The 140075-nt window shown below is 41.5% G+C and overlaps 3 protein-coding genes, 1 long non-coding RNA gene, 1 other non-coding gene and 2 pseudogenes across 11 annotated transcripts; 2 read left to right on the forward strand and 5 right to left on the reverse strand.

Moving 5' to 3' along the window:
- Positions 1-601: 601 nt before the first annotated feature.
- LGALS12 (galectin 12) lies at positions 602-40475 on the reverse strand. Of its 4 annotated transcripts, XM_064364792.1 has the most exons (10): positions 40317-40475; positions 37681-37769; positions 37347-37560; positions 36227-36346; positions 35636-35674; positions 35039-35065; positions 34345-34433; positions 31134-31284; positions 30294-30424; positions 18364-18404 (listed from the first exon to the last, which is right to left on the reverse strand). In XM_064364792.1, exons 1-10 carry the CDS (start codon positions 40383-40385, stop codon positions 18377-18379), a joined length of 957 nt encoding a protein of 318 aa, XP_064220862.1. In that variant the 5' UTR covers positions 40386-40475; the 3' UTR covers positions 18364-18376. The 4 variants fall into 4 exon arrangements, with proteins under 4 accessions (XP_012318583.2, XP_064220862.1, XP_012318584.2 ...); XM_012463161.2 differs by lacking the exons at positions 18364-18404; positions 30294-30424 and adding an exon at positions 29495-30293 and having other exon boundaries at positions 40317-40400; XM_012463160.2 differs by lacking the exons at positions 18364-18404; positions 30294-30424; positions 31134-31284; positions 34345-34433 and adding exons at positions 602-1432; positions 4159-4267 and having other exon boundaries at positions 37353-37560.
- A 1528-nt stretch (positions 40476-42003) lies between these two features.
- LOC105724376 (uncharacterized) lies at positions 42004-42826 on the reverse strand. The gene is made up of 3 exons (XR_001109016.2): positions 42672-42826; positions 42450-42560; positions 42004-42368 (listed from the first exon to the last, which is right to left on the reverse strand). It is a non-coding gene; the product is annotated as an uncharacterized LOC105724376 (long non-coding RNA).
- A 2445-nt stretch (positions 42827-45271) lies between these two features.
- PLAAT5 (phospholipase A and acyltransferase 5) lies at positions 45272-70355 on the forward strand. 3 transcript variants are annotated; one of them, XM_012463162.2, is made up of 6 exons: positions 45272-45517; positions 46366-46507; positions 47776-47881; positions 61479-61587; positions 65409-65671; positions 68171-70355. In XM_012463162.2, exons 1-6 carry the CDS (start codon positions 45370-45372, stop codon positions 68261-68263), a joined length of 861 nt encoding a protein of 286 aa, XP_012318585.2. In that variant the 5' UTR covers positions 45272-45369; the 3' UTR covers positions 68264-70355. The 3 variants fall into 3 exon arrangements, with proteins under 3 accessions (XP_012318585.2, XP_012318587.2, XP_012318586.2); XM_012463164.2 differs by having other exon boundaries at positions 65409-65621; XM_012463163.2 differs by having other exon boundaries at positions 46417-46507.
- On the reverse strand, positions 48827-48877 carry LOC135270294 (U7 small nuclear RNA; annotated as a pseudogene).
- A 25322-nt stretch (positions 70356-95677) lies between the features above and the next one.
- Positions 95678-96990, reverse strand: LOC105724357 (solute carrier family 22 member 25-like; annotated as a pseudogene).
- A 9712-nt stretch (positions 96991-106702) lies between these two features.
- Positions 106703-106809, forward strand: LOC135270272 (U6 spliceosomal RNA). Its single transcript, XR_010338437.1, has one exon. It is a non-coding gene; the product is annotated as a U6 spliceosomal RNA (small nuclear RNA).
- A 7104-nt stretch (positions 106810-113913) lies between these two features.
- On the reverse strand, positions 113914-133708 carry LOC105724502 (solute carrier family 22 member 10). 2 transcript variants are annotated; one of them, XM_012463165.2, is made up of 10 exons: positions 133071-133708; positions 131904-132007; positions 127361-127515; positions 127090-127258; positions 125758-125881; positions 125173-125288; positions 122590-122804; positions 120912-121020; positions 120243-120446; positions 113914-114289 (listed from the first exon to the last, which is right to left on the reverse strand). In XM_012463165.2, exons 1-10 carry the CDS (start codon positions 133470-133472, stop codon positions 114229-114231), a joined length of 1659 nt encoding a protein of 552 aa, XP_012318588.2. In that variant the 5' UTR covers positions 133473-133708; the 3' UTR covers positions 113914-114228. The 2 variants fall into 2 exon arrangements, with proteins under 2 accessions (XP_012318588.2, XP_064220864.1); XM_064364794.1 differs by lacking the exons at positions 113914-114289; positions 122590-122804 and having other exon boundaries at positions 120358-120446.
- Positions 133709-140075: the final 6367 nt, after the last annotated feature.

Genomic DNA, 140075 nt, shown 5'->3' on the forward strand with positions numbered 1-140075 from the left:
CCTGGCATCTCCTCTCTTCTCCCCTCCCTGCTGGCTGGCTCAGAATCCTCTCCCAGAGAAGCTGTTGGCTGTGTCCCCAGGGCCTCCATTTCTGGGCTGTGACCACTTCTTGGTGTTGGGTTTGTCCGGGTTTGTCCAGGCTTGTCCTGAGAATGGGCCGATGAAATCCTTTTGAGACGGCTTCCAGGTGAGGACATCTGCTCTGATTTGGGGCAAGGAAGACGGGTTGTGCCTCGCTTCACAGGGTCAGAGTGCCAGGGGTCAGCCTGCGGATTGGTTTGCAGCCTGGGTCCTACCTGAGCTACACCTTTGCACAGGGAGGGCTGTGACAGAAGCTGAGGGGAGACTTAGGGAGGCCATGGCCATGTGCGTGCCTTGGGGTCACTGTGTACTGTTCCCAACTGCAGCCTGGAAATGTCCAGTCCTACTTCAGCCTAAACTCCAACTCCATGCCTTATCTCCACCTGGGCCTCTAATGGGGCACCTCAGACATCACATACCACACCAAACTCTTGATTTCTCTCCCCAAAGCCTCTCCTTCTGCCATCATGCCCCTCTCAGCAAGGGCCCCCATCCATTCAGTCATGCAGGCTAAGGGCCCTGAGCTGCTGCGGGGCCGGCATCACAGGCAGAGACTCTAGAAAGGGACAGCTGGGGTTTGAATCCTGGTTCTGCCACTTATTAGTTGTGTGTTTCGGGGCAACAATTGTGAAAGACTATGAAGGAGGAAGGGATAGAGGCTGTGCCCAGATCTTAAGCACAAATGTTCTTGAGCTCTTACATAGGTCCACGGACCCTGAGTGTCCCTTGCCTGAGTATTCTTTGGGGGGTTATGGGATCTGTAATGGTCCTGGGTTGGCCCAGATTCTCCTGATGACCCACAGAACTTCAGGAGCCATTTTCAGCGTAGGCTTTAGAGGGGAAGGATCCTTAGAGGTTCTCCGTCCACCCCCTCCTCTGCACATGGAGAGGCCTGGAGGGGAAGGGACCTGTCCACAGACCCTCTGTGGATTAGAAGCAGATCTGGCATTGGAGCTCAGAGGTCCTGACTCTCAGCCAGCGGGTCTCTAAGAGGCTACATTTGCATCATTCATGGTGATGCAGTGAGCCCAGCTCCAGGCAGACATCCCCAGGGGAGATGGATCATCCAGAGAGGTCCTTACCTGTTTACAGCGGGACTTGCCATATCTCAGCTTGGTAACAAAGTGCTCACAGTTCCTGCTCACAATACTGTACTTCATCTTCTGACCAACCATCCCCTTCGCAGAATTGATGATCACCTGAATGGGCCGTGGTCTGTACTCATGGTCCAAGCTGTTGTTGACCTGATAGTGACAGCCTCCCACCACATCCTCCAGGCGCTCCTGCTTCACCATTGCACTGCTGCCTAGGACTGAGAGGGTGCTGGAGGAGCCAGCCCCGGGGTACTCACCTGTAATCAGAGGCACACTCACTGGCAGGGGAAGGTGAAGAGAGAAGGGCTTGAAATCTCCACTAGGGAGCTACTGGGGTTTATCCTTTCACATATGTGATTAGAGGATTCACAGATTTTGCTTTTTTTTTTGAGGTGAAGTTTCGCTCTTGCTGCCCAGGCTGGAGTGCAATAGTGCAATCTTGGCTCACTGCAACCTCCACCTCCCAGGTGTAAGTGATTCTCCTGACTCAGCCTCCTGAGTAGCTGGGATTACAAGCATGCGCCACCATGCCCAGCTAATTTTGTACTTTTAGAGACAGGGTTTCACCATGTTAGCCAGGATGGTCTTGATCTCCTGACCTTGTGATCCGCCCACCTTGGACTCCTAAAGTGCTAGAATTACAGGCGTGAGCCACCGTGCCCGGCCCTCTTTTTTTTTTTTTTTTTTTTTTAAATCAAATAAGGTGTGAATGTTTGTTCAAGTCTGTGAATGCCATGATTGTCTGTGGCTGCTACCATATTCCATTCTATGCATGTACATCACTTATGTGACGATCCTCTATTAGCAGTCATTTAGGTATTGGAAAAGTTTTCATCATTATAAACAATGATGGTAAAACATACTTATTACCTGTTCAGCGTTGTACACTTACGTTTCAGAAAAAGATCCAATTCGTTTTTGTACCTACTGTTTCAGTTACCATGCTGTGCTGTTACATATATTTCCTAATTTAATCTCCTTTTTAGTGTTCAAGGAAAATTATCATCTCTATTTAAAAACAAATGTTGGTCTGAGAGAGACATCTGAGACTTTTCTGTGCTATGAAAAGTCCCAGAATCAGGATGTGAAATTGCTTCTCTTAAGCCCCAAAGGGCAGGATCCTTCCACTGCTCTGAGCTGACCCTGAGGGAATCCTTTGTAAAGGGTCTGGCTGTCCTATGATCTGGCACAGTTCAAGGCACATAGAGAGGTACAGGAAGAGCTGTCGACCAATGGAGTCTCAATTCCATGCTATAGTGACTCCAAGTGTTATCTTATTTTTATTAAAATGGATAGTACTTAATGTGCACAATAATTAGGTGTGTTTCCTCTCTTGCCCCTGTTTCTAATGTCAAGGCTGATGTTTGCACCTAGAACCCACTTAAGAAAACCCTGTTGGCTGGGTGCAGGGGCTCATACCTGTAATCCCAGCACTTTGGGAAGTCTAAACAGGTGGACTACTTGAGCCCAGAAGTTCGAGAGCAGCCTGGACAACATGGGGAGACCTGTCTCTACAAAAGATACAAAAATTAGCTGTGTGTGGTAGCCCACGCTTGTAGTCTCAGCTCTTCAGAAGGCTATGGTGGGAGGATCACCTGACTTGAGCTTGGGGAAGTCAAGGCTGCAGTGAGCCATAATCACGTCACTGCACACCAGTCTGGGTGACAGAGTGAGACCCTGTCTCAGAGAAAGAAAAAAAAAAAAGGAAAAAAACAGAAAGGAAAATTGTCTTAAAAATGCCTCTTTACACCCTGCAAGTCAGGCACAAAAGGGACCATGTGTCCTCATTGCCATGCTTTGTCTTACAAGGTCCCTGAGGGTCATCTGGATTAAGTGCGCTTGATTTGCTAATTTCCATCAATTCAGACATTTTGACAACCCTGTCCTGGGAGATGATGGCTTGGAGAAAACTAGTAAGATGCAAACATCTTGCTCTGATAGTGATGGGAATGGTTTTGTCCAGTGATGATGTACATGGTAAAAGAGAACATCAAAAGTTATACAGTGGCATTGCCCTAGAGGACATGAACTTGCCTGTACCTACCTAATTTGGCAGTCTCATTGCTGCACTGTTGTTGTCATTGATTGAGATGATGTCTCGCTCTGTCGCCCACGCTGGAGTGCAGTGGTACCATTTTGTGATCTTGGCTCACTGCAACCTCCACCTCCTAGGTTCAAGCGATTCTCCTGCCTCAGCCTCCCGAGTAGCTGGGATTACAGGTGCCCAACACCATGCCCAGCTAATTTTTTGTATTTTTAGTAGAGACAGGGGTTTCACCATGTTGGCCAGGCTGGTCTTGAACTCCTGACCTCAAGTGATCTGCCCGCCTTGGCCTCCCAAAGTGCTGGGATTACAGGTGTGAGCCACTGTGCCTGGCCTCTGCATTTGTTTTTTTAACCTTTCATTGACTGTCCATACATCCATTTCCTTCATTCTGCTTTTAACTGGGTATGTCATCTTGCTGCTTCTGTTGTTAATGAGGTAAATAAATCATTGACCTTGCTTACTGTGCATTTGTATGAGAATTTTTTTTTAATGTATAAACCTGTGAGAATTGCCTCCGTTAAGGACTCTTAAATACATAATATCAAGACACCTTGTTCTGTGAAAACATATGAGGCAAAGGATAGAATATGGAGGACCATTGTTCTTTTTCGGAAACTTTCTTCTTTGAGACCTCAGAAACCTGGCTGGTTTAAGTTGTATGAGACTCTGCATGCCAAGGTAACTGACTTTGAGCTAGAGAGATGCCAAGGCTGAAGCAGTCCAGCTTCACTGCGGGAGGCAACGGCCTCTTTTCCTATTCTGCCAGGACTGATGGAATCCAGTGTTTACTCCATGGGACATATGTGTACAGTCTCATCAAGCATCCTCTAAGAAGAATGTGTCTCCTAACTCATTTCCCTTGCTTAACTCTCTTTCAGTGGCTCTCGTGATCTTATTAATAAATATTTTGAAAATTATATATTCATCAGTCCTTACTTGGAGGAGCCAGATGGATCACGTAGCCGTTACCCACATAGAGGGCCCAGTGCTCATAGCCAATGGGGAAAATCTCAATCAGGTCTCCAGGTTTCGGCTCTTGGTGTGGCTGCAACAAAAAAGTCAGAGATGGTGTATACGACCTTCTAGGCGAGAGCAGAGACCCTGGCTAGGGGAGCTGCAGCTCGTCCTGGAGACGCCTTGCTGATGTTCATCAGCTCCTAGCTCCCATGAGATCTCCAGCCCTGCTGTCACTTTTAGAGGCTCTCCTCACTGGGGGCACCGGGGGCTGGAAGCCTTGAAAATGATACTGTGGGATGGGAGAGACAAGGACCATATGGGCGCATGCGTGGCACACTGCGTGCCGTGCCTGCCGTGCCGTGCGTGCCTGCCGTGCCGTGCCGTGCGTGCCGTGCGTGCCTGCCGTGCCGTGCCGTGCCGTGCCGTGCGTGCCGTGCGTGCATGCTGAAGATGCGGATGTGTGTGTGTCCTCAGGAACCTGCATGGATCAGCACTTGCCCCGAGGCCGGGAGCAAGGCTGGGAAGGTGAGTCTTGAGCTCTACGCCCTCTGCAGACTGACCCTTGGTTTCTCATCACTCTTTGTGCCCTGTGCCTATCCATGTCCCTGAGAGCCACCTCCTTCTCAGACCCTGCCCCATCCAGCTTCGGGACACCCATCTCTTGGAGATAATGCTCTGGGAGACAGGAGCTCACAGCAAGAGCTGGGGGCTCTGCACTCACAGAACAGGCCTCTATGGGAACTTGTCCTAAGATAACTGCACCCTCTCCACAGCCCCAGGGGAAGGCATCATCCCATTGCACAGGTGGGGAAACTGAGGATCAGAGAGGTGGAGGGGTTTGCCTGAGGACACCCAGCTGGGAGGAGGCCAAGCTGGGTCTTCCCTGAGCACCCCTCACCCTGGTTCCTGTCTCGCCCACCTTCTTCCCCTTCCTCAACTCCTCCCCACTTTTCCATGTCTCTCTGCAGGGCGTAACAGCCTCATGGTCAGAGGATTTTTCCATTTCACCCTCTCTGTGCCTGTCCTCAGTGAGGGTGACAGCCGCTTCCTCCCTCATCCCAGGATGTCCCATCATAGACCCGGGGTCTGCTCACCTTTGCCCTCTTCCTCATGCCAATAATCAGTCACTAAAACCAATCATGTAGACTTCAGAAGCTTCTCCTGGTTGGTGTCCTTGTTAATATCCCACCCAATGACTTGGTTCAGGCAGCCCCATGCCTGCCTCTGTGACCCCCACAGCCGCCTGACCAGCCCCCGCCTCCTGTCCCTGCCACTCCATATCCAACCCCTCAGGACCCAAGGCAGCCTTCCCAAGGGCACATCTGGCCATGACCTTCCTCTGGCCTCAGGACTCAGGACACAGCCTGTGGGCAGCTCCAGGCCCTTCCTGACCAGCCCTTCCTCACGCTCCTCTCCCTCCCTGGGCTCTGCACCTGCAGGCCCACTGAGCAACATCCCAGCCCCTCACCACAGCCCTGGCTCTGGCCTCTGCTGCTCTGCACATCTGGGTCTCTCTGCCTCCCTCACTTCCCTGCACCCACTCTTCCTCTTCCCCTCCCTCAGACCCCCTCACCTGAGAGGCTGCTCTGATGGCCCCAGCCTGGGTCAGTTGACCCGCCACCCCACTCTCAGGCCCTGGGTGCCCCGGGGCCTTCGCTCCTCTCTGCAGGAGTCAGGTTGAGCTGAAATTCCCTGTGCCTGTTTGTGCACCTCTGGGCTGTTGAGCTCCAGGCAGGCAGGATCCTGCGAGCTCCTCCCTCCCTTCCCCTCCCTCCCTCCATCCTTTCATCCCTCCGTCCATCCCTGCACCTCCAGGATCCAGTGAGGGACGTGGCATGGAATGGGGCAAAGAAAATAGACATGAAAGAGGGAGGGGAAAGGAGCAGGGCCAGGACTCATGCCCAGCTCCTCCTCTGTGCATCAGGGCCCCGCAGGACCCAGAGATGGTCTCCATGTAGGGAGAGAGAGGGGCTTTTAACCATAATGCTGACTGTGTAAAACCACAGTCAAGGCACTGGCAGCAGCAGCTGGTGGCCAATGAAATATGAGCTTTGGCCTAAGTAAAGAAATGGCTCCCTGTTAACAGCCCTGATTTGTTTTGGCAGCGATAAAGCCCTTCCCCAGAATCAGAAGGTGCTGTTGGAGTGGGCTGCCCTTCAGAATTTGCAGGACTCTTTGCTGGAATAGTTTCATTTCTAGTAATGGCCTGAGTTCAGCTGTTCCGTTTCAGTTACACACCGCTGAGCTCAGCCTGCTCTCTCTGGAACTTCTGCCCATCGGTAGATGGGGGCTGATAGGAGGAGAGATTTCACAAGTCCTTGACTTTTACAAGTAGTATCACTGTGGGTAGTGTCTCCCCTCTCCTCATGTCAGTTATCTCCTCTTGAAGAGGCAGGGTGTCCTCTTTCAGGTCTGAGAGCCTGTGAATCTGTGGATCTGGAACTACAGAAGTATTGGGGACCCTGATCATACCTGGCCCAGCTGGAGTCACATCCATCACAAGACTCAGGCTCTGAGGCCCAACTTCAGGTTAAAAGTTGCCAGATGGATTTTGCAGCCCAGTCTGTGCCTCTTCCCTCCCCAGCTCCTCTGGTGCCTCACCATTCAGAATGTCACTCTTGCCATGCCCTTCCTGCCTTCTTTCCTCCTCAGAGCTTTGCTGTCAGGTTTGATCTGCATTTGAGCTGTTCCTGACATTGATACATCCTGAAAAATATTCAGCGAGGTCTGGGATTTATTCTACATCTTTGCCCCTCAGCCGTTTCTAGGGTCCTTTCTATGCTGGCCAGTGACAGATCAGAGTGTCACCTCTGGTATCAGCTAGGAGAGCAGAGAAGATAAGATGTCTCAGGGAAGAGGGGGTGCTGGCCCTTGCATTGCTCCCTAGGTGAGCAAATGTGAGGGGTCTGTTGTGGGACTCAACTCTGAGATGACACGATACACTGGTGCAAAGCCCAGCACACAGATGGACCTCACCTTGTATCTTTATTCAATAGGTATCTTCTGAGCACCTACCATGATGGGTCAAGCTCTGTGTAGGCGCTCAGGATCTATGTGTGAACACAACAGATAAACACGGATACCGTTGTGGATCTGATGTTGGAGAGACAGACATTTAGTGAAATGGATATTATGTTAGATGGCCAAATGTTGAGAAAAATGAAGGGAACGGGGATAGGGTGTGATGAGGAGGTGCAGTTTTCAGTAGAGTGGTTGCGAACAGCTTTACTGAGCTGACTTCTGAGTAAGGAACCTAAGCGGGTAAGAGGGTGAGCCCTTCACATGTACATGGGAAGAGTGTCCTAGACAGGCAAACAGTGGTTGCTGAGGCCTTGAGGCTGCATGTGTCTGGCAGGGTATTTAAAGCCAGGGAGCAACTCATAGGGGATGATGGCAGAGAGGTGACAAAATTTTGATCTATATGGGGGGTCATTCAGGCTGTTGCAAGGGTGCTGATTTTTACTTTGAATCACATGGGAGCCCCCTTGACTCCACAGGAGAATTGACTCCACAGGCAATAGCATTGGCAGTATTCCCACAACCGTGGCAACAGGGTGGCAAGAAATGATTGGATTATTGATATATTTTGATGGCAGAGTGTATTAGTCTGCTTGGGCTACTATAACAAATACCACACATTGAGTGGTATGAAAATACATTTCTGGGCTGGGCACGCTGGCTCACACCTGTAATCCCAGTGCTTTCAGAGGCCTAGACAGGTGTATCACTTGAGCCTAGGAGTTCAAGACCAGCCTGGCCAACATGGCAAGACCCTGTCTCTACTAAAAATACAGAAAACAATTAGTCAGGCATGGTGGTGCGCACCTATACTCTCAGCTACTTGGGAGGCTGAGATGGGAGGATCACCTGAGCCCAGGAAGTCAGGCTGCAGTGAGCTGAGATTGCGCCACTGCAGTCTAGCCTGGGCAACTGGAGTGAGACCCTGTTTCAAAGCAAAGCAAAACAAAACAAAATGAAAATCCACTTCTGTTGTTTAGGTTATCATGCCTCTGGATTTCCCTCAAAACACTGTTGAGTGGTGTCGCTGTTCTTGGGCAAAGCTTCCAGGGGCCACTGTGGATGTCACGAGGAGGCCTCAGAGCTTTCTTGGGCAGAGCTTCTGCAGGTGTCTTGCCATGGTCAGTGTCTTTGCTGTTTTTATGGCTCTGCAGGAGTGGCCATGGTCATGATCTCAGCCACCTTTTGATTTCACCTTCTTGTCAGGTCTTGGGGGTGTGTGGCCACAGCAGATGTTATCTCATTATCTCAGTCCATTATACCTATGTTTATCATTTTGAGAGGTCAGCAGTTTCACAGTGGGCTGAGTCACTTGTCATAAGTGACTCCATTTTGAAATATTTAGGATCACAAAACTCTTTAAGAGAGCCCCACAAAGAGTCTGGATTCAGCAATCCCAGAGTCTGGGTTTTTGCCTTGTGACATAATAAAAATTTTATTTTTAAATAAATTTATGCCTTGTAGCAGAATAAAAATTTATTTATGCTTTACGGCATAATAAAAAATACATATTTTTGGTTTTTACCCCCAGTTCCAGACACAGAGCTCCTCAGACCCTGGTAATTTCCTGAGCGATAGGATGTCTTGTTATTCAGGAGTCTCTGTCAAACAAACCTGAGTTTATGCTCATGAGGTGACTCTTGGTTGAGGAGTGGGAGCTGGATAACTAATGGTGATTAAATAATCACCATTATTTAATCAATAATGTCTACATCATGAGGCCTCCATAGAAACCCCTACATGACGGGGTTGGGAGAGCTTTGGGGTGGGTGAACACACTGGCCTTGCGGGAGAAGGCATGGTGGCAAAGACTCTCTGCTTGACCACATTTTAGTCAGGCTCTCAAACCTCTTCCTAGGCCCATCTGGACTTCTTTGTAAAATCTAATTTTAGCGAAGGACCCTGCCGAGTTGGTATAGCAAGACAATACCTGACCAGGTTTATCCTCCTCCACTGTCATCCAAGTGAAGTCTCATCACCCCAGCCTGTCTTCAGCAAGAATCCTGTTAGTGTGGTTTAACCAGAATCCCTCTTGGCCCTGAGGTTTCCTCTTCATAATTTTCCATCCATCCACCGACCTCTAGCTTCTCCTTGCCTATTAATTCCCACTTGCCCATGCTGTATTCAAGTTTGAGCCTCATCTCTCTCTCTGCTGCTGCAAAATCCCAGTGCAGTGGGTATCAAGCTTGTATCATTAGAAAATTTTTTCCTTAACAATGGAAGCCCTGCACAATCACTGTCCCCATATCTTGCCTTATTAGTTTCTTCCATTTGGGCTATTCCTGAGTTGTATCCTTTATAATAAACTGACAATCGTAAGTAAAGCACTTTTCTAAATTTTGGAAGTTGTTCTAGGGAATTATCAAATTTAAAGGGGCTTTAGAGAACCCCAGCATTTGTAGTCAGCCAGTTAGAACTGTGAGTAGCCTGGGAGCTCCATCTGCTGCTGAGCCTGGTGCCCCGTGTGGAGGCTGAGCCTGACTCTGGGTAGTTAGTGTCAGAATTGAGTCGGATTGTTGAACACACAGTCAGTGCTGGAGAACTGCAGCGGGATTGATTGATGTGGACAAATGACATGTATTTGGTTGTTATCAGAGGAAACCACACACGCCTGCTTCTGTTACTTGAAAAAAACCGGGGTTCATTCACTTGGTAACAAACGACTATTCATGGGAACACAGGTGTTGATCAATAGGAGTTTTATTACTTGGCATAAGTAAGGAGGACACTGGGAGGAGTCTCCAAAGCAGTGTTTTCCCTAGGAAAAGGGACAGGAGGGTTTTATGGGTGATGGAGAGGGGAGAGGGTGCATCATCACATGCAGAGGAGGAGTCCCAGTCGCATAGCTGCAGTGAGTCATCATGCTAACACATAGGTTGCACGTTATGGCAATGAAGCTATAGCCCCTCCGGGGTGGAGACTTTAGCATGGTAATGAGGGAAGTTCACTCAGGTTCATCTAAGTTGCTGGGATCTGTCAGGAGCTGGTTTTAACCAACCACATGACTGCATTCCATGCAAGGTTTAGGAAGAAACAGGCTGCAGGATGGTAGGTTGTAAAAGGCTGATTACTCAGATGATGAAATTACTGTAATCCCTGGAAACCCTTCCTGTCTGCTTACCCTTCCAGTTCATCAAAGCTTGTGCTGAGGTTGAAATAGCTTATAGTAGATAGTGTCAGGTTTTAGCTTAGAGTTAGTGCCAGGAAGTTGGGGTCTTTCAGGATTCCAAAACAGCCAGTGTCCTTTCTTCAGCGGCACCAAAGCTTAGATGCTGCAGGAGTGACGGCTCTGTTCCAAGGGACAAGCCCGGCTTTCTTAAGCCTGTTCTGCTTTGTCAGACTTGGAGTCCAAACTGACCCACATCAGGTTGGATAATCTGCTCCTGAGGATCAGACATCTAATCCCACAAGAGTGCATTAGCAACCTAAAACCGTCTTTGAAAAATTCCGGAAGCATATCTCCATCTGGAGACTGCCTCTCTTTCTCTATTGCACTCCTTTTTCCCTCAGAGGCTCCAATAGGTAACAATAATAGCAGAAATAATCAGATACAGAGACTTATTTGTTTTTAATACTCAAAGAATTTAAATTCCAACCAGCCCACTGACAGCAAAAATCTAGGAAGTTGTGCCTCACCACCAACACTTTCTTCTACAGCTTTCCCTGATTGGGATGATCCCTCTAGCATTTATGAAATTATAAGCATATGATATTTTACATTAATTTATACTGTATATCTAGATGCAATAGCTGCTGTAAACCAAAAAGCATATGAGACAGGTCTCATTCAATTTAGAGATTTATTTAGCCAAGGTCAAGGACACATCCAGGAAAAAAGGAACAGAAAACCATAGGAAACATCTGTGGTTTGTGCTTTTCCCAAAGTGCATCTGGGGACGTCAGTATTTAAAGGGAAATGTGTGGGCATTAGTGGAAAGAGAAAAAGGAAAAAAAAGGGAGGGCAGATAAAAGAGGCAAGTCTTTGACCAGCATTACTGAATTCGCATGTTTTTTTTTTTTTGAGACAGTTTCGCTCATTGCCCAAGCTGGAGTGCAGTGGCGAGATATTGGCTCACTGTAACCTCTGCCTCCAGGGTTCAAGTGATTCTCTTGCCTCACCCTCCCAAGTAGCTGGGATTACAGGCATGCGCCACCAAGCCTGGCTAATTTCTTATTTTTAGTAGAGACAGGATTTCTCCATGCTGGTCGGGCTGGTCTCTGACTCCCGACCTCAGGTGCTCTGCCTGCCTCGGCCTCCCAAAGTGCTGGGATTATAGGCGTGAGCCACTGCGCCTGGCCTCAATTGGCATTTTACATGTGAAAGGAGGGGATAGAGGAATAGATAATTATGCATTCATTTAGTACTCAGTGAATCTGCATTTTATATAAGCAGTCAAATTTGCATTTGTCTCAGGTGAATGGAGGGATGACTTATCGTTCTGTCCTTTGTCCCATACCAGTGATGGTAAGCTGTCGATTTACATCATCAGGGTGTCATTCAGCAGAACTGTTTTAGGGTGAAGATCTTGAGACCCACAAAGAATTCCCTTGTGAGCAAAGTGTGAAGGAGTTATGTTGCTTTTTATTTTTGTAGGTATCTATTTAGGAACAAAATGGGAGTCAGGTTTGTGTGACCCAGTTCCTAGCTTGAATATTCCTTTTGGCTTAGTGAGTTTGGGTTCCGAGATTTTGTTTATCTTTCCCACAGCAAAGTAAAAACCCATTTAAGAAGTATATTTTTTCATGACAAATTTATTTGAAACCACGGCAGCATTCAGTGTTTAGACATTGGGAAAGACTCTGGCTGGAATTTGGGACAAGGAAACGTTCCCCCTCCACTAACCTACAATAGTAGCAAGGTAGGAGGCTGGTAGGACTTGTTTTCTGTTTGTGACCTGGTTGAGCTGAGCAGGATGTGGTCAAAATGGTTTGCAGTGAAGAAACCAGCCAAAACTAGCAGATGGTGATGTAAGTGACCTATGTTTGCCCTCACTGCTCATTAGCATAAGACACTTTCACAGGCGCCATGACACTTTACAAATACCATTGCAACAGGCCATAATTATTGTCTTATAGGCCACATGAGATTTATGCTTTAAGGAGGTTCTATTTTGGTGTATTTTGAAGTTTTGTTTCAAGATTTAGAACTCCTTTTATCATTTCTTGTAGCGCTGGTTTGGTCATGGTAAATTCTGTCAGCATTTGTTTGTCTGAAAAATACTTTATTTTCTCCTTCACTTATGAAGCTTAGTTTTGCTGGATAAAAAATTCTTGGCTGATCATTATTTTATTTGAGGAGGCTAAATATAGGACCCTGATCCCTTCTGTTTTGCATGGTTTCTGCTGAAAAATCTGCTGTTAACTGACAGGGTTTCCTTTATAGGTTACTTGATGCTTTTGCCTCACAGCTCATAAGATCCTTTCCTTTGTCTTGATTTTAAATAACGTGATGACTAAGTACCGAGGTGATGCTCTTTTTGTGATGGATTTCCCAGGTGTTCTTTGAGTTTGAGTTTCTTGTATTTGGATGTCTAGATCCTAGACATAGTAAGGCCAGGGTAGTTTTCCTTGATTATTTCCTCAAATGTGTTTTCCAAACTTTTAGATTCCTCTTCTTCCTCAGGAACACCAATTATTCCTAGGTTTGGTAATTTTTTTTTTTTTGAGACGGAGTTTCGCTCTTGTTACCCAGGCTGGAGTGTAATGGCGCGATCTTGGCTCACCGCAACCTCCGCCTCCTGGGTTCAGGCAATTCTCCTGCCTCAGCCTCCTGAGTAGCTGGGATTACAGGCACACGCCACCATGCCCAGCTAATTTTTTGTATTTTTAGTAGAGACAGGGTTTCACCATGTTGACCAGGATGGTGTCGATCTGTTGACCTTGTGATCCACCTGCCTCGGCCTCCCAAAGTGCTGGGATTACAGGCGTGAGCCACTGTGCCCGGCCCCTAGGTTTGGTAATTTAACATAATCTCAAATTTCTTGGAGGTGTTGTTCATTTTTTTAGTTTTTTTTTTTTTGTCTTTGTTAGATTGTGTTAATTTGAAATCCTTGTCTTTGCGCTCTGAAGTTCTTTCTTCTACTTGTTTGATTCTATTGTTGAGATTTTCTAGTGTATTTTGCACTTCTCTAAGTGTGTTTTTATTTCCACAATTTGTGATTTTTTAAAAAGTTATGATATCTATTTCTCTGGAGATTTTTTCATCCATATCCTGTATTTTTTTTTTTTTAATTTCTTTAAGTTGATTTTCACCTTTCTCTGGTGCCTCCTTGAGTAGCTTAATAATCAACCTTCTGAATTCTTTTTCTGGCAATCAGAGATTTCTTTTTGGTTTGAATCCATTGCTAGTGTGATCTTTTGGGAGTGCTAAATAACCTTGTTTTATCATATTACCAGAATTGTTTTTCTAGTTTCTTCTCATTTTAATAGACTCTGTCAGAGGAAAGATCTGGGGTTCAAGGGCTGCTGTTCAGATTCTTTTGTCCCACAGGGTGATTCCTTGATGTGGTCCTCTCCCCCTTTCCATAGAGATGGAGCTTCCTGCAAGCTAGACTGCAGTGATTGTTATTACTCTTCTGGGTCTAGCCACCCAGTGGAGCTACTGAGCTCTGGGCTGATACTGGGGAGTGTCTACAGAGAGTCCTGTGATGTGATCTGTCTCAGGTCTCTCTGCTGTGGCTACCAACACCTGCTCCCATGGGGGTAGCAGAAGAGTGGAATCTGTGAGAGTCCTTGGTTGTAGTTTTGTGTTGGTTTTCTCCAATGCTGGTTGTACTAGCAATGAAGTTGTCAGGACCTCTGGTTAGCCAGGATGTTGCAGGCAGTGAAATTAGCTATTGTTTTCTCTTTCCTTGGGGCAAGGTTATTCTGTCATGAGTTGCTGTAATGTCCTGAATTGGCTGGCCACCAGCCAGGAGGTTGTACTTTCAAGAGAGCATCAGCTACCGCAGTATAAGGGGGATACAAGCTTGCTCTAAGATCACCTGGATATGTATTCAGGTTTTTAGGTGATAGGCGGGGCCATAGAGCTCCCAAGAGATTACCTGTTTTGTCTTTGGCTACCAGGGCAGGTAGAGTAAGACCATCAGGTCGGGGCAGGATTAGGTGTGTCTGAGCTCACACTCTCCTTGGGCGAGGCTTGCTGAGGCTGTTCTGGGGGATGGGGGTGTGGCTCTCAGGCCAATGGAGTTATGTTACCAGGAGGATATGGCTGCCTCTCCTGCCTCATACAGTTCACCAGGGAAGTGGGGTAAAGCTGGCAGTGACAGGCCTCACCCAGCTCCCATGTAGCCAGCAAGGCCAGTCTCACTCCCACTGTGCACTACAAATACCATTGAGTTTATATCCAGGCAACTGGTGAGCAGAGCTGAGATCTTGCCCCAGGCTGCAAGTCTCCCCACTGAGAAAGCAAGCAGGGCTTTCAGGCTTCAGTCCTCTCTTCCTGCTGTGTCTTCTATGCTCATATCTACATTTCCCATTTATTTGCTTCCACCTCACCCCTGTGCCCCCCATTCTGCCAAGGAAAATTCACACTAGGTCGAAATTGTCACAGAGTTCAGCTGGAAGTTTCCTTCTCCCTGTGGACCTTCCCCAATTCCACTGGTAGCCCTCCCCAGTGACCTCCACGAAATAAATTCAGAAATGGCTTCCCTGGGGACTGGGAGTGTGCACAGGGCTCTTCCCTCTGTCCTTCTATTTTTATATTTTGTTTGGCTCTCTAAATTCATTTCAGCTCTGGGTAAGGTTGAATCCTCCTATGATCCGGATTTTCAGGTTCCCAATGAGGATGTGTGTTTTGAGGCAGACTTTCCCCCTCTCACACTTTGGGTGCTCACAGTTTTTTGGCTGTTTCATGGATTAGCAGTGGCAAGCTGCTTCTTTCAAAAGGTCTGAGAATTCTTTGGTTTTCCTGGTATGTTCCTGCAGTAGTTCTTAAAGCAGAAGTTTATAATGTCAGTCTCCACATGCTGTTCTGTCCATCCAAGCGGGAGCTGCAAATTAGTCCTGCCTCCTACCTGTCATTTTTTCCCCATCCAAACGATACAATTTTAAAAACTGGGAAAAGGTCCAGGCATGGTGGCTCATGCCTGTGGTCCTAATGCTTTGAGAGGCCAGGATGGGAGGATCACTTGAAGCCAGGAGCTCAAGACCAGCCTGGGAAACATAGCAAAAGCCCCCATCTCTTAAAAAAAAAAAAAAAGTTGAAGAAATGAGGAAAAGATTTGAACAGTTACTTCACCAGAGAGAATACAGGGATTGTTAGCACATGAAAAGATGCTCAGACATCTTTAGCTATGATGGAAATATGAGTTAAAATACAGTGACATACTCCTACACACTTCTAGGATGGCTAAAATGAAAAAATATACCGACAATACCAAGTGCTGCAGAGATGGACAACTGGAAATCTCATACATTGCTGGTTAAAACACAAAGGTATAGCCACTCTGGAGAATAGTTTTGCAAGTTTCTTATAAAGTTAAAAATAGGTTTACCATGTGAACTGGCAATCCCACTGCTAGGTATTTATCCTAGAGAACCAAAAAGTTATGTTTGTACAAAGACTTGTACACAAATGTTTTTAGCAGCTCTATTCATAATTCTCAAAAATTGAAAACAACGCATTCTTCAAGTTGATGGATGAACAAATTGGCACAGTCAATAGAACACTATTCAATAAAAAGGAATGAGCCACTGATACACACAGCAACCTAGATTAATCTCAAAAGCATTCTGGGTGAAAGATTTCTGACTCAAAAGGTCCCTACTGTACGATTTCATTTATATGATATTCTCAAAAGGACAAAAATATAGTTATCAATAGCAGATGAATGGGTTGCTGGGGGTAGAGTAGGTGTAAGACAAGTTTTTTTTTTTTTTTTTGGAGCGGGTAACAGAGTTGCTTTGTGGTTATAGATCATACTAGTGGTTACAGAAATCTACATACATGTTAAAACTCATTGGATTTTGCCCACGTGCCAGTTTGACTCTATGTGAATATAAAAAATGAAATAAAAAGTAGGAACAGGCATAGAAGTGTGAAATAGAATTTATAACTGTCAAACCAGTATAAGAATAAAAAAGGGGATAACAAGACTTGATCGATATAATAGCCATCAAGAAAGCTGAAAATCCAAGGAAAGAAAAAGCATGGGACTATAGAAAACACAAACTAAGATAATTTAAATAAATCCAAGTTTACCAAGAGTCACAAAATGTTAACGGACTAAATGTTATTTAGTCCATTAGTCAAAAGACATTTGAGACAATAGTTCTCAAACTGAATTTCATTCACTTATGTGCTATTGAAAGAAATATACCAACCAATGAATTGTTGAATTATTTTTCAAGAGTGGTTGAAATTCAAGGGAAACTAAAAGCTATTTCAGACTGATAGTAACCAAAATAGCTGTTGCAGCAACATTCATATTAGACAAGATGGAATTCAATACAAAAGCATTGCTAAGTATAAGGACTATTTTGCAGTGATAAAAGGAAAAATTCACCAAGGAGATAAAATAATCTCAAACCTGGATGCACCTAAAAACAGAATGAAACTATACAAAGTAAAGTTTGACAGAATTATACGTAAAGTTGGACAAATCTACAATCATAGTAACATTTTAAATGCACTCATCTTAAAAACCGAAAGATGAGATAGAAACAATAAGAATATGGAAGATTGATAATCACATTAGAAACCTTGAATTGCTAGACACATAGAGCCATAAATTGGCCAAGAGGAAAATACATTCTTTTCAGGTTCACATGGCCCACATACTAGGCCATACAGCAAGAAACAACAAATACTAAAAAAGTAATACCACACAAGCCTTCTTTTCTAAACATAGTGTGATTAACTAGAAAATGTGGTCCCCAAGCCCATACCTTTGTAATTATAAGGACACACTTCTAATTAATAAAGACTTTAGGCTCAAGAACGTAATAATAGTAATAGAAATGATCAAATATTTAGAAGTAACACAACATATGACTTTCAAAAACTTGGTTGTAGCTTGAGTAATTATGTAGTAATTTAATTCCTATAGGTCTATATTAGAAAGATTGGCAGTTATTGATCTAAGTGATTTATTCAGGAAATTGGAGACACAATGGGCAAATGCTTTTTTCTTTTTTCGTTTTGAAACCAACGAAAACAACAGCAAAAGTAATTTTTTTTTTTTTTTTGAGACAGAGTCTTGCTCTGTTTCCCAGGCTGGAGGGCAGTGGAGCAATCTTGGCTCACTGCAACCTCCCCTTCTCCGTTCAAGCGATTCCCCTACCTCAGCCACCCGAGTAGCTGGGATTTCAGGTGCATGCCACCACATCCAGCTAATCTTTTGTATTTTAGTAGAGACGGGGTTTCACTATGTTGTTGGCCAGGATGGTCTCGATCTTTTGACCTTGTGTTCCGTCTGCCTTGGCCTCCCAAAGTGCTGGGATTACTGGCATGAGCCACTGCGCCTGGCCGCAAAAGTATTTAAAAGGCATTAAACTCTAAGGACAAAGGGGATGGGAGAGAAGACAGCTGACAAAACATGCCAAAAACAAAAAACAAACAAACAAACAAACAAAACCCAAAATGGTAGGATTTGGAACACTGGCGGATATGTGGTGATTGATTCAAAAGGCCAGAGAAAGATGAAACTTAATACTTCAGGGGAGCTTCTTTGATCCAAGATGGCTGAATAGGAACAGCTCTGGAGTACAGTTCCCAGAGAGAACAGTGCAGAGGGTGAGTGCTCACCATATTTCCAAATACGTTTTCACTGCCCACAGACCAGGAGATTCCCGGGCCGAAAAGTGCCATGAGTTTTCAGCGCAGTGGTTTCAGCTGGTACCAGGTTGGTGCACAGAAACTCAGACAGATCTGGGCAGCCATTTTGACTGGTGCCTGGAATGTCTGGGAGACAGAGCTGCCCGTTCAACTGAAAGGGAGGGGGCTGAGACAGGGAGCCAGGCGATCTGGCTTGGCGGATACCACTCCCACAAAACAAGCGATCTGAAATGCTCTGGATTGAGAGTTTCGCAGCAAGCGCAGCTGGACCCAGGATGGTCCAGCTGAGTGGGGGAAGGGCGTCACCCACTACTGAGGCAGTCCACCACTATCGAGGCAGTTCACATGGCAGCTGGGCAGAGCCTGCGGCAGCTCAGCAACACCTCTGCTGGCAGACTGTGACTAGACTACTCCGTGCGAGGCAGGGTATCTGTGAAAAAAGGCAGCAGCATGACAGGAACTTAAAAATAAAGCCAACCTTCCTAGGGCAGAGCACCTAGGAAAAGAGGCATTTATGAGTTCAGCTGCAGCAGACTTCAGGGTACCTGCCCAGCAGCTCTGCACAGAAAAACAGAGCTCCCAGCACAGCACCTGAGCTCCTGTAAGGGACAGACTGTCTCCTCAAGCAACTCCCTGACCCCCGTATACCTGAAGAGACACCTCATAAAGGAGAGCTCAGACCGACATCTGGTGGGTACCCTTCTGGGACGAGGATAACAGAGGAAGAAACCGGCGGCAACCCTTGCTGTTCTGCAGCCCCTGTGGGTGATCACCAGGTGAGCGGGGTCTGGAGTGGACCTCCAGCAGTCCTGCAGCAGAAGGGCCTGACTGTTAGAAGGAAAACTAAGAAACAGAAAGAAATAGCTTCAACATCAACAAAAAGGATGTCCACCCAGAGACCCCTTCTGAAAGTCACCACCAACAAAGACCATAGGTAGATAAAGCCACTAAGATGGGAAGAAACCAGCACAAAAAGGATGAAAACAACAAAAACCAGAACGCCTCTCCTCCTCCAGGGGATCACAACTCACCAGCTAGGGATCAAAGATGGATGGAGAATGAATCTGATGAATTGACAGAAACAGGCTTCAGAAGGTGGGTAATAACAAACTTCTCAGAGCTGAAAGAACATGTGCTAAACCAATGTAAAGAAACTAAGAACCTAGAAAAAAGGTTAGATGAGATGCTAACTAGAATAAACAGCTTAGAGAAGAATATATATGAATTGATGGAGCTGAAAAACACAGCACAAGAACGTTGCAAAGCATACACAAGTTTCAATAGCTGAATCGACCAAGCAGAAAAAAGGATATCAGAGATTGAAGATCAACTCAATGAAATAAAATGAGAAGGTAAGAATAGAGAAAAAAGAGTGAAAAGAAATGAACAAAGCCTCCAAGAAATATGGGATTATGTGAAAAGACCTAATCTACATTTGATAGGTGTACCTGAATATGATGGAGAGAATGAATCCAAGCTGGAAAACACTCCTCAGGATATTATCCATGAGAACTTCCCCAACCTAGCAAGGCATGCCAATATTCAAGTCCAGGAAATACAGAGAACACCACAACGATACTCCTCTAGAAGAGCAACCCCAAGGCACATATTCATCAGATTCACCAGGGTTGAAATGAAGGAAAAAATGCTAAGGGCAGCCAGAGAGAAAGGTCGGGTTGCCCACAAAGGGGGCTTCATCAGACTCACAGCGGATTCTCGGTAGAAACCCTACAAGCTATAAGAGAGTGGGGGCCGATATTAAACATCCTTAAAGAAAAGTACTTTCAACCCAGAATTTCATATCCAGCCAAACTAAGCTTCATAAGTGAAGGTGAAATAAAATCCTTTATGGACAAGCAATTGATGAGAGATTTTGTCACCACCAGGCCTGCCTTACAAGAGCTCCTGAAAGAAGAGTGCTTGTTCTTTAAACAAGGAAAGGAACAACCAGTACCAGTCACTCCAAAAACATACCAAATGGTAAAGACCATCGACACAATGAAGAAAATGTGTCAACTAACAGGCAAAACATCCAGCTAGCATCAAAATGGCAGGATCAAATTCACACATAACAATACTAACCTTAAATGTAAATGGACCAAATGCCCCAATAAAAAGACACAGACTGGCAAATTGGATAAAAAGTCAAAACCCATTGGTGTGCTGTATTCAGGAAACCCATCTCACATGCAAGGACACACATAGGCTAAAAATAAAGGGTTGGAGGGAGATTTATCAAGCAAATGGAGAGCAAAATAAGCAGGAGTTGCAGTCCTAGTCTCTGATAAAACAAACTTTAAACCAACAAAGATCTAAAGAGACAAAGAAGGGCATTACATAATGGTAAAAGTATCAATGCATGAAGAAGAACTAACAATTCTAAATATATATGCACCCAATGCAGGAGCACCCAGGTACATAAAGCAAGTTCTTAAAGACCTACAAAGAGATTTAGATTCCTACACAATAGTAGTGGGAGACTTTAACACTCTACTGTTGATATTAGATAGATCAACAAGACAGAAAATTAACAGTGATATCTAGGACTTGAATTCAGATCTAGACCAAGAGGACCTAATAGACAGCTACAGAAATCTCCACCCCAAACCCACAGAATATACATTCTTCTCAGCACCGCATGGCACCCACTCTAAAACTGACCAGATAATTGGAGGCAAATCACTCCTCAGCAAATGCAAAAGAATGGAAATCATAACAAACAGTCTCTCAGACCACAGTACAATCAAATTAGAACTCAGAATTCAGAAACTAACTCAGAACCGCACAACTTCATGGAAACTGAACAACTGGCTCCTGAATGTCGACTAGAAAAACAATGAAATGAAGGCAGAAATAAAGATGTTCTTTGAAACCAATGAGAATGAAGACACAACGTACCAGGATCTCTGGGACACATTTAAAGCAGTGTCTAGAGGGAAATTTATAGCAATAAATGCCCACCAGACAAGCGAGGAAAGATCTAAAATTGACACCCTATCATCGAAATTGAAAGAGCTAGAGGATCAAGATCAAAAAAACTCAAAAGCTAGCAGAAGACAAGAAATAACTAAGATCAGAGCAGAACTGAAGGAGATAGAGACATAAAAAATCCTTCAAAAAATAAAAAAATCCAGGAGCTGGTTTTTTGAGAAGATCAACAAAATAGACCACTAGCCAGATTAATAAAAAAGAAAAGGGAGAAGAATCAAATAGATGCAATAAAAAATGATAAAGGGAATTTCACCACTACTCCATAGAAATACAAACTACAATCAGTGATTACTACAAACAACTCTATGCACATAAGCTAGTAAACCCGGAAGAAATGGATACATTCCTGTACATTTGCACCCTCCCAAGCCTAAACCAGGAAGAAGCTGAAACCTTGAACAGACCAATAACAAGGGCTGAAGTTGAGGCAGCAATTAATAGCCTACCAACCAAAAAAAGTCCAGGTCCAGACGGGTTCACAGGTGAATTCTACCAGATGTATAAAGAGGAGCTGGTACCATTCCTTCTGAAACTCTTCCAAACAATACAAAAAGAGGGAATCCTCAAATCATTTTATGAGACCAACATCATCCTGATACCAAAACCTGGCAGAGACTCAACAAAAAGAGAAAACTTCAGGCCAATATCCATGATGAACATAGATGCAAAAATCTTCAATAAAATACTGGCAAACCGATTGCAACAGCACATCAAAAAGCTTATCCATCACAATCAAGTAGGCTTCATTCTGAGGATGCAAGGCTGGTTCAACATATGCAAGTCTATAAACATAATCCACCACATAAACAGAACCAAAACAAAAACCACATGATTATCGTAATAGTTGCAGAGAAGGCCTTTGAAAAATTCAACAGCCCTTTATCCTAAAAACTCAATAAACTTGGTATCGAAAGAACATATCTCAAAATAATAAAAGCTATTCATGACAAACCTACAGTCAATATCACACTGAATGGGCAAAAACTGGAAGCATTCCCTTTGAAATCCGGCACTAGACAAGGATGCCCTCTGTCACCACTCCTATTCAATATAGTATTGGAAGTTCTAGCCAGAGCAATTAGGCAAGAAAAAAAAAAAAGTATTCAGTTAGGAAAAGAGGAAGTCAAATTGTCTCTATTTGCAGACGACATGATTGTATATTTAGAAGACCCTGTCATCTCAGCTCAAAATCTTCTTAAACTGATAAGCAACTTCAGCAAAGTCTCAGGATACAAAATAAATGTGCAGAAATCACAAGCATTTCTATACACTAATAACAGACTAACAGAGAGCCAACTCATGAGCAAACTCCCATTCACGATTGCTACAAAGAGAATAAAATACCTAGGAATACAACTAACAAAGGATGTAAAAGAGCTCTTCAAGGAGAACTACAAACCACTGCTCAAGGAAATAAGAAAGGACACAAACAAATGCAGAAACACTCCATGCTCATGGTTAGGAAGAATCAATATTGTGAAAATGGCCATACCGCCCAAAGTAATTTATAGAATCAGTGCTATCCCCATCAAGCTACCAATGACCTTCTTCACAGAACTGGAAAAAAACACCTTAAACTTCATATGGAACCAAAAGAGAGCCCAGATGGCCAAGACAATCCTAAGCAAAAAGAATAAAGCCGGAGGCATCATGCTACCTGATTTCAAACTATACTACAAAGCTACAGTAATCAAAACAGCATGGTACTGGTACCAAAACAGAGATATAGACCAATGGAACAGAACAGAGGTTTTGGAGGCAACACAACACATCTACAACCGTCTGGTCTTTGACAAACCTGACAAAAACAAGCAATGGGGAAAGGATTCCCTGTTTAATAAATGGTGTTGGGAAAACTGGCTAGCCATGTGCAGAAAGCAGAAACTGGACCCCTTCCTGACACCTTACACTAAAATTAACTCCAGATGGATTAAAGACTTAAACATAAGACCTAACACCATAAAAGCCCTAGAAGAAAACCTAGGCAAAACCTTTCAGGACATAGGCATAGGCAAGGACTTCATGACTAAAACACCAAAAGCATTGGCAACAAAAGCCAAAATAGACAAATCGTACCTAATTAAACTCCAGAGCTTCTGTACAGCAAAAGAAACAATCATTAGAGCAAATTGGGAACCAACAGAATGGGAAAAAATGTTTGCAATCTACCCATCTGACAAAGGGCTAATATCCAGAATCTACAAAGAACTAAAACAGATTTACAAGAAAAAAACAAACAAATCCATCCAAAAGTGGGTAAAGGATATGAACAGACACTTTGCAAAAGAAGACACATATGAGGCCAACAAACATATGAAAAAATGCTCATCATCACTGATTATTAGAGAAATGCAAATCAAAACCACATTGAGATACCACCTCACGCCAGTTAGAATGGCGATCATTAAAAAATCTGGAGACAACGGATGCTGGAGAGGATGTAGAGAAATAGGAACACTTTTACACTGTTGGTAGGAGTGTAAACTAGTTCAACCACTGTGGAAGACAGTGTGGCGATTCCTCAAGGACCTAGAAATAGAAATTCCATTTGACCCAGCAATCTCATTACTGAGTATAAACCCAAAGGATTATAAAGCATTCTATTATAAAGACACATGCACACGTATGTCCATTGCGGCACTGTTTACAATAGCAACGACCTGAAACCAACCCAAATGTCCATCAACAATAGACTGGATAAAGAAAATGTGGCACATATACACCATGGAATACTATGCAGCCATAAAAAACGATGAGTTTGTGTCCTTCATAGGGACATGGATGAATCTGGAAACCATCATTCTCAGCAAACTGACACAAGAACAGAAAAATCAAACACCACATGTTCTCACTCACAGGCGGGTGTTGAACAATGAGGACACATAGACACAGGGAGGGGAGCAGCACACACTGGGATCTGTTGTGGGGGGCCAAGGGAGGGACAGCAGGGGGGCGGGGAGGTCGGGGAGGGATAACATGGGGAGAAAGGCCAGATGTAGGTGATGGGGGGATGGAGGTAGCAAATCACATTGCCACGTGTGTACCTATGCAACAATCCTGCATTGTCTGCCCAGGTACCCATAGAATGTAAAGTACAGTTAAAAAAAGGCTTCGGGGAGAAAGAGCCTTGAAGAAGAAAATGGAACCCCAGAAATGATCAGAAATTGGATTTATATGGTACCATATACAAACCTAAGGGCTGGTTTGAGGACGGACAAATTGAAGTTTGTTTTCAAGATAGATTCCATCATTTTTACAGAGACTACAGTGGGGAAATGAACAAGTATGTGAATGTTAGTTCTTACATCATAAGCATACTTTCATAGAACACCAGCAGCTTATCTTAAAGAAGGAGAAAGAATTTCTTCTTCCACCTGAGCATGAAAACAGGTGACATAACCCTGTCAAGAAAACACAGTGTGGAGAAAGGGAAGCAGAAACGACAGATTTCCTCCATGTGATCCCAGGCTCATTGCCTTTTCTGTGTCTGTAATGTGGTTGACTGTGCCCACAGGTGGGTATCCCAGTCTTTGTGTTGGAGCCATTAGGACGAGGCAAATGCCAGACCCACTCAGTAAGCAGAACAACCAATCCTTGGGGCTTGAGGGAGAATGGGGAGACAGCTGAGTCTCTGGGTTAAATTCTGGGTTAAAACCGAGCTTCTATATTGAACAAAGTAATGTGTAGGCTTCAAAAATTGTGATAGAAGAAAGCATCGCTTAATGTAGGGGGACATCTGCGCAAAACAGTGCCTGAGAGCACCTCCTGGTGATTGCTGTCAGCAAGGAAGAAAATGCCTTGGTTAGCCTGTCGTTTCTGCTTCCCTTTCTCACCATCTTCTTCCCTCCTCAACATTTATAAGAATAGCTGCACACTAACATTTTGGGGAGAAAAGACACAGAACACTTTTTAAACATTTGATAACTAAAATAAGTTATGGGCTCTTCATTGTCAACTACTTGAGGGATATATTTAATTCTGAAATTCCCTTAAAAGAAACTTAATTTTATGGTTATTTTCGGTTGCAAACATTTAAAAGCTGCATAGTAGCAAGTTCTCAGTTTTGCCATTTCCTTTACTGTCGTGCAATCAACTAACTTCGTATGTAGATTTTGATGTAAAGTATGGATATTACTTTTATGTATATTTAATCATGAAGTTTAATTTTACACACTTATTTTAAATGGCAAATTTTGTTGGGGAAAAAAAGCCATTTATTTTCCCAGTCACCCTGTTGAGGGAGAAGAAAAGGAAAAACATCAGTTGGCAGACAGCTAAGGCTGGTCCTTGGAGAAGCAGACTGCTTGAAAAATCACAGCTACAGGCAAAAATGGAGCAGCCTGGGGAACTCAGTCTGCAGCTGCACAGATAAGCAGGCACCTAGCACAGAAGTCTTTCGTTCTTTGTGTGATTAGTGGGCTCCCAGGAAAAAGTTTCCTCCCGTTTTCAGACATGTACACGAGGGCTCCATAGGATCTTTCATGGGAAGGGGAGGGGGGCTCACCTAAAACAGACCCACAGTTACACAAACGAGAAGCTGTGCTTCGGGCTTGCCTAAGGGACATACCTACAGCTGCATAGACAAGGGGAGTTACACAGATAGCTTTACAGATAAGAGAAGTTACTCAAATAGAAATGAGAGGAATTTCTTAGAAGAGCTTTTGTTATAAGCTCAGGCTCCGCTCTCCATTATGGAGAGCTTTCTTCTTTTGCTTATTAAACTTTCACTCCAACCTCACCCTTTGCATCCATGTTCCTTAACTTTCTCGGTCATGAGACAATAAACTCGGATGACACTTTAGACAACAAGACCATTGACCATTGACCTGTTTCATTGTGAGGAGACACATAAGTCAATAAGCCCAACCCATGCACATAAAGCTTCCAGTTAGGATTTTAGTGCCTCACTCTTGAATATAAGCCAGCCACTTGGCTGGGTGCAGTGGCTCTGTACCTGTAATCCTAGCACTTTGGGAGGCTGAAGCAGGTGGATCACCTGAGGTCAGGAGTTCAAGACCAACTTGGTCAACATGGTGAAACGCCTTCTCTACCAAAAATACAAAAATTAGCCTGGCTTGATGGCATATGCCTGTATTCCCAGCTACTCAGGAGGCTGAAGCAAGAGATTTGCCTAAGCCTAGGAGGCAGAGGTTGGAGTGAGATGAGATCATGCCACTGCACTCCAGCCCGGGTGACAGTGCGAGACTCCATCTCTAAAACAAACAAAGAAATAAACAACAACAATAACAACAAAAAACCCCACAAACAACTAAGGATTGCCAGACATTTGATGAAATCCTCTAATCTGAAAGAGAGCAAAATACACAAATAATTAACAAATAAGCTTCAAGAAAACAAAGAAAATATGGCAAGCAGAAGAAAATTTACAAAAGCATCATTTATATCATGGAAGAGATAAGACAAAATATATTCATGAAACGAGAACAGGAGGCTATAAAAAAGAAATATTTAGCATGACTCATGACTGTAATCCTAGCACTTTGGGAGGCTGAGGCAGGTGGATCACTTGAGGCCAAGAGTTTCAGATCAGCCCGGCTAACATAGTGATACTTCATCTACGAAAAAATCCAAAAATTAGCCAGGTGTGGTGGAGCACACCTGTAATTCCAGCTACCCAGGAGGCTGGGGCATGAGAATCACTTGAACCTGGGAGGTGGAGGCTGCAGTAAGCAGAGATTGTGCCACTGTGCCCTAGCCTGGGTGACAGAGTGAGACTCTCTCAAGACAATATATATATAAATAAAATAAAATTTAAAAAGAAACATTTAGAGAATAAGATAATGGTTTTGGTTTTCTTGCTGAAAAATTGAAACATCTGATCAAAACTGTAGACAAAAAGAAGTACAGGAGGCAGTGGAATATTTTAAACAATGCCCTAGGGACTAATCAGCAGAATTCAGATTCTGGGAAGCTCTATAAGAAAAAATTATCAGTTTTATCCCCAATAATAAAATGTAAGAAAAGAAGAGAGGGCGATAGAATCTATGGATTAAATGAAGACCTAGAGGACATATAAAACAACCGATGACCTTGCACAGAAAAGAATCCAGAACTAAGGCTACTATTGATCGATGGATAAGTAAAATTATAAGCCAATTTATGAACATAATGCAAAAATAGTAATATCAGTAAATGAAATGCCGTGGTATATATTCATTAAAAATTCATTTACTCTAGGAATTTAAAGATACTTATAGTATGACATTAGAGAGCCTATTAATGTAATTTACCTCATTAACAGATTAGAAAAAATATGATCATATTAATAAATGCAGAAGACAGACTTGACACTGATTCGTAAAAAAAAAACAACAAAAAAATCTCTTAGCAAACTAAGAAAAAACAAAAATCTCCTTACCCTAAACGTAGTATCTAATCTCAACCTACGACAATCACCATATTTAATAGTGAAATCTGAATCTGAGTTGCATTTCCCTAATGTCAGAAACAGGTCAAGGATGCCCGCTAACAGCACTGCTACTCACAGTGTGCAGGAAGTCTTGACCAACGTAATATAATAAAGGAAGCATCAGGGAGAGAGGAAGGAAGGGAGGGAATGTGGTTGGGAGTTGGGGGAAGAGTGGGAGAAAGAGAGGGAGAGGGAGATCGGAAAGGAAGAAATCAGAAATCATTATTTTTTGCAAGTGGTAAGATTGCCTGCCTGCCTGTCTATTTATTTATTGAGACAGAGTCTCGATCTGTTGCCCAGCTTGGAGTGCATTGGCGCCATCTCGGCTCACTGCAATCTCTGCCTCCTGGGTTCAACTGATTCTTGTGCCTCAGCCTCCTGAGTAGCTGGGGTTACAGGTGTGTGACACCATGCCCAGCTAATTTTTTGTAGTTTTAGTAGAGACGGAGTTTTGCCATGTTGGCCAGGCTGATCTCAAACTCCTGACTCAAGTGGTCCACCTGCCTTGGCATCCCCAAGTGCTGGGGTTACAGGTGTGAGCCACTGTGACAGGACAAGATTTTCTATTTGAACTAATGAAAGAATTTAGCAACTTTGCTAGGAACAAGATTAATACACAAACCAGGTGCATTTTTGTACCAGTATCAACTAAGTAGAATTTTTAAAAAGATAGCATTTATGAATAGCACAGAAAACTATAAAGTGCTTAAGTATAAATCTAACAAAAGTCGTCCAAGGCCTTGGTAAAAACAAACACACACACATCTTATGCAACCAGGGCGGCCCTGGAGACATAGCTGAGAAAGTTCATTATTTTCTTAAACAGTAGGTAACTAAGAAAGCTCATTGTACTTTCTTAAACAGCAGTTTTATCTATAGGTCTGTTTGCTTAAAAGAACTTCAGATGGCCTGGGAGGCCACAGGAGCCTCAGTACTCTTTAGCAATTACCAGAGGAAGATAAGGTCAGAGCAAGACCCCAGCAAACCAGAGCTGTGACCCCTTGTTACCTTTACATCATTAACATACCATTGTAATGCTAAAGTCCTGTATTAGTCCATTTTCACACTGCTTATAAAGGCATACCTGACACTAGGCAATTTACAAAATAAAGAGATTAATTGGACCTACAGTTTCACGTGGCTGGAGAAGCCGCACAAGCCTGGTGGAAGGCAAGGAGGAACAAGTCAGGTCTTGCATGGATGGAAGCAGGCAAAGATATAAGTCGAAACTGAGGAAGACGGAAGCACAAGAGAGAAATCCGCTGCCTTCCAAAGAAACGATTGAACAGGAGAAGCAAGGAGGTGAATCGTAATGAGGCATGTGCTGCCGATACGCACTGTGCATTCCACAAGCATTGCCTCCCTATTTCACTTCTTTTAGCTGTTTAACTTTGTAAGATGCAAAGAGGTTGAAGTATAAATGACTCTGCTGCCCCTTTCACATCAAAGAACTACTGACAATGAAGGACACGCCTGCCTCCCCCATCTGTCTGTCTGGCTGCCAGAGAAGGCAAGAACCTGAATGCTGGTGAAGGAAAAAGTGGGATGGAAGAAGTAGGGTGGGACAACAGTGAAATCTGGAGTAAGACCAAGCTGGCCCGAAGTGTCCTGCAGGCTGTAATGCAGTTTAATCAGAGTGCCATATTTTTTTTGTTCAAATCCATTCTCCCTGTTTTTTTTTTTTATAGTAATAGAATGAAACTATTCTGTTTTTTGTGTGACTATTCTTTTTATTTTGAGACAGAGTCTCGCTCTGTCGGCCAGGCTGGAGTGCAGTGGCATGATCTCAGCTCACAGCAACCTCCGTCTCCCAGGTTCAAGCAATTCTCCTGCCTCAGCCTTTCGAGTGGGTAGCTGGGGCTACAGGTGCTCACCACCATGCCTGGCTACTTTTTTGTGTTTTTAGTAGAGACAGGGTTTCACCATGTTAGTCAGGATGGTCTCAGTCTCCTGACCTCGTGATCTGCCCACCTTGGCCTCCCAAAGTGCTGGGATTACAAGCGTGAGCCACCGAGCTTGGCCAACTATTCTATTCTATGTGGCCAGTCATATGGGTGTCCCACTGGAGGCTATTTCCAGCCTTCGTTGCAGGTAGTGTGACTGAGACCAAGTGCCTGCAGATGAAACGTGACTGTAGCTGATGTGTGTCAGACCCCGGCCTGGGTCTTATGAGATCAGGTGGGTCTTATCCTCAGCCTCTATTAGCCTTCTCAGTGGCGGAGACCAAGACAGTGGCAGCTGAGCTTCAGCCACGCAGACCGTGATGATGCCCTGGGGTGGCAGAACAATGGCTAGCCCAGACCCTGAATATCTCCGGAGCAGAGCTGCCCCACTAACCTGAACCATTTTGTCTAGAATTGCTAGATGAGAATGGAATAAATAAATGACCCCATTTATTTATTTGACCACAAATAAGTAAAGAATAAATGACCACATTCTTTAAGCCACTGTATTTTGGAGTATCTTTGTTAGTCTACAAAATCCACGTCCGTGAGTGCAGTCCAGGCCCTGAAGGCAGATGGAGCCAAATCCCAGGCTCCCGGTGGAGGAAGGTGCAGAGTCGAAGGAACCTTTGCACCCTTGTGCCTTCCCTCGGGCCCAAAGCTCCTGCAGACTCAGGCTCGCGACCCTGGAAGTGAACCAGGGCTAATGTGGTGGTGTCAGGTGGACATTTTAATGAGGGGAGGAGAGTGGGGCCCTGGGTGTGGGCTGACTTTCCTATTTTCTGGCAGGGTTTCCCTGGAACTGTCCTCAGGAGTGGACACAGTAGAGCTGGACACTTCCACTGATCCGGAGCTCCCGCAGCTGCTCCAGGGCCTGCTGGTTCACGCTGGTGGCCCCCAGCCCCTGCCCATTGAGCGCCAGCTTCAGCCCTCCCTCCTGGCACAGGAGCAGCACCTGGGAAAGGAGGACATGACGGGTGGCAGCTTCCAGCCGGACTCTCCCTGTCTGCCTGATGCTCTCCCCAGCGAGACCCTCCTCCTCTCAGAGGACACAAAGACTGGACCCAGGGGGCACCCAGTGCAGTGCTAGAAAAGAACAGACAAGGGGCCCCGCTTGTCACCAGCCCACTGCAGCCTTTGACAAGGATCTTCCCAGCCCTGGGCCTCAGTTTCGCCATCTGTAACTAGGATTGCTTCCTGTAGAGGAGTGGTTCTGCATGCTGGAATCATTAGGGGGGCTTTGTTTTTTTTTGACAGAGTCTCACACTGTTGCTGGGCTGGAGTGCAGTGGCGCAGTGGCGCGATCTGGGCTCACTGCAACCTCCGCCTCCCAGGTTCAAGCAATTTTCCTGCCTCAGCCTCCCAAGCAGCTAGGATTACAGGCGCCCACCACCATGCCTGGCTAATTTTTTATATTTTTAGTAGAGACAGGGTTTCACTATTTTGGCCAGGCTGCTTTCGGACTCCTGACCTAGTGATCCGCCTGCCTCTGCCACCCAAAGTGCTGGGATTACAGGCATGAGTCACCACGCCTGGCCCTAGGGGAGCTTTTTAATAAAGCTGATGCTTGGGCCTCCACCTGCATCAATTAATTTGAGTTTCTGGCCATGGGATCCCTGGCATCAGAGTGGAGGGTGGAGGACCTCTGTATAGATGTTTGCTGTGCTCTGCTGGCTCTGGCCTCCTACCCCATAACATCTGCCCTGCACACCCACCCCAGAGTCTCCCAGGTCATTATGGGAGGTCAGCTCTGTGCTCCAGCCTGAAGGGATGTGGCCTCTTGGCTCTGACTCACCTCAAAGAATCTCTGGGGGTAAAAGAGGAAGGGGGCTGAGATCAGCTTCTTTCGTCCCCAGGGGGAGATCCAGGCCAGAGTTCTGTCTGTGAAGGAAGCCCTGAGTGTCACAGGAGCATGGGCAGCCTGGTCCCTCAGGCTCAGTGTGAAACTGCAGGAAGCAGGAGGAAGGAGAAGGGATCAGTGCCTGTCGGCTGCAGGCCACTGCTCAGCCTCCAGGGGAAGGATGGAGGTGGGGGAGAGGATGGAAGACTGAGCGGCTTCAGCCTCCAGAAGCAAGCACTGCTGGGTGCTCAGAACAGTGGAAAGAACATGAGCTCTAGATGAACTTGAGATTGACTTCCAAGGTTGCCATCTACTGACTACAGGAGGATGGGGGTGCGAGGGAAGTGTGTGAAAATTGCCTACCCTGAGCCCCAGTTTCTCCTCCTGAGAATGGGGATGATTATGATGGAGTTAGCCGTAGCTAACATTTGTTGAATGCCAACTCAGCACCAGATATTGTCTTAAATGTTGGTTAGAGTCAGGCAGCCCAGGTTGAACCCTGGCTCTGCTACTATCTAGTCCTGTGACCTTGGGCCAGACCGTTCATCTCTCTGTGCCTCAGTTTCCTCATCCATAATGCAGAGTTAACATAACTGCACTGTACCTGCCTGTGGTACTGTTGTAAGAATTAAATGAATACATAAGAAATGCTTATTTAGAACAGCACCTGATTATGTAATAAGCATTCAGATGATACCTATTACTTAAAAATATTACTATATAATACAATCTCTACCTCACAGAGCCACAAAAAAGAAAATAACGTATGTGAAAACTAGCGATTCCTAGCACACAGTAGGTATTTTACAGAAGTTAGGTGTTTTACAGACACTAGCTTGCGTCCCCTTCTTCGAAGCGCTATGCTGGAGAAGGCTGCATCTCGACAGTATGCAGAGGGCGGGTGAGGTGGGGGAGAAGGCCGCCCTGGGCAGGCCTTTCAGGGACTATTGGTAGGTCCTCACAGGAGGTGGCCCCATAAGTTTTGGGAAGGAGATGGCAAGGGCTCAATGTTGGGAAGAAGCTTGGAGGGCAGGAACCCTGAGAGTGGATGGTGTGGAGCCTCCAGCCCCACTACGGCTTCCCCCTACTCCATCCTGCCAGACAAGGCTTTGTCTTCCCACTGGCCTGAGAACTCTTGGTGAGGAGGCCTCAGTGTCTCCCTACCTCACGTTCATCCAGCTCAGCCCACTAGCTCACTGAATAATCACAAATCACTAGATGCCCAGTGAAGCTCTGTTGAAGCTCTTTGAGGCTGCAGTCATACACTCCTACTCAGTGAGGAGGAGGGAAGGGATGAGGTGAAGGAAGAGGGATAGATTTTCGCTGCCAGTGAATCCCGTGCCCTCCAACTCTTCCTCTCTCTGTCCCATTCAAGCCATCAGTTGCTTTCACAAAAGAGCAGCAGCAGCAGCATCCGTGGCAGCCTCACTAAGTACCGGATGCTGTGCTAAGTCTTCATGTTGGTGGGTCTCAGCTGAACTGGTGTATAGCAATGCTTTGTCTGGTCCATCGTATTCTTCAACTTTAATACAATATTCAAAAATTGAGAGAGTTTGTATAAAAGATGGCTTCTATTTTCTCTTTAAATATAATCAGAAGTGTTTGTTCGTATCTTTCGCCCACTTTTTGATGGGGTTGTTTTTTCTCTTGTAAATTTGTTAAGGTTCTTTATAGATTCTGGATATCAGCCCTTTGTCAGATGGGTAGATTGCAAAAATGTTTTCCCATTCTGTTGGTTGCCGGTTCACTCTAATGATAGTTGCTTTTGCCGTGCAGAAGCTCTGGAGTTTAATTAGGTCCCATCTGTCTATTTTGGCTTTTGTTCCCATTTCTTTTGCTGTTTTACTCATGAAGTCCTTGCCCATGCCTATGTCCTGAATGGTATTGCCTAGGTTTTCATCTAGGGTTTTTAGGGTTTTAGGTCTTATGTTTAAATCTTTAATCCATCTTGAGCTCACTATTTGCTTGAGACCTGTCTGGCTTCTGAGGACACATGCATTCGCGGCCCTTGGGAAAGAGCAGTTACCTGCTCACCACGTCACTAGTAACCTTGTGACTCTGAGCTACGATGTGAACCTGGTCTCACGCCTCCAAGTTTTGTGGGAAGAAGTGTTCTATCACTGAGCACCTTTTCATTTTCCCTATCAGGTTGGAATTTTCATTCTTTTTTAGAGAGGTTTAGTGACTGGCCCAAGACCGCCTTATTTATAAGAGACAAAACCAGGAATCCAATTCAGTTGTGTCTGTCTTTGGAGGCCCAGTGCTGGGCTTCATGCCTGCCCCAGAATTCACAGGCATGATTGGGAGTGTGGAGGGCAAGGGTTTAGTGAGGTCAGTAACTCAAAAAGTAAAAACAAAATTAAGCAAGGAGAACACAGGGTGCTTCCCTTACTCTGCCTTCCCCTGCCCCCGCTGAGATGATTGCAACAGCATCCACATTTGTGGAGCACTTACCACGTGCCAGGTACTATTCTAAGCACCACCCGTAAAGTCAGCATTATTATCCTCCCCTTCTTACAGAGAGGGAAACAGAGGCACAGAGAGGAAAAGTGTCTGCCCTAAGGTTGCACAGGTAGTGGGTGTCCTCGGCATGTGCCAACCCAGCCAATCTGGCCCAGAGAAGTCATAAACTCTAATGTGTTTCCTCAAGGCAGGCAGGCCAGTGGCCCTTGTCTAACTGGACTGGAGCCACAGGTCTGGGTTTGAACGCACCATGTGGGAGAAGTTTGGTAGCGTCCACTTAGTCGCTGTGTCCCTCCAAGTCCTGGCTTCCAAATAGCAGGCCTCCTCTCTGGGGCAGTCTGGCTGTGTCTTTTGAACCACACCTTGCATTACCATGGGAGGCTACGTCTTTGCTCTGGGCCTCAGCCTGTACCTGGACCTTTCCTGGGGCCCCTTTCCTAGGACCTGGGACAAGAGGCTAGGCCTGACTAGAGGTACCAGCAGGAACGACGCTCCCAGCAGCGGGGCTGTTGATCCCAGTCCCAGCCTGACCTTCACAAGCTCTGCCACCTTGGACCACGTCTTTCTGCTTCTCCGTTTCCTCAACTGTAAAATGGGGATTAAATGGCGGTGCTGGGGGATTGAAAGAGCTGACGCTTTATAGAGCATGTCCCTGGCACCGAGGGGCTGCTCCCTCGCCTCCTCTTTGATGCCGGATACTTACTGCTTCGGCTCCTGCAAGACCAGCCCCCGCACTATGATGACCTGCTCAGGCCAGAGACCCTGCGGAAGAGCGTGTGAGCAGGGCACCTCCTGAAGAACAAGGGAGGCATTGAGAAACGGACTCACGGGGGGACTGGGGAGGACCACCCGCCCCCGGGGCCAGGGGAGCACTGGGGAGGCATGTTCTGCCCGGGCCTGCAGCCAGGAGATGCTGCTTATTTGTTAAGCATCTGACCTCCTGTACTCCCCTCCTGCGCAACACTTTCCCTGGCCCCTCCAGGCTGCGCTTGGCCTCTCTGTGTCCCGACCACCATGTCCTTCTCCCTTCACTGCATCCTGAACTGTAATGGCCATCTAGTGGTCTGTCCCCCACCAGCCTGTGAGCAACTGGACAGCGGGGACCAGCTTGTTCCTCTATCCTAGAGCCTGGCACTGGTCCTGGCACTGGTCCTGGCACTGGGCCTGGCACAGAGACGTATCAAATGACAATGTTCAGAATAAGTGGAGAAAAGGTAAAATGAAGCTGGAGCTTCAGCCTGAAGCTGCCCCACCCACCCACTGCCTGCAGCTTGCTATAAAGGAAGGGGACATCCTGAGGCTGGGGGCATATCCCATGTCCCACCAGGTGGAGCTCATTAGCCACACACCCAGGCTGTGCTCCCAGCCCTGATGGAGCAGGAGGGAGGTTTACTCACCAGCCTAGGGCTCATCAGCAGGAAAGGCTGTCGTGGAAAGAAAGAGGGGACATAAGGCCATGTGGTGTTTGCTTAGGAAAAAGAACCTCTTGTTATTCTGACAAATTGGGAATATTTGGGGCTTGTCTTTCTCACGGCCGCAGGTGAGTCATTGGAGCCCCAGTGGGATCCTCCGGACTTCAGAGGTTCACTAGCTCTGGAACAATAGGGAAGAACCGGGTGGAGGATCTGTCATCCACTGTGGCCTTGGGCAGGTACATGGGCCTCATCTCCCCTTCTGTCCTGCAAGGCCAACCCCAGCCACCTCGCAGGGGTGGTTTGAGAAATGAGCGTTTCAACTAAGGCCTCTCCTGCTGGGAATATGTGGTCTTGCCCCCTCTGCATGCAGCCCACCCCCATTCGTCTTCCCAAGCTGGCCCTGGAGAGGGGCTGGGAGAGGCAGATACAGGCCCTCCAGAGACTGGAGTAGAGCCAGCCAAATTTACGGCAACCACAGCAGTGAGGGAAGGGGCAGCTGGGCGTTGCATAATGGGAGCGGCAGTAGAGAAGGGCGGGTCAGCTAGTGGGGCTGCTCAGACCGTGCTCTAAGAGACTCACGTGTCCAGCTGGGTACTCTCTGCTGCCCTCCACAAATGGCTGTTCAGAAACAGAGAAACGAGTTAGCAGCATTCAGGACCTCTACAACCCCTGCCTGTGCCTGGGAGGTGGGCAGGCCCCGGCTTTGGGCTTTAGAGCCCCTTGTGTTTCCCATTCGGCTGCTTAGTGGTTGCCTTTTGCTGGCATTTTGAACATCCCGGTCCGTGGGCCCCGCCTTGGACTGACCGACTCAGAATCTCTGGTGGCAAGCCCCAGAAATCTGGGCTTTTCTAAGCTCATCAGGTGGGAATGATAAAGCCAGCTGCCGCCCGTTTCGACCCCAGTGTGCCGAATCATTCCTGGCCATTGCTTCTCAGTGCTAACCAGACCCACCCTGGGTGCAGGCTCCTGCCTTTCTGCAGCGCCTTCTCCTCCCCCTCAGCCCACTCACACCTGAAACCTCAGTGGACTCCCTCCCCCTTGGCTATTACAGGTGCACCGGGCCTCCTCTGTCTCTTGGTCTAGGGAGCAGGAAGGGGTCCCAGGCCTGTCCGGGAGTCAGGGGAAACTAAAGGCTGCCACTGCCCAGGCCTTGGCCCTGTGGGAACTTACATTGATGTTCAGGAATCCAACAGCCTCTACCAAGATGTCACCAAAGATGCCCAGCGTGTCCACATGAGACAGTGGGAGCCGGTAGCGGTAGCGGAGAAAGTGCTGTCCGTTCACACTCACCTAGAGAGACAGACAGAGGCTGGCTCCTCAGCAGCGGATGCTCATTCAGTTCATAACAACCTCTCGGGCATCGCCAAGCACCTTTTCCTCACTTAACTTCACACCAACTCTACGGGGTGGGCACATTTTACAGAGCCTTGGGGGGCTTCAGTAACCTTCCCAAGGTTGCAGAGCTGGCCTTGAGCCAAGGCACCTTCAACGCTCCCTCTACCCCAGCAGAGGCCCTTGTTTTGCCTTCTCAGTAGCTCAAAGAATCATCTTCGCTCCATTTTACATGAGGAAACTGAGACTCAAGAGGCTCCCCTCCCACCCGCTGCCCTGCCTCCTGGAGAAGTCTGAAGATCCCATCATCCTTCTGGCAGGAGTTCTCATTAGGGGTCAAAACCTTGAGGTCAGGTTCTCTCTCCCTCTCCCCTGCCTCCATGGCTGTGAGGTGGGCTAACGGAGGTCCCCTGCCTCCATGGCTGTGAGGTGGGATAATGGAGGTCCCCTGCCTCCATGGCTGTGAGGTGGGATAACGGAGGTCCCCTGCCTCCATGGCTGTGAGGTGGGCTAACGGAGGTCCCCTGCCTCCATGGCTGTGAGGTGGGCTAACGGAGGTCCCCTGCCTCCACGACTGTGAGGTGGGATTACGGAGGTCCCCTGCCTCCATGGCTGTGAGGTGGGATAATGGAGGTACCTACCTAATGGGGTGGTTGTGAGCATTCAATGAGCAGATACATTTAAAGGGCTTAGAACAGTTCCTGGTATACAGCAGGTGCTCTCTAAGTGCTTGCCAAGACAATGGCAGTGATGCCCTCTTTGGAGCCAGGCACTATAAAGCTTTCTTGCTGCCATGTGGGCCCAGGGCAGCCTGGAACCGGGCATGGCAGCTCCTTGGTCCTCTTGGCACCTGACCCCACCAATGCTACTCGGCACTGTGTTGTGGAGAGTCCGGCTGAGGGAAGAAGAGGCACGAGGACACAAGTTCTGGACCACCCAATGCCCCTCCCTTCTTCACCTTCACCTCCTCACTCCCAAAGAGAAAGAGGATGAGGAAGCCGGAGCCTCTCTGCAGGGCCAGGTGAGGCCACCGGGCCTCCCTTTGCCAGCGTCCACCGTGCAGGGTGTTGCAGATGACGTGGGGCCTGGTGGTGTGGAAGCGAGGGTTGAAGTGGAAGGCGATGTCGGGCCGGGGACACAGGCTGCAGCCACACTGGAAGTCCACCTGAAACCTACTGGGAGGTGAGGCTCTCGGAGTGCAGTTTTGACCAGAGACCCACAGAGATCCCGAAGGCAGGGAGGAGCCCTCCAGCTTGACGCCCCTGGGCTACCCCCTCCCACCCCTGCCTTACCTGTGAGCATCTGGAGGGACCACTCCCTGCAGCATGACCATCTTGCCTGCATGCAGGCCGCCAAAAATTGTCATGACATAAGGAACCACCTGAACAAGAAGAGAAACCCAACCACGCAGGGTTGGAGAAAGGGCGTAGGGACCCCATGCCAGGGGAGGGGAGGAAAGGAGCAGAAACCTCAACGTTTGCTCCCCAAACAGAAAATTCCTTACAGGTAAAAATCAGTGTTCTCTGACGTGTTTTCTTCTACCTAATCCCCTTCCCTAGACTGTCATACAGCAAAGTCACATTACACCAGAGAAGTCAAATTCAGCTCCCTTGCCAAATTCAGCACCAGCCAGCCTCCTTTCCCCGGCTCCTAGGGCACAGCAGGCTGCAGTGACCCCAGGGAGGCTTGCCAGCCACTAGATGCCATCCTGCTCCCCGGAAGCCTGGTACTGGGGCTTCCTGAGGGCTGTCTAGTGGCTGGAGAGTGGGAACTGGGAGGCAAGAAGAATCGACAAGTTGGGAACTGACAGCTGACTTTGAAATGAACCCCTGGGAGACACTTAACAACGGCCTTCCCAGGCTCACCTTTCCCCTCGTAGAAGTTACCTGGGCCGGGCGCTGTGGCTCATGCTTGTAATCCCAGCACTCTGGGAGGCTGAGGCGGGCAGATCAACTTGAGGTCAGGAGTTTGAGACCAGCCTGGCCAACGTGGTGAAACCCCACCTCTACTAAAAACACAAAAATTAGCTGGGTGTGGTGGCAGGCACCTGTAATCCCGACTACTCAGGAGGCTGAGGCAGGAGAATTGCTTGAGTCTGGGAGGCGGAGGTTATAGTGAGCTGAGATCACGTGACACCACTGGGCGAAAAAGTGAGACTCGGTCTCAAAAAAAAAAAAAAACCAGTTACCTGGCCTTCCTAAAATACATCACATACTTTTGCAACTCCCTGGCTTTCTGGGCTGTTCCTCCTGTCTCTTTCCACCCTGACTCTTTTTCCAAGCATCATCCACATGGGTGCCTGGATGCTTCCTTCCCTCCCCTGAGCTCCCGGAGCATTTTGTTCATGAGGCCCATGGCTTAGAGGGACTGGTTGGCTGTTCTCTCTAGGAGTTTATAAGCCCCTTAAAACCGAAGCCATGTCTTTCCCTCCTGTAGGTTCAGTGCCTGACCTGGCACCATGAGGGCTCCGCATGGGCCTGTTCGGAATGAATGTGAGCAGGATTGGAGGTTCATATGGTGGCATCGCAAGATCAGCCTTCCTGAGTTGCTCTCTGACTCCCAGCCACCTTTAGGAGCCCAAACCACCTAGAAAGAACTGAGAACCCACCAGCACAGCCCTCCAGGTGGGAGCTCGCAGCCTGCAAAGCAAGGAGCTGCTGTAACCTGGGCAGCTGCTTCTGCCCATTCCCAGGCACCTGGGAAGCATGGGAGGGAGGCTTGGGATGCCCGCCTGGCAAGCTCAGCGGGTTTAGCAGTTGAGTCACTTCCAGTTCCAGGCTCCCTCCAGGCCTGTAATTAACTGAGTGGATGCAGCTCTCATGGGAGGGGAGGGCCAAGTGAGGGAAAGTGATAATTAATGCTCATTAGTTGGGGGTGTCAGCTGGGAATTCAGCCTTCTGTAAATCATTGCCAGCTTCAGAAAACCTCTTAGGCACTGACTGAGCAGGAGAAGAAAGAGAGAAATCCCCCTCCCAGCCGACATCCCTGAGTGGAAATTCCCACCTGACCCTTTCTTCCACGCCGGGGATGAGACTGTCCTTACTAGGCAATCAGCATCCCCCTCAACAATCCTATCCACACTCCCATCCTCCTAGCACCCATTACAGTAGAGGCTCAGCATTGCAGCTCCAGGCTTCACCACTTTCAAAATACAACGACCCTCTGGGTTTATACCTAAAGGATTATAAATCATTCTATTATTAAAAAGACACATGCACACGTATGTTCACTGTGGCACTGTTTACAATAGTAAAGACTTAGAACCAACCCAAATGCCCATCGATGATAGACTGGAGAAAGAAAATGTGGCACATATACACCATGGAATACTATGCAGCCATAAAAAAGGATGCATTCAGGTCCTTTGCAGGAACATGGATGAAGCTGGAAACCATCATTCTCAGCAAACTGACACAAGAACAGAAAACCAAATACCACATGTTCTCACTCATAAGTGGGTGTAGAACAATGAGAACCCATGGACATGGGGAGGGGAAAGTCACACACCGGTGCCTGTTGGGGGTTGGGGAGCTAGGGGAGGGATGGCAGGGGGAAGGGGGATTGGGGAGGGCTAACAGGAGAAATACCTAATGTAGATGACAGGTGGATGGATGCAGCAAACCACCATGGCATGTGTATACATATGTAACAAACCTGCACGTTCTGCACGTGTACCCCAGAACTTAAAGTATTATAGTTAAAAAAATACAACCACCCTGGAAACCTCGCAGTCATTTATACCCAAGTGGGAATTAGCAGTCAGCCACTTTGCTAAGCTCAGGAGGGCCTTCCGGAGCCCAGGGCAGGTGCTGGCAGAAGCAGAGCCCAGGACTGAGGTCCTCTCCACCCCGCCACCCAGGAGTCTGGGCCCAGTTGGAAGAGAAGAGCCCAGAGACCTAGGAGGTTCCAGATTCGAGTGACAGCTCACCGGGTGGAACACTGGCGGTTGCAGAATGAAGCTGTCGGGAATTGGGTCCAGTTCTTCTCCAGGTGACATGAGAGTGGGTGACAACTCCAACTGTAGAGTCTCGTTCCAGGAGCCCTGCCCCCAGTGGGCTGACCCACCTGCCCCAGCCAGGGTCCTGAATGCCTGGAGCAGTTCTCCTAGCTATTAATCTCACTTGTGCTCTGCAGGGTCTTAATGCTGTCTGGAGCAGCCCTGGGAAGGCAGCAGGCGACCTCCAGGCTCCACACCAGCCCCACTCCCAGGGATGTACAGCAGAGCTCTGGCTGGACTGGGGCTGTCAGCAGAACTCCATGTCCAGGGGAGGAAGGCTGGCATTAAGCAACTAACTACCCACTCCGGATCTGCAGCACGTGGCCACCGCAGAGGGAGGCCAGAGGCTGGCTCCTTTGGGGCCAGCGAGGGTTTGTGGTTTCCAGCTTGAGCCCTTACTGGGTCAGAGGAAGGGGAGGTGATGTGGTATAGGTTCTAGAAACTGCCCCACCCCCAGCCCCCTGGACAGCTTTGGGTGACTTCCCATTCATTCCTTCCTTCACCACAGAGGGTTTTATTTCTTCCCTGCCTTTTCTTGCCCTTTCCTCCACTCTTCTTCCTTTTCCAAGTTTTACAGCCCCCTGAGGCTCTATTGCAGCATCAGCTGGAAATGCTGGGGCCCAGCTGTGGTCACAAGAAAGTGGAATGAGGGAAGGGGAGAAAGCAGGGCCGCTTACGCTTCGAAAAGGCAGTACAAGAAGCACATAACCGCACAGGGAGACTCGAATTCTCCCTCAGCCTCTCGTCTAATGTGTTGTGTGCCCTTGGAAAAGTCACTTGCCATCCCTGGGCCATCCTTTGTTCATCTGTACAAGGAGAAAGTGGCCATAGCAGCATGTCCTACAGGGAGGCCTGTATCTGGGGGTGGGCCAAATGTCTGCAGTTCACTAGAGTCCTTCCAGTTCCGGTTCAAATCCCAATAAGCCTTTCCCTTGAAAAAGCAGCACAACCTCTCAACTTTATCTTGAGTTGGAAGGTTCCAGGATCTGACCCATAGCGTCAGACTTGGCAGCATGGAATTCCCGGCAGGACCAGGTTGGGCAAAGGCTCAGGCGCATGGGGTTCTGAGGGCAGAGTAAGCAGCTCCCTGGATGGAGGAAGAGTGCACGAAGGGTCGTGGGATAAGATATCTTAGCCAGTCCTACCCAAGCTGTGGTCCACAAACCGCCAGCATCAGCTTCACCTGAAAACTTGTTAAAAATGCAAGTTTGGGGCCCTCCCCAGGCCGACTGAGGAGCACTCTCTGGAAGCCGGGCCTAGGAATCTGCATTTTCACAGGCCTTCCAGCTGATTCTGATGCACTTTAAAGTTGGAGAAGCATTGACTTGGGATGGAACTGGAAGGGCTTTGGGTGCGGAGCTAAGTTTGTTCAGAGCTTGCGCAGTAGGTGGAGCTGGGTTACTGAAGGTGCTTATGTGGGGAAATTCAATCAGATGTGCTCAGGAACAGGGCTCTGTATACACAGTGAGAGGAAGCCAAGGGTGGAGGGGCCAGCGTGTTGAAGAAAAGAGTCAAATTCTGAAACATTTGAAGAGATTCATTCTGAGCCCAATATGAGTGGCCAGTGGCCTGTGACACCACCCCAGGAGATCCCGAGAACGTGTGCTCAAGGTTATTAGGCTACATTTTGGTTTTATACATTTTAGGGAGACATGAAACATCAATCGATACATATAAGATGTACATTGGTTTGGTCCAGAAAGGTGGGACAATTCGAAGAGGTGGGCTTCCAGGTCATAGGTGGATTCAAAGACTTTCTGACTGGTAACTGGTTGAAAGAGGAAGGTGTTCCAAGGTCCTTGCATTGTTTCAGAGGATTGTTTAGATATTAATTTTAGACTTAAACACATGTGTTAAAATTTCAAGGGCAATAAGTAAAAAAATACAGTGTAATCTTCCAAATGAGTAGAGGGAAAAATGCAATATGCTAAGATGAGATATTTATGAAGAATATTAGAAGAATTCATGGAAAGATTTTAAGACCTAACAAATAGAGAGAGAGAAAACATCATTAAGTGAAAGAATCAATTTTGTAAAGATGCCAAGATTGCCAAGTTGACTTACCGATTCACTGTAATTCCAAGCAAAACGCCAATAGGGTATTTTGAGCAACTTGCCAAACTAGTTTTGAAATTTATAATGAAAGGCAAAAGCTGAAGCACAGCTGAGAAGTTCCTGAGGAAGAATAAGGAAGGAGCGGTCTTGAGATATCTGTACATCAAGATTTATCATAAAGATGTAGCAATGAAAATTACATGATAGTAGCACAAAGACAGATACACTTACCAGAGAAACTGAATAGAGTCAGCAGTATTCCTGGCAAAGCGGTATGCAGAACAGAGGGGCCTTGTTCATCCACGAGAAAGTGGAAACCATCCGCAGGCGGTGCTGAGATAAATGATTGTTCACACGAGGAAAAACGAAGTTGGATCCCTGCCTCCCACATATAAAAAACCAGTTCTAAATGGATTAGTGGAAAGGGAAAATTTGAAAACATTTTCAAGAAAATTCTGGAAGTAGGAGAATATTTTCTGATTTCAGGGCAAGAAAGACTTCATGAGAAGATAGAGAGCTGACAATAAAAGACATAAATTCTACTTGTCAAAAGACATGCAGCAAGTGAAAAGACAAGTCGTTAACTGCAAGAAAATGTGTGTAAACAAGTGTAACTGATTAAACACGAGTGTCAAGAATAGACAAAGAGCTCCTACAAATAAGAAAGAACACACCTCCAAAGAAAAATGGGCAAAGGACATGAGCAGGCACTTTTTAAAAGAGGGAATATGATAAATAACATGCAAAGGTCTCAACTTCCTTAGTAATCAGGGAAATGCAAATTAAAATTCTGGTGAAATACTATTTTACATTCAGTCTCCTGGAAAAACAAGAAGTGTGACAGCAGTAAGTGTCGGTGAAGACGTAAATTAATAATTCTTACCTATTGCTGGTAGAAGTGAAACTGGGACCACCAACTGGGAAAAAGTTCTAGTGTTTTATTGTAAAGTTGGATATTTGCATATGCTTCTAGATATTGCATCTTGTGGGATATCCGCATTTGCAGACCAGGATACAATTTGGGTTCTTTTCAGTTGTTTCCAGCTCCAAATTAGATTAAAAAAACAAAACAACAAACCACCTGGTGGATTTATTACTAGATCAATAAATTGTGTTATAGTCACAGAGTGGAAGATTTTACTGCAGTAAAAATGAATTACAGGACCATAGAGCACTAAGTATGTATTATAGAAACAACTTTAAAAGAAGAAAACTGCAGAAGAGAACTTACAGCATGATACCATTTGTCTTAGTCCATTTGAGTTGCTGTAACAAAATACCATAGGCTGGGTGGCTTATAAACAACAGCGATTTATTTCTCACAATTCTGGAGGCTGAGAAGTCCAAGATCAAGGTGCCAGCAGACTCCTGTCTGGTGAGGACTGGTCTCAGTTATTGGATGGATGGCAGCGGCTGTGTTCTCACATGGTGGAAGTGACGAGGTAGCTCTGCAGGACCTCCTTTATGAGGGCACTTATGAATCCCATTCATGACCAAAGGGCCCGTCACCTGATACTGTCACTTTAGGGGTTAGGATTTTAGCACATGAGTTTCATGGAGTTACAAACACCCAGGCCATAGCACCATTTTTATAAAGTTTCAGAGAAGCAAAATGAAGTAATGTATTAGGGACACAAAGAAGCAATTTAAAAAACTATTGAAAAAACTGAGGGTATGACAGACCCAAAGCTCAGGACAGAAGCTGGGTATGCCAAGGGAGACGGGATAAGGAAGGAACTCAAAGGTGGGAGCATCTGTACTAGGAATGTTCCATTTCTTAACTAGGATGGTTTTGTCACGGGTAGTAATTTTATTATGTTTCATAACTATGTGTGAGGGAGAAGGAAAGTGAAGCTCAGTTGGGGAAGACTCACTGCAGAAGCGGCCTGCCTGAAAAGTCACAGCAACAGGCAAAAATAAAACCACCTGGGAAAAAACTCAGGCTGCACCTGCACGCAGATAAGCAGACAGGGTCCAGCACAGAAGCCCCTTGTTCTTTGTATAATTAGCGAGTTCCCAGGAAAGTTTCCTCCCCTTTTCAGGCATATACATGGTGGGAACTTGTGCAGGGAGGAGGGGGGCTTACTTAAAACGAACTCCCAGTTATACAAACAAAGAAGGCGGTGCTTTGTGCTTGTTTAGAGACATACCCACAGCTGCAGAAGACAAGACAGCTTTACTGATAAGAGAAGTTACTCAAACTGCTACAGAGAGAAGAGGTTTTCTTTAAAAAGCTCTTGGATTCAGCTGTAACAGGGCAAACCACTGGCATACCCAGCTCGCTGTGGAGAGTCTTCTTTTGCTTGTTAAACTTCTGCTCCCACCTCACCTTGTGTCCTCTTCCTTAATTTTCTTGGAGTAGGACAAAGAACCCCGGGTACTAGTCCAGACAAAGAGAAATTGCTACATTAAGGTACATTGGGGGAGACTGCAACATGTGTATTCCATGTACTTTTTGGTATGTTACCTGTTATGTATGTGTAGATTACATTTTCTATATATTTTTTAAAATAAAAAACTCCGAATTGTTCAAGATTTTAACTCCCGATTGTGCCTCCTAAGGCTTCCTAATCCGTCTCCACTTACCCCTCCAAGTCACGCATCTGTTCCAAACCGTTTAGCTTCTCCTGACAGTTTAGACACCACCTCTAAGCCTTTACTGTTTCCACGACCTTCCCCCCAACAAAAACCTCCTACGCCTCCTTCCCCTAAAAGACCTACAGATCCCCCATTTTCGCCCCACTCTTTTCTCTGACGCGCTCACTGCGCCCGCGCCGCTGTCGCCGCCCCGCGCGCCCTGACCGTTTGCCACGCGCCGCGCTTTCCCCTCCGCGGCTCCTCCCCGAGCCGCCCCCGGTGCCCACGATCCCCCGGACCAGGCGCGCCGTTCCTTGCAGGGCCTGGGGGCCGGCGAGGGTGCAGAGGAGGGATGGGCCTGAGCCCGGGCGCCGCGGGGGAGTACGCGCTCCGCCTCCCTAGGATTCCCCCACCCCGCCCCAAACCTGCCTCGCGACCCGCCAGTACCGGGCCCAAGGACCAGCAGCCTGCGCCCAGGCGTTCAACTGCGACCCACTCAGGTCCGCCCCAAGAACGGGCGCCCTCCCCACGGGGCCGCCGTGCCCGGGCCGGGAAGCCCCCCTGGGTTGTCCTGCAGGCCCCAGCGGGCCGTTGTCCTCCAAACTTCTTTTCCTTTTTCTTTCCTTTTTCCTTTCTCCTTTTCTTTTCTTGACAGAGCCTCACACTGTTGCGTGATCTGGGCTCACTGCAACCTCCGCCTCCCTAGTTCAAGCGATTCTCCTGCCTCAGCCTCCCAAGTAGCTGGGATTATAGGCGCCCGCCACCACGCCCAGCTAATTTTTGTATTTTTAGTAGAGATGGGGTATCACCATCAGGCTCGTCTCGAACTCCTGACGTCAAGTGATCCTCCCACCTCGGCCTCCCAAAGTGTTGGGATTACAGGCGTGAGCCACCACGCCCGGCCACCCTCAAAGCTCCTTAGACACTTGGTGATTGTGTTGTCTGTTTGCCATCCTGAGTGAATATTTCAGCACGACCTCTTGTTATAAGCTAATCAAAACGAGCCTGGCAGCCGCTCCCTCCTTCCTGCTGTATCTCCTGTGGAAGTGAGGCAGTGGCAGCGGCTCCCGAGGGCTGAGTTAAGACCGGCTCTAGCTCTGCAAAGGTTCCTCCCATCGGGCTTAGTTCAGGGACGAGGCTCCCTTCTCCCCGATTCCGTCCCCAGGAATTCCAAAGTCTCTCTTTGGCGGAGGAACTGAACCCGCTGCAGCACCTAGTTCCACAACCCTCTCCATTCATCCCAGCATTTCCTGAGGCCTAACCAGGAGCCAGGCACGATGCTAGGCTAGAGCTCTGAGCCCACTCTCCCGTAGCGGTCAAGATGCTTGCTAGAATTCTCCTTTCACAGGTCTAAATAGCATTTCCCCCCTCCCCCCGCCCCCCCCCACCCTTGAATTAGAAGAATCCATGGGATCCGCAGCGTTGCCCCAGCTCCCAGCCAAGCAGCCTCCATCCGGCACGTTAAAACAGGGCAGAAGCATCCAGCAAGGGTAAGAAGATTGAGTGGAAGTCTTTTGAAGAATTGACTTGGAATGCAGTTCTGTAAAACAAACCCAGGCGTGGTTTTTGTGTGAACCAGCTTGCACCAGTAAGGGGAAGGCTGATGTGACCCTGGGTGATAACAGATTGTACTGGGCTTGGGACCTGCTGGCCACAGGCATGCGTTGCAGCCGTTTCTAGCCACAAGGCCATTCTCTAGACCCCAGAGACACGAATGGCTTTTAGCAGGAGGCTTACAATCTTGTTCTTGGTCTCGCTAATCAATGAACGATGAGTTGGCCTTTGGCACATTTCCTGAATTCACTTTCCTTAACAACATGATGGTTGCTGCTTTAAAAAATGTTGAGGGGCTGAAATTTTGGAGAGGAGCTATACTGAAAATGAGGGGTATCCCACCTGCCCCATACACTAATTTTTTCTGGAGAAGAGTTTAAAGCATGGGAAAAGGTAAAGAAAAAGCCGTTTCTGAGTTGCTGGTGTACCGGATGTTTACAGTGCTGTCTCTTTTCACCCTCTTGACACCTCCGTGAGACACGTATTTTCATCTCTGCTTTAAAGATAATCAAGCTGAGGGTCAGACATTAACTAGCGCGAGGTGGGACGGCAATCATAGGATTCAAACCTAGATCGTTTGGGCTCTAAGATATTTTATGCTGCTATACTACCTTAATTTAATATGCTTGAAAGCATATTCTTGTCTTGCATTTCTGTCCTCTCCTGTAACATTTTGTTTTCAGAGAGAAATAGACTGATTTCATTCATGTTGCAGTTACAGTGTTGTGCCTTATCAAGCTTGCTTAGAGATCTGGAGCTAATTATTGGAGGGGACAGCTCTAGATTTCAAGGAGTTTGCCTCTGCGCAGTAGGGCTGGGATGAGGAGGGAAAGGAGGAGGGCTCCTTGTATTTCATTATAAATTCCTACGTCCTGGTTCCTTAAAAAAAACAAAACCGACAACAATTATGTGCAAGTATCACTTTGATAAACGTTAAAAAGAGATTATTAGCAAATTACAAAATAGAAACCCCCAAAACTTCTTGCTATCATTAATTAGCATTTAAACAATTGTCAGAAAACCAGCAAACAGCAGTTCTTTCGTATAAAAGCTAATGGGTTCACAGAAACAAGCTTAGGTGGGAAACGTTCCCTACGGTCTCGAAACCAAAAGTCATCTTAAAAATCACAAATCTGTAGTACAGATTTTCCAATAATTATGAAATAGTAATATTTGTTAACTATATGATTGCAAAATCATTTAGAGAGAAGCCTGTACTTAGCTTGGAGACCACACCCAGACAGAGAGCAGAGTGGAGCTCAATTCCCAAGCCTGAGAATGAAGGCAAGTTGATAAAGCAAGCAGCTGAGGTAGGTACAAGAATTCTAAACGTGACTCTCTTTAACCTCCTGGCAACTTCTCTACATATTGTATTTTACACACATTGGAAGAAGAAATGTCTTGGGCCACACCTAAAATACACTAACACTGACGATAGCTGATGAGCTTAAAAAGAAAACCACAAAAAAAACTCATAATGTTTTAATAAAGCTTATGAATTTGTGCTGGGCCACATTCTAAGCTGTCCTGGGCTGCATGTGGCCTGTGGGCTGCGGGTTGGACAAGCTTGGTTTAGACGGTCTAATAAATATCCTGATTTGGGATGTTGGTTGTGCTTTAAGGCAGCTTTGCAGAGGTATAATTGACATAGACTCCACATATCTAAAATATGTAACGATACATTTGGCATAAGTATACACCTGTGAAGCATACAATTTGATACATTTTGATATCTACGTATATCCTGTGAAATCTTCACCACAGTCAAGTTAATGAACAATCTCTATAACTCACAAAAGTTTCTTTGTGCCTCTTTGCAATCCCTCTTTCTTCCCACACCACTCCCATCCCCAGGCAACAACTGATATGCTTTTTGTCACCATAGATTTGTTTGCATTTTTAAGAGATTTGTATGAAATCATATCGTATGTGCACGTCTTTGTCTCCCTCATGTAACTATTTTGAGTGACATCCATGTTGTTGCTTTTTATCAATAGTTCATTCCTTCTTGTTACTGAGTACTATTTCATTACATGGATATACCACGCTTGTTCATCTGTTCACCTGTTGACTGAGCAGTTGAGTTGTTTCTAATTTTTGATCATCACAAATCTGCTTTATATACAATTATATACGCGTCTTGGTGCAGACTGTATATTTTTTCCTCTTGGGTCAATATGCAGGAATGAAATGGCTAGGTCACGTGGTAGATGTATATTTAACTTACTGTTTTCCTTTAAATTTTTTTTCTTTATTGGGGCTTTCCAAGCCTTCTAGACAAATTCTAAAAGAGCTCTTAACTACTGTTTTCCACAGTGGTTGTATAATTTTACATTCCTACTAGCAGTGTGTAAGACTTCCAGTTCATCCGTATTTGGCATGGTCAGTCTTCCAGATCTTAGTGATTTTAATAGATGTGTAGATATCTCATTGTCGTTTTCATTTGCATTTTCCTAATGACTAATAATGTTGCACATCTTTTCATGTGTGTATTTGCCATCCTTATTTATAATCTTTGGTGAAGTGTTCAAATCTTTGGCCCATTTTTTCCTATTGGTTTGTATGTTTTGCGAGTTCTTCGGAGGTTCTGTATGCAAGTATGTCATCGGATACATATTCTGTGATATTTTCTCTTCATCCGTGGCTTGTCTTTTCAGAACAGGTTCTTAAATTTTGATGAAGTCCAATGTATCAGCTTTTCCTTTTATGAAAAGGAAATGTAATGAAATACTGTTTTTGCAGTTGTGAATTGTGCTGGTTTATAATTTAAAATGAACTGGGCTATCCTCTTACTGTCGTTTTTCCAGGAAACAACAGCAAGGATTTGATTGATTGCTTGTTGTGAATGACCTAGCCGTGTTGAGTGGGAAGTAACTCGCTATTTGGTTGGTGGGGAAGTGTGTCCAAGGTGGATGGATGGTGAAGAACAGACTACGTGTTCCTAGGAAGAGCAAACGTGACTGTCCAGCTGGCTTGGCAGACTCCGGGAGCCCTGCCCTCCACTAGATCTGTGGATGGTGGGTGAAAGTCACTGGTTAGGACTCTCAGGTATTGGGGTCTGTGCCCAGGTAGAATGAGATGGAGTCAGGTAGAGTTGCCCTTGAACCAATTGGCTTTCCCTCTGGACTGACTCAGCAAAACCTGTCCCATAATCTGACTGTTACTGCCATTCCTTTTACTCTGATCAGTGCCAGAAGCAATAGCCTGAGTTGGACTGAGTTGAGCTCTGTCACCTGTTCTACACTTCTTGTTCATCTTTTGTTCTTCCTGACTAGTGTCAGGACTTAGATAGTAATGGTCCTTAGGTTACTGTAACAGTGAGGATGGGCCTATGGGCTTTCCTGTGTCACGTGTGTATGATAGCAGAAGTGGCCTCAGCTTAGCACATATGTTCATATAAAGAAATTAGGCTAAAAAACTTCTCTTCCTCTCTCATTTACCTATGTCTGAAAGGAAAAAAGAATTAGAAAATCTATGAATCAAAAATCGATATACCTAAATTAAAATTAAAGGTAATTTAACTGTTTACCTGCATCTGCACAGGCAAATGTTGAATCTAAGTTGATTTTTTAAAATGAGCTTCAAAATATTTAAACTTCAGACTTTCTACAAACGTTTTAAAACGTTGTTCTCTGATCCCTTTGTCATTTATCAAGACAGAGGTATCTGCTTAAAGCAATATATTCCTGTTGATGTCTGAATCACAAAGAGAAGACTATTTGCTATTGCTACTTTTTAATCTTCTTCAAAGGATGAGAAAGATCTCTCCTCCACTCTTTCCTTTCTTCACTTACTCTCTTGGCTGCTCCTAGCCCTCCTCCTCCTGCTCCTCTGTATCCATCTACATCACTCACATGCTGTCCTCCCAACTCTTAGCTCTCAACCTCTTCTGTATACTACCAGCTTCCGGGTTGTAGGGAGGGGTATATCCATATTGCTTTCCCTGGGCTTATGGCAAAAGAAAATGAAGTCCAATTTTAAGTCTCCTGTGATATTGTGCTTTCTGGGTGAGAAGCCTGGTTTGGGGAGCCCTCTAGTGGATATGTGGCTGCCATTACATTGTCCCTTTAAGGCAGAAGAAGAGAGTTGGTTTGTTGGCAGGAGCAAGGGAGTGGTTCTGGTCCTAGCTCTCCCATGGACTTGCTGTGGGAATTTAGACAAAACACTTCCTCTTCCTTGGCCTCAGTTCCTTCCATGAAATAATATGGTAGTATATACTGTCTGCTTCGTGCCCACAAAAACTCATCTCTGCAAGTGGACAGGACTTGTGGAATGGCTGAGTGCAGATCTCAGCAAATCCTCTTTCCCCAACACAATTATAAAGCTAGACAAAATTGCCAAAGACAGTCATTTAAAGACAGGAAATTTGACCAAAGGCATACAACAAACTGAGAAGGGTTAATTTAAGAAAGTCTACTGGTTCTCAGAATTTCAGAAAGAACAGCGGGAGTCTGTAGCGTTTTAGCATTGCCCCTTCACCTCCAGCTCTGTGATTGTGGTGAGGAAGTTCTATCCAGGTCGTGGGGCTTGTGGGAGGATTGGCAGTATCAGCAGAGAGAGACTGACTTTATTTCCATGCCCGGGGATATTGAAAACAATAGTTATCTCAGTGACAAACAATCATGGAAGACCACAATTGCAGCTAGCTTGAGGTTGCAGTACCAGTTAGGTCAAGCAGTAGGCTAACAGGCCAGCCAAAAATTTAACGTGGAAATCCAGGTAATGATACAACTAAAGAGGGTCTTGAAAAGTTGCCACATGTATCTGGTGGTCTGGAAGTTATGCAAAAGGCTGTATACACATTCAAGAGAGACTGGAGACTCATAAAAATCTGGAATTTTGAATGAATTCTCCAAGTCACGCAGAGATCCACTGACAAAAGGTGAAGCCTTCCTGGCATAAGATGTGGCTCAACCTCTGGCCGGTCACTGGCTGACCATTAAGCTATGCTGATCTAGGAAGTCAGGCTTAAAAATAAAAACAAGAAAAAAAAAAAAACTCTAAGCAGACATCTCAGTGGTTACATGCTGTGAGAGAAACAGACATCACAGAATCAGTCCAGGTGGGTCAATAAACAAACAGCAAACAAACAAGCGAACAGTAACAACCGTCAGCCTTGGTTGGGTGGGGAAGGAGATCAGAGCCCAGAGTTGCTGCAAGTGGACAGGACTTGTAGAATGGCTGAGTGGAACGTCCAGTTTCAACAAATTATGAGACATGCAAAGAAACGGGAAAGAGTGACCCATACACACAAAAACAGTAACTATAGACTCTTTCCTAGTGGACCCGCATGTTGAATGTAGCAAAAACTGCTAAACAGCTATTTTGAGTATATTTAAATAAATAAATAAAATCAAGTTTAAAGACTTAAAGGAAAGTGGAATGACAATGACTTATCAAATATAGAATATTAATAAGGAGGTAGAAATGATAAGCACCAAATGAAAATCCTGGGGTTGAAAAATACAATGGCCGAAATAAAAAAAATTTACTAGAGTGATTCAACAGCAAATTTGAGTGACCAAAAAGAGAAAAGAATCAGCAAACTCGAAGATGGATCAACAGCGACTATCTAATATGAAGAGCAGGAGGAAAAAGAATAAAGAAAAATGAACAGAGCCTCAGAGGCCAAAGATACACCACTGAGCAAACCAACAAATGTGTGATTGGAGTCCCAGAAAGAGAGAAGATAAAAAGGCAGAAAACATACCTGTATAAAAGATAGCTGAATATTTTCCAAATTTGATGTAAAACATTTATCTATGCACCCAAGAAGCTCTGTGAATACCTAGACATATCATTCAAACAGATGAAAGCCAAACACAAAGAGAGAATCTTGAAAACAGCAAGAGAAAAAAGATTTGTTGTATACAAGAGAAGCACAATAAAAAACAATAGTCAACTTTTCATCAGAAACAATGGAGGCCAGAAGGCAGTGGGATGACGTATTAAAAGTGCTGAAAGAAAAAAACCTATCAACCAAGAATTTTATATCCAGTAATGTATCTTGTAAAAATGAAGATGAAATAAAGATAGTCCCAGATGAATGAAGACTGATAGACTTTGTGGCTAGCAGACTTGCCTTAAAAGAAATAACAAAGAAAATTCTTCAGGTGGAAAGAAAGTCACACCAGATAGTATTTTAAGCCAAATGAAATACAAAGTACCAGTAAAGATAATTACATAGGTGATTATATAGGAGAATATAAATATATATTTTATCATTTATGCTAACCAATTTGAAAGGAAATTCAATAAAACTAGTTATAAATCCTATTCTTGGTCTTATAACATGTAAATATATAGTAAATATAATAGTAATATCACAAAGGAGAGGGACTGAAATGAAGCTATATTAGATGCATAATATGACACCAGACAGTAAGTACCTTAATCAACAGGAAGAAATGGAGAGTACTAGAAATGGTAAAAGTGTGGTTAATATAAATGACTATAAGTATATTTTTTCATTTTTCTCTCAACTAATTTAAAAAAGTTTGTATACAGCAATATTTGCAACTCTGTCTTGGATGTAGTTAGATAGACTACATCCATGTATGTTATAAACTGCATCCATATATTATCTAACAATAGCATAAAGGAGGGGAGAAGGAATGGAGCGAATTTTAAGCAAAGTTTCCATCTTTTATAGGAATTAAGTTAGTATTAATCTGAAGTAGATAGCAATATGTCAAGATGCATATTATAATTCCTAGAGCAACCACAAAGAAGGCAATTAAAAATGTTACTAAAAAGTTAACAGAGGAATTAAAATGATCGTTAGAAAATATGTCTTTGATACAAAAAAGATGGCAACAGAGGAACAAAAAAGACGTAAGGTACAGAATACTTACAGCAAAATTATAGACATAAATCCAACTTTATTAATAGTAACATTAAATGTGAATGAACTAAACACACCAAAAAGGCAGAGATCATATGACTTGATGGTACAAGATCCAGTTATATGCCATCCACAAGAGACACACTTTAGGTTCAAAGTCACAAGTAGGTTAATGTAAACAGTAGTCATAGCAAGAGTGGTTGTACTAATATCAGAAAAAAAATAGACTTTAAGAGGAGAAACATTATTAGCAATAAAAAGGTCATTTTATGATGACAAAAAGGTTAATTCATCAGGAAGTTACAACAATTATAAACATATACATACCCAACAAAATAATCCCAAAAAGTATGAAGCAGAAACTGATAGAATTAGAGGGATAAACTGGGAATTCATAAATAATAGTTGGGAGACTTCAATACCCCACTCTCAATAATGCATACAACAACTAGACAGAAAATCAGTGAGCAGATGGAAGATATGAGCAACAGTATTAGCTAACTTGATCTAACTGACATAAAACATTTCACTCAACAACAGAATACATATTCCTCTCTAGCACACATGAATGTTTTCCAGGACAGACCATCTTCTAGGCCATAAAGCAAGTCTCAGTAAATTTGAAGGGATTGAAATCCTGCAAAATATTTTATTTCATCACCTGAAATTAAATTAGAAATTAATAACAGGGATATTTTGGGAAATTCACAAGTATTTGGAAATTAAACAACGTACATCTAAATAACCCATGGTCAAAAAAGGAACAAGGAAGTTAGAAAATATTTTGAGCTAAGTAAAAATGAAAACAGAACATATCAAATTTTATGAGATGCTCTGAAGGGCTTAGAGGAAAATTTATAGCTGCAAATGCCTATATTAGAAAGAAAAAAGTATCTCAAATCAATAGCCTAAGCTCCTACCTGGAGAAACTAGGGAAACAAAGCACACTAAAACCAAAACAAGGAGAAGGAAGAAAATGGTAACTACTGGAGCAGAAATCAGTGAAACGAAAACAGAAGTCCATATAGAAAACGAAGGAAGCAGAAAGATAGTATTTCGGAAAGATAAAATTGAGAAACTTTTAGCTATACTAGCCAAGTAAAAAAGAGAGAGTATTCAAGTTGCCAAAATTGGGAATGTAAGAGGGGACTCACTGTCAATCTTCTAGACATAAGAGGGAATACTGTGAAGAACTTTATGCAAACAAATTAGACAAGATGAATTGAGTAAGTTCCTAGAAAGACACAAATTACAAAACTGGCTCAAGAAAAACTAGAAAATCTAAATTGAATTAGTAAATATAAATCTTTTCACAAAGAAAAGCTCATGCCCAGATGGCTTTGCTTGAGAATTCTACCATGCCTTTAAAGAAGAAAAATTACCAATCTTTCACAAACTCTTTCTGAAAATAGAGGAAGAAATGCTTCCCAAGTCATTCTGTGAGGCCAGTATTACCTTGATACCAAAGCCAAGATAGCTCAAAAAAAAAAAAAAAAAAAAAAAAGAAAGAAAGAAAAAACCACAAAAAGAAAACAAGACTATTATCTCGTATAAACATACATGTAAAAATCCTCAGAAAAATGTCAGCAAACTGAATCCAGCAAGTATATAAAAAGGATTATACACAATGACTTAGATTTATCCCAGAAATGCAAGTTTGATGTACCACCCCAAAATCAATTAGTGTAATACACCAAGACTGAGTCTGATGGTGTGTGCCTATCATCCCTTTGGGAGGTAGAGGCAGGCGGATCACTTGAGGTCAGGAGTTTCAGACCAGCCTGGACAAAAAGGTGAAACAAACCAAAAAAATTAGCTGGGAGTGGTAGTGCATGGCTGTAATCCCAGCTACTCGGGCGGCTGAGGCATGAGAATGGCTTGAACCCAGGAGGTGGAGGTTTCAGTGAGCCGAGATCGCACCACTGTACTCCAGCAAAGGCGACAGAGTGAGATTTCCTCTCAAAAAAAAAAAAGTAATACAGAAATATATCATGTTAATAAAGGACAAAAATCGTACGATCTTCTCAATACCTCTGGAAAAAGCATTTGACAAAATCCGCTATTCATGATAAAAAATATTATCTGAAACTCAATCAAAGGGAGTTTCCTCAACCTGAAAAAGGGCATCTATAAAAAATCTGTAACTAACATATTTCATGATAAGAGACCAGATCTAGCAACGCAACGATGGCCACTCTCGTTGTATTTATTCAATGTATGTAGAAAATCCTAAGTTTGGTTCTAAACCATCACAATAAAATGAATATTGCAAGAAAGTGAGTCACACACATTTTTTGGTTTCCCAGTGCATGTAAAAGTTATGTTTATATTATGCTGCAGCCTATTAAGTTTGCAGTAGCATTACATGTAGAAAAGTACATGCTTTAATTAAAGATACTTTATTGCTAAAAAATACTGACAAAGTGAACACATGCTGTTGGAAAAATAGCACCAACTGATTTATCAGATGTGCAGTTGTCACAAACCTTCAATCTGTAAAAAATAAAATATCCGTGAAGCACAATAAAATGAGAAATGCCTGTACTTACAAAACTATTAGAATTTTTTCTTTGAGACAGAGTCTTGCTCTATCACCCATGCTGGAGTGCAGTGGTGCAGTGGCACAAATCTCAGCTCACTTCCACCTCTGCCTCCCAGCTTCAAGTGATTCTTGTGCCTCAGTATCCCAAGTAACTGGGACTGCAGGCATGTGCTACCACTCCTGGCTATTTTTTTTTTTTTTTGCTATTTTTAGTAGAGATGGAGTTTCACCATGTTGCTCAGGCTGGTCTTGAATTCCTTGTCTCAAGTGATCAGCCTGCCTCGGCCTCCCAAAGTTCGGGGGTTACAGGAATGAGCCACCATGCCTGGGCCACAAAACCGTTAGAATTAATAAATATGTTTAGCAAATTTGCAGGATACAAGGTTCATGTGCAAGAATCAATGGAATTTCTATGTATTACAGGTGAACTATCTGAAAATGAAATTAAGAAAGTAATTCCATTCATCATAGCATAAAAATACTTAGGAATGACTTTAACAAAAATGTTAGACTACGAAACATTGGTAAGGAAGATTGAAGAAGATTTAAGTACATGAAAAAAGTTCCATGTTTGTGGGTTGCAAAATATCTGCAATCTTAAGGTGGCATCTTCACCAAATCGATCTACAGATGAAACACAATCCCTCTCAAAATATATTTTTTGATATCCAGTGATGAAGTGATCCTAAAATTTATATGGAATAGCCAAAGTAATATTGAAAAAGAACAATGTTGGTTAAGCAAAGAAATGTGGAATACTATGCAGCCATAAAAAGGAATGATATCATGTCCTTTGCAGGGACAGGGATGGAGCTGGAAGCCATTATCCTCAGCAAACTAACACAGGGGCAGAAAACCAAGCACTACGTGTTCTTACTTACAAGTGGTGCCTCTGTATAATGGAGTAACTGACATGCTGCAGCAAGCGTGAATCTCAACAGCATCGTGCTGCTCGTGTAAATTCAACTTGCTCTCTCTAATGTCTCCGTTTGTGTAGATGTAGGAATATTTACTTAACTGGTCCTTATTGCTGGTTGTTTGGGGTTTTTTTTCTTTCTTTTTTTATTCAACTTTTATTTTAAGTTCTAGGGTGCATGTGCAGGATGTGCAGATTTGTTGCAGAGGTAAATGTGTGCTGTGGTGGTTTGTGCACAGATCAACCCATCACCTTGGTATTAAGCCCAGCATCCATTCGCTATTGCTCCCGATGCTTTCCCTCCCCCAACCCTCCATCCCTGACAGGCCTGTGTTGTTCCCCCTCGAATGTGTCCATCTGTTCTCATCATTCAGCTCTCACTTGTAAGTGAGGACACGTGGCATTTGGTTTTCTGTTCCTGTGTTAGTTTGCTGAGGATAATGGCTTCCGGCTCCATCCATGTCCCTGCAAAGGACATGATTTCCTTTTTATGGCTGCATAGTATTCCATATTTTCTTAATCAGCCTATTAATAGTTTTAAAAACAATTTTGTTTAAAAAATTAAGTTCACCTGTAATCTTAAGAGAGAATTTCAAAATATACTGCATTTTATTACATAAAAGTACAATTGGTAAAATGATTTACTACTAAAATTAAAAATGTTTTTCTCTCACTATCATGTAGAAGAATATTACTCTGAACACCTACCTCTTGCTTCACTCAAATAAAGTTATAGGTCAACCACAAAGAGCCTCTCCACTTAGATTTTCATTGTGTACCTTTTTTTTTACTTGAGACGGAGACTCACACTACCACCCAGGCTGGAGTGCAGTGGTGCAATCTCGGCTCACTGCAACCTCTGCCTGCTTAGCTCAAGCAATTCTCCTGCCTGAGCCTCCTGAGTAGCTGGGACTACAGGCATGCGCCACCATGTCTGGCTAATTTTTTTGTATTTTTAGTAGAGATAGGGTTTCACCATTACATTTCAATGCCCTTACTTTTCCATGGAAAAGGTCATGAATAATGCCCACCTAATGAAAAAGAATCTCTCATAGATCCGATGCAACAGTAATGGATCACATGCTTTCACATAAACAATAGGAATGAAGGAACAGCATGAAGTAATTTGAGAGTTAAATTGCATTTGCTTTCAAAAAATATAATTTTTTCAAGGGAAAACAAATACTTTGTAATAATTCTTCAAAAAAGTCTTGCGTTTCTTTTAAAGTTATATACAAATAAATTATCTGACAGTTTTAGCTTTGAATTATTTTCTGTACTCAACACTCTGATTTAGTGTAATATATGAAGTGTCAGTACCTTAGTTCTTACTGTGAATCCTCTCATGTTTATATAGACAATGTTTGATTGAATATTTTTTCACATTTGCTGCATCTGCAAATGTGAGTTCTTTTAGTATGAACTCTCTGGTGTTGTCCAAGCTGGAGTTTTTTTTTTTTTTTTTTTTTTTAGATGGAGTCTCACTCAGTCACCCAGGCTGGAGTGCAGTGGCATGATCTCGGCTCACTGCAACCTCCACCTCCTGGGTTCAAGCGATTCTCCTGCCTCAGCCTCCCAATAGCTGGGATTACAGGTGCCTGCCACCACACCTGGCTAATTTTTTTCAATTTTTAGTAGAGATGGGGTTTCACCATGTTGGCCAGGCTGCTCTGGAACACCTGATCTCAAATGATTTGCCCGCCTTGGCTTTCCAAACTGCTGGGATTACAGGCATGAGCCACTGTGCCTGGCCCAAGCTGGAGTTTTTAAACAAATGTGTTTCCACATTCATTACATTTGTAGGGTTTCTTTCCAACATAAATTCTCTGATGTTCAACAAGGTTTGAGCAGCTGCTTTGGTGTTTTCCTCTGTGCAATAAGGTTTGTAATACAAGTAATGGTACTACAATCCCCTTTATAGTTGCAATGTTTTTCTTCAGAATAAATACTCTTTTTCACTTTAAAGGCTTATATTTTCTGAAAGTTTTTTTTTTTTTTACAGTAATTAGATTTATAATGCTTTAAGTATGAACTCTCTGATTTTGAGTAAGATTTGAGCAGATAGCAATGGCTTTTCCACATTCTTTATGTTTGTACAATTTTTCTAAAGTATAAATGCTTTCCTGTGCAATGAAGTGTGAACATTAATTAAAAGTTTTGCCACATTATTTGTAAGTGCAGGGGTTTTCTCTAGTATGAATGATCTTACATACAGTAAGGTGTGACAACCATTTAAAGGCTTTGCCACATTCTTCACATATCTAGGGTTTCTCACCAGTATAATTTCTTTTATCTTTAGAAAAGTATGAGGCGTGGTTAAAAGCTTTTCCACATTTTTCAATTTTGTAGAGTTTCTTCAGTATGAATTATCTTATGTTTGAGGACCTTTTAAATGCTTTGGCATATTCAATCATAGGGTTTCTCTCCAGTATGAATCTCTTATAAGGGTTGAAGACTGGTTAAAAGCTTTACCGCATTCTTTGCATTTTGTAGGATTTTTCTCCAGTATGAATTATCTTATGTTTAGTGAGGCTTGAGATACCCTTAAAAACCTTTGTCACATCCTACGCGTTTGCAGGGTTTCTCTCTAGTATGAAGTCTTATGTTCATTAAGGTTTGAGGATCAGTTAAAGGCCTTGCCACATTCTTTGCATTTGTAGGGTTTCTCTCCAGTATGAATTCTCTCATGTTTAATAAGAGTTGAGTAGTGGTTAAAGGCTTTGCCACATTCTTCACACTTGTAGGATTTCCCTCCAGTATGAACTAACTTATGTGTAAGAAGGGTTAACAACTGGTTGAAGGTTTTGCCACATTCTTCACATTGGTAGGGATTCTCTCCAGTGTGAATTATGTTAATAAGGGCTGATGACTGGTTAAAGGCTTTGCCACATTTTTCACATCCGTAGGAATTCTGTCTCGTATGACTTCTCTGACGTTGAGTTAGGTGTGAAAGCATGTGAAATAATTTGCCACATTCTTTTTGTTTGTTTGAGATGGAGTCTTGCTGTGTTGCCCAGGCTGGAGTGCAATGGCGCAATCTCGGCTCACTGCAACCTCTGCCTTCTGGGTTCAAGCGATTCTCCTGCCTCAGCCTCCCAAGTAGCTGGAACTACAGGCGTGCGCCACTGAGCCTGGCTAATTTTTTTGTATTTTTAGTAGAGACAGGGTTTCACCACGTTGGTCATGCTGCTCTCAAACTCCTGATCTCAGGCGATCCACCCATCTTGGCCTCCCAAAGTGCTAGGGTTACAGGCGTGAGCCACCACACCTGGCTCATTGGCCACATTCTTTACATTTGATAGGTTTCTCTCCAGTATGTCACGTCTTATGTGTATTTGAATTTGAAAATTTACTAAAGACTTTCACACATGTATTACATTAAAATACTTTGCTCTGAGTAGTTGACAAGTTAATGACATTAAGTCCATTCTGACCTCCTTTGCGCACTTTATACTCACCCCTCACACTTTTACAGTCTTTCCTTAATTGTAAATTCTCATGTTCATGTTTTCTGTATCTTTTTAATATCACTTTTGGGAATGAATCTTTTATGCCCTGTTCTGGCCAAAGGTCCTGGGTGAAATGAGAGCACATAACTGGGTGTTTCACTACCGTCTTGTGCCTCTTCATATTCCAGGGCTTTTCCTTTGCTCCAGATAGATGCTCAGGTCTGGCTTAGAGACAGCAATACCATTTCTAGGCTTCCAGGGGGTCCTGACAGCTTAGCTATGGATTTCCAGAAACCTGCAGGTCACAGGGCCACAGAAGCTGGGCGTCTAGGAGAAGAGAACACAGCAGTGAAGGTGAGACCTGGAGCTCTGGCCAAATAGTTTTTAAAAAGATGGATGATCATGATATTTACAACTCTACGCCTACCTTTTCATGTATATTCTCATTCTCTCTCTACCTGTCACACACACACAAACACACACACGTGCACACACGTGCACACACACACACGTGGACACACACACTATAACAAAGAAGTTTGCAATTGCTGGGCAAGCAGGACTGAAGTGGCTATTAGCAACTGGTGGTGTGGGTGTGCCGAGCATGGGGGTACCCTCTGGGCTTCAGGTGGGCTATATGGGGGCCTTGCAGAGGGAATCAGGGTGCCAGCAGGGACAGGGGGTCTTGAGGATCCTGGGTCTGAGGCAAAACTCTACTAGATGTCCACACACCAACACTGCTGACCACCATCCTTCCCTCCCTCGCCAGAAACTGCAGGAGAGCCCCTTTCTCTTGCAATGTCCTTCTAGCACCCTCTACTGAGAAGGTTTAACATCTTACTTGCTTTAGGGAAGAAATGCTTAAAGAAGTTTAGTCATTTATCACAGGGTATATATTGGAGGGGACATTCAGAGTTGACAGGCGGTACACTAATAACCGCCACATGTATCCTTGATGGCTTCAGTAATGTGACTGGTGGTAGGAGAGGGGGAGTTCTTCGGTCCTCGGTGTGAAGAGAAAATTCTTTAGCTTGGGTTTCTGCAAAGTGATGAACCACACTGAGGGGATCTTTAGGCTGAGCTGTACCTGATCCTAAAACAAGGTGTCTGGAGTTCCTTGGGCATGTGCCATCTATCTTTTACTTTTCCATTGTAGGGAAAACCAAGACCCAGACCTGGAGACCTGATTGAGATTTTTCGAATTGGCTATGAGCACTGGACCATCTACGTAGAAGATGACTGCGTGGTTCATCTGGCTCCCCCGAGTAAGAGTGAATACTCTATTGAAATACTGATGTTGAAGTTAGCCAAGTAAATAGAAGCACAGTTAATTACTGGGCTCTTCAGTCATTGCCATTCTTTAGCAATGGGACCCCTTGAAGCGTGACTGGACCTTTGTTTACTGTGTGATAGAGTCTGGTCTCTGTTCACCAAAACCCACCGAGTGTCCAGCCCTAAGAGTGATACAAGTGTAAAGAGTGTGGCCCAAGTTCCCTGACCTCCTAGAGGGGCCTTTGTTTAAAAACACACGTTTTAGAACTTGAGCCCCATTTTGTATTGACAGCAACTGAGTATCCGTCCTCAGCTTTCTGAGGATTCCCGAAGGAGAACACAGATGCTTACCTGTTCTGATTGCCATTTGTTTTCTCTAGTCCTTGAACCCTGCCTGTGGCTTCTTGATCACCTTTGGCACCTTCGTCCTCACTTTGTCTCCCTGCTGTTCCACACGCTCCGTGCTGTCTCACCCTAAATGTAGATACAGCGCTCCTCTCATTTCTCACAGCTGTCTTAACGTATGGCTGAGATCAAATTTGTGTTAATGAAATCTTAGTGGAGATTGGATGGGGTGGAGGTGATGATAGTAGAGGAAGATTACAGCAGAACAAGGAACAACTTAAAATTGGGTATCTAGAACCATTGGTCACAATGGCTGTCGCGGGAGATGGGGCCTGGTGAGGCTTGGGGGGTTGGGAGAGGAAGGGGTAGGGGGACCCTGTTGAATACCCATGATGCCCTTTGAATGTTATCTCCCGTGCAGGTATCGCCGGTTCAAAGTTGAATTACAGAAGGGCACTGTCCCAAAGGCCTTTGGCCCCAACTTGTTCTCAGCTGTCACCCCTGTGTTCTGTCCCCTTCCTTTGGCCCAGTTTCTCACCATGCTGGAGGTCCCCAGGGAGCAGAGTCCCTTTCTCATTGCCTCTCTTTTCTGCCCCCTCTACTCCTACCCTTCCCCCTTCTTGTCTCAGAACCTACTCAGAGAACATAGAAATCCATTGCTTCTTTCCAGACTAAGTCCAGGAGTTTCCCTCTTTTTTTTTTTAATTGCATTTTAGGTTTTGGGGTACATGTGAAGAACATGCAAGATTGTTGCATAGGTGCATATATGGCAGTGTGATTTGCTGCCTTCCTCCCCTTCACCTATATGTGGCATTTATCCCCATGCTATCTCTCCCCAACTCCCTACCCCCTGCTGTCCCTCCCCTATTTCCCCCCAACAGACCCCAGTACGTAGTGCTCCCCTCCCTGTGTCCATGTGTTCTCATTGTTCAACACCCCCCTATGAGTGAGAACATGTGGTGTTTGATTTTGTGTTCTTGTGTCAGTTTGCTGAGAATGATGGTTTCCAGGTTCATCCATGTCCCTACAAAGGACGCAAACTCATTGTTTTTTATGGCTGCATAATATTCCATGGTGTATATGTGCCACATTTTTCCTGTCCAGTCTATCATCGATGGGTATTTGGGTTGGTTCCAGGTCTTTGCTATTGTAAACAGTGCTGCAATGAACATTTGTGTGCATGTGTCCTTATAGTAGAATGATTTATAATCCTTTGGATATATACCCAGTAATGGGATTGCTGGGTCAAATGGAATTTCTCTTTCTAGGTCCTTGAGGAATCGCCACACTGTCTTCCACAATGGTTGAACTAATTTACACTCCCACCAACAGTGTAAAAGTGTTCCTCTTTCTCCACATCCTCTCCAGCATCTGTTGTTTCCAGATTTTTTAATGATTGCCATTCTAACTGGCGTGAGATGGTATCTCAATGTAGTTTTGATTTGCATTTCTCTAATGACCAGTGATGATGAGCATTTTTTCATATGTTTGTTGGCCTTATGTATATCTTCTTTCGTAAAGTATCTGTTCATATCCTTTGCCCACTTTTGAATGGGCTTGTCTGTTTTTTTCTTGTAAATCTGTTTTAGTTCTTTGTAAATTCTGGATATCAGCCCTTTGTCAGATGGGTAAGCTGCAAAAAATTTTTCCCATTGTGTTGGTTGCCGATTCACTCTAATGACTGTTTCTTTTGCCATGCAGAAGCTGTGGAGTTTGATTAGGTCCCAATTGTCTATTTTGGCTTTTGTTGCCAATGCTTTTGGTGTTTTGGTCATGAAGTCCTTGCCTATGCCTATGTCCTGAATGGTTTTGCCTAGATTTTCTTCTAGGGTTTTTATGGTGTTAGGTCTTATGTTTAAGTCTTTAATCCATCTGGAGTTAATTTTAGTGTAAGGTGTCAGGAAGGGGTCCAGTTTCTGCTTTCTGCATATGGCTAGCCAGTTTTCCCAACACCACTTATTAAACAGGGAATCCTTTCCCCATTGATTGTTTTTGTCAGGTTTGTCAAAGATCGGATGGTTGTAGATATGTTGTGTTGCCTCTGAGGCCTCTGTTCTGTTCCATTGGTCTATATCTCTGTTTTGGTACCAGTACCATGATGTTTTGATTACTTTAGCCTTGTAGTATAGTTTGATGTCCGGTAGTGTGATGCCTCCCGCTTCGTTCTTTTTGCTTAGTATTATTGACTTGGCTATGTGGGCTCTCTTTTGGTTCTATATGAAGTTTAAGGTGGTTTTTTCCAGTTCTGTGAAGAAGGTCATTGGTAGCTTGATGGGGATAGTGTTGAATCTGTAAATTACTTTGGGCAGTATGGCCATTTTCACGATATTGATTCTTCCTAACCATGAACATGGAATGTTTCTCCATCTGTTTGTGTCCTCTCTTATTTCGTTGAGCAGTGGTTTGTAGTTCTCCTTGAAGAGGTCCTTTATGTTTCTTGTTAGTTGTATTCCTAGGCATTTTATTCTCTTTGTAGCAATTGCGAATGGCAGTTCGTTCTTGATTTGGCTCTCTTTAAGTCTGGGGAGTTTCCCTCTTGTACAACCACAGAGATACTTATCAGTTACGTCTTCCCCCACCCCTAACTTGTTCTCTCTGAAGAGGAATTCTGCCATTTCTGCTCCTGAATGCTGAATTATCTACTGCCAGCTTTTATAAAATCAGCAGGTTTTCTTCAAATTTGTAAGAAAAGATCATGAAACATTTCTTGTCCTTGGACAACTTATAAAGGGGAGGGTGTACACATCTGCATATCCACGTGGTTGTAGCAGAAAAACAGTGCTGGCTTTAAATGACCACCCACCTGGCCTTGGGCAGGTTCCTGATCCTCTTTGAGTCTCTGTCTCCTCTAAGGGCTGAATATGATAATGAAGCAGCTTTCGAACATTTCTCAAAGCTGTAGAATCCTGTTTTTAAACATACCCTTGATGAGAATCCCTGTATTTGAGTAGAGGCAGCAGTCAAGTGGCTGTAGGTGGAAGCTGGCGGGAGCAGGTGCCATTTGGAACCCTACTTGGCTCGGTTCCCCTGTGCTCCTGTGGCAGCCCCAGAGGGAGGCGTGTCGTGGAACCACCGTAATCGTGTACGTGATCACCCTTTGCCCAGGAGCTGACACTTACACAGAGGGTGCTCTTTACATGTTTGTGAAGATTACTGAACTCTGCTTAGGAAACAAGACGCAAATCCTAGGACCTAGGCAGGTGCGTGCAACACAGTTTGGGGCCACACGGTAAGGTGCTCTAAGAGTTTAATGAGAGAGGAAGGAAGAGAGCAGGAAGCGCAGCGCAGGGCAAAGGGCTTCTCAGGAAAGTTGATTCTCTGTGGTTCTTTGGCTCCAACTCCCTGTCTTCTGCCACCCTTTTATTGATTATGCCAATGAGACCCCAGGGGAAGCAGCTTCCTCAGAGCCTTAGACTGTGCTCTGCTCTGCTACTCCTAGAACTTCCCAATTTTTGTCTTTGGTCTCCAGGTGAGGAGTTCGAGGTGGGTAGCATTACTTCCATCTTTAGCAATTGGGCCATGGTGAAATACAGTCGTCTGGAGGATGTGCTGCATGGTTGCTCCTGGAAGGTCAATAACAAGCTCGATGGGATGTACCTGCCCCTGCCGGTGGATGAGATCATCCAGCGTACAAAAAAGATGGTCAACAAGATTGTGCAGTACAGCCTGATCGAAGGGAACTGCGAGCACTTTGTCAATGGCCTCAGATATGGCGTACCCCGGAGCCAGCAGGTGTGCTCCCGTTTGCTCTGATGATGGCTTCTTCTGGAGCTTTCTGGGGGTTTGTCATTTCATTAGTGATCAGAATGGTGATCAGTGCCTTCATCATGTTATTCGTTATACTAGTAAGGCTTTCTATTTCTGCAGGACTTTATGGTTCAGGAGGTATTTTCACCTTTATTAACCCAGGGAGGAGCAGAAATGGCACTGGGCTAATAGTAAGACCACTGGTTGGAGCCCCAGCTCAACTATTAACAAGAGAAGTCTCCTTGGTCAATTCACTATATTTCTGAAAGCTTTTCTTTCTTTCTGTTTTCTTCTCTTTCTTTGAAGACAGGGTCTCACTCTGTCACCTAGGCTGAAGTGTAGTGACATAATCAGCCGCCACAACCTCCTGGACTCAAGCAGTCCTCCTGCCTCAGCCTCCTGAATAGCTGGGACTTCAGGCATGCATCACCACACCCAACTAATCTTAAAATATTTTTGTAGAGAGATGGTTTTGCTATGTTGCCCAGGCTGATCTTGAACTCCTGGGCTCAAGTGATCCTCCCATTTCAGCCTCCTGAAGTGCTGGGATTACAGATGTGAGCCACCTTGCCTGGCCAAAGACCATTTCTTCCTTAACAAAGCAGGGATAAGCAGAAGCAGGTACTCTGTTGCCAAAGATGCAAACTAGTACGCTGTGGGCCACACCCTGGATACACACCCACACACACAGTTTTTGTTTTAATTACTTGCCAGTATTTAAAAATATAGAAATTTTATGTAAAAAGATGTAACTTCTCAGCTTTTCTTTATCTCTTTCTTTTTTGTTTTGAGACAGAGTCTTCCTCTGTCACCCAGGCTGGAGTGCAGTGGTGTGATCTTGGCTCACTGCAAACTCCCCCTCCTGGGTTCAAGTGATTCTCCTGCCTCAGTCTCCCAAGTAGCTGGGATTACAGGTGTGCACCATCACACCCGGCTAATTTTTGTATTTTCAGTAGAGATGGGGTTTCGCCATGTTGGCCAGGCTGGTCTTGAATGCCTGACCTCAGGTGATCCATCTGCCTCGGCCTCCCAAAGTGCTAGATTACAGGTGTGAGCCACCACCCCCAGCCCTCAGCTTCTCTTTGACTGACAGTTGATGAGGCCACTGGGCCGTCGTTCCTACCCGCTGACACTCTGTAGGGACTTGCCGTGGCTTTGCAGGGCATACGGGGCAAGCAGGCGCGTCACCCACCTACCTCACTCCCATCACCTTCCTGGTCTGTACTGCATTTGGCTCTGTCACTTTCCGCCACATAGAGCAGTAATGAATTACATGTGGCACAGGGCATGTAGAAGAACTTTGAATCCTAAATACACATACCAGTTTGGGCTGTTCACGTTAATAGGTGATCCTTACTAAAACCCCATGAGATGAGCAGAGAAAGTATTTATTACTCCCTTTAAAGAGATGAAAAACACTAAGGATTCAAAGAGGAACATAATCGTTCTATGTTTTTCCCTGTTTCTTCTGTTGTCTAAGCAGAGTGGGCTCACTTTCCAGCGTTGGCCTCTGCTGTTGCCAGCCCAGCCTCCGTGGGCATGAGCAGCCTCCCTGTGCATCCTTCACTTTCTGCACCTTCCTCCTCTGTGCTCTGCATCCTCTCCAGCCTGCAGTCCATTCTGTTTTTTTTTTTTTTTTTTTGAGATGGAGTCTCACTTTGTCACCCAGGCTGGAGTGCAGTGGCGCCATCTCAGCTCACTGCTGCAACCTCCGCCTCCTGTGTTCAGGCGATTTTTCTGCCTTAGCCTCCCGAGTAGCTGGGACTACATGTGTGTGTCACCATGCTCGGCTAATTTTTTTTGTATCTTTAGTAGAGATGGGTTTCACCGTGTTGGCCACGCTGGTCTCAAACTCCTGACCTCGTGATCTGCCTGCCTCGGTCTCCCAAGGTGCTGGGATTACAGGCGCGAGCCACCACGCCTGGCCTGCACTCTATTCTTGTGAGGCTTTGCTCTAGTGTCAGGGGCTCAGTGGGCCCTGATGTGAGAAATCTCCCGCCCCCATGAGCATTTGTACATGAAAACCCCAAGGACTGAGGGCATTACAAGACGCCCTCTGAAGAAGCCTGGGCCCAGGAGTCATGAGGCCCAAGAACCCAAGAGCTCAGTTTGGACAGGAATTCACTGTATGGCTCTGTCCAAGTGAGTTCTGCTCCCTGGCTCTGGGATCCCCTGTTTGTGGAATGAGGGCCTCAGTGGCTATGGAACTGTTCGATCCTTTGCCTCTGAGCCCCACACTGGAGGCAGACGCTGGGCCAAATGGCACACAGGGAGGAAGGGGTTGTCTGTCTCCAACAATCCTGGCTTTTCTTGGTCTCTTGTCACTCTAGGAGTTTTGAAAATGTAGGATAGCACGGACTGTTCTTCTCTTAGGAATAGACTCCAGGCAGTCTGGTTGCTGAAGGGGAATGGTGGGTTGGAGGTAGGGGAGGGTGCCAGCCTAGGATTGGTGCTGATCGTCCTGTGAACTGATGTGCTTTGCAGGTAGAGCACGTCCTGATGGAAGGAGCAAAGGCTGCAGGAGCGATTATCTCAGCTGTGGTGGGTAACATAAAGTCCAAACCAATAACTGCCTGAAGGTGATGAAAACTCCGACTAGAGCAAGAGCTACCGACACAAGCAAAAAGAACATGCCTCCTTCCCTTGCCTCCTCTCAATGGCTCCAATTATGAAAATTGTGAACTTCTGGAAGAATCCAGAATGTATCCAATTACCCTTCCAGAAATACATCCAATATATAGGATCAGAGACCTGCAGACTCTCGGGATGGGAAGGACCTGGTATCTGTGTATCTCTTATGCGCCAGGTACTGCACTAGGCATTTCGCATATGGATCTAATTTTACTCTTTTTATAGGAAGGGGCCTTGGTTGTTTCTTAGGCTGACCCTGGTCTCTGATGCTTGAATGTCATCAGAAACATCCCAGAAACCTCTGCTTGAATATTTCCAGTAACGAAGAAGTCTTTTTCCAGAAGTTCTTTTTATTAAATTAAAATGCCTCTAGTTTCTTTCTATTTATCATAATCCTGCCCTTTTCGACCCACAGGGTAGCTCAGGGGAGGAGGACCTTAAGAAAAACTGTGACTCGCTATTCAGGGCCCACTGTACCTTAATCTAGGAACACATATCCCAGGAAATACTTTCTTTTTAAAATTATACATCAACTTTGTTCCTTATTGTTTAAAAATCTTCTATCAAAAGTGTCATTGATAAGACAATTTAGCTTGCTTTTCTACCTCATCATTACCCTAAAATGTGAAGTTTCTAGTCTCACTGATTTTAGGTGAATATTTAAAATAATTTGATAAGTTTAACCAATTGAACTCTAAGGTGTGAGTTAGGGAGAGAAAGGAATTATTTTTGTGTTTTGAAGAATGTTGACAGGATGGAAGATCTGAAATTATGGCTGGGGGATTATAGTGACAACTGGGAGCTGAAGCCACCCAAAAAAGCTAGAGAAGGGTTTTGTTATGCCTCCAGAAATACCTAGAAAATACAAAGAATGTGGAAGAGAGCAAGATGGAACCCCCAGAGTGTTTCAGATAAGGTCCACTGGGATTTCCCATGAGCTTTTCTCCTACTTGGAGAAAACAGACTCTCACTGAAACTCTTCAATTTTTTTACCCTCCATCCTTTTCTCAGCAATCTAAACGTGACAGCCTCCTGTCTCCTAACACTGCAGTCTGGGCGTCTGATTCGTCTTCCCTCTGCACTCATTTCTGTGAATCATGACCAGAATGAAGCTGATATCCCTAGTTCCTCTTCCCCATTTCCTCTCACACTCCTTTGCCCGAAAATCAGTTGAGTTCCCAATATCTCTTCCTTCAGTCTCTATTCATTATACGGTCTAGGTTGAGCCTTCCTTTGAAGCAGAACCTTAGCACCAGGAATTCCTATTTTATAAAGTGTATTTATTCCTTGTAGCTGCAAACCAACCCATCCATGTTTTAGTGAATGATTTAATCTGACGATGACGTTGAATTCATGGACCATATTAATCTTTCATCAAACAAACTGGATGTTGTTTGATTAACAAAAAACTCCTCCATGCCTAGGAGTGTTTAGTAACTTCTGCACAAAGGACTCATCCATCTCTTGCTTATGTTTCGGACAGAAAGACACTTCTCTGGCTTTTTACTGGTTTGAACCCAATGGGATAGAGACTGTCTAGAAAGTTTCGGGGCTCATATTCACTTGTTTGTCTAACAGATATTTTTGAGTGTCTCCCAGGTGCCAAACCCTGGCTACTCCCGCCTTTGCCTGAGCCAGTGAGCAGTAGTCCAGGGGCTGGCTGTGAGGAGTTCTGAGTTGGTTGGGAAGACACAAGGCACAATGGACATGGGGCAAGGGCCACTTGCTGGACAATAGTTCCTTCTGCTTCCGAGCTGTCCATCAGGCTGAGAGCTCTGGAATGCATACCCCACATTTTGAAGAGGAGGAGGGCAGAGTTTCTTAAAGTGTGTGTGTTTCTCTTTTAACCTGTAGTAGTTTCTGCATTTTAAGGTAGAAACTGCAATCTCTTCTTCGAGTGGGACCACTCAGGTGAGCCTTGTTAGTCTTGTTGATAAAGCACACGCCCACTCTTGATGGGGCGGGGAGGAGAAAATTCTAAGGGAACGTAATCTGAATGCAAATGTTTCTGAGATCACTTAAACACTAGTCACCTGTTTGTGTGCTTATCTTTCACTTTTTGGGAATGGGTGGGTGAGTGGGGCAGTGGTGGTGCTGGTTCACTTGGGCATGTCACATGGGAGAGTTGGAGAACTTGAAAGTGCTGTGGTCCTTAATGGTAGGGAGGCCCGGTACCAGTGACACATGAGCCAGCAGGGGCTGCACACAATTCAGTTATTTTGCTTAATGATAGAAAGGATGACTTCAGGAAATAAACACCTCTGCAGAGATTTTTACAGCCATAGAGGAATCTGGTTTTGCTAGCTAGGGGTGGAGAACATGTCAGCCAGAGATGCCAACTGAAAAAAGGGGAAAGGACCCCACCATGGGGGCAGCAGAGCAGAAGTAGGAGGGGAAAAGCCAGAAGGGAGGGTTGGGTGACACCAGGAATAGAAAGAAGCTGCTCTCTAGTTTCCAGTTTTAAGCGATGGCTTATACTCCCCTTTTGTTATCGTAAAGCTTTGTTACTCGCTGTTCTTGTATGGTTTGTGGTACCCGAAAGTTTGCAGCTATGGAGAGAAGAGGCTCAGGACTAAGGTGATCCACAGGAGACAAGTGGACCAGACAGCACCACGCTGGCTGAAAGTTAAGCTGCCTTTGGTGCCCTCTGGAATACTTTGGGTAAGAACTGGATTTCCTGCGGTCATGGCCGAGAGCTCTGGAATGCACGGGGCTTTGCCAAAGAAGGAAGATTTTAAAGGGAAGGATGATTCCTGACTCTGTAGGACTTGAGTCTTTATAACACATATAGACAAGCACAGCACAAGGGGCGTAGGGGCTGGATACATAGCATGCTGGTGATCATAGGCCATTTTGATCTCCACACTGTTCCTACGGAAACTTCTTATCCCTTTAGGAGAATAATTAATGGTAATCCAAACTCTAAGAAGGCTATCGGAGACAAAGTTCTGTTCTCTCAAAGTTTCTGGGCCCATTATTTTTAAAGCCAACTTTCAACTGGCTAGAATCTTTACTAGAATCCAACTATTTATGAACCCCATGCTGCTGCTTCTTGGCAGAGAGCAAATGTGTTTTTTTTAATTCCCCAGGAGTATGGTGGTATTTACTTTGTTTTAAAAATATTCTTGGTGGAGTGATCTGGCAAGATGGCCGAATAGGAACAGCTCCAGTCTGCAGCTCCCAGCGAGACCAATGCAGAAGGCAGGTGATTTCTGCATTTCCAACTGAGATATGCTGTTCATCTCATTGGGACTGGTTAGGCAGTGGGTTCAGCCCACGCAGGGTGAGCAGAAGCAAGGTGTGGCATTGTCTCACCCAGGAAGTGCAAGGAGCAGGGAGCCTCCCTTTCTCAGCCAAGGGAAGCCATGAGGGACTGTGCTATTCAGCGCAGATACTATGCTTTTCCCACAGTTTTTGCAATCCGCAGACCAGGATATGTGCCTACACCACCAAGGGGCCTGGGTTTCAAGCACAAAACTGGGTGGCTGCTCGAGCAGACATGGAGCTACCTGCAGGAATTTTTTTTTTATACCCTGGTGGCACCTGGAACCCCAGCAAGACAGAACCATTCACTCCCCTGGAAAGGGGGCTGAAGCCAGGGAGCCAAGTGATCTCGCTCAGCAGGTCCCACTCCCAATGGAGCCCAGCAAGCTAAGAACCATTGGCTTGAAATTCTTGCTGCCAGCACAGCTGTCTGAAATTGACCTGGGATGATCGTACTAGCAGAAGACAAGAAATAAAATAATAATGACAACAATGGTGACATTCAAGTGTTCCCACTGTGCCAGGCTCTGTTTTGCACATTTTAGAAACAACTTGATGAGGACATTCACTCACTTTATGACTATGTGTTAATCTCCATAATTTCTACTATTGCAGACTTTGTGGCCCTCTTCAACAGACTCCCCATCTACCAGCTTTGCCTGGTGCTTTAACTGAGTGAATATTTATAGAATAAGGAAATTGAAATAAAGAGCTGGTTTACAATGGACCAAGAGATAAATAGAGGAAGAGTGTAGTTGAGGACCAAGGATGCATCATGATAGAGACAATTTGGGCCATGGCAAAGGGCTGTGCCATCCACAGGGCTCTCAAGCGGGGCAGAGGCAATTGAGTATCAGGTGAGTAGTAGCATATATTAGTGAGTAGGATACTTTCAAAACTGATTTTTGGCATCCTTGGGCTGGCAGTTCTCTGCAGGGTATAGACACCGAGTTTTGACTACCCACATTCAATATCTGCTTGTAAGAGTGGAAGCAAGAAGGCATGTCTTCTTTATGAGGGTTGGGGTGAGAATTCAGTCCAGGGAGAAACTAGAAAGCCATGGAATCTCAGAAACTCCTTAGTGATAATCAAGCTTTTGGTACTGATGTAGCACAGTGACTGCCAACCATGTGGCTGTGGTAGAACTTCCCTGGATAGTGAAACCTATCAGGACGGAAGCTTTAATGTCTCCAGGAGCCCAGTCTGATGCAACTGCAGTGGGAGCAAACTTTACCACCATCTCAGCTGAGGGGAATATAGCAAGAAGCTTCTGTGTCATGCTCAAACACAGATGCTGAGGATTCTGTTCTTCCGTACCTCTGTACCCTGTGGGGAGGGGTCCACTGCAGCCCTCATCACCTTCCCCAAAGCCCTGTCACTTCACAGGGCAACAGGAGAACAGTGCTCTAATAAATGCCTATGGATCATTGATTAAACAGCCTTTTGGGGGGCTCACACTTAGGACTACTGCTCTACAAGGCTGAGCTCAGGAAGGGGTATGGGGAAGGCTCATCAAGGCTGTCCCTCAAGAACATACACCCAGACTCTTAACACAAGGAGCCTGGCAGATGTATGATATTAAGAAAAGTGTAGAAAGAAAAGGGTGGCTTTAGTGATCTGTCAATTTCCAAATATCAGAAATGAACCTGTTAGAGGCTTCATTAGTCTCATCTCTCTATGTATTCCCAGGGCTACAAGCAGACCCGTGTTAGGATTCTCTTAGTTGCAAGGGACAGCAAGCAAAACATCTTAAGCAAAGTGAGGAATTTCCTGGTTTAAGTGACTATCAAATCCTGGAGTAGAAAACAGTACAGCTGGATTTAGGACTTCGTGACATAAGCTTCAAAATAATGTGATGGGTCATTCTCCAGAGCCATGTGATCACTGTGGGGAAGGAAGTGAAGGCATCAGGTGGATGGAAAAGCACAGGACCACAATACACCTCACAATCTTAGTTCCTTGCTCTTTTTCTTCCAATAGGACCCAGAATATGCTCTAATGCACAACAGCTGGTCCTTCTGTCTAGATTCATGGCTGGAATTCCTTAAAGTAGTTTCATAGTGAGACACACGGATAGAACCTATTAACAGATCTTCCCCTTCTCTATAGGAAATACATATTTTGGGGTTTTCAGTTTTTATAATTTCACTTCACTCCAGCATTACAGGGAATCTACTGGCCATGCTAACTGTGAAACAAACTCTGAGTCTGAGGTTTGTGGGCATGAAATTTACTGAGGAAGGTGGAGGAACAGGATTGGGCAGAGGGAGAAGTGGAACTTTGATGCAGTCACAGCAAAGGCCAAGCTATGGGGAGCTCTGGAGCTGAGATGGCTGTTACAAAGTCAGGATGCCTGTCGGGTTTTGTTCCTTCAAACATATCCACTTCCCCTTTTTCCTTCTCTGTCATTTAGGACACAGCATGAAAGCCCTTGCCAGGAGCCATGGTAAGACCCTTGAACTTTCTAACCCACATAACTGGGTGCTAAATAAACCTCTTTTTTCTTTTTTTAATAAATTACTTAGCCTCACATATTCCATTATAGCAACACTGAACAGACTAAGACAATCAGTCAACTATTTTCAGGGCCAGACTCAAATGGAATTAAGTCTGGCCCTGCAAACAATTAGATGGAGACATACTGGAGAGTATGGCCTCTGTGTACTTTAAGCTTTTATTTATTTATTTGGGGATCTTGGCAAGTGTTTCAGAGGTCTTCCTTCTAGGGATACAACTTCTTCAACCAGTGGTTTTGGGTTCTGAGAGCCAGCTCTAGTGGGAAATTAAATAAGGAATCATGATTTTTTTTCAGGGAATCTGCACTCTGACCTCAAATTCTTGATTATCCAACCTGGCTTCTTTGGATTGTATATTAGTAGTACTTTCGTTGGTGGCCCATCTATTTTGCCCAAAGCGTTGCTGTGTTTTCTTAGCCATTGCCATAGGTTTCTTTGGGTTGGTTCCCTGGGAAAGAGAGTCTGAGGCAGAAATGTACATGCAGGAAGGTTTTTTTGGGGGGGGGTGCTCTTAGAACCAACATTTGTAAGCATATAAGGAGCACAGGTTTGGACAAAGGTAGAAGTTGAACAGTGATGCAGTTTGTGGTATTGAAAATAAATATATGCACTTATAGTTTAATAATCCTGTCTTTAAAAATTACGGCTTAATTCTTTTATTTTATTTGAGAAATAAAAATTTATTTTTCCCAGAAATTGAATCTTTCTTAAAATCAAATTCCAAGTGACAGAGGTGTTTTACAATAGAAACGTCAATGTAAAAGGGTAATCCAAAGTAGATAGTGGGGGGGCGGGGACAATATGGGCCTACAACAAAGATAATTCTGCCAAACTACCAGGGTATTAATACCCTAAATTATTGTGGCAGCTTCCACTAGTGCCCCCCAAAACTAAAATCTCTGATAAATTCATTGGCTTCAGATTGGAAACATGCTCATTGTTTTTAAAATCAGTTTAAGATTTTTCATAATTTTGTAAATACACCCTTACTCTAAGATCAATACTCTGCATATAAATGGGTTAAAACTTAAGAAGCACAGCATTTCTCAAACTGTTTCATGGAGTTATAAACTATGCATGTAAGTTATTAATATGAATTAATAATATGGGTTATTAAAAGTTACTACTAGAAAGATGTCAGGGAATTATTTGATTGAAAGTGCTGGAAATGTTACACTTGATAAATGTATTTCTTTACAATGGAATTTTTAAAGCTTTTTTAAAATATAAAATCTACTTATTTGTATTGCTGATTTCCTTTTTTTTTATTGTACTTTAGGTTCTGGGGTACATGTGCAGATCATGCAGGATTGTTGCATAGGTACATACATGGCAACGTGGTTTGCTTCCTCCACCTCCCCATCACCTATATCTGGCATTTCTCCCCATGTTATCCCTCCCCAACCTCCCCCCGATGGCTATCCTTCCCCTTCCCCCGCAACAGACCCCAGTGTGTGATGCTCCCCTCCCTGTGTCCATGTGTTCTCATTGTTCAACACCCTCCTATGAGTGAGAACATGTGGTGTTTGATTTTCTGTTCTTGTGTCAGTTTGCTGAGAATGATGGTTTCCAGATTCACCCATGTCCTTACAAAGGACATGAACTCATTGAATTTTTATGGCTGCATAGTATTCCATGGTGTATATGTGCCACATTTTCCTTGTCCAGTCTATCATCGATGGGCGTTTGGGTTGGTTCCAAGTCTTTGCTATTGTAAACAGTGCTGCAATGAACTTACGTATGCATGTGTCTTTATAATAGAACTATTTATAATCCTTTGGGTATATACCCAGTAATGGGATTGTTGGGTCAAATGGAATTTCTATTTCTAGGTCCTTGAGGAAGCACCACACTGTCTTCCACAATGGCTGAACTAATTTACACTCCTACCAACCGTGTAAAAGTGTTCCTATTTTTCCACATCCTCTCCAGCATCTGTTGTCTCTAGATTTTTTAATGATCGCCGTTCTAACTGGCGTGAGATGGTATCTCAATGTGGTTTTGATTTGCGTTTCTCTAATGACGAGTGATGCTGAGCATTTTTTCATATGTTTGTTGGCCTCATATATGTCTTCTTTTGAAAAGTGCCTGTTAATATCCTTTGTCCACTTTTGAATGGATTTGTTTGTTTTTTTCTTGTAAATCTGTTTTAGTTCTTTGTAGATTCTGGAATTAGCCCTTTGTCAGATGGGTAGATTGCAAAAATTTTTTCCCATTTTGTTGGTTGCCAGTTCACTCTAGAGCTTAATTCTTTTCTACTTGAGTGTGGGCTGGACTTGCTGACTCACTTCTGAGTAACTGAACAAAGCAGAAGTGATGGTGTGTGGCTTTGCAGACAGCCGTAAGAAGGCATGGTGGCTCTGCCTCTTGGATTATTTACTCCTAGGCAGGCAAGATGCTATGCCATGAAGACATTCCCTGAGAGGAGGCCTTTGGTAATGAACTGAGGTCTTCTTCCAACAGTAGCCAAAGAGTGAGCTATCTTGAGGCAAATACTCCAGCACAAGTCAGTTCTTTAGACAAATTCAAATGCTGCTGACGCTTTGACTGCAACTGATCATAAAAGACCTTGAGCTTGACATATCTGTAATATTGGTATTGCTTTAGGATTCTAGACCCTCAGAAACTGTGTGAGGTAAGTGTTTGTTATATAAGTGGCTAGATATTGGGGTGATTTGTTTTGCAGCAGTAGTTAATTCATACATCTTTTCATACTAGGAGCAGAGTGCTATCCCAATAATATCTATACATGTGAAAGTGGCTTTGGAAGTGGGCAGTGGCCTGAAACTAGAAAGATCTTAATGAGAAAGTTATATAAAGCTCAAACAATCTTGAAAATATTTTTAGAAGCATTATGTGATTTTTAGGCGGTTGTGAGTGAGACTTAAAGCAATGTGAAAAACATGGAAACTGGAGGAAAGGACTTCTTGTTATGAATGGCAGATGTTTAGCAATATTCTTCCATATGGTATGTGGAAAGCAGAAAACATGCCTAATGAACTGGGTGTTGCTGATAAGGATATTTCTGGGTAAAGTGCTAAAAACACAGCCTAGTTTCATATTGCTGCTTAGAGTAAAATGCAAGCAAAGAGAAAAAAGAAGAAAATGTTAAACATGAATAAGCTGAGAGTTGAATGTTAAAAAAAAAATCCATTGTTAAATGGAACTGGAGGTCATCATCCTATGTGAAATCAACTGCAGCAAGACAAGCATCCATGTTCCCACTTATCTGTGAGATGTAAAAATCAAAACAACTGAACTCATGGAGACGGAGAGCAGAAAGATGGTTACCAGATGCTGGGAAATGTAGTGGGAGGACCAGCGTTTAGGGAGATGGAGATAGTTAATGAGTCCAGAAAATGGAATGAATGAATAAGACCTAGGATTTGGTAGCCCAACAGAGTGACTATAGTCAACAATAACTTAATAGTACATTCTAAATGAACTAAAATATATAATAGTAGTACATTACATATTATTTTACATAATATAAAATAACTAAAATATTAACTATATTAACTAAAATATCAATATAAAATAATGATTTGATATTAATATTTTAAATAATATAAAATAACTAAAATATTAAATACTAATACTGAAGTACTTTAATATTTTTGTTATTTTATATTATTTATATAAAATAATATATAATATATAATTAGTTATAAAATAACTAATATTTAAAATAATACATAGTTATAAAATAACAAATATTTTATTTTATATAAAATAATATGTAAATAATTGAATTGGTTGTAACATATAGGATAAATGTTGAGGGGATGGATACCTCATTCTCCATGATGTAATTATGACACATTTCATGCCTGTATCAAAACATCTTATGTACCCCACAAATGTATACAACTACTATGTACTCACACAAATAAAAAAAGAAAACGCTTGTTAAAACATCAAAGCTCTCTTACATGATGCCCCAGATTATTACTCAGTTCAAAAGGTTCTCTAAATATTTTAATGTTATGACTCACAGATCCTTTCAATAAAAACATCACTTTTAAGAAGCTTAAGGGCATTGTTTCTTGATAGAAGCATAATAAAGAGATGGGTTTACTCAGGGAGATTTTTAGATATCTTTTATTTAATAAGTGGACCCTCCAATAAGTTTCACGGGAGACCCAGAAAATTTTTAATAGAATTATATCAGGAGAAACACTGCCAGCTTGGACAGAAATGAACAGAAACAGTAGAAAATGAAAATAGACCATTGGACCCTCAAACATTACTGATAAGAATCAGGCTGAGAAAACTATATGTCTTCAGCTATATGTCAATTTTAAAGAAAATGAAAAGATGGTGGCTTGCAAGATGGCTGAATAGGAACAGCTCCGGTCTGCAGCTCCCAGTGAGATCAATGCAGAAGGCGGGTGATTTCTGCATTTCCAACTTGGGTACCTGGTTCATCTAACTGGGACTGGTTAGACAGTGGGTAAAGCCCACAGAGGGTGAGCCAAAGCAGGGTGGGGTGTCACCTCACCCAGGAAGCACAAGGGGTCAGAGAACTCCCTCCTTAGCCAAGGGAAGCCTCGAGGGGCTGTGCCCTCAGGAGCGATGCTTCCCAGTCCAGATACTATGCTTTTCCCATGGTCTTTGCAACCCACAGACCAGGAGGTTCCCTATGCCACCAGGGCTCTGAGTTTCAGGCACAAAACTGAATGGCTGTTTGGACAGACACCAAAATAGCTGCAGGCCTTTTTTTTTTTTTTTTTTTTTCATACCCCAGTGGCACCTAGAACACCAGCGAGACAGAACTGTTCACTTCCCTGGAAAGGGGGCTGAAGCCAGGGAGCCAAGTGGTCTGGCTTAGCGAATTTCACCCTGACAGAGTCCAGCAAGCTAATATCCACTGACTTGAAATTCTCTTTGCCAGCACAGCAGTCTGACGTTGACCTGGGATGCTCAAGCTTGGTGGGGAGGGGGCGTCCACCATTACTGAGGCTTGAGTAGAAGGTTTTCCCCTCACAGTGTAAACACAGCTGCCAGGAGGTTCAAACTTGGCAGAGACCATCCAAGCTTACCTGGGTGGTCAGACTGCCTCTGTCTGGGTAGCCCAGGCAGTCTGGGTAGCCAGACTGCCTCTCTAGATTCCTCCTCTCTAGGCCAGGCATCTCTGAAAAAAAGGCAGCAGCCACAGTCGGAGGCTTATATGTAAAACTCCCATCTCCCTGAGACAGAGCACCTGGGAGAAAGGGTGGCTGTGGGTGCAACTTCAGCAGACTTAAATGTTCCTGCCTGCTGGCTCTGTGCAGTGGATCACCCAGCATGGCGTTTGAGTACTACTAAGATTCGGACTGCCTCCTCAAGTGAGTCCCTGACCCCCGTGTCTACTGACTGGGAGACACTTCCCAGCAGGAGCCAACAGACACCTCATACAGGAGAGCTCTGGCTGGCATCTGGTAGGTGCCCCTCTGGGATAAAGCTTCCAGGGGAAGAAACAGGCAGCAATCTTTGCTATTCTGCAGCCCCTGCTGGTGATAACCAGGCAAACAGGATCTGGAGTGGACCTCCAGCAAACTCCAGTAGACCTGCAGCAGAGAGGCCTGACTGTTAGAAGGAAAATGGACAAACAGAAAGGAATAGCATTGTCAACAAAAAGGACATCCACTTGGAAACCCCATCCGAAGCTCACCAACATCAAAGACCAAAAATAGATAACTCCATGAAGATGGGGAGAACTCAGTGCAAAAAGGCTGAAAATTCCAAAAAACAGAATGCCAGAATTGCTATGAAGAGAATAAAATACTTAGTAACACAACTTACAAGGGATGAGAAGAACCTTTTCAAGGAGAACTACAAACCAGCTCAAGGAAATAAGAGAGGACATAAACAAAGGGAAAACATTTCATGCTCATGGATAGGAAGAATCAATATCATGAAAATGGCCATACTGCCCAAAGTAATTTATAGATTCAATGCTATACCTAGCAAACTACCATTGATTTTCTTCACAGAATTAGAAAACACTACTTTAAATTTCATATGGAACCAAAAAAGAGCCTGCATAGCCAAGACAATCCTAAGCAAAAGAACAAAGCTGGAGGCATCACGCTACCTGACTTCAAACTATACTACAAGGCTACAGTAACCAAAACAGCATGGTAATGGTACCAAAACAGATATATAGACTAATGGAACAGAACAGTAGCCTCAGAAATAACACCACACATGTACAACCATCTGATCTTTGACAGACCTGACAAAAACAAGCAATGGGGAAAGGATTCCCTATTTTATAAATGGTGTTGGGAAAACTGGCTAGCCATATGCAGAACACTGAAACTGGACCCCTTCCTTACACCTTATACAAAAATTAACTCAAGATGGATTAAAGACTTAAATGTAAGACCTAAAACCATAAAAACCTTAGAAGAAAACCTAGGCAATACCATTCAGGACATAAGGATGGGCAAAGACTTCATGACTAAAACACCAAAAGCAATGGCAACAAAAGCCAAAATTGACAAATGGAATCTAATCAAACTAAAGAGCTTCTGCACAGAAAAGAAACTATCATGAGAGTGAACAGGCAACCTACAGAATGGGAGAAAATATTTGCAATCTACCCATCTGACAAAGGTCTAATATCCATTATCTGCAAAGAGCTGAAACACATTTACAAGAAAAAAAACCAAACAACCTATCAAAAAGTGGGTAAAGGATATGAACAGACACTTCTCAAAAGACGACATTAAAAAATATTTTGTGCACGTTTATTTCCTCTCTCGTTCCTAACAAAATGTTATTTCATTTACTTGAAGAGGATTTCCTATCTGTCCATACAGTGCTCCTGTTAGAATCTAAACTTCTGAAACAGCAACCATATCATTTCATGTTATTCTTGCCATTGTTTAAATTCATTTTTGCCAACAATATTCCTGATATTAGGCAAGCTAATTTGGAAGCAGTTATCTCTTTTCACCATAATGTATTCCTAAAAAAAGGTGTCATAGGCAATGATGTAAAGTATATCTTATTTTCTCTAAAGCCACCTTCTGAAAATGAAAGGGCAAGCATGAGGCACCAAATCAGTTTCTGATATGACAAATTATAAATCACAAAAGCAAAGATATAGCAACAAATGTATAATCGTTTGGTATTATAAAATTATGTTTCAACTTGTGACTGATAGGCATCCATTTAACAATCTTTTTGAGAGAGGAGAGTTATCCAAATCATTCTAGAAATGCCCTTTCCATTCTAAGGTGGCAAATAACCAAAGGGTTAGAAACGAAATGTCCCATGCTTCTATCTGGCTAACACACAGAGTGGTAAATTAAATAATGTTGCATATTGTGCAAATATCCGCTCATACTTTGGAATTGATTTAGCTGCCTACAGCAATTAAATATAAAGGTTTGCATATAAAACTTACTTAATAGATGTATAAAAGAAGACATTTATGCAGGCAACAAACATGAAAAAAAGCTTATTATAACTTGTCATTAGAGAAGTGCAAATCAAAACCACAATGAGACACCATCTCACACCAGTTAGAATGGCAATCATTAAAAAGTTAGGGAACAACAGATGCTAGAGAGGATGTGGAAAAATAGAAACACTTTTACACTGTTGGTGGGAATGCAAATTAGTTCAACCATTGTGGAAGACAGTGTGGTGGTTCCTCAAGGATCTAGAAATAGAAATACCATTTGACCCAGCAATCCCATTACTGGGTATATACCCAAAGGATTATAAATCATTCTGCTATAAAGACACATACACATGTATGTTCATTGCAGCACTGTTTACAATAGCAAAGACTTGGAACCAACCCAAATGCCCATCAATTATAGACTGAATAAAGAAAATGTGACACATATACACCATGGAATAGTATGCAGCCATTAAAAAAGGTGAGTTCATGTCCTTTGCTGCAAACCATCATTCTCCGTAAACTAACACAAGAACAGAAAACCAAACACAGCATGTTCTCACTTATAAGTGGGAGTTGAACAATGAGAACACATGGATACAGTGAGGGGAGCATCACACACCAGGGCTTGTTGGTGGGTGCGGGGCTAGGGGAGGAATAACATTAGGAGAAATACCTAATGTAGATGGTGGACTGATGGGTGCAGCAAACCACCATGGCACGTGTATACCTATGTAAGAAACCTGCACATTCTGCGCATGTATCCCAGAACTTAAACTACATATATATATAAAAGAACGCAGCAGCCTGAGTGGGCCCAGAGAACACAGTGCTGTTCCTCTATCTGGGTGTGTGTTTGCCATTGCTGACAATGAACTCCCGTGGGTAACAATTGAACACACTATTCACTAATTAACACCCCCAGAAAACATCTGTTTTTCTTCTTTCTTTGAAAGAAGAAAGATTTTTGAAAATGGAAATCACTAAAGTGATCATGTGCCTTGTGCATGTGTTGGTGGGTGGGGAGTAGGAGAGCAGGAGTAAAAAGGAACAATACATAACACTCTGTTACAGTCTGTCATGGGTTTTGCAATCCAGCTTGATGAAATCACTGATATTGGAAGCTGCACAACACTTTTAGTTTATGTCAGATATGCGTGGCAAAATGACTTTATGGAGGATTTTTAAAAATGTTTTTAAAATTTAACCTCACACCTAAGTGGATTAGATATTTTTACAGAATTAGAAAGGCACATGGTTAGCCAATATAAATTTAACTGGAAAAACTGTAAAGGAATTACAAGTGATGGCACAGCAACCCTAACTGGAAAACATAGCAGAGTAATTAAAAAATGACTGGAATTTGCAAATAATGGTACTGTGTGGAATCATTGTTTTATACATAGTAAAGGTTTAGCATCCAGAGAAATTCCACAAAATCTCATGGAAGTATTGAAAACTGCAGTGGAAGTTGTTCATTTTATTAAAGGAAGCTCACTGAATAGCTGGCTTCTTGAAACATTTTGTTCAGAGATTGGAACTAATCATACCCACTTACTGTATCATACCAAAGTTTGTTGGTTGTCTTAAGGGAAAATACTAAGCATGGTTTATGAGCTCAGGAATGAGATTCACTTTTTTCTCATTGAAAAAAATCTCATTTGGCAAATATTTTTGAAGATGATATTTGGGTAACAAAATTGGCATTTTTAACTGACTTTTAAAGCATTCTTAATGAACTGAGTTTAAAACTACAGGGGAAAAACAGTGACATATTCCAACATGTTGAACATATCCAGGGATTTCAAAAAACATTATCGTTATCTTAAGCAAGACTTAAAAGTAATCATCCTAGCTACTACATGTTTCCAAGATGTTTGTAAAGAGAATATTATTAATGAAAACATTTTGAAAGAAGTAAAATTAGAGATATTGTTGCATGTCACTTCTCTATCTCAAACTTTTAACCATTTCTTTCCAGAAGAAAAATTTGAAACATTAAGGGAAAACAGTTGGGTAAAAGATCCATTTGCTTTTTGAAACCCTGAATCAATAATTGAGCTAAACTTGATGCCTGAAGAAGAGAATGAATTATTGCAGCTTAGTTCTTCAAGTACATTAAAGAATGATTATAAGGCCTTACGTTTATTAGCATTTTGGATTAAGGTAAAAGAAGACTTTCCATTGTTGAGTAGAAAGAGTGTCCTGCTATTACTACCATTCACAACTACTAGTTTGTGTGAGCTAGGGTTTTCTGTCTTCACCCAGATAAAAACAAAGGAAAGAAAGGGGCTAAATGGTGCAGCGACCATGTGGGTAGCATTATCTTCCTGTGTTCCAGACCGGAATGAACTTATGAACAGACAAGCACACCCATCATAAGAAATAAAATCTTACCTAAAAAAAAAGAAGATGTACAAATGACTAATAGGTGTATGAAAATCTGCTCAACACCACCTGTTATAAGGGAAACGCAAATCACTTGAATGGGAGAAAACATTTGCAAAGTGCTCATCTGAAGGGGACTAATATGTATTCTATACAAGAATAACAACTCAGCTGTAGAAAACCAAACAATCCCACTAAAAATGGACAAAATTTTTCAAAAGAAGACATACAAATGACTAATAGTATATGAAAAGCACTAATTATCAGGGATTGTAAATCAAAACCACAATGAGATATCTCACCACAGAATATTTATCATTAAAAAGACAGACAGACAGACAGACAGACACACACACACAGATGCTGGAGGATGCAGAGAAAAGGGTACTCTTAGACACAGTGGGAATGTAAATTAGTGCAACCATATGGAAAACAGTATTAATATTTCTCAGAAAAAATAAAAATAAAACTACCACATGAGGCAGCAATCCCACTACAGGTTATCTATTCAAAAGAAAAGAAATTATTGTTTCAAAGGGATACCTGACTCACAGGTTTATCACAGTGTTATTCCCAATAGCACAGATATGGAATCAATCTAAGTGTTTATCAATGGCTGCTTGGACAAGAAAAGTGTGTGTGTGTGTGTGTGTGTGTGTGTGTTTATATGATGCAGCATTTGTTTTCTGGATACACACCTACACCCACACCCACACATACTCACACCCACACACATATATACACATACACTATTCAGCCATTAAAAAGAATGGAATCCTTTTCCAGCAACACTAACGGAACTGGGTGTCATTATGATAAGTGACACAAGATGGCCACATAATGATAAATACTACGTGTTCTCACTCAGATGTGGGAGGTAAAAGCGATCTCATGGACATCAAGAATAGGATAGATATCAGGAACTGGGAAGGGGAGGTAAAGAGAGGTTGTTTATGGATATAAACATGCAGTTACATTGAAGAAATAATCCTAATGTTTGATAGTAGACTAGGGTGATCATATGTAGCAATACTATTATGTACATTGCAAAGTAACTGGAAGAGAAGACTGGAAATGATAACAATACCCAAAAATGAGAAACATGCATACATGCATGGTGATGGATATCCCAGATTACCCTGACTTGGTTATTACTCATTCCATGCATGTAACAAACACTCAGATGTACTCCATAAACATGTAAAATATCATGTGTCAATAAAAAACAAAGAACTCTAAAGTGTTGATTTGACAAATAATAAGGCTTACTTGTCAGTGAAAAGATTAAACTCCCATGAAAAAATTGTCTTCTGCAAACAAGATAACTTGACTTCTTCATTTCCAATTTGGATGCCCTTTATTTGTTTCTCTCGCCTAACTGCTCTGGCTGGGACTTTCAATATTATGTTGACTAGAAGTGGTAAAAGTGGGCATCCTTGTTTTGTTCAAGATCTTAGAAGTAAGGGTTTCCACTAGCTGGCTGTGGATTAAGCTATGCCCCTTTAACTGTCTGGGCCTCCCTCAGTTTCCTACTACCTTAATGAGGTTAGAGGATCCTAGTGTCACACATGAGCACCCCTTCTGAGGCCAAGCAGTGCCAAGCTGTGACCACAGTTGAGGGGAACTGTAGCTTTTATAGGGTAACTTTCCAGTCCACTGCTGAGACCAAATTGGTGGGCAGTCAAGCATTTTTGCCAAGACACTATTGTGATTCCTCCTGGAGGCTTTGGCAGATAGTTTTGGTTCCAGGGTGAAGGCCATACAAGGCTGTAGCTAAGCCCTTTTGGGAGTGAGGCTCTTTCAGACTTTCAATGCCAGAGCATGATTGGCAGGCCTGCCACCTGGGTGTGGGTCTGCACTCTCAAAATGACCTGCTAAAGTCTTTGGATCCACTGGGGTTTCACAAACGTCTACCCCAGTCCCCACCTCCTGCAGAGGTTTTTCTCTGTTGGTGGGTACAGAATTCTTGTTTTGGGGGATACAAGTGGGTGACTTCCTATTCTGTCATCATGCTGGCAGCACACTTCTGAGTTTGACGTTTTTAGATTCCACAAATAAGTTAGACCTTGTGGTATTTGTGTTTCTCTAGCTGCACTTATTTTATGTACTGTTCTTTATAGAGTTAAGACTGGATTCAGTCTTAATACCATGGTATTATATCCAGCAAATTATTAGTATCATGATTTATAGCACATGACTTTAAGAAAAATACCTATGCCTACATGACTCAGGAGGGTTTGGATAACGGGCTATGTATATCCATGTCCAAGAAGCAGCCCCTTTACCACAATCAGGAGAGAGAATTAGCCATAATTTCCAGCATTTCCTTACCGATTTCAAATGCATTCATTAGTTCTCTGATTTATTTCTTTCTATAAACTTCAATTCCAGAAACACTAGAAAACGAAGAGTGAGCTACAGATGTTCACTGATAGTCCTATTTCAAAATGATAATCGCTGCAAAAATATTAACTAGGTCTTGGAAGAATGCTTCTGTTACTTCAAGTCAAAGGGAAAGGAAACCCGTTCACTCATCTTACCACAGTAGATTTTTCTATAGTTTTGCTCACTATACTTCTCCAGTAAACATATTTTCTGTTGGGCCACAGCTACTGTTCTGTAGCTTTAAAGATTCATGAAGATCTGTGGGACAGTCTCTTCCATGAAACGTCATGTTTTAAGAACTGGCCACTATCTTTTGGGGTGATGCATAGTAATAGATGCCATCTAGTCTTCATCAAATTGGGCTATGAAACATTTCATTAGGCATAAGAATAAGACTTGATAAACTCATGGTATCCATTATGGATGATTTTCTGAAATATCCTCTTTCCCACATTCCTGTGGGTTGTCATGCGTTTACTTTTTGATCCCTTGGAAGGTGTTTTGAAGGTGACAAGCAAAAGAAGTCTTAATACTATCTTTTTTTCCCCAAAGCTAAATTGACAGTAGAACTAGAGGGTCTGTGGAAGAGCTAAAGAGTTTATCAAAATAAATTATTTGGGAAGGGTGAGGGTGGAACAATGTCTGTGGGTCCTGGGGGAACCAGAACCCGGTACTCACCTTTAGGATACCCCATGGAATCAGAGAACTCCTAACATTATGGTTGCAAATGGAGGTGAGTGGCCACACCAGAATCCCACATTCCAGTGCCTCATTGTGATGGGAATGGTAGAGTTGCAGCACTGAGTGTGTGCAGGCTCAGCAGTTACCTGACAACCTCTGAGCGGATAGCTCATAACCGGTGCAATCTTCCATTGCCACTACTTTACTTCTGGACATACTCTGCATGTGCCTGGTGGAGTCTAGATAGCTTTGACAAGAAAAATTTGTGGAAATAATTCCCCAAAATGACTTATTTGAATATTTTTGCCAACCCAGAGGCAAGGTGGAATTTAAATTAAAATGTTGTTACTGGTAGCAACTAAAACGTGATGTTGCGTCTGTATTTGCAGACAAATACTCATATCTATTAAATCTGTGTGATGTCTTTTTTAATTTCTTCTGTGCCTTCAGAGCTTCTAGCACACTGCTCAGTTGATATTACATGATGAGTTAATAATTTTTTTCATGTTATGAGTTTTCTCTTCTTTTTCAAAATAAATTTAATTGTGTATATTTAAGGTATACAACATAATGCTATGAAAGTTATATATGTGTGTCTGTGTGTATATAAATGTATATATAAAATGGTTACCATGGTGAAACAAATTAACATATATATCACCTCATATAGTTACTTGTTTTTCCCTCTGTGGCAAGAACATCTATAATCTAGTCATTTAGCAAAAATTCTGAATTCTATACACTGTTAGCAACTATAGTCTTTGTGCTGTACATCAGATCCTTAGCCTTGTTTATCCTACACGTCTTATACTTTGTACACTTTGACTTACATCTCCCCATTTTCTCCTTCCCACTTTGTCCCTGGTAACTGCTGTTTTATTCTCTACTTCTATGTATTTGACCCTTTTGCCCACATATAAGTGAGGTCATGCAATGTTTTTCTTTTTGTGTCTGGCTTATTTTATTTAGCCTAATGCTTTCCAGGTACATCCGTGTAGTGGCAAATGGCAAGATCTCCTTTCATTTTTATTTTTCTGTTTTTTATAATTTCAACTTTTTAGATTTAGGGGGCACATGTGCAGATTTGTTACCTGGATATACTGTGTGATGTTGAGATTTGGGGTACAACTGAATATCTCCTTTTTTTTTTTTTTTTTTTTTTTTTTGAGACGGAGTTTCGCTCTTGATACCCAGGCTGGAGCGCAATGGCGCGATCTCGGCTCACCGCAACCTCCGCCTCCTGGGTTCAGGCAATTCTCCTGCCTCAGCCTCCTGAGTAGCTGGGATTACAGGCACGCACCACTACGTCTGGCTAATTATTTTTGTATTTTTAGTAGAGACGGGGTTTCACCATGTTGGCCAGGCTAATCTCAGACTCCTGACCTCAGGTGATCCACCCATCTCGGCTGGGATCACGGGTGTGAGCCACTGCACCTGGCTGCCGGTTGCTCTTTACAGGAAACCTATTTCAGGAAAAGAAGAAGCCAGAAGAGAGTAGCGTGGTTTCAAATGGCAGTTCCACCAGGTCTTTGACAGCCTTGTTCTTGTCCGCCTCAGGCTTTTGCTGCAGAGTCTTCACACTGCGGTGATTGGGATTGATCTCCAGGTGATTCTTGGCCATCATGTAGCCCATCTTAGCGTTGTCTTAAAGTTCCTGGGCTTTCATGATCTACTCCATATTGGCTGTCCAGCAATGGGTGCTGGTCACAATGCAGCGGAGTGAAGACACAAGCCTACTGGAGATTGTCTCCTTATCAATCTTCTTATGTAAGATTTCTTTCATGATCATGGAATATTTTGAATATTCTATAGCCCATGGAATATTTTCAACATATTTACATAAAAATTATTTGTTGAGGGAGGGGATCAAAATGGCAAACTAAAAGTAGCTAGTGTGTGCTGCTCTCATGGAGAGGAGAGCAAGTGGGCGGTGATACTGACCCTGCAAGTGTATCAACTAGGAATCCACCACAGGATCCATCACTGCAGCAACGGGACATAGAGAACAGACAAAAGAGAAGCCAGGCAGTAGTCCGTCTTGGATTGGTGTGGAGCCAGGACAAGTTTCCCACCAAGGGGAAAGGGTGAGTGAGAACCCCCGGAAGACTCACACTTTCCACAGGGACTTTTGAAAGTCTGGGAATGGGAAAATCTCCCTGCCCACTAAGACCTCAAGACTGATAGAGAGAAACATCCAGAGGTTTTGCAGAGGCAACGCTCAAGTCCACAGTAACCTCTATAAAGCCTTGGACCCTGGAGCAGTACAGTACCAGTGCCATAGCCCCAGTAGGCACCACAGCCGCAGTGCCCAGGAGGACTAAGATCGCCCTATCCTCCAATTTCCATACCAGGCTCAGTGCCATAGTGGCCTCACTTCTGCCTGAACTCTGCAGGCAAGAGCAGCCCCATGTTCCCGTGAGAAACATCTGGATGGCAGAGTGAGCTACTCCACCCGCTCCTGCTGCTTGTGCGTAATCAGAAAGGCTTCCAGCATAGCAGACTTGCTTCTCCTGAACTCTGTGGGTGGTTGCAGTCCTGTGCTCCCACCAGGAAACATCTGGATGTAGGGTGAGCGACTTTACTGCTTGCTGACAGCCAGACAGGCCATGCTTGCTGGGGCTTGTAGCATAGTGGACCTGCTTCTGCCTGAACTCTGCTGGCAAGAGCAGCCCCGAATTCCCTAGGGAAGCACCCACACAGTGGATTGACTCACCACACCAACCCCTCCTCCTCTTACCTGGGAAGGACACACTATTTGGGGATTCCAACACAGAGGACCCACCTCTGCCTGAACTCTGCCAGTAGGTTCAGCTCTGTGCTTTTATAGGAAGCACCTGGACAGTGGACTGGGCAACTGTACCCACCCCACTGCTCTAGCCAAGCAGGACATATCAGCTTAGGCAGGACCCAAGCAGTGAGGAGCCTTCACTCTCACAACACCTGGGAGAAGGGTGTGACTGCCTCCGTAGGGCTGACCTGAGAAAAGTATGGTCTCTCTGCCAACCACAGCCCCTCTCTGAGGGAGCCCTGTGGACCAGAAAGCTTAACAAAGGAGATGCAGACATGGAGCCTGGGAAAGCCTGGGAATGGGAAAATCCCCTTGCCCCCTAAGGAGCCAGCAAAGGGAGCGGGCTCCTCTAAGACCCAGGAGTAGATCAGGTGAAGGAGTCATCTCTGTCCCCATACCACAGAGCACTTCTGCCAACTGCACCAAAATACAAAAAAAGCTGTCTCAGAGCCTATCTGCCAGCCAACACTCTTAAGTGCCACCAACTGGACTGCAACCCAAAATACAACACCAAAATATTTTGCCAGTATATAGCACCTGCAAAACTAATGCAAAGATCTAGTCACAAATAAAGATTCTGTACAGAGTCCTGGCCTTCTGAAAACACCTAGAAATGAAGCCAACTGACTATATTCAACTTACATCACAGTTAGAGGCACAACAACCCTCACACATGAGACAGAATCAATGCAAGAACTCTGGCAACTCAAAAAGCCAGTGTGCTCCCTTACCTCCAAACAAACACACAAGGCTCCCAGGGATGGTTCTTAGCCAGACTGAGATGATTGAAATGACAGACATAGAATTCAAAATCTGAATGGCAAGGAAGTTCATCCAGATTGAGGGGAAAGTTGAAACCCAATCCAAGGACTCTAAGGAGTATAGTAAAGACCCAAACTGAACTTCTGTAATTGAAGAATTCACTTCAATAATTTCACAATAAAATCAGAGGCATCAACAGCAGACTACATCAAATTGGAGAAAGAATCTCAGAGCTAAAAGACTAGCTCATCAAATCATCTGAGACAAAAAAAAAAAAAGAAGAAAAAGAGTTTTTAAAAAGGAATAAAATCTCTAGGAAATATGAGATTACGTAAAGAAAAAAAATGTACAAATCATTGGCATTCCTGAAAGAGGAGAGAGTAAGCAACTTGAAAAACATAGTTGATGATATAGTCCATAAAAATTTCCTCACTCTTGCTATAGAAGAGGACCTACAAATTCAAGAAATACAGAGAACTCTTGGGAGATATGACACAAGATGCCGATCCCCAAGACACATAGTCATCAGATTCACTGTCAATGCAAAAGAAAATACTTAAATTTAGGCAGCTAGACAGAAAGGTCAGGTCACCCACAAAGAGAAACCCATTGGGCCAGCAGCAGACCCCTCAGAAAAAACCTTGCACACCAGAAGAGATCGAGGGCCTATTTTCAACATTCTTAAAGCCAAGAAATTTTAACCAAAAATATATTCTGCCAAACTAAGCTTCATAAGCAAAGGAGAAACAAAATCCCTCTCAGACAAGCAAGCATAAAGGTAATTCATTACCATTAGACCACCTTTACAAGTTGTCCTTAAGGTGGTGCTAACCATCGAAGATGGGAAGAAACCAGTGCAGAATGAAGAAAGACTCTGTTACTAACACGTTTTTAGCAGAGTGAAGAGACTCTGTTTTGTGTTTATGTGCAAATAGAACATTGTACCAAAAAATACATGCCCTTATGTGTTCATTGCCACAGTTTTCACAATAGCAAAGACATGGAATCAATGTCAGTGCCCATCAATGTTGGATGGGACGAAGAAAATGTGGTGCTATATACCATGGAATACTATGCAGCCTTAAAAAATAATGAAATCTGTCCTTTGCAGCCACATGGATGGAACTGAGTCCAAAATACTCAGCGAATTAATGCAGAAACAGAAAACTAAATACCTCATGTCCTCACTTATAACTGGGAGCTAAACTTTGAGCACCCATAGACTTAGACCTGGGAACAACAGCCACGACAAACTACTATAGGGTCAAGGGAGTGGGACATGGGTCATAAAAGTATCTCTTGGGTCCTCTGCTCACTACCTGAGTGCAATTTACCCACGTAAGAAACCTGCACATGTACCCCCTGTATCTAAAATAAAAGTCAAGGGTAAAAAAGCACACTTTGAAATTTAAGGGATGCTTTAACAAGTGGAACTTTGCATTCAAAACCTTAAAGCATCAACAGATAATCAATAGCGATTCTTCTCAGAAGTGATGTTCCCTGTTTCTAACTAGATATTGAGTGCATCAAAGATTCTTCTTCAATCTGTTACGAGTAGATCTTTGACATTAATTGAACCCATATGAGACAGGCTACAATGTTGGAAAATTTTACACATCTTAAGTGTCCCTTGTACTAACACATGCATTTAGCAGAGTGAAGAAAGACTCTGTTCAGTGTGAAGAATACAAGTGCTCTGTTATGACCAAAACTGTGTCCCCAGCAAATTTGCATGTTGAACCCTAACTCCCAATGAGATTCTGTTTGAAGATGGGGACTTTCAGAGGTCGTTAGCTTTAGATGAGTTCATGAGGGTGGGACCTTCATAATGGGATGCGTTTCTTGACGGGAAGATACTCGAGAGAGCTTGCTTGTGCACGCTGTTTCCCTCTCCCTTTCTTTCTCTCACCTCTGCAGAGAGACAGCAGAAAGTTGCTGGCTGCAGACCAGGAAGCAACCCTTCACCAGGAAGAGAATTAGCTAGTCCTTTGACCATGAACTTCCCTGCATCCACAACTGTGAGAAAGTAAATTTTCCTTGTTTAAGCTATACAAAAACACTTTGTTATGGTAGCCCCAGCTAATTAACACAGGATCGAAATCTGCATTTGGCACCCTAGGACCATGCAGACCAAAGCTAAGTTGATTTAAAAGGACAGAACAGGCCAGGCACGGTGGCTCACGCATGTAATCCTAGCACTTTGGGAGACCACGGCGGGTGGATCATGATGTCAGAAGTTCAAAACCAGCCTGGCCAACATAGTGAAACTCTGTCTCTACTAAAAATACAAAAATTAGCTGGGCATGGTGGCGCATACCTGTAATCCCAGCTACTCAAGGAGGCTGAGGCAAGAGAATTGCTTGAACTCAGGAGGTGGAGGTTGCAGTTAGCCGAGATCATGCCACTGTACTCCAGCCTGGGTGACAGAGTGAGACTGTCTCAGAGGGGAAGAATGGATAATCCACAGAAGAATACATCAAGCTGCTGATGGATTTCATAAGAGCCCCTCTCTGCCTAGTTTGATTGTAGGCCTTGCATACTGCATGTTTTCTACAACAGGATACCAGGGAGTCACAACTCAAGACACGGGAACTTATACATAGTTTGAAGAGGAAAGCATTAGGTAAGATAAACATGAGGAAATAGAGAATCAGAGAGTTTAAAAAGGAAAGAAAAAGGAATTTTCTGTTTCAAAGATTTTGGGGAGACAAAACGACCTGTGCTGATTCTCTATGACCAGTAACGTATACCACTGGGAACATACTGGGATTGGGCAGATGCTCTACAATCTTTGCTACTCTCACAGCGTATTTATACTAAAATATGGTTATTAAATCATATATTCTGGGTGCTTACACAATATATGCTCAATTTCTAAATTTGTCCTTCAATTCATAATAGAATCTATGTAAAAAGTATTATAATTAATAAAATAATAAATTAGGAATTATTGGAAAGCCTTGTCAGTAAAAAATTATGTGGTCAGACTCCCATACAATAATAGTGGGAGATTTTAACACTCCACAAAGCATATATATATATATATATATATATATATATATAACAATTGAAAAATTAAGTATCTGAGATATGGTAGCTATAATTCCATATGCACATCTGTGGCTGTGTGTGTGTAAGGTTGTTAAATGTGGTGATATTTTGTAGTGGCAAACCTTTGATGGCAATCTGGTTGTCCATTCCTAAGAAAGGTATTAGGAACAGCATAATGGATCTCCACCGAGGAGCAAAGGGTAACGGTTAGAAAAGTGAACTAGAGGCACACAGAGGAATCTATGTGTATCTTAAAAACTGAATGGAGTGTCCATAAAACAAAAATAATGAGATGACATTTATATGACATGCAAATTAAAAGGTGTGTAAACCAAACAATGTCATTCATTTTGTAAAATATATATATAAATTTAAAGAAGTATAGGTAGTTAATACTATATATTGATTCCTATGTTATGAAGTAGAAAATGGTATTAAAGCATGAAGGAAAAGAGAAACAGAGTCATACATACATTAAGGGAATTCATGGCCAAATTAATGAGGACACTGTCTCATACAATGAGGAGTATGATAATTGGGGTGTACCTGCTTAATATCCCAAAGAAGAGAAATTTGTATTGTGCTAAATGTAAAGTCTAGTGTTTGATTAATTATTAATTGTTGTGCAGTCTGGTTAGATAATCACCATTGCTTTCCTTTTTTCTGAATATAAGGAAGATCTATATTTTCTAGTCTCATATGGTCATGCATTGCTTAACAGGAATACGTTCTAAGAAATACATTGTTAGGAAAATTTTTGTTGTATGAATGTAATAGAGTATACTTACACAAACCCAGATGGTATAGTCTACTACACATCTAAGCTAAATGGTATGGGATATTGCTCCTAGGTTATAGACCTGTATAGCATGTTAGTGTACTGAATACTATAGGCTGTTGAAACACAGTGGCATTTGTTTATCTAGACATATGTAAATATAGAAAAGGTACAGTAAAAATATGGTATTATAAAAATTAGTGTTCCTTATATATCAAAATTACTTCACAATAAAAACACTCAGAAAGCTATAAATATAAGGAAATGTCTCAACCATTATTAAGGGCATCTAAAAATAATACTATATTTAACATCACATACGATAGTGAAAGCTTCAATTCTAACCTAAGATTAGAGAACAAGGTCAGGGTATCAGGTCTCACTACTTAAAATTAACGTTGTACTAAAAGTCCTAGCTGCTTTTAGAAAAAGAAACAGAGGCAAAAGATATTATCGTGTAATAGAAGACTTTAAGGAATCCCCAATACCATACTAGAGCTAATAAATGAATTCATCAAGGTGGCAGAGTGTAAGCTTAATATGTAAATTCAATGGCATTTGAATGTAGTACCAAAGATTAAGTAAAAATTAAAATCACAAAAAGCAACTTCAGAGCCTGAACTAGATTTATTAGGAATAAATTTAATGGAAAACACATAACTTTCTTTTTACAAATAGAAAACATTGCATGGAAAATTAAAACTAAAATTTAGGAATAGCTCTATCATTTTCATAGATCAGAAAATTCAATATTTAAAAAATGGCAATTTTATCCAAACTGCTGTGTACATTTAATGCAATTTTAATTAAAAATCCTAAAGAGAAGGCCTTTTGTGACTCCCAACATCATAACACAGTTCCTTATTTTTGACTTTTATATAAGCAGAATGGTATAGTATGCAATCATTTTTGTTGTTCTTACGGTGCTTAACAAAATTGTTTTATACTCATCTATGTTAATGCACAGAGAGCTTATTTATTACCTTTACTATGTAAAAATCCATTATGTGAATATTCTGTATCATTTCGTTCATTCTATAATTAATGGAATTCTAGACTGCTGTTAGCTTTAGAATACTGTGAATTCTCAGTGCTTCCAAGTCTAATGGAGATGCCACTTCTTTTCTTTTCTTTTTTTTTGAGTCGGCGTTTCGCTCTTGTTACCCAGACTGGAGTGCAATGGCGCGATCTCGGCTCACCGCAACCTCTGCCTCCTGGGTTCAGGCAATTCTCCTGCCTCAGCCTCCTGAGTAGCTGGGATTACAGGCACACGCCACCATGCCCAGCTATTTTTTTTTGTATTTTTAGTAGAGACGGGGTTGCACCATGTTGACCAGGATGGTCTACGATTTCTTGACCTCGTGATCCACCCGCCTCGGCCTCCCAAAGTGCTGGGATTACAGCCTTGAGCCACCGCGCCCGGCGTCATGGAGATGCCATTTCTATGTCTTGTACATAGCACTCAGTGCTGGCAAAATAGCCCTGACCATACAGATTGTAATTCTCCACTTAGGACTCTAGATCCCTGAGGACCAGGGTGTCCTCAGGACAGTGTGATTTGCAATAAATATTTTTTTAAATTAATGAATGATTCATAAGCTAATGGAAATATGCTAATATGCACTAATAAAGAGATCTGTGAAACAGAGATGCTCATCTGTCTGATAAATGGCCATATGGAATGCCTCCCACCGTCATTCCAGCCATGAATAGGAATTCAGCCACTAAATTCAGGGACTAAGAGCCACATACCAGATACTACTAGAAAAAATAGAAGCTGGAACAGTAGAGTTTCACAGCAGCTTATAACCCCTCAGTGGAACCCGATCAAAACTCCTTAACATGACCTGATTGTTTCATTATCGCAGGCCCCTATCTTCCTCTCTAGCTTCCATTTTTGGCATTACCTGACCTTTATCACTCAGGTCTCGGCTTAAATATAACTTTCCCTAAGAAGCTTCCCCTAAACCTATAGGTAATATTAATAACCACTTTTACTCCATAGTAAGTGCTGTTCTCAAACTTGGCCATGGAGTGTAAACATTTGTGAACCTTTAAAAGTTTGCCAAATCCTGAACAACATTACACTCCTTCTCCTACGACTGCTGTGTGGGTGCAGTCCAGGCATGGAGGTTTTGATCAACCTTCCAGATGTTTTTAATTTGCAACCACAGGCTGAGGCTTACTGACCTAGCATAACATTCATAACAGAGGCATGAATTACTTGCTTAAACTTTGTTATCCCCAAGAATAAAAGCACTATTATAACAGGGTACATTTCTATTTTTGAATTCATTAGCCTCATTGAATATGTATGCGCCTGGCATTTAATAGAGAAGCACTTAATATTTACTGAAAAAATGAAGACTAGGCACCTACATGTGACCAAAGGCTGGAAGCGTGGTCATTACTTGTGCTATTTATAAACACCCAGGTCATGCGCTCATGAAAGGAAAACAAAGCCTCTTACCTCAGTCACGATGGTGGGAGAGGAGGGAGCTTCTGTCATATACCCAGCCATTTACACATAGTTTCATGTCTGGCTCACCCACGTTGAAGAATGTCCCATTCAGGTGACAGAGCTGCCATGGGATGGATGAAGTGATGACATTTCTCTAGCCTCAGGTTTGAGTTGACCGAGGTTCTCAGGAGGGCACCCTGGCTGAGGGTAAATTTTTATCATGCCCAAGTGAGAACTATCACAGGGATGCAAGAATGATTTAACATATGCAAATCAATCAATGTGATACATCATAACAACAGAATGAAGGACAAAAATCATATGATAATTTCCACCGATGCTAGAAAAGCATATGCTAAAATTCAACATTCCTTTATGATAAAAAGTCCTCAGATGAGCTGACAGAAGTAGGTTTCAGAAGGTGGGTAATAACAAACTTTGTTGAGGTAAAGGAGCATGTTCTAACTCAATCCAAAGAAGCTAAGAACTATGATAATAGGTCACAGGAGTATTGGGACAAACAGGTAATACATGTTGGGCTTAATACCTAGGTGATGGGTTGATAGGTACAGCAAACCACCATGGGACATGTTTACCTGTGTAACAAACCTGCATGTTCTGCACATGTATCCCAGAACTTAAAGTAAAATTTAACAAAATTAGTGCACCCATTATGCGAGACAGTATAGAAGTTCCTCAAAAAATTAAAACTAGAACTAATGCATGATCCTACAATCCTGCTTCTGGGCATGTATACAGACAAAAATAAATTAGGCTGTGGACTCTAAAACACTGAAATTCTGGAGACATAGAGGGAGGGAAGGTTGAAAAACTGCCTGTTGGGTACTGTCCTCGCTTCCTGGGTGATGGGATCAGTCATGCCCCAAACTTAAGGATCACTCAATACACTCACATAACAAATCTGTACATGTACCCACAATATCTAAAATAAAAGTTCAAATCATTAAAAAAAAGTTCTCAGAAAACTGGGTATAGAAGGGACATAGCATAGTAAGAGCCATATATCACAGATCCACAGCTAGTATCACATTGAATGGGGAAAAACTGAAAGCCTTTGTCTTAGATCTGGAACACAAAGATGCCCACTTTCACCACTGTTATTTAACATAGTATGGAAGTCCTAAGTAGAGCAATCAGACAAGAGAAAGAAATAAAGGGCATCCAAGCTGGAGAAGAAGAATTCAAATTATCCTGGTTTGCAGATGACATAATTTTATATTTGAAAAAAACCTAAAGACTCCACCAAAAAAGTAGAACTGATAAACAAATTCAGTAAAGTTGTAGGATATAAAATCAACATACAAAAATCAGTAGCATTTCTATATGCCAACACAAAAATTCTGAAAAAGAAATCAAGAAAGTAATCCAATTTACAGCAGCTACAAATAAAATAAAATTAACCAATGAAGTGAAAGATCTCTACAATAAAAACTATATAACACTGGTGAAAGAAATTGAAGAGGAAACAAAAACTGGAAAGATACTCCAGGTATATAGATTGAATGAATCAATATTGTTCAAGTGTTTATATTACCCAAAGCAATATATAGATTCAATACAATTCCTTTCAAAATACCAAGGACATTCTTCATAGAAATGTAAAAAGCAATCCCAATATTTATACAGAATTATAACATTCAAAATAGCCAAAGCTACCTTGAGCAAAAATAATAGAACTGGAGGAATCACATTATCCAACTTCAAAGTATACTACCGTAAAAACAGATACATAGACAATGTTACAGAATACAGAACCCAGAAACAAAATCTATACATTTAGAGTGAATTCATTTTCAACAAAGGTGCCAATAACATACAATGGGGAAAGACAGTCTCTTCAATAAATGCTGTTGGAAAAACTGGATATTCATATACAGAAGAATGAAACTAGACCTATGTCTCTTGCCATATGCAAAAATAAAATAAAAGTGGGTTGAAGACTTAAACATGAAATCTCAAACTATGAGTCTACTAAAAGAAAGCCTTGAGGAAACTCTCCAGGACATTGCAGTGGGCAAAGATTTCTTAAGTAATAACCCCGGAAGCACAGGCAACCATAGGAAAAATGGACAAATGACACCACATCAAGCTAAAAGGCTTCTGCACAGCAAAGGATACAATCAACAGTGAAGACACAACCCACAGAATAAGAGAAAATACTTGCAAACTATCAGTATGACAAGGGATTCATAACCAGAATCCACATGGAGTTCAAAAAATTCTATAGGAAAAAAATTTAATAATCTGATTTTAAAATGTGCAAAATATCTGAATAGACATTTCTCAAAAGAAGACATACAAATGACAAACAGGTATATGAAAAAGTGCTCAACATCACTGATCATCAGAGAAATGCAAATCAAAACTACATGAGCTATCATTTCACCCCAGTCAAAATGGCTTTTATCTAAAAGGCAGGCAATAACAAATGCTGGCTAGAATGTGGAGTAAAAGGAATCCTCATACACTGCTGGTGAGAATGTAGGTTAGTACAACCACGATGGAGAACAGTTTGGAGGCTCTTTAAAAACCTAAAAATTGAGCTACGACATGAACCAGCAGTTCTACTTCTAAATGTATACCCAAAAGAAATTAAATCAGAATTTTGAAGAAATATCTGTAGTCCCATGTTTTTTGCAGCACTATTCACAATAGCCAACATTTGAAAGCAACCCAAGTGTCTGTCAACAGATGACTAGGTAAAGAAAAGGTGGTACGTGAACACAAAGGTTCTAATCTGCCATTAATAAGGAGATCTTGTCATTTGCAGCAACATGGGTGGAAATGGAGGTCATTAGGCTAAGTGAAATAAGCCAGGCACAGAAAGACAAACTTTACATGTTCTCACCTATTTGTGGGAGCTAAAAATTAAAACAATGAAACTCATGAAGATAATGAGTAGAATGATGGTTACCAGAGGCTGGGGAATGTAACAGGATGTGTGAGGAGAAAGAGGGGATGATTAATGGACACCAAAAATAGTCAGAAAGAATGAATAATATTTCATATTTGATAGCACAGTACGGTGATTACAGTCAATAATAATTTAATGGAGTATAATTGAATTATTTGCAACAAAAAGGATAAATGCATCAGGTAATGGATACCTCATTTACCCTGATGTAATTACTACACATCGTATGGCTGTATCAAAATATCCCACATACCTCATAAATACATATACCTACTCTGTACTCACAAAAATGAAAAATTTTAAAAAATAAATTGAAAACAGAATAGTGTCATACATTTGTTTAATATACTTGCTAACTTGGTATTTATTTTTAGATTTGATGTAAGTTATTTCAAACCCAGTTATACCCCATTACCTTTGGCCTTGTTAAAACTTCCTCTCTCTGTGTGATTGTGATGTAACCAGCTTGCTCCCCGTCCCACTGATCCCAAATCCACACACCCCACATCAGCTGACCACAGTAAAATCTAATGGTCAACACCAGAATCATGCAAATAAGCTCCCCCTTCACACATATGTTTCTTAAACTAGCCAATGTTCAACCCTCATTGAAAAGCCTAAGAAATAATGCCCATGGACCTTAACAAAAGCAGCGTTCCACGAATCCTCTCTTTCTAGGCCCTCACTGGCTGAGCTCTCTGTCACCTCCAGACTTCCCGTTGGCCTCCTGTCGACACTGCTAATCTCCTTAGGACCTATAAGTAATAAATTTCTAGTTTTATGATTTTGGTTTCACTTATTCATTGTATCTCACCTGACCCATCCACCTGAACCTAACTTTTACCCTGTCAGGGTTAAAAGAAAGTCATAGAAAGTTACTATCTTGGTTTATTAACACTCTCAAGAAAGAGATCTCAAGGCCAATTTTAAAAGAAATTATAACAATAGAAATCATAACAATTGGTCCAGTAATCATGACAATAAGGAAGGAAACAAAATGCCTTTAGATTGTGTATGGCTCACTCATTGGCTCTCCCATTTGTCTACCACCATCTGAGACAATTCTGTCATTTGCCAATGTACATCAGTGCTGCTGTGTGCTGCTGTCTGTTGCACCTGTGGAGTGTTGCCAGGACATCTTATCCTAAATGGTGGCTTTTGCAAAGCTGGGTCCTCCCCAAGACACACAAATTGCCAGTCCCAAAACAGTAAGATGGGCAACCACAATTGCTATCACTCCTCCAAGTGGTAACTACTGGTCAGAGGCAAGTTTAACTGATGAAAGGTGCCAGTTCATGTTATGAAGTTCCAGGACCTGGCACCATCTTGGTGCTGAAGCTATTGCGCATAGACACTGGATGCTCAGTGAAACTTGGCAAACAGGAGCTGGGAGACTCCAGTGTGTTACACAACTATGTAGGTAGGGTAGGTGATATCCTATAACCCTGTATGTATGTGGCCCCCAGAAGAGGGGCACACCCTCCACAGGATGAGAATGAGGCTGTCAGGTCTGTGATACCTATGTTGCTGGCTTTCCTTGTTTTTGTAACTCTTTGGACCCAACACAAATAAGGCCAGCTGGGACACACTAAAGGAGCAGGTGGCTGCCTATAAATGGCGCTGACAGAAACCACAAATAAAGGCCATGTCTCACAACAGAGGCCATGCACAGCCACCAGGAGGCTTGTCAGGTGAACATCCAAAGAGGGAGGGAAAAGTTATTTTTAGTTGCCTCTCCATTCTAAGGATTTTACTTAAAATAAGAACAAGTGTGTGGCCAGGGGGAGGGGTTAATTATCTTTCTTGCTGCCTAGGGCCATTCTAGAGAAAGACTGCAGCCTAAACATATCAGGCCCCTTCCTCCTTCCTTTTTGTCCCTCCCTCCCATCTATTTTTTTTTAAATCAAAGACAGAAACTAAGAACCATGATTTCAAAAGAACTTTAAACTTAAGTTCTGAGTAAACACCACGTCTAGCAAATAGAAAACTAATTCTAGATTACTTACTGATTTAGAAGCAAACCCCTAAATACAGTGGAGAAATAAAAGGTTATCAAATAAATTATATATACACATATATTTTTAATATAAGCACATAAAATAGATAATTTATGTATGTTAATATATTATATAGCTAAATTAAGACAAATTTCCATAATTTGACTCAACTGGGAGGCTAAAATTTATATACTAAAGGATTTCTATAACAAAAAGCTTTTAGAAAAGAGACTGATTGGCTCTTGTATCTCAATGGCATAGATTTGAACCTTACTTTAATAATTACTAAAAATGCACCAATTAAAAGGTCACAAACTAAATCAACACTGGGGCTTAAATAACAATTTTATCTGGGGATCCCACTAAGGTTAAACACTATAATCTTAAGAAAGCACCTAAATATAAAATAGAATAAAAAGAGTATGCCTCATTTTAACTGGTAACCTTTCACAAATTTCTCATAGACATGGTATCCATTGCCTAAAATAATTCCTTATTGAGCATAAACACTCTAACATCATACATAGCAAATTAAAATTAGCAAGTCTTTAACACTTGAAAATTGGCTTGATAAAATAAAACTCCATTAACCAACAGTTGAAATAGTTAACATGACACAATGTAAATTAAAATAGGGCCTCAAGGATTAAAAATTGACTATATAAACACTAATCAATAAAGGGGAGATTCTCCCCACTGCTTCTCCACTTGGCAGGCCAATTTTACCTGTTCTTAAATCTAAAAACAATGAATGAAAAGACTTCATGATGGATTGCTACAGTCTTAATGCTACAGTCCCATCCTCCAAGGCTCCCATACCCAATATCCAATGTCATTAAAATTACCGATTTTGGCCAGTTGCAGTGACTCACACCTATAGTCCCGGTGCTTTGGGAGGACAAGGAAGATTGTTTGATGCCAGGAGTTTGAGACCAGCCTGGGAAACATAGCAAGACTCTATTTCCCACCCACCCCCTCACCCCACACACTAGCCAGGTGTGGTAATATAACTCTTCAGGAGGCTGAGGCAAGAAGATGGTTTGAATCCAAGAGTTCAAGGCTGTGGTGAGCTATGATGATGACACTACACTCCAGCCTGGGTGACAAAGGGAAACCCTGTCTTAAAATAAAATTACAGATTCTATTCAATCAGTAACCAGTAAATATTTGCTCTTCTTGATTGCCTAACATGCTCTGTTCAGTGTATATTTCGGCAACCTCTCAGCCAAAGTTTGTGTCAACCTCTGAAGGTCTGCAGGGTCACAATAAACCTCTTCCTTATGTGGGATACTCACAATATCGCCACAATTTCATTTATTTATTTATTATACTTTAGTTCTGGGTACATGTGCAGATCGTGCAGGTTTATTACATGCCATGGTAGTGGTTTGCTGTATCCATCGCCCCATCATCCACATTAGGTATTTTTCCTAAAGCTATCCCTCTCCAATCCCCTCACAGCCTGCTATTCCTCCCCAGCCCCCCACCCCCAGGCCCCAGTGCGTGATGTTCCCCTCCCTGTGTCTGTGTGTTCTCATCGTTCAACATGCACTTATGAGTGAGAACATGTGGCGTTTGATTTTCTGTTCTTGTCAGTTTGCTGAGAATGATTGTTTCCAGCTTCATCCATGTTCCTGCAAAGGACATGAACTCATCTATTTTTACAGCTGCATAGTATTCCATGTTGTATATGTGTCACATTTTCTTTATCCAGTCTATCATTGCTGGGCATCTGGGTTGGTTTCAAGTCTTTACTATTGTGAACAGTGCTGCAATAAGCAACTTTGTCATCACACACAGTCTTTACAGGCAAGATCTTGACGATATTCACCTTTCTGCAGGAACATAGGTATGACATTACTTTGAGGAAATCCTCCTCCAAGGAGAATCATTTGACAGACTCATTAAGAATACAGAAGTCCGGTATTTCTTAGTATACTGGGGTTTCTAGTTGCAACATATCCTCATTTACAAAAATTTATTTACAAATTAAAATCAACAGGCACTCCTGTGCCTTAGAAACTTCTTTACTGTAGAGTCATTGGCAAGTTCTTTTTATGTCTCCTGGAGTATCTAAACCATTTATGGGGTGGTCATCAATTTCCCTGGGGCTTCTGATAAAACAAAACAAAACAAAATTACAAAACTGTCCCTCTTGGCTTCATGTCACATACCATAAAAACAACAAATGACTGGCTACCTGGTTGGCTTTCCTGGAAATAGAAGATCTCACAGATCCTGATCCTGTGGACCTTTGTACCCAGCTCCCATTATCTGGGTACTGAAAACAGTATCCCACAAGTTTGGCATGGCTACTGAGGCCTCCCTAAGACAAGAGCCAAATCTGGGCCCTCTGGTATATTCCACTTGCAGGAGGAGGTGGCCTCCTCTGTCCCTAGTCCTTTGCCAGGTGCCAGCATATGGGAGGAGGTCACCCCTTCCCTAGGCCTTTTGACTGCCTGGAAATGTTCACGGGATGAATTGAGTAAATAGTAATGGGAGTTTGTAGACTGTGCAAACAGCACTGCAACCATCTTACATCATGGAGCTTAGTGCAATGTGACCAATTTCCCAGGATGCCCCTAATAAATAATGGGGCCTAAAAAAAAGACACATGGCCAAACACTTGGCAGTCATTTTAGCAACAGGTGCCCTGGTCAACAAATGATCTTATTTTCACATTAATTATTAACTATGTGGCCATTACCTAAAAATGATCTCCTGAAAAATAAAAAAATAAAAAAGACTCTGTGACTCTCTTGTCTCACAGATGCTCAAAATATAAATAAAAATCACACATGTCTCTGTATACTAAGGCCAGACAAAATAAAAAGGCCTTTGTAACACATTCCTTGTTGCCTTCAATTTTGCATATATTACTGGTAGTAAACAAGACACATATTTCACTTTTTAAAATTATGCTTTAAGTTCTGGGATACATGTGCAGAACAGGCAGGTTTGTTACATAGGTATACACGTATTATGGTGGTTTGCTGTACCCATCAACCCGTCATCTACATTAGATATTTCTTCCAATGCTATCCCTCCCCTATTCCCCCACCCCCCAACAGGCCCTGGTGTGTGATGTTCCCCTCCCTGTGTCCATGTGTTCTCATTATTTTTCACTTCTTAAAATGCACAATTCTGAGCTCCTAAAAGAGACATTAAATAGAATGTTCTTTTACTTGAAAGGTCCCTGATAACCAGTTTACCTGAGAGACATACTGGTCTCCTCAAACAACTCCTTTTCAAATTCTTGTCCTATAATGAAACTGCTAAGTCAATTTCTCTTTTCCTTTAGATCTTAACATATCTTTACAAATGTTTTATCTTGTTTTCATCCTACAAAGGCTAAAGTTTGGAGCAATGGCTCATTAGCCATAGATCACTCCACAGCCAGGTAGTTGCTCAACTGAAATATGACCCATTTAAAACTAAGCTTACTCCAAAAAACAAAAGCCCTGTCATGTATAGCTGCATGCCATTCTGTTGACTGTTGGTTTTGTACTGCTGTTTTGGGCACTCTCACTGGTTTGCAATTCGGAGATCCACATTAACTTGAGTAGTTACTCACTTTAAAATGTATCCAAATCCCACATCCCAGATGACATCGTCCCAACCCAAGGACTCACTGTGGCAGGTAATTTGCTGCCTCTGCTAGAGACTACTTCCCTTTTACACTAAAATCTCCATCCAACCATGCCCATGGAGTACCTCTCCTAAGGCACAAAATGAACAGAGGACTTTTTTGCTTTTCTTTCAGGACTTACTCTCTGCTTAGCCATCAATCCTAAAATACTCCTTGCTTTCTGCTAAAATGCACAATTGTTCAATCCATGAACTAGGGATATCTTTTTATTTATTTAGGCCTTTTAAAATTTCTCTTAGCAAGAAAGAAGATCACGAACAGAAGAAAGGTGAGCACAGTATAATAATATATTTTGAGAGACAGAAAAGTTGCATTTATATAACTTTTATTATAGTATAATTGTTTTATTTTATTATTAGTTATTGTAGTTAATCTCATAATGTGCATGATTTATAAATTAAACTTTATCATGGGTATGTGTAGGAAAAAACATAGCATATATAGGATTTGGTACTAACCACTGTTTCAGGCACCCACTGGGGATCTTGGAACACATCCCTTGTATCTAAGAGGAGACTACTATATAGTACACAGCTCTCTCTAAGGGAAAGCTAAAGAATTTACTCACTCATTTTCCCACATGTTGGGTGGAGTCAGGCAGAGACAGATTCCTGGTTTCCGGAAGGAGGAAAATAAAGTCAGAAGGAAAGAAGAAGATTCTATATATGGTCTTGGTCAGAGGGGGCAAAATGCACCATTGCACCATTAGTGTTATTAATAGAAGAGCCAGGGCGTCCCCACTACTATCAGATGGTAAATTGATTCCTTCAACTGTTGTGTTTTTGGGATGCAAACAACAATATACAAGATATAGTCAAAACCCACACATGTAATTTGTGTGTTTTAAATTTATTTTTTGTTTTTTTTAACTTAGAAACAGAAAGTCAAAGACTGCATGTTCTCACTTATAACTGGGTGCTAAACAATGGGTACACCTGGAAATACAGAAGGGAATAATAGACATTGGAGAGTCCAAACAATGGGAAGATAGGTAGGAGTGATTAATAAAATACTACTATTGGGTATAATGTACACTATTCAGGTGATAGGTACACTAAAAGCCCAGGCTTCATGACTGTGTAATATATCAATGTAAAACAACTGCACTTGTACCCTAAATTCATAAAAAATGCAATTTATTTTAAAAATTAAAAAACTCAAAAATTACATGTGTGAGTTTTTGATTATGGGAAACAACAGAACAAAGTGATTACATACATGGGAATTGTCAGCACACCCTTGGGTTGAGATTTCCTTTAACAAGTACTGGCTGTTTTTGTCATGTCCACAACTGTTTTAAACTCAGTTTATTCAATTTAAAAACACTGTTACCCATGCTAACTTTGGCACCACATATAATAATATTGGAATGATACAGAGAAGATTAGCATGGCCGCTATGCAAAGATGACATGCAAATTTATAAAACATTTCATATTTTTATGAATTATTGGCATTCCTAAGAGCAGGAGAAAAAGCAAACAACTTGGAAAACATATTTGAGGGATTAATACAAGAAACTTTTTCTAATATTGATACAGAGGTACAACTAGGATCAAAAACCTCACAAACCAATATTGTCCTTGAATGTAAACAATCTAAACTATCCACATAAAAAGTACAGAGTGGTAAGTTAGATAAAAATACAAGACCCATCGGGTCTACTGTCTCCAAGAGATCTATCTCACATGTAATTACATCCATAGGCTCAAAGCAATGGGTTGGAGAAAAATCTATCATGAAAATGCAAAATGAAAAACAGCAGGGTCACTATTATTATGTCAGATAAAACAGACTCTAAGCCAACAAGAGTAAAAAAGGGAAAAGAAGGACATTACATAATAATAAAGAGCTCAGTTGAAAAGTATTCTTAACTATCCTAAACCTATATGCACTCAACATTGGAGGACACAGATTTGTAAAACAGATACTTCTTGACAAGCAAAAAGACTTACATAGCACACAATAATAGTGGGGGACTTCAACACTCCACTGACAGCATTGGACAGATCATCAAGGTAGAAAACTAACAAAGAAATTCTGGACTTAAATTTGACACTTGGCCAATTGCATGCAACACACATCTACAAAGTATTGTATCCACTAACCACAGAATATACATTTTTCTCATCTACACATGGAACATATTCTAAGATCAACAACTTGCTGAGCCACAAGGAAATCCTCAATTAAAAAGAAAATTGGGGGGCTGGGCGTGGTGACTCACGCCTGTAATCCCAGCACTTTGGGAGGCTGAGGCGGGTGGATCACGAGGTCAAGAGATCGAGACCATCCTGGTCAACATGGTGAAACCCCAACTCTACTAAAAAATACAAAAAATTAGCTGGGCACAGTGGCACGTGCCTGTAATCCCAGCTACTCAGGAGGCTGAGGCAGGAGAATTGCCTGAACCCAGGAGGCGGAGGTTGCAGTGAGTCGAGATCACGCCATTGCACTCCAGCCTGGGTAACAAGAGCCAAACTTCGTCTCAGAAAAAAAAAAAAAAAAAAAAGAAAATCAAAATTATACCAACCATAATCTTGGACCTCAGTAAAATAAAATAGAAATCAATACCAAGATGTCTTACAACCACACAATTGCACTGGGTAAGCTATGAAATTAAGAACACAAAAAAATTGAAATTAATGAGAACAGACAACCATGCCAAAATCTCTAGTCTGCGGGAAAAGAAGTATTAAGAAGAAAGTTTGTAGCACTAAATGCCTACATCATAAAGTTGGAAAGACCTAAAATTAATCATGTAACATTACAGCAAGAAGAAGTAGAAAGGAAAGAACAAACGAACTGCAAAGGTAGCAGAAGAAAAGACATAACTATCTTCCACAATGGTTGAATTAATTTACATTCCCACCAACAGTGTAAAAGCATTCCTATTTCTCCACATCCTCTCCTGCATTGTTGTCTCCTGATTTTTTTAATGATTGCCATTTTAACTGGCATGAGGTGGTATCTCAATGTGGTTTTGATCTGCATTTCTCTAATGACTAGTGATGATGAGCATTTTTTCATACGGTTATTGGCTGCATGAATGTCTTCTTTTGAAAAATGTCTGTTCATGTCCTTTGCCTACTTTTTGATGTTTTTTTTCTCATAAATTTGTTTAAGTTCTCCATAGATTCTGGATATTAGCCTGGAGATCTAACTCCGTAGATTCTGGATATTCTGGATATTGTCAGATGGGTAGATTGCAAAGTTTTTTCCCATTCTGTTGGTTGCTGGTTCACTCTATTGATAGTTTCTTTTGCTGTGCAGAAGCTCTTAAGTTTAATTAGATCCCACTTGTCTATTTTGGCTTTTGTTGCCATTGCTTTTGGTGTTTTAGGCATGAAGTCTTTGCCCAGGCCTAAGTTCTGGATGGTATTGCCTAGGTTTTCTTCTAGAGTTTTTATGGTGTTAGGCCTCATGTTTAAATCTTTAATCCATCTAGAGTTAATTTTTGTATAAGGCGTAAGGAAGGGATCCAGTTGCAGTTGTTTGCATATGGCTAGCCAGCTTTCCCAACACAAAGTATAATAAATAAATAAATAAATAAATAAAAGACATAATTAAAATCAGAGTATAGTGGAATAAAATTGAGACATAAAAGTCCATTGAAAGGGTGAATGAAGCCAAAAGATGGTTCGTTGAAAGAATAAACAAGATTGATAGACCACTAGCTAGATTAACAAAGAAAAAAGAAGTTTCAAATAAGCACAACCAGAAATGACACAGGAGACATTATAACTGACCCCACAGAAATACAAAAGATCCTCAGAGAACATTATGAACAACTGTATACACACAAACTAGAAAATTTAGAGAAAATTAATGAATTCCTATTGTCTGTGAAGAAAGGTAATTTTGCTTCCTCTCTTCCTATTCAGATTTATTATATTTTATTTTTCTTGCCTGATTGCTCTAGCTAAGACTTCCAGTACTATGTTGAATATGAGTGGTGAGTGTTGGCATTCTGCCCATTCAATATGGTGTTGGCTGTGGGTTTGTCATAGACAGTTCTTGCTATTTTGAAGTATGTTCCTCTAATGCCTAGTTTGTTGAGTGTTTTTTAACATGAAAGGATATTGAATTTAATTGAATGTGCAGGTTTTTTACATAGGTATACACATGCCATGGTGGTTTGCTGCATCCATCCCCCTGTCATCTACATTAGGTATTTCTCCTAATGCTATCCCTCCCCAATCCCCCTACCCCTTGCTATCTCTTCCCTAGTCCCCCATCCCCCAACATGCTCTGGTATGTGATGTTCCCTTCCTTGTGTCACGTGTTCTTATTGTTCAACACCCACTTATGAGTGAGAATATATGGTGTTTGGTTTTTTGTTCTTGTGTCAGTGGAGGGTGGAGGGATTTGGGAGGGATAACATTAGGAGAAATACCTAATGTAGATGATGGAGGATAGATGCAGCAAACCACCATGGCATGTGTATACCTATGTAACAAACATGTATGTTCTGCACATGTACCCCAGAACTCAAAGTATATATATAAAAAAAGAAATCAGTACAAAGAGGATCTTTCAAAACCACACAATTACATGGAAATTAAATTCCTGAATGACTTTGGGCAAACAACAAAATTAAAGCAGAAATCAAAAAATTATTTAAAATAAATGAAAACAGAGACAGAGCACACTAAAATATCTGCAAAAGCAGTGTTAAGAGGAAAGTTTGCAACAGTAAACACCCAAAAAGTTAGAAATATATAAAATTAACAATCTAACCTCACACCTAGAGGAACTAGAAAAGCAAGAACAAAAAAATCCCAATGCTCGCAGAAGAAAAGAAATAACTAACAACAGAGAACTGAATAAAACTGAGATCCAAAAATCCATACAAAGAATCAACAAACTAAAAATTGGTTTTTTGAAAGTATGAACAAGATTCATAAACTACTAGATACACTAATAAAGAATAAGAGAGAAGATTCAAATAAGCACAATCATAAATGACAGCAGTGACATTACCACTGATCTTACAGAAACACAAAAGATTCCAGAGAGTGTTATGAATATCTCTAAGCACACAAACTAGAAAATCTAGAAAAATTTGGTAAATTCCTAAAACCACACAACCTTCACAGATTTTATCAGGAAGAAACTGAAGCCCTGAACAGCCTATCATACATTTCTGAAATTGAATTATTAATTAAAAACATACCACCCCAAAAAGATCTGAACCAGCTGGATTCACAGCTGAATTTTGTCAGACACTGAAGAGCTACTACCAATTCTACTGACAGTATTTCAAAATATTGGGGAGGAGGGGCTCCTCTCTAACTCATTCTATGAAGCCAGTATCACCACAAAGATACTACTCAAGGAGAGAAACCCCAAGACACATAATTATCAAATTCACCAAGATTGAAATGAAGGACATAATGTTAAGAGAAGCCAGAGAGAAAGGTCAGGTCACCCACAAAGGGAAATCCATCAGACTCACAGAAGATCTCTCTGCAGAAACCCTACAAGTCCAAAGAGTGTGGTGGCCAATATTCAACATTCTTAAAGAAAAGAATTTTCAACCCAGAATTTCATATCCAGCCAAACTAAGCTACATAAGTGAAGGAGAAATAAAATCCTTTCCAGACAAGCAAATACTGAGGGATTTTGTCACCATCAGGCCTGCCTCATAAGAGCTCCTGAAGGAAGCACTAAATATGGAAAGGAAAAACCAGTACCAGCCACTGCAAAAACAATCCAAAATGTAAAGACCATAGACATACTGAAGAAACTGCATCAACTAATGGGCAAAATAACCAGCTATCATCATGATGACAGGATCAAATTCACACATAATATTTACCTTAAACGTAAATGGGCTAAATGCCCCAATTAAAAGGCATGGACTAGCAAATTGGATAAACAGTCAAGACGCATCGGTGTGCTGTATTCAGGAGACCCATCTTACATGCAAAGGCACACATAGGCTCAAAACAAAGGGATGGAGGAAGATTTACCAAGAAAATGGAAAGAAAAAAAAATCGAGGTTGCAATCCTAGTCTCTGATATGACACACTTTAAACCAATGAAGATCAAAAAAGATGAAGAAGGACATTACATAACAGTAAAGAGAGCAATGCAACAAGAAGAGCTAACTATCCTAAATATATATGAACCCAATATAAGAGCACCCAGATTCATAAAACAAGTTCTTAGAGACCTATAAAAAGACTTAGATTTCCACACAATAATAGCGGGAGACTTTAACACTCCACTGTCAGTATTAGATCAACAAGACAGAAAATTAACAAGGATATTCAAGACTTGAACTCAGCTCTGGACCAGGTGAACCCAATAGACATCCACAGAACTCTTCACCCCAAATCCACAGAATATGCTGTCCCCTGGTGGAGGAGGTGTGCCTTGTTGGTGGGGGTGGGAAATGAACTCATTTAGGCTGCCCAGATTCCTCAGAGCTAGCAGGAGAAAAGACTAAGTCTGCTGGTCTATGGAGACTACACCTACCCCCTCTCCCTAGGGACTCAGGCCCTGGGAGATTAGAGTTCTGTCCCTGAGCCCCTGACTGGAGTTGGAGTTCTTGCAAGAAGTCCCTGCAGTTGCAGTGTTGGCTGCCACCTCCCCCCAAGGAGCTCAGCTGGATTAGACAGCAGGCAGCCACAGCAGTCGTGACGACCACTCTTCCCCCAGGAACTTGGCAGGCTTAAGCTGATTCTAGCCAAGTGGCTGTTGAGATTCTGCATGGCTCCTGGTTAGGACTCAAGGCCCTGGTGGTGTGGGCTCATGAGTGGAATCTTCTGATCCATGGGTTACACAGTTTTGTGGAAAAAGTGGTTTCCCAGGCTGGATAGCATAGCACACTCACTCACTTACTCACCACTTCCCTTGGCTGGGGGTGGGGGTTACCCTACCCCCTGTGGCTCTCAGGTAGGCCACTGCACCACACTGCTCTTCCTTCCTTTCCGTGGATCATGCTTGCTACCTAATCAGTCCTGATAACAAAACCTGGATACCTTGGTTGCTGGTGCAGGATTGGCATGCTGTTTTGAGTCTTTCTGATGGGAGCCTCCAATCACCACTGCTTCTAGTCGGCCATTTTGGCTCCATCCCCCTAGTCTGCTCTTCAATAGATAATTGTAAAAGGTCATTAAAAGTTTATGGAAATATTATATTATGGTAAAACTGATTAGAATTAGATATATTTGTTTGTAAGGGTTTCTTAAAATTAGTTTTAACACTAATAATACACCACACAATAGTAAAATTTAGTTTTCTCTTTTTAAAACATTTTTATGTAATATTAATAAGAGATGGTTCTGCTGTGATTTATCTTTGGTGGAAGTAGGGAACTGGAGAGAGAAATACTGTATTTCAGAAGAAAACTTTAGTATTAGATTAATCTTTGATTCCTGAGTGTCCATGTGGTCACCCTTGGTATGAAGTTGTCCATGATGCCCCTCCTTACCATGAAGCAGCCAGAAAAATCAATAACCAGATTCCCCATGATTGAGAAACTGATAAATAAAAATGTAGGGGATTGAAGCTGGCCCAGTTGTCCCATAGAACTGATGTTTATCGTTTCTTTGAATAAACATAGAAATTTTCCCAGTCTTAAGCTGATACTGTTACATTTGTTTTATCTGAGTTCCTTTCTTAGGAACACAAGCATCAGGCCTTACAGATAATACCAAGGAACTGAAACTTGCCAGACCACTGTATCTGTACAATGAGACACCAGACCCTCACCCATCATGATTGCCTAACAAGCCACCTGCTTTTTGTTGACCAACTTCTCTTTCTTACCCACCCTAATTCCTATTTTCCCACACATGGTTACATTTCCTTCCTTGCTATATAAACCCATAATTTTAGTCAGGAAGATGAATTTGAGACTGATCTCTCATCTTCTGTGGTGCAGCACTTGAATAAAGCCTTCTTCCCTGGAAATACTCATTGTTTCAATGATTGTTTTTTTGTGTGGTCAGCTGCAGAACCTAGACTAAATCCCTAGGTCATTTCAGTAACAATTAAACTATAATGAATGTCCATTTCAGTGTATCTTCACCCACTCTGATAATCATTAACACTTTAAAATCTTTGCTGTTTAAAATCAAAGTTTATGTTTGGTTATGTGAGTTTGCCTGAAATTACTTTACTACTATAGTTGAACAGCCTTTCATTTATTAGTTAGCCTTTCACATCATTTGAAATATAATTTTTTATTTATAGTGATTTTATTAAATGTACATACAGTTTGAAAATTGCTGAACCTGGCCTTTGCCCTTCAATTTGAACAATATCTTTATAATATTTTAAATTATACCTGCTATTTGTTTAAAATATACAGAGAGAAAATTACAAAAAAAAGTAATTAAAATTCCACCATTGAAAAGTGACTGTTATTTAGTGAATGTATTTATAAAGAGATAGTCAGTGCTATTTAGTATATAATCTTTTTATTTTCCAATGACTTATGTCAAAAGTATCATGTATTAAGTGCATATATATAGGTCTCTATTTCTGGATTTACTTTGATTTCTGGTTGCACATGAAGTATTGTTTTGACATGGTGCTTCATACACCAGCCAGCCACATCCTAATTCCATGATTTTTTTTTTGTTACTGAATCATCTTATCTACTAGCAATTTATTGATAAATTTGTAATTTTTAAAAGTATTTCCCAAAAATATCAGATTATTCAAGAGATTGCATGTCCACACAAGTTAATTTTGAAAAAATTAATGCAAATTAATGCCATAATTATAATTGAGAATTATGTATCTACTATACAATCTTGCTGGTTGCAGGGAAAAAAAAAACTTCTAGTGTGTTCTTTTCCTGTATTTTTTCTCTGAATTTCCTCCAATCAGTTCATGAAAGCTTCTTAAAATTTGGTCACTTTTGTGTAGCAGTCATTTTTATTGATTTTCCTTGAGAGTTTTTTCCTGGAAAAACAACAGAAGCAATAAATTGAAAAAGAACAACAAAAATCAAACATTCAGAAAAAATAAAAATTACTTTGTACGCTTGCTATGCACAATTGCAAGCTGATCCTCTGACCATCAGTTTGTTGTTGTTTTTTTAACTTTTATTTTAGGTTTAGGGGTATATGTGCAGGATTGTTATGTAGTAAACTGTGTGTCACAGGGGTTCTGCATACAGATTATTTGTCACCAAGGTAATAAGCAAAGTACTCCACAGGTTTTTCAGGGTTTTTAAAAATCCTTTCCCTCCTCCCAATCAGTATCTTCAAGTAGGTCTTATTGTGTGTAGTTCTTTGTGTTCATGTATTCTCGTTGTTTAGGTCCCACTTATAAATGAGAACACATGGTATTTGGTTTTCTGTTCCTGCATTACTTTGCCTAGAAAAATGTTTTCTAGCTCCACACATGTTGCTGCAAAGAACATGATATTTGTTTTTATGGCTGCATGGTATTTCATGGTGTATATGTACCACATTTTCTTTATCCAGTCTACAGTTGATGGACACTTAGGTTGATTCCATGTCTTTGCTATTGTGAATATTGCTGCAATAGACAAGCATGTCCGTGTGTCATTATAGTAGAATATATTATATCCCTTTGAGTATATATCCCAAAATGGGATTACACCATCAGCTTTTTATAAATCAGTATTTCTAATGAATCACACCCTATCTGTAAAAGTTTCTGCTGCCTGTGCAGATCCAAAAAAGCAGTTTTGAAAATTGCTACTCTCACTTGGTCTTTTTGGACCTCTGGTAAAGGACGTCTTTGAAAGTTAAGGGGTGAACTTAAACAATTTATGAAAACTCACCATTAATTATGGGTTAAATTGTGCCTCCTCACCAAAGTAATTTATATATTGAAGTCTTAACTCTAAATACCTCAGAATGTGACATTACTCAGAAACAGGGTTGTTGCAGATGTAACCAGTTAAGATGAGTTCATATTGGAACTCATTGACTGGTGCCTTTATAAGAAGGGGAAATTTTAGGCCAGGCACAGTGGCTCATGCCTATAATCCTAGCAGTTTGGGAGACTGAGACAGATGGATCACTGGGGCCAGGAATTCAAGACCAGCCTGATCAACATGGTGAAACCCTGTCTCTACAAAAATACAAAAATTAGCTTGTCATGATGACAGGTGCCTGTAATTCCAGCTACTCAGGAAGTTTAGGTGGGAGAATTGCTTGAACCCAGGAGGCAGAGGTTGCAGTGAGCTGAGATTGTGCCATTGCACTCCAGCCTGGGTGACAAAACGAGACTCCATATAAAAAAGAAAAAAGTTGAGGGAACTTTAATGTAGAGATACATACATGGGGAAGATGCCATGTGAAGATTAGAGCTGGGAAACTATATCCAAGGATCTACCAGAAGTGAGAAGAAAGGTCTGAAATAGATTCTTCCCTAAGTCTTTGGAGAGGTCAAGGCCTTTTCAATAAAATGATCTCAGATTTCCAGCTTCCAGGACTGTGAGACAATAAATTTCTTTTTTTTAAGTCCCTAAGTTTGTGATACTTTGTTATGAAAAACATAAGAAATGAATATGCTATTTTTATTATTTAAATATTATTTCTTGTCACCAATCAGATTAAACCCAAACAAGAATATCCCAAGACACATTATAATAAACTCTCAAAGAGCAGGCAAATAGAGCAATTGAAAGCACCAAGAAAAAAAAGAAGCAAATCATATATAAGGGAGATCCAATATGCCTGGAAGCCAACTTGTAGTTGAAACTTTGCAGGTCAGAAAGGATTGAGATGATATATGCAGAATGCTAAAGGCCAATAAATAAATAAATAAATAAGACTACCAAGAATACTGTACCCAGAAAAGCTATATTTTAGAAATGAGTTGAAATAAAGACTTTCCAGGCAAAGACAAAGACTTAGGGAATTCATCATTATCATAACTGTTCTATAAGAAATGCTAAGTGGAGTTCTTTGAAGTTAAAGAAAAGGGCCTTAATGTGATTGCTACTCTAGTACCATAATTGTGGCATGTAAACCACTTATATCTTTAGTATGAAAACTAAAAGGAAAAACTATCAAAAATAATCACTACAATAATTTGTTAAGAGATAGCAAAATAAAAGTGTAAATCATGACAAAAATCAAAAGGTGGAAGGAGAGGTGAATTGTACCAGATGATCTTGTTTCTTCTCTTTTCTTTGTGATCAGTGTCAACTTGCTATCATTTAAAATAACTTATTATAACTATACAATGTTTTTTATAAGCTTTGTGGTAACTGCAAAGCAAAAACCTACAATAGATATGCTAAAACTAAACACAAAGAATCAAAAGATACTACTAGAGAAAACCACAAATAAAAACTGTAAAAGTGAAAGAAAGAGGGAAAACTCTACAAAACAAGTAGAAAACAAGTAACAAAATGGCAGTGTTAAACCCTTACCTATTAATAATTACCTTGAATGTAAATGGATTAAATTCTGAAATTAAAGACATAGAGTGAGCGAATGAATTTTTTTACTTAACTATATGCTGTCTATAAGAGACTCATTTCAACTATAAGGACACACATAAACTCAAATTGGACAAAAGGAGAAAAATATTTGTTGCAAATGGAAACTGATAAAAGAATAGGAGTAGCTATGCTTATATCAGATAAAAGAAACATTATTGTCTTGTTTCTTTTTGCAGGTTTTTTTTTTTTTTTTTTTTTTTGCCAGAAATTGCAAAAAGAGATAAGACCCACCATAATAGTTAAAGGGTCAATACAGCAATAGGATAAAACAATTATAAATATATATGTTCCAACATCAGAGCACCTAAATATATGGAGCAAATATTAATAGACCTAAATGAAGTGATAGGCTGCATAAAATAATAATAGGAGACTTTCAGCAATGGACAGATCATCCAAATAGAAAATCAACAAAGAAACATTGAAATTAAATCACATCCTAGATCCAAAATCACAGAACATTTCATCCAACAGATGCACAAGACATATTCTTCTCAGAAGCACACAGAACATTTTTCAGGTTAAATCATAGGCCACAAAACAAATCTCAACAAATTTTTAAAAATCAAAATAATATCAAATATCTTTTCTGACCAGAATGCAATAAAACTAGAAATCAGTTACACAAAGAACTTTGGAAATTGTACAAATATGTGGAAATTAAGCAGTATGCTCCTAAACAATTATTGGGTCAATGAAAAAATAAAAACAAAATTTAAAAAGTCCTTGAGACAAATGAAAATGCAAACATAACATACCAAAACCTGTGGGATACAGCAAAAGTCATTCTAAGAGGGAATTTTGTAGCATTAAATGTCTACATCAAAAATTTAAAGATCTCAAATAAACAAACTAATATTACACCTAAAGGAACTAGAAAAACAAAAACAAACTAAAATCAAAATTAGAAAAAGGAAATAATAAATATCAGAGCAGGATAAATAAAAGAGACAAAAATACAAAAGATCAGCAAAATTTGTTTTTTGAAAAGACAAACAACATCAACAAAGGCTTAGCCAGACTAAGAAAAAAGAGAGATGACTCAAATAAATAAAATTAGAGATGACAAAGAAGACATCACATCTGATATCACAAATAGGATCCTTAGAGACTATTACGAACAAATATAAACCAAAAAATTGGAAAACAGAAAAAAAAAAACAGATAAATTCCTAGACACATACAAACCTTCTAAGACTGAATCATGGAGAATTAGAAAACCTCAACAGGCCAGTAAAAGAATAAGAAAACTAAATCAATAATAAAAAGTCTCCCATCAAAGAAAAGTCCGGGACTTGATGGCTTCACAGGTGAATTCTACTAAACATTTAAAGAAGTAATACCAAAATAGCAAAAGTATACAAATGGAATTATATCAAACTAAAGAGCCTTTACACAGCAAAGAAAACAATCAATGAAGTGAAGAGACAATCTGCAGAATGAAATAAAATATTCACAAACTATGTATCTAACAAGGGACTAATAACTAAAATACAAAAGGAACTCAACAGTAAAAAATAAAGTGTGATCTGAAAGTGGGCAAAAGATCTGAATAGATATTTCACAAAAGAAGATACATGAATGCCCAAAAGGTATATGAAAAAACTTTTCAACACCACTAATCATCAAGAAAATACAAATTAAAGCCATAATGAGATATCATCTCACCCGAATTAGAACGGTTATTAACAAAAAGTCATAAAATAACCAATGACAGTGAAGATGTAGAGAAAGAGGAACTTATACATGATTGGTAGAAATGTAAATTAGCACAGCCATTATGGAAAACAGTATGAAGATTCTTCAACAAATTTAGTTAACCACCATAATATTCAGCAATCTCTCTATTGGGTATATATCCAAAGGAAATGAAACACTATGTCAAAGAAATAGCTGCACTCCCATGTTTACTGCAGCACTATTCACCATAGGGAAGATATGAAATTAACCTAAGTGTCCATCAACAGATAAGTAGATTTTGAAAAGTTATATATACATATATATATGTGATATATATATATCACATATATATATTGAATATAAATTGTATTTCATTGAATATTTCAATGAATTTCATATATATTTCAAATATATTTCAATGTATTTCATATGTATTCAATGAAATACAATATGACCATAAAAAAGAATGAAATCCTGTCCACTTAACATGGATTATGGTATGTTAATGACAACATGGATTAACCATGTTAAGTGAAATAAGAGAAGCACATGACAAATACTGCATGAGTTCACTCATATGTAGAATCTTTGAAAAGTTGATTTCATAGAAGTTGATAGTAGAATAGTGGTTGTCAGAGGCTAGGGAAGAAAGAAGGTAGGGGGAGACAGAGAGAGGTTCATCAGCAGGTACAAAATTACAGTTTGATAGGATAAATAAGTTCTAGTGTTCCATGGCACAGTAAGGTGACCATAACTAACAATAATGTATTATATATTTCAAAAGAGCTATAAGAAAGGATTTGAATGTTCTCACCACAAATAAATGATAAGTATTTAAGACTATAGATATGCTAATTACCCTGATTTATATGTATCAAAACATCACACTGTTCCCCATAATATGTACAATTATTTTGAGTCAATTAAAAACAAAATAAAAGGCCAAGGCAGGTGGATTGCTTGAGCCCAGGAGTTTGAGACCAGCTTGGGCAACTGTAAAACCCAATTTCTACTAAAAATACATACAATTAGCCTTGTGTAGAGGCATGCACCTGTGGTCTCAGCTACTTGAGAGGCAGAGGTGAGAGAATCACCTGAACCCAGGAAGTCATGGCTTCAGTGAGCTGTGATTGCCCCACTGCAGTCCAGCCTGGGTGACAGAGGAGACCCTGTCTTTAAAAACACAAATAAAATAAAACTTAAAATTGAAAAATAAAAATAACTTTTCCTAGTTTATTTTCTCTATCCTAAATCCTTCTATTACTCGTGACAGCAAGACTGACTGAATTTCATAGGCAACTAGACAAGATTTATCTCCTTTATTATCTTTTCAAGGAGGATCTTTAACTCTTTGTGAGAGTCTTCCTTCACTATTAAAGACAGTCTTCCTTCACTATTTTGTTTCTTTCCCGCCTATATCCCAAGCTCTATGAGTACAAGAATCATTAGGTACCATCCTGAGTGTGTGTCTTTCATAAGGAAAGGTAGTATATGCCATCACGACATAGTTCATTTTTGTCTCTTTATCACTAAAACCACCAGTGAGAGTGTCTCTGTAATCTAGAGTTGGAATTCAGAATGGATAGAGCTGGCCCTGCTGCTAATGAAAGGCAATGGCCCAAGTGGAAGTAGCTCAGGAAAGGCTAAGCTTTCATAGTAATCCCAAGGATACGTATGGTGTTTTTCATCTCTTATCACAGATCTAGAGTACACTGCTTCTCTCAGGACATGGCTAGAAGATTGACTCACTGATTTTCCACATTGTTGATGGTATCAGGCAGAGGCAGATTCTTGGTTTCTGGTAGGAGGAAGACAACAATAGCAGCAATGATGGGGAAAACTCCGTAAATGATCCATGGCAAAGTGGTAACAAATACTGTTAAGGTCATCAAGAGGGGAGCCAGTGCTGCTCCAATCCTGCTAGTCATTAAATTGATTCCTAAAGCTCTTGCCCTAAAGATAAATGACAATACATGATAATCAGAAAAAAATCTACACATGTAATTTGTGACATATTATTTTGACTTAAATACAGAAGACAATAAAACACAATCATTAAAAACATGGGCAAACAGTTGCTTTTGACATTTTCTCTATGATTTTCTAGCTGTTTTTAATCAGATTCAATGTGAGTTAAGATTCCTTTTCATCATTTTAAACAGACTGTTACACATTACACCTACTCTGATGAGTGGTCCAAAAGTTTAGTGAGATGATGCATTAAAATACTGCCCAGCATAGTAGATGGCACAAAGTCATCTTGCAATAAACATTGGCCATAATTTTTGTTAGTATATTATTAGTATCACAAATGATTGCTTTTATAATAATAAACAGGTCTCAGTTTTATTCTCTCAGTAAGTGTTTGGTGGGAAATTCTTATTTTGGGCTCTGGTGGAGCATCCATATCTCTTATACCTGAGAACAGTGGGGACGAGTTCAATGAAGTGAACAGCACAACTGGAAAAAGCAGCAGCAGAACAGCTGATTCCCACACATGCCAAAGCCACACGCAGGGTCTGCATTTCTGGAAAATCGAAGAGACCAGTGAGACTCTGAGATCTGGGCTAAAGGAAGCAACATCCACCAAACTTAATTTAAAAACAACCTATTGAGTATTTGCATGTTGGAAAAATACTGTAGAAACTTGAACAGTGACAGAGAACATCCAGTGGTTGATAAGCTGATAAATTATCAGCTTAGAATTATCAACTTAGGTGACAAAAATGCATAAAATTGTCCAGATTAATGCAGGAAATTCCCCTGCATATCTAAGATTTTTCAGAGAGGGAGGGGAAAAGATGAGTCTAGCAGAAATTTTTTCTTACTTATTCTGTCCAGTATTTGCTATGCCCATTCTATAGAAGGTAGAACCATCATGTGGACAATTATTGAGGAGTCTGAGACTCAGCACTAAACTTGAGAACTTTACAATTAAAGTGCAGAATTTAAAGTGACCAGCCATCCTCGATTTCTGAGGGATGAAGGGGTTTTAGTGATGTGAAAATTTTATTGATAAAACCAAGAAAGTCCCAGGTAAATCTGGATAACTTAGTCAATCTAGTGCAGATGCTGTATTGTCATGGAGTTGGTATTGCACAAGAGACTAATGAAAAATCTCCTTTGTTACAGGGCAGAGTAAAGAGAGGCTAGATCCAGAATGATGACAGGCATAAAGAAGCAAGAAATAGAACTTCTATTTGGGGAAAAATAAATTCAGAATTTGGAAGCCATTAAAAGGAAGTTTCAGAGAATGTTTTCTGCCTAATGTAAAAAGAAATAGAATCATACCTTTATAAGATTAGAAAGTGCTCTAATGTATGACAGGAAATATACATTATTTATAATATCCAGAAAGAGGAGTCGAGTTCCCCAATCTATTATGTGGTAAAATACATTCTTGTATTGGGAAGCAGGTAAGGCATAATGCCTACTAAGTTTCCCTAATCATTATGTATAATCATTGTATTAACTTATAAAATAGTCTAACAGGGAGGGAAATAGGCTTTTAATCTGCCTAGTTTGTTGTTCCTACCATATATTTGTTCTCTGCTTGAAAACAAAAGATTTCTATTTCATTAAAGCCAAAAAGACTTCCCCCAATCCAGGGCTGCAGTCACGGTGACTTAACATCACACCCAAGTGTGGCTACACAGATCTCAGTGAGTAGACTGGTCAGTGAAGACAGAGTAATGAGGAAGAACCTAGACAGAGCCCATACAAAGGAAGCAATCATATCGTGTGCTCAAATGGGATATAACTGCAAGGCCTACACATGCCATGTTTGTTATCAAAAGTGTGATTAATCAAAGGGCACGTGATCAGTTGATGTCCTAGAGAAACTGTCAGGAATGAATGGCACCACTATCTAGATACTTCCAGAGGTGACGAAGATAAATGCACATCTGAGCTGCCCCTGGCTTTTTTCTCAATTCTTAGCCAAATCTGTATTACATGCTCATATTGCTTTGTGGGAATATGCAACCTTTAGATGGCACCCCTCCTTATTCCTGGTTTTAGGCAAGTATGACCAATACAATTCCTGAAGAATGAACAGAAGACACTTTCTTTCCCCCAGAGTCCACTCTTCTCTCACCTTTGGGCACAAACGTGTTGGCCAAAATGGAAAGGCCCACCAGGAACATGAACAATATCTGGCTTATTCGACGGCCCATATGATTTAGTGTGAAAAGAGCAAGACCTCGGGCTATGAGAGTGACAGCTCCAAAAAGTACCTGCAACAGGAAAATATTGCTCCCCACATGCTGAAGATTGATCATGATACCATAAAAAGGTATTGTGTTTGCAAATCTGTAGTGAACAAAATAGAAAAGACACATCATAAGGTTTAGAGCCTACGTCCTGCCGTTGATTATCATATTGGCCTAGGCTGTCGTTGGTCACTGTTAAGAAATACTCAGTACGATTTGTAGAGTACTTTGTTTTAACGATGGTGATCTTAGACTTATCCTGAATAATTGCATGATATTTTATAAGAACAGGACTCCTGTCAGTCATTTTTTTTGTCCAAGTCTTCAAGCATATAGTTGATAATGACAGGAAAACTTAACCTGAATCAGTCATCAAACTCAATGGTATATAAGCATTGAACATAGAAGAATTAAAGCTTGAAAATTAGGGAAATAATTCCTTTTCTCAGAGCTGTCAGTATGCTGTAAGTGCTCTTTCTCTTCTCCCCAACACTACTACTATGAAGAACTTTCCCTTTGCTGGAGAGTAAGGCTCAAAAAGACTACCTGCTTGGCAGCACTATCTGGGAGCACAGCGTTGTGGTGCCCGACACAATTATGAGAAATTTAAGGTAAGAAACAGTGGCTATCTCCTGAGGAGTCAGAGCAGAGACAGAGAATGTGATAAACAAATAAGCACACTGGGGGGACACAGAGGCAGGGATACACGTGTTTCTCTTGTAGACCATCTGTGGGTTCTTTGGAAATAGGAGCTGACCAGGAGCCATTTCAAGTAAAAAAACAAAAAACAAACAAACAAAAAAAACCATTCAACCACTCTATGTCTTTAATGGCAGAACTTAATCCATTTACATTCAAGGTAATTATTGATAGGTAAGGGCTGAAAACTTCCATTTTGTTACTTGTTTTCTACTTGTTTTGTAGATTTTTTTCCCTTTTCTTTCACTTTTAGAGTTTTTATTTGTGTTTTTCTCTAGTAGTATCTTTTGATTATTTGTGCTTTAATTTTAGCATATCTATTATAGGTTTTGGCTTTGCAGTTACCACATAGCTTATAAAAAACATCATAAAGCTATAACAAGATGTTTTAAATGATAATGGAACTAGTCCACATTTATGATCTACTACATCCAGAAAGAGCCAGCTTTAGACATTGTGGCAGAAGAAACCACCACAGTTCATAGCAATTCCAAGCAAGAAAGTTCTTCTCTGACCATTATCTCTACATATTTGTCCCCCTCTGACTGTCTAGGATTCAGAAGCCAGAGTCTGTGATGTAGTGGGTAGGGGAAAAGTGATAAAGCACAATGCAATTAAGTGAAGTAGCCACCTATAGGCTATGCCTAGGAAGAGGTAAACTGTACAATTCAATAGTACTGTGTTCAGCTTGGAAGTGGACGTATGCTCTCCTGTAACACTTTTTATAGGCTTTCAAAAATTCAGAATTATATTTAAAATTTTTTCTACTGACACTACCAAAGTAAGTACTTACATATCCCCAAGAGGCAATGTACAAGATTGTCTACAGAAGCCCTTGTGCGAACACCCCAAATGGGATATAAGTAAAAGTCCACCAACAATGAAGTAGATAAAGAAATTGTACCGTATTCATCTTTTGGAATGCCGAAACACTGAGAAGGAGAACAACCTACTGTTACATGCAACACACTGATAAATCTTGAGAAAGTAAAGTTGAGGAAAGGGAGCCTGTGACAAACACAGCCATGTTATCTTTCACATTTTGTGAAGGTCAAAATCAGGCAACAATCCTACATGGTGATGGAGGCCAGACTGTTGTTAAGTTTTTTTGGCAGGGAAGTTGTTATTGCTGTAGATGATGCACAAGGTTTTTCTACATCTTAATCTGGGTGTTGATTACATTTTCTGTTTCTTTCCTTCTTTCCTTCTTTCCTTCCTTCCTTCCTTCCTTCCTGCCTTCCTTCCTTCCTTCCTTCCTTTCCTTATTTTCCTTCCTTCCTTCTTCTTCCTTCCTTCATTTCTTCTCTTTCTTTCCCTCTCTCCCTCCCTCCCTCCCTCTCCCTCTCTCTTTTTCTTTCTTTTTTTCTTTCTCTTTTTCTTTCTTTCTCTCTTGGAGTTGTACACATTCATAATCTGTGCACATTACTAAGATATATTTCAAGTAGAATTGAAAAAAAATGAAGAAAATTAAATACCAAAATTTATCCTCAGTATCAATTGCCAGTGATGAGACTAGTAGGATGATAGGGCTAACTGACTCTTTACTGTGTAACCAGTCCATGTGAGTCTACATAACCCTCTGCCTACCTTCAAATGTAGCAGTTATCTGTATATTTTCTTCATCTTTTATATACAAATCAGCCCTACGCTCACCTGCACACACACACGCACGCACGCACGTACACACAGAGTACTGTTGTAACCTTTGAAATAAAAAATCCATTCATGTCACCACACTTTTAACGCCCCTCATATACTGTAATACCCACCTCACAAATAACAGGATACAGATCCTTTTACGCATACTGGGGTGGCGGAACAAGTCACACACAGTTGTTTTGATCTGTGCTGCATCCAGTTCCTCCTGCATGGTAGATCTCACAACCTTCAATAACAAACATGAATCATTTACCAACATCGCCCCAGGCATTGTGATGAGAACTGGCACTCAGTAGGACAAGGAAAATGTGTTCCCTTTCTCTCAAGTGTGATATATGATACACAATTACAGGAGTGAAAGTGGTGTGAAGGAAAATAAATGAGAACATTAAAGGAGTCTTCAGGAAATTATGCAGCAATAAAGACATTTGAAAATGAGGCCCCAAAGGGGTGTAGTGTATCCACAAGGATGCATAGGTTATAAATTCAGATCAGGAAGTGAACTAAACGAAGAGATAGTTACATAATTCCCAAAGCTTCTTTTAAAAAGATGGTCTTGAAAAAATGAGAACCGAGCTTGTGTTCTCAGCTAGCTACCCTTCTTAGAAGCAGTTTGTCTATCTCGACAAGGAGAAGACAGATGTCAGCTTATGTCATCTCTTCAACCCAGTAACCACCTTCCCTTTCCTACTCACATCTATGTTCAGGGTTTCTTCAGCATTCTTCATTCCATTTGTGTGTGCAACTTTTCTAAGTGCTTTTAAGCCCTCATCTAGTTTATTGGTGATTATCAACCACCGAGCAGATTCGACCAGCCACCTGATAAAAGGAAAACACACAAGTGCAGTTGTCTCTGTCTTTCTTATTAGTCATATGATTATTGGCTACGGGTGCCTTTTGCCTTCTATTTATTACCCACCACTTAGTTGGGTTGGAAATAGAAAGTCATATTTTATTATTCAAATACTAGGAAAACATGACCATGATCCTGCAGTACACCTTCATGGTTTAGGAACACAGACTTTGGAGTTAAATCGCTTGTTTGATCACAGGAAAATTTTCAAAGAAGTCTGTGAAGCTTAAGCTTTAGGCTCCCTACATGCATAAGTTCTTTCCAAAGCTTGGCATGAATTCTAGCAAATTTATGTCGATGATATGTATTCTTTAAAAAAAAAAAATAAGTCTTCAAATTATGTAAGCTTAAAGCTGCTCAAAGGTTGGAAGTACTCCTGCCACTAACAGCTATATTGGTAACTTAGTATGCAAGTGAGTCATTCATTTACATCTGCTTCAGTTTCCTTATCAATAAAATGAAAACAGCAGTGCTATATTCCTTACTGAGTTGTTATGAAGAGGGAATAAAATAATGGATGAGTCTGACATGGATTATGCTTTACTCTATCAAAATTCATCTCACTGTGTTAAATCTGTAGTAATATCTCAATGTTCCAGTAATTTCTAACTGAATCTGATGCTCCCCTAGATTGTTTTTAAATGTAGAGAAGAAGTTTGCCACAAATAAATGTTTATTAAAATTATCTAATGGAGGAGGAAGTGCTGAATGCATGCTATAAATCACTCAAACTGCATACCAACTTTTAGTACTGGTGAAACTGTGCTGCTCTATTGCCAAAGAGCTGTATGAATACACTTGCGGTCTCTTGCTTTTATCCAATTTCACCTGTAAAAGTGAAAAGCATTATACACATCACCATAGCCTGATTTATTTCCAGGTAAAAATGAGTCAGAGATATTCCTTTTGAAACATTTGGGTCTATATTTTTAGTAAGAAAAACAAAATTGGAATTTTTCTATGTCCACTATAAAAGTTTTTTCAAATTTTACATCAGAACTCCCAGGCAGAAGTCACTGCTATTTACCATTCTGTTTCTCAAGCTGCACAGAGTGAACAGATGAGAACATCAGTCTAGGTCCAAAAGTGGGACTAAGAAAATCTATATGTTCTTATTCAATGTTCATTTTCATCCCAAGACCCCATAAGACAAAGTAAGAGAAAAGGCTCCTACCTTGAGAAAAGAAAGAAGACAAAGAAAGGTACAGACACCACCACATGCAGGGTTCGCCAATCTCGAAAGACATAAGCCAAGCCTCCCAGGATTATCTGTCCAATACTAAGGGCACCAGATAACAATATTACTACCAGGGCTTTAGACTGGGGCCTTATCCACTCGGTAGCTGAAAGAAAACCCATAGAGCATATTAAAGTCAAATAAAGATGAAATTTCAGTTTCAGATTCCAGGCTCAAAAAATAGAGAAGATCACAATGGTTGACTTACTGAGCGTGTTATTATTTGATATGATGTTCATGGAAGAAAAACCTGCCAAGAAGCGTAGTAAACAGTAAACAAAGAAGGTGGGAGCAAAGGCAGTGCAGGTGTCAGTGATGGCAAGCTGAAGGAAAGACCATCTGAGAATCAGTCTTCGCCCATACCTGAGAAACAGAGAGTCATGTTAGATTATGACAGCAATAATAACTGGAGGTAAAAACTTAAGAAAACGAAAGCTTACTCTAAAATTTGATAATATTTTAACAAATTATTTTGTGTACTTGAAATCCTGAAAGATCAAGAACTAAATCAACAACAAGAATATCCTCAGAAGTTATCCTCCCTGTTTATGATATAGACTAACAATATCAAAATTTCATCATTTAATAACAAGAAGGCATCTGATACCAACTGATACTGTATAAAAGAGGCTACAATGTTGGAATTGTAATATGTAACGTGTCTACTATATTAACATACGCATCTAGCATAGTAGAGAGTCTGCATAGTATATGAACTACAAGAGAGTTAAATATGTATTTGGGTCTCTAAGATCATGCAGGCCAAGGCTAAGCTTATATATAAGATATGTCAGTTGAACAATGCATCAAAGTTTCTGTTGGGTTGCCTAAGGGGCTCTCATCAAGAAACTTGGACTCTTATTGTTGATCTGCGTTTATAGACCTCTGTGTTCCATCTAGAACAGAGTAACACTTCCATAGGTCTAACCCTAGGCTTAACTTCACCAAACCACACATGCATGCAAGCACCCCAGCATGCACCCCTGAGAAACAGCCTGGCAAGCTGAACTCCAGCAAAACCTTACTACCGTAACCAACTGTTGCAGCTTATGCTGCTTAGACACTAGTACACGTCACAAGCCTAAGTTAAAGCTGAAGAAACTACACAGAAACTATACTACCCACCTAGAACCAAAGCCTAACATACCCCATAAAAGTGACAATGCAAGACCCATTCATACAAATAAGCCTTTCCTATGAAGCCTCTTCATAAACTTGTAAGAGGCACTCTTTCCTCTCAGTGCAAAGAAATCAATGTAGAGACAAATCTAACATGACAAAGGAAGAAAATTGACACCTTTAAAGGACCACAATAATTTTCCTATAATAGATCCCAATTATAGAGAAATATACAAACTGCCAGAAAAAGAATCCAAAATAACAATATTAAACAAACTCAGTGAGATACAAGAGACTACAGATAGACAATTCAATAAAATTACAAAACAATACATAATTTGAATGAGAAATTTAACAAAGATATAGATATAAAAAAGAATCAAACAGAAATCCTAAGGCTGAATAATTCAATGAATAAAATTAAAAAATGCAACTGACAGCTTCAACCATAGACTGGACCAAGTAGAAGAAATTTCTAAACTTAAAGATAGACAGTTTGCTAAAAATAGCAGAGGGAGATGAAAGAAAAAGAATTACAAAAAATGAAGAAAGCCTACAGAATTTATAAACACCATTAAGTGAATAAACATTTGCATTATGAGAATTCCAGAAGAAGAGAAGGGAAAAGGTTAGAAAATATATTTTATGATATAATAGCTGAAAAATTCCCAAGTCTTGGGAGAAGGTTGGACATCCTGGTTCAAGCTCAAAGAATGCCAAATAGATTCAACTCAAACAGGTCCCCTACGAGGCATATTATAGTCAAATTGTCAAAAAAGCAAAGACAAAGAAAAAATACTAAAAGCAGCAAGCATAAAGCATCAAGTCACATATAAAGGAATTCCTATTAGACTAACAGCAAATTTCTGAGCAGAAACCTTGGAGGACAGGAGAAAGTGGGATAACACATCCGAAGTTCTCAAAGAAAAAACTGCCAGAAAAGAATATTATACCCAGCCAAATTCTTCTATGCTTCAGAAATAAAGGAAATATAAAATCTTTTACAGACAAAAACTAAGGGAATTATCACCACAGAAACAGCCAAAAACATTCTCTAGGGAATCTTACATCTTGAAGTAAAGAGATGGTGATTACCATTATGAAAGCAACTAAAACTATAAAGCGTACTACAAGAGCCAATAAACAAAGGATAAAGATAGAGGAATCATATCTAATCACTACAGTAAAACACCCAAGAAGCCTACCAACAACAACAACAACAAAATAAATAGATAAAAAAAATTCCAGGACCAAACAGAATCACAGCTGAATTATACCAGAAGTAAAAAAAAAAAACAAGTTGGCACCATTCCTGCTGAAACTATTCCAAAAAATTAAGGAGAAGGGACTCCTTCCTAACTCACTCTATTAGACCAGCATCATCCTGATACCAAAATCTGGCAGAGATTTAAAAAAAAAAAAAAAAAAAAAAAAGACTTCACACAGGCCAATATCTTTGGTGAATATCAATGCAAAAATCCTCAGCAAAATAGTGGCAGACCAAATCCAGCAGCATATCAGAAAGATTATCCATCATGATCAAGTGTGTCTTATCCCTGGGATGCAAGGTTGGTTCAATATTTGTAAATAAGTATATCTGATTCATCACATAAACAGAACTAAAGACAAAAACCACACAATTATCTAAATAGATCAAGAAAAGGCTTTTGATAAAATTCAACAACATTTCATATTAAAAACCTTCAATAAAGTAGGTATTGAAGAAACATGCCTCAAAAGAACAAGAGCCATATATGACAAACCCACAACCAACATCATATTGAATAAGCAAAAGCTCAAAGCATTCACCTTGTAAATTGGCACAAGACACCACTCCTATTCAACATAGTATTGGAAGTCACAGGTAGGGCAATCAGGAAAGAGTAAGAAATAAAGAGCATCCAAATAGGAAGAGAGGAAGTCAAACTATCCCTGTTTGCAGATGACATGATACTGTATCTATAAACCCCCATAGTCTCAGCCCAAAAGCTTTTAAAGATGATAAACAACTTCAGCAAAGTCTCAGCATAGAATGTCAATGTGCAAAAGTTGCTAACATTCTTATACACCAAGAACAGTCAAGCTGAGAGCCAAATCAGGAATGCAATCCCATTCACAATTGCCACAAAAGAATAAAATACCTAAAAATACAACTAACTAGTGAAGTGAAAGATGTCTACAAGGAGAACTACAAAACTACTCAAAGAAGTCAAAGATGACACAAAAAATGGAAAACCATTCCATGCTCATGAACAGAAAGAGTCAATATTGTAAAAATGGCTATAATGCCCTGAAATGGTTTGGCTGTATCCTCACACAAATCTCATCTTGAACTGTAGTTCCCATAATCCCCATGTGTTTCAGGAGGGACCCGGTGAGAGGTAATTGAATCAATTGAAACATGGAGGTGTTACCTCCATGCTGATTTAACGATAGTGAGTGAGTTCTCATGAGATCTGACAGTTTTACAAGGGGCTTTCACCCCCTTCACTCTGCACTTCTCTTTCCTGCCACCATGTGAATAAGGATGTGTTCGCTTCCCCTTCCACCATGATTGTAAGTTTCCTGAGGTCTCCCCAGTCATGCTGAACTGTCAGTCAATTAAACCTCTTTTCTTGATAAATTACTCAGCCTCAGGGAGTTTTTTTATAGCAGCATGAGAGTGGACTAATACATGGCCAAAGCAATTTGTAGATTTAAAGCTATTCCTATTAAACTACCATTGAGATACTTCACAGAACTAAAAAAAAACATTACTTTAAAATTTATATTGTTATTGTTCGGCTCTGTGTCCCCAACCAAATCTCACGTTGAATTGTAATAATCCCCATGTGTCATGGGAGGGAGCTAGTGGGAGGTAATTAAATCATGGGGGCTGGTTTTCCCCATGATGGTCTCCTGAGAGCAAATAAGTCTCATGAGATCTAATGGCTTTATAAAGAGGAGTTCCCCTGAACACACTTTCTTGCCTGCCACCATTTAAGACATGAATTTGTTCCTCATTTGCTTTCCACCAAAATTGTGAGGCCTCCAAGCCATGTGGAACTGTGAGTCGATTATACGTCTTTCCTTTATAAATTACCCAGTCTTAGGTATGTCTTTATTAGCAGAATGAGAACAGATTAACACACCTACTCATTACAGTGGGGTAATTGTGATAATGACAACCAGGCTGGGAATCCACAAGCATTTAGCTCACAGAGTCCAGGAGGGACCTAACACAACATCCCTGGCCAAGGTCTACACACCATTTCATATATTTGTGTCTTTAAAGAGGCTGAATTTCCTATCTTGAAGCACCTTCCCTTCTATTCCTGTAGGTAACTCAGTCACATCCTTCTACGTATCATGGTGTCTGCTTTCTAGATTCTGTTCTGAAATTCCCCTAGTCCGATGGAGATGTCATTTCAGTATCCTATACTGAGACGCTGTTTAGAGATCTCTGTGGCAACAAAATGGCCCTCACTAAATTCACTGTAATTCATTTCTGTATCTAGCTCTCTGGGGAACAAAGCAGCACCAACAGCATAAATTGCATATTATAACTCAATAACACTTCTTTGTGAAAGAATTAATTGTAAGCTGATGAAAACACTGCAGAGTAATGATAACCCTGATCTGGAGACACTCACCTGTCTGAGAAATGGCCACCTATGATGCCTCCCACCAGCATTCCAGTCAGAAGTAGGAATTGAACCACTGATTTCAGTGACCGATGATCACATACCATGTCCCACTGGAAGAGAAGGAAACCAATACGACATAGCTTCACAGCAGCTTTTGACTTCTCAATGTTCACTTGCTGCATTAACTTTCAGTGGACATACTCTCTAGCCTCTTTTTACTACATTTTCTTACCTACACCATTCAAATCTTGGCTTAAGCATGGCTTTCACTGGAAATTCTCACCCAGAATCTTCCAGGTTATGTTAATATCTGTCTTTATATTCACTCAGCACTGCATAACTCAGTGATTCTCAATTTTTTGCTGCACATTAAACACATTAAGGAGATTTTGTTTTGTTTTGTTTTGTTTTTTGAGACCGAGTCTCACTCTTGTCACCAGGCGCCAGGTTGGACTGCAGTGGTACAATCTCGGCTCACTGCAACCTCCACCACCGGGGTTCAAGCAATTCTCCTGCCTCAGCCTCCCGAGTGGGATTACAGGCACTTGCCACCATATCCAGCTAATTTTTGTATTTTTTTAGTAGAGACAGGGTTTCACCATGTTGGCCAGGATGGTCTCGATCTCTTGACCTGGTGATCCGCCCTCCTCGGCCTCCCAAAGTGCTGGGATTACAGGCGTAAGCCACTGCACCTGGCTGGAGATTTTTTTTTTAAACTTTAATGCCAGCATGAAATCCACTCTGATTTGCTTCTCTAACACGTAGCCAAAGCATGCAGATTTTTAGAATAACACAGGTGTTTCCAATTTGCAACTTAGGCTGAGAACAAGTGACCAGGAAGAATATTTTTCTGATCATTAGTCTTCTCTTCACACTAGTTTTGTGATAGCTGTATTTATATCTAGTTGGTTGAGTTCATTGCCTCAAATTTGATGCAAGTGGCTGGCAATTAAAAAACCTGAGGTCAGGAGTAACTCCAGCCTGGTGACAGAGCGAGATTCCATCTCAAAAAAAAAAAATAAATAACAACAACAACAACAAAATCACTATTTTCCAAAAGAGTGACTGAGAGGTGACTATAGTATCTACACAATAACTAGAGGGTTAAAGCATGTTTATATTCTTCCAAACACCTAGATTGTGTATCTAGAACAGGCTAACAGGAACTTTTACCTTAGTCACAATGTTTGAAGGGAAGTAGCTTCGGTCATACACCCAGCCATCCACACAGCGCTCTGTGTCTGCCTCACTTGTGTTGTGGATAGTCTCATTCAGGTGAAGAAGCTGCCACTGGGGATGGACGAAGCGACGACACTTCTCTGGCCTCAGGTTTGAGTCCAGTGGGATGGAGATTCTCAGGAGGGCATCTTCACTGAGGATTCCAGTGTCATTATCAGATACAGTATTATTGTCCAGGATGTGGACCCAGCAACGATGACCAGGAATGAATGCAGTGAAGTTCTCCAGCAGTATATGAGGCATTAGTACCATGAAAGAGGGAAGAATAAGAACCAGATGGAGGATCTGAAATCTCCCAAGGCCTCCAACTTGATTCAAGAGCTCCTCAAAGGCCATTGATTGTGAACACGTGACCTCCAAGAGGAGGCACAACTGCTTTACGAAGATAAGTTCAAAGGAAGAAAATATTTCCTTTTATTAGTTCAAATTAAGCTTGTATTGATCCTTGCATCAATTTCTCATCCATGGGCCCCAACTCACTACTGCAACAGAGCCCTAGTGGAAACAGCTTCCTCAGTTCTTTTGAGATCAGGAGGTTAGCAGAGATGCTTCCAGCTATTGACAATACAATCTGTTTAAAGGTTTACTCTCTAAATATGCTTGTCCTCATGTGACTCATGAAATTAACATTGGACTTTGGCATGTACGTGTTCTCTAAATAAAAGAAGTCTGTTAAACTGTGTTCAGTTATTTCAAGGAAGTGAAATTTGAGAGATGCAAAAGTAAACTGCTTTATAATTTTCCCATGAAAGGAACAGAAAGCCAGAGTTTTTCTGCTTTAGTAATGAATTTAGATTAAAATGGTGAATAAATTCAAATCCCTATTACAATGTTTTGCTTTTAATTAAAGCAAAGTGGAATGTGATGGCATTACTATCTTTTGTTAATTGACATTATGCTTCAGGTTCAATTACATGAGGAACTCACATAAATTTAAATTCTATGAAATGTAAATAGAGGAGAAAGGCAGCTCATACAGGAGCTTATTTCCTTGGGCTTCTTTATTCATTTATATATGGCACATTGGAGGATCTTTTCCATGCTAGTTTCAGGAATCCAGATGCATTGTTTATTTTATTGTTATAAACTATGCCCCTGTCTCTAGTGATGCTCATTTTGAATTATATATTTTTAATATTAACATGACTGTTCCAGGTTTCTTGTAGTTTGCATGACATAACTTTCCCACCTTTTTCATTTTTTTTTTTCAATTTGAAAGACCTTTTCAGGGCTTTATTTGTTTCAAGCTTTCTTTAAACATTTTAAATACAGTACAATGAAGTGTTTCAGGCACAATTTCAATATGGATTATGTCTTCTCTCTTTTAGGACAATTCTCTGCTTCAATACACATTCAATACCTTACTGTTTTCAGTGAGGCTTTGATTTTAACATTAGCCAATTCCATTTTTTCTCTCTTTTGCTCTTTGCCCAAATATTGTGGCTGACACCATTACTTCCAAAATGAAACAATTAACTATTTTTCAAATAGACTTAGGGAGAAACACAGCAGTGCCATTGCCCAAGCAACAGTGCAGTGCTTGCAGGCAGTGCTTGCAACATAGTAGATAATCAACGTTTGCTAAACAAATTAGTGAAAGTGTGCATGTGGCCCAGGAAAAGAAGAATTGCTATTAAGCTCATAATAAACAAAAGGGGGCATACTCTGAAATTTTTGCAGGGGAGTTTAAGCCTTTAAAATTACAGGTTTGATTCATTAACTCATTAAGCTAATAGAAAATATTCTTTCTTTTTTTTTTTTAACTGTACTTTAAGTTCTGGGGTACATGTGCAGATCTTGCACGATTGTTGCATAGGTACACACACGCCACGGTAGTTTGTTGCCTCCATCCCCCCATCACCTACATCAGGCATTTCTCCCAGTGTTATCCTTCCTCAATCTCCCCATCCCCTGCTGTCCCTCCTCTAGCCTCCCACCCCCCGCCCCCCAACATACCCCAGTGTGTGATGTTCCCTTCCCTGTGCCCATGTGTTCTCATCTTTCAACACCCACCTATAAGTGAGAACATGTGGTGCTTGGTTTTCTGTTCTTGTGTCACTTTGCTGAGAATGATGGTTTCCAGATTCATCCATGTCCCTACAAAGGACACAAACTCACTGTTTTTTATGGCTGCATAGTATTCCATGGTGTATGTGTGCCACATTTTCTTTGTTCAGTCTATCATTAATGGGCATTTGGGTTGGTTCCAGGTCTTTGCTATTGTAAACAGTGCCACAATGAACATACGTGTGCATGTGTCTTTATAATAGAATTATTTATAATCCTTTGGATATATACTCAGTAATAGGATTGCTGGGTCAAATGGAATTTATATTTCTAGATCCTTGAGGAATCACCACACTGTCTTCCACAATGGTTGAACTAATTTATACACCCACCAACGGTGTAAAAGTGTTCCTATTTCTCCACATCCTCTCCCGCATCTGTTGTCTCCAGATTTTTTAATGATTGCCATTCTAACTGGCATGAGATGATCTCTCAATGTGGTTTTGATTTGCATTTCTCTAATGGCCAGTGATGAGCATTTTAAAAAATATGTTTCTTGGCCTCATATATGTCTTCTTTTGAAAAGTGCTCATATCCTTCACTCACTTTTGAATGGGCTTTTTTTTTTTTTCTTGTAATCTGCTTTAGTTCTTTGTAGATTCTGGATATTAGGCCTTTGTCAGATGGGTAGAGTGCAAAAATATTTTCCCGTTCTGCTGGTTGCCAGTTCACTCTAATGATTATTTCTTTTGCTGTGCAGAAACTCTTAAGCTTAATTAGATCCCATTTGTCTATTTTGGCTTTTGTTGCCATTGCTTTCGGTGTTTTAGTCATGAAGTCCTTGCCTATGCCTATGTCCTGAATGGTATTGCCTAGGTTTTCTTCTATGGTTTTTATAGTGTTAGGTCTTATGTTTAAGCCTTTAATCCATCTGGAGTTAATTTTAGTGTAAGGTGTCAGGAAGGGTTCCAGTTTCTGCTTTCTGCACATGGGTAGCCAGTTTTCCCAACACCATTTATTAAACAGGGAACCCTTTCCCCATTGCTTGTTTTTGTCAGGTTATCAGATGGTTGTAGATGTGTGGCATTGCTTCCAAGGTCCCTGTTCTGTTCCATTGATCTATATCTCTGTTTTTAATTGAAATATTTTTAGATTATTATAGATTCACATGCAGTTGCAAGAAATGACAAAAGGAGAAATCAAATATTCATTACCCTGTTTCTCCTAACGGTAATATTTTACAAAACTGTAGTATAATAGTATCAACATCAAGATGCTAGTATGGTACAATGAAGTATAATACCAGGATCTTGATACTGATACAATCCACTGATTTTATTAATATTTCCCCAGTCAGTTTATCTGTATATGCATGTAGTACTATACAATATTGTGGGTGTAATTCAGTGTGCTCATCATCACAATCAAGATAGTGAACAGTTTCGTCTCCACAGATATCCCTCTTTCTAGAAGAATAATATGATACATATCCTTCTCAGGTTGGCTTTTATAAATTCAGAAACTCTATAGATATTCATCTAAGTTGCTGTGTATATTAATAGTTTGTTCCTTTTTATTGCTGAATAGTATTTTATGGAATGTACATACAATTGTTTGGCTTTTTAAAATAAATTTTATTGTGTATATTTAAGAAAAGCAACATGATGTTATAAGATATATATATGTATGTATGTATATAAAAAGATATATAGAGATATATAAAATGCTAACTGTGGTGGAACCAATTAACATATCTATCATCTTACAAATGGGAAAAGTTACCCACTTCCCCCTTTGGCAAAAACACATATAATCTATTCTTTTATCAAAAATATAATCCACTTATTAATTACAGTTCTTCTGTTGTACATGAGATCCTTCAACTTGTTCATCCTACATATAGGCTTTGTATCTCACTTCTTCCCACCCCTCACACCTCAGCCCTTGTAAACACTATTTCATTCCCTATCTCTACATACTTTACCTTATTTTTTATATTCTACATGTAAGTGAGATCATATGTTTTTCTTTCTGTGTCTGACTTTTTGCACTTAGTATATTCTCTTTTTAGGTCCATCCTTATTGTAGTTGATGGCATAGTACCCTCTGGTTTTTTTGTTTGTTTGTTTTATGGATTTTTTTTTTAATGGAGTTTCACTCTGTCACCCAGGCTGGAGCACAGTCATGCGATCTCGGCTCACTGCAACCTCCACCTCCTGAGATACCCTCCTTTTTATGGATGAATAATATTTCATTGTATATGTAATTCACAGATTCTTTATCCTTTAATCTATTAGCAGAAACCTATGTTTTTTTCCATATTTTGGCTATTGTGAGTAGGGCTGCAATGAACATGGGAGTGAAGATATCCTTACAAAGTAGTGATTTTATTTCCTTTGGGTATATACCCAGAAAAGTGATGTGGAGTATATGGTAGTTCTATTTTTAATTTCTTTAGAAACCTCCATCCTATTTTCCACAATGATTGCACAAATCTACATTCTCACCAACAATGTAAAAGATTTCCTTTTCTCCACACAGTCACTCAAGGGGAAGAAAACATATAACCCAATTAAAATGGGGCAAATGACTCAAATTGACATTTCTCCAAAGGTGACATTTTTATTCTGGAAATAAAAACCTTTCCAGACAAGCAAATGCTGGGGTATTCTATTACCACCAGGCCTGCCTTGCAAGAGCTCCTGAAAGAAGCACTAAATATGGAAAGGAAAAACTGGTATCTGGCACTGCAAAAACACACCAAAATATAAAGACCAATGACACTATGAAGAAACTGCATCAATTAGTGCACAAAATAACCAAATAACATCATGATGAGAGGATCAAATTCACACATAATAATAATAACCTTAAATGTAAATGGGCTAAATTCTCCGATTAAAAGGCACAGACTAGCAAATTGTATAAAGAGTCAAGACCCATTGGTGTGCTGTATTCAGGAGACCCATCTCACATATCAATAACAACCTTGATTGTAAACAGATTAAACTTTACACTGACAAGATATAGATAGGCTGAACGGATTTTTAAAAATTACCAACTATATTCTGCCTGTAGTAAAATTATCTTCTCTGTAAAGACAATATGTATAATGAAAGTAAAGGGACAGAAAATGAATTCCATGTAAATGGAAACCAAAAGTGAGCAGGGTGGCTACACTTATATTGGATAAAACAGACTTTAACTCAAAAACAGTACAAAGAGACAAAGAAAGTCATTATATAATGATAAAGGGATCAATTCAGCAAGAGGATACAATTTTTCTAAATATAATATGGCCAATCCTGGAGAACCCAGATATACAAATTGAATGTTACTAGATCTAAAAGGAGGGGTAGACTTCAATATAGTAATAGTTGGAAACATCAGCACCCCACCCACAGCATTAGACAGAATATCTAGACAGACAATTAGTCAAAAATGGATTTGAACTGTTCTTTAGAACAGTTTTACAGAATACACACTCTTTTCATCAGTACATGAAAAGTTCTTCAGGGTGGACCATATGTTAGTCCACAAAACAAGCCACAACAAATTTTAAAAAGGCAAAATCATATCCAATATCTTCTCAGACCACAGTGGAATAAAACTAATAAAACCAGAAATCAAAAATGAGAGGATGTTTGGAAACTATAGAAACAAATGCCCATCAAGGATAGACTGGACAAAGAAAATGTGGCACATCTACACCATGGAATACTGTGCAGCCATAAAAAAGGATGAGTTCATGTCCTTTGCAGGGACATAGATGAAGGTGGAAACTGTCATTCTCTGCAAACTGACACAAGAACAGAAAACCAAACACCACATGTTCTCACTCATAAGTGGATGTTGAACAATGAGAATACGTGGACACTGGGAGGGGAACATCACACACTGGGGTCTGTTGGGGGTGGGGGGCTATGGGAGTGACAGCAGGAAATGGGGAAGTTGGGGAGGGATAACATTAGGAGAAATGCCTAATGTAGGTGATGGGGGGGGATGGAGGCAGCAAGCCACCATGGCATGTGTATACCTATGTAACAATCCTGCAAGATCTGCACATGTACCCCAGAATGTAAAGTATAATAATTTAAAAAAACATGAAAATTAAATGACATACTCTGGAATGATTATTGGGTCAAGAAAAAACTTAAAAGTAAAATTTAAAATGTCTTGAAATAAATGAAAATTGAAACACAACATACCAAAACCTAAGAGATACAGCAAAATTTTGCTAAAGTGAAGTTTATAACAACAAATACTTATTTCAAAAGAATGGATAATTCACCACATAAACAGAACCAAAGACAAAAACCACATGATTATCTCAATTGATGCAGAGAAGGCATTTGACAAAATTCAACAGCCCTTTATGCTAAAAAACCCTCAATAAACTAGGTATTGACAGAACGTATCTCAAAATAATAAAAGCTATTTATGAGAAACCAACAGCCAACATCATATGAATGGGCAAAAACTGGAAGCATTCCCTATGAAATCTGGTACTAGAGAAGTATGCCGTCTCTCACCACTCCTATTCAATATAGTACTGGAAGTTCTAGCCAGAGTAATCAGGCAAGAAAAAGAAATAAAGGGTATTCAAATAGGAAAAGAGGAAGTCAAATTGTCTCTATTTGCAGACGGCATGATTGTATATCTAGAAGACCCCATTGTCTCAGCCCAATATCTCCTGAAACTGATAAGCAACTTCAGCAAAGTCTCAGGATACAAAATCAATGTGCAAAAATCACAAGCATTCCTATACACCAATAACAGACTTAAAGAGAGCCAAATCAAGAACGAACTGCCATTCACAATTGCTACAAAGAGAATAAAATACCTAGGAATACAGCTAACGAGGAACGTAAAGGACCTCTTCAAGGAGAACTACAAACCTCTGCTCAACAAAACAAGAGAGGACACAAACAG

This window comes from Aotus nancymaae, unplaced genomic scaffold, assembly GCF_030222135.1.
Source record: "Aotus nancymaae isolate 86718 unplaced genomic scaffold, 86718_ANA_hifiasm-v0.15.2.pri h1tg000059l, whole genome shotgun sequence".
NCBI lineage: Eukaryota > Metazoa > Chordata > Mammalia > Primates > Aotidae > Aotus > Aotus nancymaae.

Coding starts and splice junctions, on each gene's coding strand:
- LGALS12 (XM_012463160.2), bottom strand. CDS start 40,385: ATGTCACCTGGAGAAGAACTGGACCCAATTCCCGACAGCTTCATTCTG. Junction 36,347..37,352: donor TTCTCTTTGGGAGTGAGGAG/GTGAAGGTGAAG, acceptor CTGTCTCTCTAG/GTGAGTGTGAACGGACAGCA. Junction 1,433..4,158: donor GATCCATCTGGCTCCTCCAA/GTAAGGACTGAT, acceptor CTCTGATTACAG/GTGAGTACCCCGGGGCTGGC.
- PLAAT5 (XM_012463162.2), top strand. CDS start 45,370: ATGGGCCTGAGCCCGGGCGCCGCGGGGGAGTACGCGCTCCGCCTCCCT. Junction 46,508..47,775: donor GGCAGAAGCATCCAGCAAGG/GTAAGAAGATTG, acceptor AAAATCATTTAG/AGAGAAGCCTGTACTTAGCT. Junction 65,672..68,170: donor GCGTACCCCGGAGCCAGCAG/GTGTGCTCCCGT, acceptor TGTGCTTTGCAG/GTAGAGCACGTCCTGATGGA.
- LOC105724502 (XM_012463165.2), bottom strand. CDS start 133,472: ATGGCCTTTGAGGAGCTCTTGAATCAAGTTGGAGGCCTTGGGAGATTT. Junction 127,259..127,360: donor ATCAAATAATAACACGCTCA/GTAAGTCAACCA, acceptor GTTTTCTTTCAG/CTACCGAGTGGATAAGGCCC. Junction 114,290..120,242: donor ATCAACAATGTGGAAAATCA/GTGAGTCAATCT, acceptor TTGTTTTTCCAG/GAAAAAACTCTCAAGGAAAA.